This window comes from Dendrobates tinctorius, unplaced genomic scaffold, assembly GCF_039654945.1.
Source record: "Dendrobates tinctorius isolate UK_male_01 unplaced genomic scaffold, ASM3965494v1 ptg000107l, whole genome shotgun sequence".
Lineage (NCBI taxonomy): Eukaryota > Metazoa > Chordata > Amphibia > Anura > Dendrobatidae > Dendrobates > Dendrobates tinctorius.
In genome coordinates, this window is record NW_027361775.1 from 24,626,141 (window position 1) to 24,770,319 (window position 144,179).

Consider the following 144,179-nt stretch of genomic DNA (forward strand, 5'->3'; position numbering starts at 1 on the left):
AAACAGATACAGTAGATAGGTAGATTAAAAGCTGGCAGATGTCATGTACAGTATAGAATAGAATAGGTTAGAATAGAATAGAGTATATACAGCTCTGGCAAAGTTTAGTGTGAAAGACTGGTGGCAAGAATGCTAAGACACATGAAAGCTGTTGTTGAGAGCAGAGCAGAGTCCTGCAGTGCGCAGGCGCCGGGAGAGGTCCGACGCCTGCACACTGCAGTATTCTGCTCTGCCCTCAACAGGGCAGAGCAGTGCGCCTGCGCCGGAGCCACGACAGGAAGGAAAGAAGAGGACGGCATCGTATGAAGATGGGAGGCACCGGACCGTACCGCGACACCCATCGGACCGGACCGCCCCCCCAATGAGCATAATCTAACTCTTTTTTCTTATCTTTCAGGTTACATTGAGGGCTTATCTACAGCATTACAAAATGCTGTAGATAAGCCCCTGATGTCAGTGCCGGCAGCTCATATTCGAATAAAGGGGTGACAGATTCCCTTTAACCATGCCAAAAAAGTTGAAAAGAAAAGTCTTGAGTGAGGAAAAGAAGGGCTCAATTTTGCCTTTACTAGCAGAGGGATACAGTGAGCATCATGTTTTCTCCATCCTTAAAATTTCTAAGACGGCAGTCTATTACAACAAGGTCAAGCAGCAGACACTGGGGACAACAAAGCTACAGACTGGCAGAGGATGAAAATGACTCTCCACTGACCGGGATGACCGTCATCTTATTCGAATATCAATCAGCAACCGCAGGATGACATCAAGTGACCTACAAAAGGAATGGCAAATGGCAGCTGGGGTGAAGTGCACGGCAAGAACAGGTCGTAACAGGCTCCTATAGGCAGGGCACAAGTCAAGTAAAGGTAGAAATAAGCCTTTCATCAATGAGAAGCAAAGGAGAGCCAGGCTGAAGTTTGACAAAGACCATAAGGATTGGACCATAGAGGACTGGAGTAAGGTAATCTTCTCTGATGAGTCTAATTTTCAACTTTGCCCAACGCCTGGTCGTCTAATGGTTAGACGGAGACCTGGAGAGGCTTACAAGCTACAGTGTCTTGCACCCACTGTGAAATTCGGTGGAGGATCTGTGATCTGGGGATGCTTCAGCAAGGCTGGAATTGGGCAGGTTAATCTTTGCAAATGATGTATGAATCAAGCCGCATACAAGGTTATCCTGGAAAAAGAGTTGATTCTTTCTGCTCAGGCGAATGTTCCCCAACTCTGAGGACTGTTTTTTCCAGCAGGGCAATGCGCTATGCCACACAGCTAGGTCAATCAATGTATGGATGAAGGACCACATCAAATCCTTGTCATGGCCAGCCCAATCTCCAGACCTAAACCCCATTGAAAACCTCTGTAATGTAATCAAGAGGAAAATGGATAGTCACAAGCCATCAAAGAATAACTGCTTCCATTTTTGTACCAGGAGCGGCATATGGTCACCCAAAAGCAATGTGTAAGACTGGTGGAAAGCATGCCTAGACGCATGAAAGCTGTGACTAAAAATCATGGTTATTCCACAAAATATTGATTTCTGAACTCTTCCCAAGTTAAAACATTAGTATTGTTGTTTCTAAATGATTATGAACTTGTTTTCTTAGCATTATTTGAGGTCTGCAAGCACTGCATTTTGTTATTTTGACCATTTCTCATTTTCTAAAAATAAATCCAAAATGTAGTGCTTGGAAATTCAAAGACATGTTGTCAGTAGTTTATAGAATAAATGAGCAATTTACATTTTACTCAAAAATATACCTATAAAGAGAAAAATCAGACAAAATTAAAATTTTGCTGTGGTCTCTTAATTTTTGCCAGAGCTGTATATAAACGCCTATTCTATGTGTCTATTCTATTGTAAGCTGTCAGTGTGATTTTACTGTACCCCGCACATGAATTGCCAGCTTTTGAATGGACACCGGTGCGTATTTCTCGCAAGTCACATCACACTGATGGTCCATGTGGTGTCCAAATTTTTCTCGCACCCATAGACTTGCATTGGCGAGTCTCGGCCGATATACGGTGCAAATCACAGCATGCTGCGATTTCACTCACACGTATACTACGGCCGAGAAAAAGACAGTGATGAGAGCTGCACCATAGATTAACAGTGGTCCAAGTGCTATTCGATTTTTTCTCGCATAGCACTCATCCATATTCCTCTCTAGTGTGACTCCAGCCTATATATTATATACTATATATTATATATACACATATACAGTATATACACATACACTCACTGGCCACTTTATTAGGTACACCTGTCCAACTGTGTGTTAAGACTTAATTTCTAATCAGCCAATCACATGGCGGCAACTCAGTGCATTTAGGCATGTAGACATGGTCAAGACAATCTCCTGCAGTTCAAACCGAGCATCAGTATGGGGAAGAAAGGTGATTTGAGTGCCTTTGAACGTGGCATGATTGTTGGTGCCAGAAGGGCTGGTCTGAGAATTTCAGAAACTGCTGATCTACTGGGATTTTCACGCACAACCATCTCTAGGGTTTACAGAGAATGGTCCGAAAAAGAAAAAAAATCCAGTGAGCGGCAGTTCTGTGGCCGGAAATGCCATGTTGATGCCAGAGGTCAGAGGAGAATGGGCAGACTGGTTCGAGCTGATAGAAAGGCAACAGTGACTCAAATTGCCACCCGTTACAACCAAGGTAGGCAGAAGAGCATCTCTGAACGCACAGTGCGTCGAACTTTGAGGCAGATGGGCTACAGCAGCAGAAGACCACACTGGGTACCACTCCTCTCAGCTAAGAACAGGAAACTGAGGCTACAATTTGCACAAGCTCATCGAAATTGGACAGTAGAAGATTGGAAAAACGTTGCCTGGTCTGATGAGTCTCGATTTCTGCTGCGACATTCGGATGGTAGGGTCAGAATTTGGCGTAAATAACATGAAAGCATGGATCCATCCTGCCTTGTATCAACGGTTCAGGCTGGTGGTGGTGGTGTCATGGTGTGGGGAATTTTTTCTGGGCACTCTTTGGGCCCCTTGGTACCAATTGAGCATCGTTGCAACGCCACAGCCTACCTGAGTATTGTTGCTGACCATGTCCATCCCTTTATGACCACAATGTACCCAACATCTGATGGCTACTTTCAGCAGGATAATGCGCCATGTCATAAAGCTCGAATCATCTCAGATTGGTTTCTTGAACATGACAATGAGTTTACTGTACTCAAATGGCCTCCTCAGTCACCAGATCTCAATCCAATAGAGCATCTTTGGGATGTGGTGGAACGGGAGATTCGCATCAGGGATGTGCAGCCGACAAATCTGCGCCAACTGTGTGATGCCATCATGTCAATATGGTCCAAAATCTCTGAGGAATGCTTCCAGCACCTTGTTGAATCTCTGCCACGAAGAATTGAGGCAGTTCTGAAGGCAAAAGGGGGTCCAACCCCTTACTAGCATGGTGTACCTAATAAAGTGGCCAGTGAGTGTATATGTATTTATCTGTGCGTCCTTGATAAAACTGCTCTGCGTGCCGCGAAACGCGCATCAGGGGTTTCTCTGCCGGGCTCCCATCCTCCCTCCGCTCCCTCTGGTAAGCCCCCACACTGTGGACCACTTTTTGGACTCACTGCCAGCCCTATGGGAAATACATGTGTAACTTGTATCCCTGGGATAATTTGGGATGTCTGTTGATGTCTCCCCTATATTGTTTTGTGACCTATCCTTGGGATTTACATTTTATAAGTGGCCACTAGGCGTTATATTCCAATAGGGCAGGTATATATAGTATGTATGTACAGATAACCCATTGTGAGGTTTATCATCACTAGGGTGGGTTTCTTCCATCTTGGTTGGAGGCATGGGCTGTCGTGGGTGAGTTTTCATCTGCAATTATATTGGCACTTTATATGACTTTGTGCACTTTATATGATATTTAATACAATTTATTGACATTTTTTGCCATTCATCATTTGCTCCTTTAGTTCTCTGGTGTATAATTTATTATTGGAGTTGAAGTGACCTCTGCCTGAGCTGGACAAACTTTTTTGCTTCTATCCTCTGGCATTGCAGCAGCTTACATGGGATTTCTATTATCATTATGTGTTCCAATAGTGCAGATAGAATCTCCCCCACTTCCGTACTGCGCAGCCATGGCTCACCGCAATCAGGCAGTGTTAAAATTAATATGCCTTGGAGATTGCAGTCACACGATTCTAGAGTTGTGAAAAGCTATCCAGGCCGAGTTAGAGCAATGGCTGTCTCCACCGAACCTGGAGCCAGTGAAGGCAGCGTGCAATAATGGTGCAAACCTGGTGGTAGCACAGCATCACACACATTAACCGTTTGATCTGCGGTGTTCCGATACGGCACTTGTGGCAGCGTCTGAGGCACCAGCGATGAGCTCTCATGCAGTATGTCCTTTTGCATAGCCTGAGCTAATGCAGTACTGATGTGGTGCAAATCACGCTTGCTGAGTGGGCACAGATGAAGAACCTCTGCACCCTTCTGCACAGTTTTGAAAATGGCTACTAAGATGGTTAGCGCTGAAGATGCCATCATCAGCATCACTATTCCGATCTTCTACATGCTGGAGCACACTTTGATTAGACTGCTTGAGGAATTCGTGGTCCCAGAGGAAGAGGTGAAAGCAGAGGAGGATGCAGAAACAATAACCAGATCTCAAGTTTCCGGACTGTCGTCGCACAGGTGGGTGCCATGGGAGGGTGGCTTACAGCGATTGAGGGGGGCCTCATGGTACAAGACAAACTGTTAGTGAAGGTGCAGGAGGCAAGGAACAAATTGAGAAGGATGAAGAGGAAAAGGTGATGGATGTGTAACAGTCAGGAGATGAAGAGGATAGTGATCCCCTCTCTGTTGTCTGTGGTTGGCGGGAGGGGACGGAGGAAGCAACCTTGAGTGTTACCTCTCCACCATCACACCATGAACTTGGACCTGATGGAAGTACCCGACACATGACTGCCTTCTTGCTGCACTATCTTCAATAAGATGCCCTGTTGTGAGTTCATTTTCCCCTTCACCATTGAGGTCTGATGAACTCCCTCTTCCGGTGAAGGAAGGTAGTGAGGCTGATTACCAAGCACCTGAGCAGGATGATGATGACTGGGTGACTGGAATTGCTGACTGGATATAAGGCAGCCGACGCCCTTCTGCCTTGCTGGTGATTTCCCTGAGGGATTCTAGGAGACCAGTCTGATTCCTGCTCCTCAAAAGCTAAGTTTTCTGCTCTGTTTTTTTCATTTGTGTTTTGGTTTTGTTTTGCCTTGTTTTTCTGGATTTCTGCCATTCCCTGCTGGGGTGAGCTGAATTCCTTTTTGCTCTGTCTTCAGAAAATACCTGAGTACTGATATAATACTTGGGAGATGTTCCAGCAACTTCGACCAAAGGATGGTTAAAATCAAAAGACTTTATTCCAAAAAAATGATTAAAAACAGAATAGATGCATAAAAAACATATGGTTCACCAATGTGACAGACGCTTACGCGTTTCGGACTAGAGGGTCCTTACTCATAGCTTAACATCTTACAAATAAGCATATACCTATATACACTTGCTGGCTGAAGTAAAGTGGGAGGGAAACAAAATGGGCGGAGGTCCACAATAGCAGGAAGGGAGGATTTTCTCCACAAAAAAAAAAAAAAAAAAAGTCATAGTATCTGAACATGGAGGAAATCACCACATCATCTTAATCATATATATATAAAAGATCAGATTTTAAATTCATGCCTGCGGGATATCGTGTTTTTAACTTAAAAATCCACATTGCTTCTTTGCGCTGCAATTCCTTTTTTCTATCACCTCCCCTCTTGGGGTTTGGGACAGTTTCTATTATATTAACCCTACAAGTACTGACATCTCCTCCATGTACAGAAATAAAATGCTGAGAGGCTCCCGAGGGACTCCTTGTAGTTTTATTACATGAATCATAAAGATGTTCAGAAATCCTTTTGCGAAGAGGACGTGTGGTGTTGCCCACATATTGAATGCAGCATGTTTCACATGTTATTAAATAAATAACATATGTGGAACTACAGTTGGCAAACATATTTATGACATATTCATTTTTTGTAACTGTGGATTTAAATGTAGACGTATTATACATGTATTTACATAAACCGCATGATCTTATTCCACAACGATAGCTACCAGAGACAGATAACCAGCTTGAATTATTTTCTGATGAAAAACGCAAAGTGTGATCACTGGGGGACAAAATATTCACAATTGTAGTTCCTTTTTTAGGAATAAAATTGCAGCCTTTATCCAATATAGTTCTCAAAGTTGGATCCACCCGTAAAATAGGTAGATTTGATTTAATAATTTCCGCTATTTGATTAAATTGATCACTATATTTAGTAATAAAAACTGGTTTCTCCTCAAAATTACTAAATTTTTATTTTATTTCCAAATAATCATCTCTTGTTTTTCTTTCTGCTACAATTTTACCCCTATTAATTTGATGCTTGCGATAACCTCTAGTCTTTAATCGTTCATCAATTACTTCACATTCCTGTCTGTAAAATGAATCAGTTGTGCAGCACCTCTTGGCACGCACAAATTCACCTACTGGGAGATTATTAATGACATGTTTGGGATGGTTGCTGCTAGCATGCAGCAAAGAATTCCCTGATTGCGGATTTCTATATAAACATACTTCAACCCTAAAATCTGCTTCATTTCCAATCAACATCATGTCAAGAAAAGCAATTCGTTCTTTATTCATATGATATGTAAATTTTAGATTATGATTATTAGTATTAAGGAATTTTATGAATTCTTTTATATTATCTGGATCACCCTTCCATATTATTATCAGATCATCAATGAATCTTCCAAAAAATTCTATATGATCCATAAAAATATTTTCCTGACCATAAATTTTTTCTTCCTCCCACCAAGTAACAAATATATTTGCAAGCGATGGGGAAAATTTCGCCCCCATCGCACATCCTTGTAATTGAAGGAACAAATTGCTTTTCCTTTTAAACTTAAAGTAGTTGTTTTTTAACAAAAATTCAGTTACAGATAAAATAAATTGCTGCAATTCCACACTGTATTTAGTATATTTAAGCAACTGATCCTGAAGTGCACGAATAGCTAGATGATGAGGTATAGATGAATACAGTGTAGCAATATCTGCAGTAACCCATGTATAATTACTATTCCACTTAATGTTCTTCATTACACGTAACACATGTTTGCTGTCCCTGATATAGCTAGGTGATCTCAATACTAGAGGTTGAAGTCGTGCATCCAACCAATCCCCCAAATTCTCCAATAATGACCCTATTCCAGATACAATAGGCCGCATAGGTGGGGGAAATACCCCCTTATGAACCTTGGGCAAGGCATGAAAAAGAGGAATTTTGGGGAAAGGTGGATTCATAAATTCCAATTGCTGACTAGTAAGAAAACCCATCAAATGTCCTTCTTCCAAAATTTTCATTAAAAGAACTCTTATCTCCTCTGTAGGATCCTTCAATAACGGCTTGTACACAACACTGTCTTGAAGCAACTTATGCACTTCTTGTTCATAAAGACCAGTGTCCAGTATAGTAGTAGATCCACCTTTATCTGAATTTTTTATAACAATGTTAGAATTTTTCTTCAATTCCTCCAATGCATTTTTTTGTTTTTTTGTTAAATTTTTTTTATTGTTCTGATTTTTATTTTCCAATGCCAATTTAGTAAGTTCACTTTCCACCACTATTTGAAATTCCTCCATCACTGTGCTACGTGACTGCACTGGGTAATAAGTAGGATTGGGAACCCTGTTTCCAAACAGACGGTCATTTATGTCCAAAAAATTTTTTTCTTCTTCTGACATTTCATACAAATTTTTTAAAATAATCTGGTCTGAAAAAGATTTTTCTGAATATTCATTCACAGGTGGAATCTCATCTTGGACAGTATGAATAGAGTCTTATTGTGGACCTCCGCCCATTTTGTTTCCCTCCCACTTTACTTCAGCCAGCAAGTGTATATAGGTATATGCTTATTTGTAAGATGTTAAGCTATGAGTAAGGACCCTCTAGTCCGAAACGCGTAAGCGTCTGTCACATTGGTGAACCATATGTTTTTTATGCATCTATTCTGTTTTTAATCATTTTTTTGGAATAAAGTCTTTTGATCTTAACCATCCTTTGGTCGAAGTTGCTGGAACATCTCCCAAGTATTGTGCCTACAAGATTTTCAGGAATCCAAGTTCCCTGCACCGCCCAGGATTGATTGCATTCCTCCAGACTTCGCATTTGCTACGGTTTGGTGAGCTGACAAAAAACTTTTTCCTTTGTGTACTTGCCGGTTTATGTCTTGCTCCTATAAACCAGTAGCTGAATTTGATCTATAATAATAATTTTCTCTGGAGTGAATAGTTCATTTTCTAAAGATAAAGACTATTTATATAATATGGCTGAAGGTGAAGTGTCCTTTAAGGACTCGGAATTTTTTTCTATAAAAAATGTGGATAGACTTAACAAGGCTGCTGCTGTGTTTTCTAGAACAAATAGAGTGGATTTGAAGGATCATGATAATATTGAAAAATCTATATCAGAATTGGAAAAACAAATGATCATCAGATTAAAAACGTGATGGGATCTGACCACTTTGCAAAATTATATAGGTCATGAAATGATTTCTAGAGGTTTAAGATTGAATAAACGCTCCACATTTCTATTTGATGTCTCATTTTCTGACAAGTGGAATAACATTCTGTCAGATTGTTCCATAAAATTAATGTCCCTTATTATCCAGTATGAGGAAGAAAAAGTTTCCGTTTTGGATAAAAAAATCAAAGATATTGAAACCGAATACAATTTGAGAAAACGGATTATTATATCAAATCTAAAAAGAAGATCTTTGATAATCTGAATATGCTGGAAGGTGACATTGTAAAAAGGAAACAAGAAAAATTTAAAAGAGACATTAGAGATTATGATGAAAATGTGGTCTACAGTTGGAAAACATTCAATAGAAATAACACCCCGAACAGTAGTTTTCGAAAGCGGTATAAATCGCAAAGACATGTGAGTTTTTCGTCTACTGATAATACAGATGGGTGTACTGATCAGTCTGATGTAGACATAGAAGAACAGGCAGCGACTACTAGTTCTATCCTGACAAAAAACTTGGGATTCACAGAACAAAGTATTGTCATCAAGAAAAAACGGAGGCGGGCAGGGCGAAAATATCGTAAGACGAAATTACTACACCAGGCACTACCAAAAGAGGAACAAACAGTTCTAAACCTGTCAGCTACAATTTTGTCAGATGCACAGGTGGAAGTTCTGGAGAAAGGACTGGGTTTTGTCCCAAATAAACAGTTTAATCTTTTTGACACAATTCTGGACATGAATAAATTTATCAGAGGTTTAACAATAAAGAAACATTTTTTTGATGAACAAGACTCTATTCATACTGTCCAAGATGAGATTCCACCTGTGAATGAATATTCAGAAAAATCTTTTTCAGACCAGATTATTTTAAAAAATTTGTATGAAATGTCAGAAGAAGAAAAAAATTTTTTGGACATAAATGACCGTCTGTTTGGAAACAGGGTTCCCAATCCTACTTATTACCCAGTGCAGTCACGTAGCACAGTGATGGAGGAATTTCAAATAGTGGTGGAAAGTGAACTTACTAAATTGGCATTGGAAAATAAAAATCAGAACAATAAAAAAAATTTAACAAAAAAACAAAAAAATGCATTGGAGGAATTGAAGAAAAATTCTAACATTGTTATAAAAAATTCAGATAAAGGTGGATCTACTACTATACTGGACACTGGTCTTTATGAACAAGAAGTGCATAAGTTGCTTCAAGACAGTGTTGTGTACAAGCCGTTATTGAAGGATCCTACAGAGGAGATAAGAGTTCTTTTAATGAAAATTTTGGAAGAAGGACATTTGATGGGTTTTCTTACTAGTCAGCAATTGGAATTTATGAATCCACCTTTCCCCAAAATTCCTCTTTTTCATGCCTTGCCCAAGGTTCATAAGGGGGTATTTCCCCCACCTATGCGGCCTATTGTATCTGGAATAGGGTCATTATTGGAGAATTTGGGGGATTGGTTGGATGCACGACTTCAACCTCTAGTATTGAGATCACCTAGCTATATCAAGGACAGCAAACATGTGTTACGTGTAATGAAGAACATTAAGTAGAATAGTAATTATACATGGGTTACTGCAGATATTGCTACACTGTATTCATCTATACCTCATCATCTAGCTATTCGTGCACTTCAGGATCAGTTGCTTAAATATACTAAATACAGTGTGGAATTGCAGCAATTTATTTTATCTGTAACTGAATTTTTGTTAAAAAACAACTACTTTAAGTTTAAAAGGAAAAGCAATTTGTTCCTTCAATTACAAGGATGTGCGATGGGGGCGAAATTTTCCCCATCGCTTGCAAATATATTTGTTACTTGGTGGGAGGAAGAAAAAATTTATGGTCAGGAAAATATTTTTATGGATCATATAGAATTTTTTGGAAGATTCATTGATGATCTGATAATAATATGGAAGGGTGATCCAGATAATATAAAAGAATTCATAAAATTCCTTAATACTAATAATCATAATCTAAAATTTACATATCATATGAATAAAGAACGAATTGCTTTTCTTGACATGATGTTGATTGGAAATGAAGCAGATTTTAGGGTTGAAGTATGTTTATATAGAAATCCGCAATCAGGGAATTCTTTGCTGCATGCTAGCAGCAACCATCCCAAACATGTCATTAATAATCTCCCAGTAGGTGAATTTGTGCGTGCCAAGAGGTGCTGCACAACTGATTCATTTTACAGACAGGAATGTGAAGTAATTGATGAACGATTAAAGACTAGAGGTTATCGCAAGCATCAAATTAATAGGGGTAAAATTGTAGCAGAAAGAAAAACAAGAGATGATTATTTGGAAATAAAATAAAAATTTAGTAATTTTGAGGAGAAACCAGTTTTTATTACTAAATATAGTGATCAATTTAATCAAATAACGGAAATTATTAAATCAAATCTACCTATTTTACGGGTGGATCCAACTTTGAGAACTATATTGGATAAAGGCTGCAATTTTATTCCTAAAAAAGGAACTACAATTGCGAATATTTTGTCCCCCAGTGATCACACTTTGCGTTTTTCATCAGAAAATAATTCAAGCTGGTTATCTGTCTCTGGTAGCTATCGTTGTGGAATAAGATCATGCGGTTTATGTAAATACATGTATAATACGTCTACATTTAAATCCACAGTTACAAAAAATGAATATGTCATAAATATGTTTGCCAACTGTAGTTCCACATATGTTATTTATTTAATAACATGTGAAACATGCTGCATTCAATATGTGGGCAACACCACACGTCCTCTTCGCAAAAGGATTTCTGAACATCTTTATGATTCATGTAATAAAACTACAAGGAGTCCCTCGGGAACCTCTCAGCATTTTATTTCTGTACATGGAGGAGATGTCAGTACTTGTAGGGTTAATATAATAGAAACTGTCCCAAACCCCAAGAGGGGAGGTGATAGAAAAAAGGAATTGCAGCGCAAAGAAGCAATGTGGATTTTTAAGTTAAAAACACGATATCCCGCAGGCATGAATTTAAAATCTGATCTTTTATATATATATGATTAAGATGATGTGGTGATTTCCTCCATGTTCAGATACTATGCCTTTTTTTTTTTTTTTTTTGTGGAGAAAATCCTCCCTTCCTGCTATTGTGGACCTCCACCCATTTTGTTTCCCTCCCACTTTACTTCAGCCAGCAAGTGTATATAGGTATATGCTTATTTGTAAGATGTTAAGCTATGAGTAAGGACCCTCTAGTCCGAAACGCGTAAGCGTCTGTCACATTGGTGAACCATATGTTTTTTATGCATCTATTCTGTTTTTAATCATTTTTTTGGAATAAAGTCTTTTGATTTTAACCATCCTTTGGTCGAAGTTGCTGGAACATCTCCCAAGTATTGTGCCTACAAGATTTTCCGGAATCCAAGTTCCCTGCACCGCCCAGGATTGATTGCATTCCTCCAGACTTCGCATTTGCTACGGTTTGGTGAGCTGACAAAAAACTTTTTCCTCTGAGTACTGATATAGTCTTTTTCAAGCCTAGCGTCTTCAGGGCTTTTTTCCCTATCAGTCTGTTGGCTCTTGTTTTGATAGGGTTTTGGCGGATTGCAGACAGCAGCTTTTCTATCCTGTCCTATTTAGTTAGCTTGGGGCCCATCATTTGCTCAGCCTATCTTTCTATCTGTGTGAGTGTTTTTTCATCTTGCTTCACCGTCATTATATGTTGGGGGCTGCCTATTGCTTTGGGGTCTGCTCTGGGGCAGTTTAGATTTCCCTTTCTGTCTTTAGGCTATTTAGTTCTCCGGCTGTGATCGAGGGGTCTAGGGCACCGTAGGAACCCCCCACGGCAACTGCTAGCTGTTGTTGATAGGTTCAGGGGTCTGCAATCCGATAGCTGCCATCTTCTCTGGTTTTCTGGACTTAGCTAGTATTTCTGTTTTTGCCTCCTACGGTGACTCATTCATAACAATGCCCATATTCTTAGGGTTAGAAATAGTCCTGAGTATTTTGTTGCCGATCTGTTAGATCCACAGTACAAGAGTAAATTTAGGCAGATGCTTCCCCCCCTGCAAAGGACGCATGCATGCTGGAGTATCGAAACATGCTTGTAGACAATTTTAAGACTGGTTTTCCCCAAGACAGCAGTGAGGCACACAGTGTGCATCGCAATTCTAGACATCCAACTCCAGGAACATCAAGGTGTCATCTCAAAAACATTAGCAGCATTGTACGTGGCATAAGCATTCTGTGAGTAATTTCACACATTATTTAGACCAGACCGGGCACCAGCAGAACAGACTAGAAGTCTGACACATTGTGAACGACTGGAGAGGATGGCACAATAGTATCTGGAGCTCAATATGAATGCCATCAGGGGGTGGGTTTTTTCTCAGAACGTGTCTTCAGCGCTGCTGGTGGTGTTGACGGATAAGCGCATCCGGCTGTCCCCTGAAAGTTTAGACCAACTTTCATCAAAATGAACAAGTCATTAATCTTCAATGACTTTTGCACCCCAGATGCAGACTAGGCGATGGTGTTGTTTCTAGTGTCGTACATTGATTTCACATTATTGCAGTCTGTGACACCTTTGTCATGGCTTCTGTGATTGCTGTGGCTACGGCTGCTGATGTTACAAACAATTTTTTGAAATCTGAAGACTTGAAGTTGGGTCTCCATCTGGTGGGTTGCCTGTAGTGAAAGGTGTGTCAGAGGCCTATTATACTGTTTCTGTTCTGTGGAAATTGATGCCACATTAGTGGTGTGTGACAATATTTTTTTGAAATGTGGAAACTCCAAGTTGGGTCTCCATCTGGTGATTTGCCTGTTTAACTAAGGCCCCTAGACAGGCAGGCCTTAACTTACTTTCACACAACTACCTATGGTACTTTCCTTACATTTTCCTACCATAGTACTGTATGAAACTGATGTTTGTGCCTTTTGAGTGTGGCTGGGGAAAAAAAAAGTGGAGGTGTTGCATGAGGTATAAGGGCTCCCAGTTAAAAACGCTTACACCGCTCCCTTAACCACCAGGTCCTCAATTTAAAGCTGTAAATGCTGGCCCAGACACTGATACCTCATGCATGGCTCATGGCTGACTGCTGCTGTGCCATTTGTAAATTTCTACTGTGGGTTAATTGAGGCAACTTTTCATGGTCTGCCCCTAATTTTTAGCCTTTTGGGAAGCTTTTTGTCACCTCTTGAGGTATTGTGTATACATTTTGCTTGGCCTCCCATTGAATTTAATGGTGTTCAGCTACGTTCGTCAAACTGTACGGCAAACATGTTCAGTGAATTAAACCGAACCTTAAAAGGTTTGCACATCTCTACTAATTGCATCAGAGTTTGTCTGGTATTATGTGTCTAGATACAGAAGGATTTACAAAACCTACATCCACAGAAGATCCCTGGTTAGTTCTCCAAGACGTTTGGAACAAGCTCCCTGCAGATTTCACTCAAAAGTTGGTTACTCATACACCTGACTATAATCCTGCAAAATTACTGACTTCTGCGAGTCTAGACCAGTGATTCCCAAACTCCAGTCCTCATGTCCCCCAATACATTGTCTTTTCAGGATTTCCTTAGTGTTGCACAGGTGATGAAATTATTATTAAGGCATCAGAAAATGAAACAGGTTCTCTCACCTATGCAATACTAAGGAAATCCTGAAAACGTGTTGCTGGGCTGTGAGAATGGGGTTTGGTAAACTATGGTCTAGAAAAACTGATAGTGTTTTGAAGGCAGATGGTGGTCACACTAAATATTGAACTGAGATTTCTCTTTTGCTCATTCACTTTGCATTTTGCTAATTGATAAAAATATACTTAACACTATTTTTGAAACATTCTTACTTTGCAGCATTTTTTCTATACTTGCGTAAAACTTATTCACAGTACTATATATCACAATCCAGTGACTGGGCTGATAAGGTAATATATGAGAAAAAATAGAATCAGGCTTCCCAGTAATTTTGGTTTCTAGGAACCCTCCATGACAGAACCACAGGAGATTACTCCCCTCCCTAATAAGGACAGGAAACTCAAAGAGGTCAAGTATTCCACCCCACTTTTTGCCAGTGTTTTTCTAAAGGACCACACCAGCAAGAATGCTCCAATATTTATTTACATATAAAAGATACAAACAAAAATAGCAGGGTGGGAATTACTCGTGCAGTCGTTGAGGGTGCCTAGAAACCAAATTACCGGTAAGTCTAATTCTGTGTCACCCTCCACAACAGCACCACAGGAGGAATCCCAAGGAATCAGCTTTAGGGAGGGCCAAATGGCCTGGAGAACTTCCTCCTCCCTCCCCCCAAAGGCCAAATCTATATCAGACATTAGGCCTAGTCTATAATGTTTAGATGAGGTATGAACCAAAGACCAGGTAGCAGTTGTGCAGATCTGCTCCATAGAAGAGCTTGCCCTTTCAGCTCATGAGATGGATGCAACTCTGGCAGAGTGCGCTATGAACTTCTCTGGAGGTACCAGATTCTGATTTTTGTGAACTCCATAAATCGCTTTTTTAATCCAACTTGTGATCGTGCATTTTCAAGCCTTTTTGCCTTTATTATGTCTGTAGTGTTGGATGAAGATATTTTGATCCTTCCTCCAGGTGTTTGATCGTTGGAGATAGTCAATGATAGCACTATGTATGTCTAGCGTATGGAACTCCATTTCTCTACTGATAGATGAATTTGGGCAAAAAGAAGGGAATATGATTTTTTCTGAGACATATGGAACTATGAGGCTAGTCCGCCATGTCTGTTTTGCCTCATGATCCCTGTAGCGGTGTGCACGCGCATCTCATGTCTGCTATCCTGCATGTTCCCTAGAGCAGTGTGCACACTCACCTCATGACTGTTGAGCTGTGGGATGCCTGCGTTTCTGCTCTGCCTTCTGTGATCGTCTCGTCATGTCTAGAACCCCTTATCATGTGTCCTTCCTATGTTCCAGCAGAGGCTGGTTCTGCATTCATCTCTGCATGTCTGAAACTCTGATCATGTGACCTGCCTAGGTTTCAGCACTGGTTCTGCAATCATCCCTGCATGTCTGGAATCCTGATCATGTGACTGCTCCCTGTGATCCTGGAGGATCTAAACTGGAAGTTCTTCCCTGGTCCTGACCCAGAAGTGGAGGTGCTATGCCCTATATCAGACCGCCCCTTCCTATGCTCAGGGCCTGAGTATTCTGTGAAGAGCGTCAGCTTACGCTGAGTCATTTTCCTTTTGAAGGAGTGGACCCTCTGGGTCGTGGCACCCACCCACCTAGGGCGAGCTGACCTAGTGAGGAGCCACCCCCTATACAGCGAGTGTCAGGGGCAAGACCAAGGGGGTGAGCCACCACGGCAGCTGGACCAGACGGCCGGCTCAGGGAAACAAGACAAGGCGAGACAAGACGTTAATTCAAAGTAACTTCATTAAGGAACACTTCAGGGAAATAACAGGTGCCCAACGTAAATACACAGGGAACACATAGCAAAGTGCATGCAAGGGCACGCCGAGGTCCAAGGCATGGTACGTGCAGATGGTAGGCAGGGCACGATGACATCGGACTCCGGACTACGATCAACCGGGACATCAGACTCTGTAGGCGATCGGCAGGATCCGGACATCCGAAAGTAAACCAGGATTCCATGCAAGGAGACAAGATAAGGTTAGCGACATGATGCGTGTCAACGGACACGCCAGGGTCAGGTACAAGGACGGAGGCCTGCGCGTGCAGAGGGCACGCCAGGGAGAGGCACAAGGACGGTGGCCTTCAACGACGCAGGAGGAGAGAGATGTCTTGAAGAATATGCCAGGGAGATGACTGCTTGATCCAACCCGCTATTGTGTTCTTTGCCGCTTTCTTCCCCTTATTTCTTCCTGAATACTGAAGGAACAGGTTCTGATCGATTCTCCAATCCTTGGTTGCTCTGAGGTAGTGGAGAACCACTCTGCGGACATTCAAGGTATGAAATTTTTATTCCTTCGTATTAGAAGGATTTGGGCAAAATGAGAGCAACACGATATCCTGACTTCTATGAAAGTCTTACACCACTTTGGGCATAAAGGAGGGGTCTAGACACAGTACTATACTGTCCGAGTTGAGTAGGAGGTAAGGTTCCTGTACTGATAGGGCCTGTAGCTCCCCCACCCGTCTAGCCGATGTGATTGCCACAAGAAACACTGTTTTGAGTGTGAGAATTTTTAATGGAATTTCTAACAGGGGCTCAAACGGGGCCTCCGTCAGGCTATTGAGTACTAAATTTAGATCCCGGGGGGAACCCGACTAAACCCGACTAGGGAGCGAAGGGCGAATTCTGCCTGCTGCGGTCATAAACCGCTTGACCCAGTGGTGTTTGGCTAGGTCTCAGTCAAAAAAAGAACTAAGGGCAGATACCTGTACTTTTAACGTACTTGGAGTGAGCCCTAGATCTAACCCTTTCTGCATAAAATCTAGTACCTGGGCAATATTTGGATGGGCGGGGTCAGGGGCCGCCGGAAGGCACCAGGATGAAAATGTTTTCCATATTTTGCCGTAAATTGCATTTGTTACCGGCTTTCTACTTTTTTGAAGGGTCCGGATTACTTCATCTGACAACCCTTTGGCCTTCAGAATGTTGGCCTCAATAACCAAGCTGCTAGACATAACTTGGTTGGGTTCAGGTGTAGCAATGGACCCTGAAAAAGGAGGTTGGTCCTTTGGGGTAGAAGCAAGGGACCTTCCTGGGCCATGTCCAACAGAGCGCTGTACCAGCTTCGTCCTGGCCACATAGGAGCCACCAGGATTGTCGTGACTCCGTCTGCTCTGATCTTTTGTAACGTTCTTGCCAGCATCGGGATTGGGGGAAAGGCGTAGGCCAGTCTGAAGACCCATGGATGGGGAAATTCATCCGTCCCCCGGGCTCCGTACGTGGGACTGAGGGAGAAATAGGTCGCCGCTTTTGTATTTTGCACACTCGTGAACAGGTCGACTTCTAGGTCTCCCCATCTCGAGGTTAGAGCCTGGAAGACCTCTTGGTTCAGACACCATTCTCCTGGATGGACGTCCTTCCTGCTCAGGAAGTCTGCCTGGATGTTTTCCGACCCTTTCAGGTGTACCACGGAAATGGATAACAGGTGCTTCTCTGCCCAGCGGAAGATCCTTGTTGCTACCTTCTTTAGACTGGCGTACCTCGTGCCCCCCTGGTGTCTGAGATATGCCACCGTGGTCACGTTGTCGGAATATATCCGAACATGATGGTTCTTGACAAGGGCTGATGCGGCCTTCAGTGACCCTTCCACTGCCATCAACTCCCTTAGGTTCGAAGATCCGGATCTTATGTTCTGGGGCCACTGCCCTTGGAAGTATGAATCCTCGACCACGGCTCCCCAGCCTCTCAGACTGGCATCGGTACATAATATTTTTAGAGGAAGCTGATCCCAGCTTACTCCCTGCATCAGGTTTCGGTAACTCAGCCACCACCAGAGGGCCGATTTTACATGTTCTGGAAGTAGAACCCTTTTTGATAGGTTGTTTGGATACTTCCTCGCGTTTATCAGGACGTATGACTGGAGGACTCGCATGTGAGCTTGTGCCCAGAATACCGCCTGAATGCACGCAGTCAGGGAACCCAGGATAGACATGGCGTCCCTCAGCGTCAGTGTCCTTTGGTCTCTGAACCAGATTATTCTCTGCCGAAGGTCTGCTTGATGATCTTCAGGGACAAAGGACGTCCTCTTCTCTGAATTCAAGAGGATCCCCAGGAATTTTTTCCTCGGGGAAGGCTGGAGTTCCGACTCCTAGAGATTCGGTATCCACCCTAGGGTTTCGAGTATCTGTAGGGTTCTTGATACATCCTGGTTCAGCCGGGTTACCGATGGAGCGACGATCAGCAGATCGTCTAGATATGGCACAATACATATCCCCTGTAGCCGAATGGAGATGACTGCTTCTTTCATGATCTTCGTGAACACCCTTGGTGCCGGGGATACCCCAAATGGCAGGGCATTGAACTGGAGGTGGCCGATTCCTTGGTTGTGGGAGACCGCAAACCTCAGGAACTTCCGGTGACATGGATGAATGGGAACGTAATAATACGCGTCCCTTAGATCTAATGTGGCCATCTGCCAGCCTCGTCCAATAAGAGGGATCGCTGATTTCACTGACTCCATCTTGAACCTTCGGTACTTGACGTAGTGGTTCAGGGGCTTCAGGTTTATGATGAGCCTGTGCTTTCCTGAGGGTTTCTTTATCAGGAACAGGCGAGAGTAATGTCCTCTGCCCACCTCTTGTGGAGGTACATACGAGACCACTCCTTCCCGTAGCAGCTCTTCTATTTGAAGCAACAGGACTTTTTGCAGACTTGGGGACTGTGCCGGGGTAATTCTTAGGGCATGTGGGGGGATGCTTGAACTCCAGTTTCAGCCCAAACTGTATAGTGTGCAGGACCCACTGGTTCGAAGTCGTGGCCTGCCATTGGGTGAGAAACTGAGTCGACACCCCGACCCGGGAGTCACTGCTTCTCCGGGGGCTGCTGCTGTTGGGGCACAAGGATGTTTCTTCCTTTACCCCCTTTTGGGTAGCTCCATCAACCCATCTTGCCCTTCCCTCTGAATGCCTTTTGAGAGGTATGTTCACTTGAGGGGCGAAAAAAACCGCCTTTTGGTGGATTTCTGTTCCGGCAGTGACTTGTCGGAAGCCTTCTCAAGGATATCATCCAGGACAGGCCCGAATACGTGGTGCCCCTGGAAGGGGATGGCACAGAGTTTCATCTTGGAGGTGATGTCGCCACCCCATGACTTCAGCCACAAGGCTCTCCTGGCCGAATTTGAAAGGACTAGGGACCTTGCTGCCACCCGTACCATTTCTCCTGAAGCATCAGCTAAATAACCTGTTGCTTTTTGGAGGATTGACAGGGAGTCTAAGATTTCCTCTCTTGGGGTACCCCCCGATAGATGGTCTTCCATTGTCCGTAGCCAGAAAAACAAAGATCTGGCTACGCAGGTGGATGCAATGTTTGCTTTGAGCAGGTTCGTAGAAGCTTCCCAGGACTTTTTAAGGTGACTTTCTATTTTGCGATCGATCGGATCCTTCAATTGGGAAGCATCCTCAAAGGGCAAGGACGTCTTCTTAGTGACTTTAGACACTTGGACGTCTATCTTAGGGATCTCCCAAATAGAACTATATCACCCTCTAGGGGAAACCGATTTTTTAGCTCAGAGTGCACAGTGCCTTCTCGGGGGAGGACCACTCCTGAGCTATTAGGTCCTGAATCAGCTCATGAACCGGGAAACCCTTTCTACCTCTGGGTTTCAACCCTCCAAACATCTCATCCTGGACTGAGCTTGACCTCCTCCACTTCCATGGTATTTCTTACCATGGAGACTAACTCCTCCATATCCTCAGAGGAAAAATAGTATTTTTTTGCATCATGACTGGAGGTGGATGTGGAGCCCTCATTTTCCCAAATATCCTCCGATCCTGAGGATCGGACTTCTCCCGAGCCTGAGTTGGCTTCCATAGGTGCCCTTTTCCTCTTTTTTTTAGGTAGGGCCCTGGGCCACCGGGGTCTGGGCTGCCATGGAGGTTTGAACCTCCTGCCTAATGAGTTTTTATGCTGTCAAACAGGGAGGGTTGCTCGGTACGCAGGATATTTTGCGTACAAGGTTGGCATAACTTCTTTTTGTAGTCAGAAGGAAACCTGGCACCACATATACCATACTTGCGGGGGTTTCTAGGGGTAGAGGCCTTGTCTTCCTGCAAGAAGAAAAAAGGCTTACTCAGACCTGTGCCACCAACTTTTTGACAGGCAAGGGACCGGCCCTGCTACTCACTGTAGGAGGGGGAACGCTGGGCTCCGCAGATGCTGCAGTCGAGGGCTTCTCACCATCCATGTCTGCACACACCACACTGCGCTTACCTGGAGCTGTGGCACCCTTTTGTGGGTGTTGCTGCATTCATTTGCTGGGTGCTCCTCCTTCCCCCCGTCCCTGGGGAGGAACATCGTTCGACCCCCGCTGCCATTGGACTCTTTCCCGGGTCCCCCGGGTGCGCGTTTCCCCCTCACAGGACGCTGGGGGCTGCAAACCGGAAGTGCGCTTCACCGCTACTTCCGGTCGATTGCCCGCTCCCTCTGACGCGCGCACACGGCCCCAATGCAGCGCTGGAAGGAGGAAGCCGGGGAGCTGTGCAGGACCCCGGCAGGCACCATACCGCCCCGCTTTACCCCGGAGGGCGCGGGAGGGGTGGTCAACGTCCCGAGTCACACCGACGGTGGAGACGGGAGCAGCACATGGAGGAGAGGCAAACCCCCCCAACCTCGGCTGCCCAGCTTCGTGAGTACATAGGGGCTCCGCTCACTGGCCACGGCAGTCCCTTGTGACCTCTTCATGCCACGATAGGGGACAGGAAAAACACTGAGGTAGCAGGAAGGGGAGGGTTATTTAACCTCTTTGTGTTCCTGTCCCCTATTAGGGCGGGGAGACAACCTCCAAGGTGGCTGACGTGGAAGGTGACTAGAGAACCTTACAATATAAAAGCCACATGGTTTTAGATAAAACCACCATAGACAGAGGTTAAATAATCCTTAATGTTTTACAATGACAAACATAGAAACTTAGAACTATTTGTGAAACAAGAGTTCTCAAGATTGTGTCACCTGTGAGTATTGTCTATCACATTATAAATGCAGCTAATGGTCTAATAAACTCACCACAGAGAGATTACGTCATTGTCTGTGTGGAGGAACACACACTGTGTGGAGGAACACACACAGACCCGTTCCTCCCACGTCACCACCGTGACGTAACTACACAGGCACAGCTCTCCGGCGCCCCCGTTGTCTCTCAGGTCAGTAAGGGAACTGCACCTAGTGCAAATGGTCGCCGGGGAGGAGGTCCTGTTACCCGCTGGGGGTTCTAAGATTCGTGATCAGAGTAAAAGCATCAGCCCAAGATTAAGTTTATAGTTTAATTGCCTTAAGGGCGCACTAGATAATTACAGAAATATACAGTAAATTTGCAGTCAGAGAAAAGATATAACAATAAGGGTACAAGACTTAAGATATTAAGCTGGAGGTCAATTTACCAGATTGTAGGGTCATGTGGGTGCTGGGGAGCTCTGCAGTCCACAGGTACAAGAATCTTAGTTGCCGGACAGACCCCCAAAGCATGGGCCGCTGCTCCCCTCGGCAGGTCTGTCCCCAGGTCCTTCTTAGATCGTCATCCCGGATCTTCTGTGTGAAGGAATGAATGTCTGCCAGGGGCTGCCAATCCTTAAACACGCTAGGTTCCTCCCCCTGTGTCAGAGGGTGGGCTAATAATCATTGCTGCTAGGATGGAGCCAAAGTGTCTGGGACACACAAAGGACGTATATTCCTGCGTCTGCTAGCAGGTACATTCTAATTGAAGCCCTAGGCTTTTTTCCGGCCCCCTGCTGGCACGGCTCCGTACCTGAGCTTTGAAGCTCTGTTTTGGGCCTATCCTCATCATCACACCAATGGCCCTGGCTATTTAGCATTGGAACACTAAATCCTGCTTGTATTTACTAAGTACACAGCACCTGGGGGTATAGAAGCCGTTAGCTGCCTGTAATTCCTGAACTTAGACCAAAATGGATGCCAAGCTCAGACATGTGGCCCAATATCTAAGATGGCGGCTGCTCCTTCATCACAGTCTGTCTGTAGCTGTTAATGTCTAACTAGAAATGCAGCTATGTAATATACAGAATTCATTCTATATATTTCAATATGGACTCAAAATAGCCATTTTTATATTCGCACTACAATCCATGACCTTTTCCTTGAGACCCCTAGCTTTTAGGATGACAGACTCAGAAACCAGGCTGCAAGTCGCAAGCCTTAAGGATCTGGGTGATAAATTGGCACTTGGTGAAGATTGCCGATTCATGGGAAAAATCAGGGGACTTTATATTTTTAGGCTGTTCAATGTCCCAAACCAGCTTTCCTTTGGCCTGATAAGTGCCACTAGGATTGTCCTTAGTCTGTTCTGATTTTCTGTAATGTTCTTGGCAGAACGGGAATTGGTGGGAAAACAAACATGTCAGTTTGTAACACTAGTGGTGTGCGAAGGCTTCTACCACTAAACAAGTATAGTTCAAATTTAGAGAGAAAAGTATTCTGCCTTTGTATTTTGACGAGTTGCAAACACGTCTACTTCTGAGCACCCCCCATTTTTTTATTAACCAACATCTGAAATACTTGCAAGGAATCTTCAAATGGCAATGTTGTCTTGTTTGCCACCTGGATATCTACTTTTCGAATTTCTGACCAACACTTATGTAATTTCTTCCTCTATTAGAAATCTGTTAGTATCCCTACCAATATTAGACTCTGGATGTTTTTGGGAATACCATTCTCTTTTTTTACTCAAGCCCCCCAAACATCTCGTTTTGGACTCTATGGGTAGTTTTCTCCTCCTCCACATCCATAGTCCTCACTGCTGTGAGAAGTACTTCCATGTCTTCCAACTAGAAATAATTCTCTCCCTGGGTCGGGTCTGTACCTGGAGCTAGCTCACCTTCTTCCCACCACTCGCAGTGAAGGATCTTTGACCTTCCTGCGAGTCTGAATCTGACTGCTCCTCCATACATATTTTCCTCTTTTTAGCTCCTAAGGGGGTAACTGAAAATGACTGGGAAAATGAGGCTACGGATGACAACCTCCTGACGACCATCCCTCTTAGTTCTATCAAGGAGACTTGTTCCTCTTTTCCAATTTTATCAGTGCAGCTTTAACACAGATGTTTTTATGGGATGTTAGCAATTTTTTACGCAGATGGAAACTTGCAGACTGACATCTTGTCGTTACATTTTGGAGCAGGATTCTTGTCTCCCTGAAAAACAGGAGAGGAGGGAGCCATCTAAATATATTGAACAATCCTGCTCCAAAGATAAAGAGTTCTACCCATGCCAGGTACTTACTAGATTCAGTTTAGCGCTGTTTTCTGCAGATGCAGAGCAAAAACATCGACCACCCTCCACCATAGGAAAGATCCCACCTTATGGAGTCTTCAGTCTGGGCTCCTTATGACCAGGTGCCGAGACTCCAGCGCAGATTCCGATTGGATGATCCTCCTCCCCATGGTCCTATAGACTCAAGCAAGGAGAAAACCCTTGCAGAAGATAAAAGGGCTGCCATACCCCCCAAAAAATCAAATGACAAAAGACTGACTGGCACTTCCAGGTAAGTGTGAACAGGTGCATACTAGGAGCAGCCATCTCCATATACTGTACAATAAACAAAAAAAGATGCACTCTGTAGTGCTAAAGCATGTCAGAATGAAATATAAATAGCAATAATGCTTCTTGATAATAGGAAAAAAACTGAGACGCTTAGCACATAATTTGGCCAATTCATGCATGACCAGCAGCCAACGACAAGGCGGTCTCAGAACTCCTGGGAACCTACGCGTCTAGTGTGAATACCTCTCCAAGACTGAAGTCTGAATTCATGGGTAGATGTGAATACCTCTCTTCAAAGTCTGATTTTATGGGTAGGCAGGACCCTGTTGCAATTAAAATTCACCACATGCTGAAGGGCGGAGTGCTCAGTCAGAGAACTAATATACAAATGACAAAAGACTGAATGGCACTTCCAAGCTAGTGTGAACAGGTGCATACTAGGAGCAGCCATCTCCACATACAATAAACAAAAAAAGTTGCACTCTGCAGTGCTAAAGAGTGCAACTTATCACTGCAGAGTGCAACTTTTTTGTTTACTTAAATGTATTATTTATTTCCCTCCAAATCCACCATGGAACGCAACTGGAAGTGATGCTGAAGGACCTGCGACCGTGTGATGTCACTTTCTGTATTCGCATGCCGGATCCAGAGAGGGGAGGGGGAGAGCCAGGAAGCTGAGGGAGGCCCCCTGGCTCGCAACCTCTCTGCTTTACCTGGAGGCTCAGGAAGAGTGGTGAGATCCTGTTTCCAGAGGAGACATGAGCAACTACCAGAGGGAAAGGTCAGAGCGATTGTCCTCAGCTGCCCAGCCTAAAAGGTATGTAGGATAGTGCCTGTTGCCAGCCACATAGCACCGCAGGATGGCCTCCTCATGGCCGATGAGGGCAGGAAAAAGACATTCTTATTCCTCAAACAGTTTAAGACTGCAAATAGTTTTTTTGGGGATATAAACTCTACCCTTCACTAAATTATATCAATTAAACAAAGTGAAAAATTGTAGCAGGCCATGTAGAAAAATACAGTTTATTTTACTGTACTGGTCATAGTAAACATTTCAGATTTACAGCACTCATAAAACATAGGAACAGGCAAAAATTACCATTTTAATAGCAGCTTATATTGTACATTATTACTGGCAGTATCACCTCGGATTTTGGGTTAGTACCAAACCTATTATATGATCAGTTTAATACCCTGTTTTGTCAGTTTACAAAAATGTTGACAGGAATGTCTTTAAAACAGACTGAACAATTTCTTGGCTGTTTGCTTTTTGTTTTACAAAAAAAACAAATGGACGAAAGACATCCTCAAATGGACTTTTCAACTTTTACTTCATCAGTGATATAATAGAAACCTAGAAATCAATGAAAGAAAAAGAATATAATGACAATACTGTATATACAAGTAAAAAATTGGATTTTTTTTTTTTTTTTTTTATTGCTATACAATTGCTATCCACTTGATGGAGAGCCACATAAACAGGACAGAGATGAGGGATAGATGTTTTTCCTATGGTTTATAAACCGTTTTTTTTTCGGACTATGAGAGGAACTTTTTAACACGAAAAACTTGTTAAAAATTGTGTGTCTTCTATTTCAGAGGCAACTTCCTGTGATGAAAACTGACAAGGCGTCCATCTCAATTACAGAGAGCGCTGCCATCTCTCCTCCTGCCTTACACTGATCTATGTGATTGGCGCACATCAGGACAGGAAGCTTATTGGGAAATGAACGGAGGCTGCAGGAGCTGAGCAGCTGAAGGACCTTCTATACAAGTAATTTAAGGACCTTTCAGGTCATGTGAGTGATCACATGACCTGAAAGATCCTTGAGTTAATAACATGTAAGGTCCTGCAGCTGTTTAGCTCATTTAGTTATATATATATATATATATATATATATATATATATATATATATATATATATCTCAAAACTATGAAATAACACATGTGGAATTATATAATTAACAAAGAAAAGTGTGAAAACTGAAAATACTGTATGTCTTATATTCTAGGTTCTTCAAGATATAGGCATGGGAAGGGGTGATTCATTTCTGTCATGTGCTCTCTGCTCCTTTCTGGGGGCAGACAATGGCTGGGTGCTTATGTTCCCAGGGATGCTAGATTTCTCCCACCATGTCAGTGTCTGCTGAGGTGTCGTCAAGTGGGAAAACTTGCTCATAGCAACCAATCACAGCTCAGCTTCTTTTAACCAGCTCTGGTGAAATGAGAGATGCTTAGTGACTGGTTGCAAAGAAAACTGTTGCTCATAGCAACCAATCATAGCTCAGCTTCTTTGGAACAGCTCTGTTGAAATGAAAGATGCTTCGTGATTGGTTGGTGATACACACACATTCTTTAAACTTAGTGACGTTTATGCCTGCCAAAAACAGAGCTAAAAAGGTGCACTTATTTTCTAACCTCTTTTAGGATCTGCCCTAGCGTCTCCTCACTCTGGATAGGTTTCCTGCACAAACATAAAAAGTTAATACAGAAAAACAACGTTAAAGAATGCTTTAAATATTAAACGTGTTGTATATTACAATAAATTTACAAACAAGAGGTGTCCTGCACATTGTACTCACCTCTCGGTCTTTGTAGAGATAAAGATTGAGAATTTGCCCTCCTGGTCAGGGAGGTAAGTAGAAGGCACAACAAGATATTGTCCAGGGGCCAGATCACAGATTTGTGACACTTCTATAGAGTGACTATGTGGAATACAGGTGGCACATGGTTCTTGTAAAAATGGAGAGGCGCCACTATCAACTGGGGCCTAAAGACACATGAAAAAGTTCATATACATTTAAAATACTTATATTAGTACAGAAGCGTTACTAGAACCTAATCTATATATTTTTTAATGCGTGATCCCCATCTTTTGGTCTCTAAAGAAATATATATTTTTATAACTCTTTTTATTAAATTTTCAGTATCAAACACAATACAAAACAAATTGGTGATATAGCTTTCTCAAGCATTAATGATAAATAAAATACAAAAGAACTATAAGCATATTAGACACATATCTTATATGTTCATGAAAAAATTGCAAGAGTAAAAAAAATATGTGAACTTGAACCACATTTATAAATGTTCCAGACTGTAGGATCCGTGCATAAGAATTATATTTAAAAAAAAAAAAAATATTGTGAGTAGTAAACATGCTCTACTTTACAGAAATGTGTACCGTATATACTCGCGTATAAGCCGAGATTTTCAGCCCATTTTTTTGGGCTGAAAGTCCCCCCCTTGGCTTATACGCGAGTCAGTAAGATTTCCCTTTTTTTTTTGTGGAAAAATCAGGGGCGTTGGCTTATACACGAGTATACAGTGCCTTGTGAAAGTATTTGGCTCCCTGGAACTTTTCAACCTTTTCACACATATCATGCTTCAAAAATAAACTTACCAAATGTAAATTTTTGGTGAAGAATTAACAACAAGTGGAACACAATTGTGAAGTTGAATGAAATTTATTGGTTATTTTAAATTTTTGTGGAAACTCAAAAACTGAAAAGTGAAGCAAACTCAATCCAGAAGTTGATTGTGGATCTCTGAATGATCCAATGTTGTCCTAAATGACGATAAATATAATCCACCTGGGTGTAATCAAGACTCCGTATAAATGCACCTGCTCTGTGATAGTCCCAGGGTTCTGTTTGAAGCACAGAGAGCATCATGAAGACCAAGGAGCACAACAGAAAGGTCCGTGATACTGCTGTGGAGAAGTTTAAAGCTGGATTTGGATACAAAATGATTTCCAAAACTTTAAACATCCCAAGGAGCACTGTGCAAGCGATCATATTGAAATGGAAGGAGTATCATACCACTGCAAATCTACCAAGACCCGGCCGTCCCTCTAAACTTTAATCTCAAACAAGGAGAAGACTGATTAGAGATGCAGCCAAGAGACCCATGATCACTCTGGATGAACTGCAGAGATCTACAGCTGAGGTGGGACAGTCTGTCCATAGGACAACAATCAGTCGTACACTGCACAAATCTGGCCTTTATGGCAGAGTGGCAAAAACACCAAGGTTACTTACCGGTAACCGGTTTTTCCGGAGCCCATGACGGCACACATGAGAGAGGGGATCCGCCCAGTCAGGACAGGAACCCTACTGAAGATAAAAGGGCGGTACCTCTCCCTCGCTTCAGTTGGTTTACAGAGCATGAGAGGCCCCCCGGGTTAGTACACATGGTAAAACTATCACTACATTATATCTAACTAAAAAACACCCAAACTAAAGTGCACACCAAAGGAGTGAAAAAGGGGGGGAATATACAGGTGCCGTCATGGGCTCCGGAAAAAACGGCTACCGGTAAGTAACCTTGGTGTTTTCCCGTCTCCCATGACGGCACACATGAGAGACTTTTGTAGAATAAGACACCTTAGGGAGGGACCACCGCTTGCAGCACCCTTCTACCAAAGGTTTGGTCAGTAGAGGAAGACAGATCAAGTCGGTAGTGTTTAAAAAAGGTGGAAGGTGAGGACCAAGTAGCGGCTTTACAAATTTGCTCAATCGATACCTCAGCCTTCTCTGCCCAGGAGGTAGCCACGGCTCTGGTGGAGTGAGCCTTGATGCCTTCTGGAACCGGAGCGCCACTTGCGGAGTAGGATAACATAATGGCCTCCCTGATCCATCTGGCAATGGTACTTTTAGCTACCCCGTGCCCCTTTCTACTACCCTGAAAGGCTACAAAAAGGGACTGATCTTTCCTCCACTGACTAGTTATTGACATATATTGTATTATGGCTCTTCTTACATCTAATGTATGGAACTTTTGCTCCCCCGGGTTTCTGGGATTGTTACAGAACGACGGCAAGGAGATCTCCTGAGTCCTATGAAACTTTTGGACTACCTTGGGGAGATAGGCCGGGTCTGGTGTTAGAACCACTCGGTCATCCAAGATCTGTGTATAAGGAGGACATATAGACAGAGCTTGTAGGTCGCTGACTCTTCGGGCTGACGTTAAGGCTACCAGTAAGACCGTTTTAAGTGTAAGTAGCTTTGGTGACAGCTCTAGTAGTGGTTCGAAGGGATCTTTGGTTAAAGCCTCCAAAACTAGGTTCAGGTCCCAGGGTGGTATCTTTGGGATAATGACCGGCCTTGACCTGCCACAGGACTTAATGAACCGGGACACCCACCTATTGGCTGCTAAATTGCAGTTATATAGGGCCCCCAAAGCTGAGACTTGAACTTTGAGTGTGTTAGTGGCTAACCCCAGTTGCAGCCCCGACTGTAAGAACTCTAGGATAGGTCCCACTGGAGCTACATCCCCTAAAGGTTCCCCCAGGAAGTCTAGGAACTTTTTCCACGTTCTACCGTAGATTTGGGATGTTCTTGGTTTCCTACTTTTCAACAGGGTGGAGACTAACCCTGGAGAGAATCCCTGGCGACTCAGCGCCCTCTCAATTCCAGGCTGCTAGATGGAAGCCCTTCACCTGAGAGTGGACCACTGGTCCCTGGGAAAGCAGGTCTGGAATCTCTGGTAGTATCCATGGATCTGTCACTGACATGAGCCTCAGAAGGGAGAACCAAGGCCTTCTCGGCCAAAAAGGAGCTATAAGAATTATTCTTGCCCGATCCTCCCTGATTTTCCTGACTACTACTGGGATCATTGTTATCGGGGGAAATGCATAGGCCAGGATGAACTTCCAGGGTATTTGTAGGGCATCTACTGCGAAGGGGTTTTCCCTTGGATTTAGCGAGCAGAACTTCCTGACCTTCCGGTTGTGTGCGGTAGCGAACAGGTCTATTTCTGGTCTGCCCCAGGCCTGAACTATTTGTTGGAAGACTCGGGAGTTTAAGGACCATTCCCCTTGTCTTAGATGCCTGCGACTCAGGAAGTCTGCTTGTATATTTTCTGCCCCCTTTATGTGCAATGCTGTGATGGATAACAGATGTTGTTCTGCTAGCTGGAAGAGTAGATCTGATATTTGCATGAGGCCCCGAGATCTCGTTCCCCCCTGATGATTGATGTAGGCTACTACTGCCTGATTGTCCGTCATGACCCGGGTGTGGCGGCCCTGAAGTAAGGGAAGGAAATGTTTCACGGCTTTTTCCACTGCCCATAGTTCTTTTACATTTGAATTCTGATCGCTTTCTAGTGAGGACCAGGTCCCCTGTATTGTATGGGATCTCAGGTGTGCTCCCCACCCTGTGGCACTCGCGTCTGTCGTAATGATGTCCTCGACTGGTTTTTGCCACGGGACACCAGCTGTTAGATTCTTTTCTACAGTCCACCAGAGCAGGGAATCTCTTACAGCCACTGAGAGACATAGTTTGCCTTCTAAATGCCCTTTTAATTGTTTCTGCGCTGACAGGACTTCCCACTGTAGTTGCCTTAAGTGGTACTGCGCCCATGTTACTGTGGGTATACATGATGTCAGTGAGCCTAAAAGGGACATTGCGTTCCTCAGTGTCATATTTGGCCTTTGTATTGCTGTGCGAGCTAGGCCTCTTATCTTGGTCACTTTCCTCTCTGGTAGGAGGCAGCGTTGTTGCTCGGAGTCCAATATCAACCCTAGGAAGGATTGCTCTTTTACTGGGGTTATCCTTGACTTGGGGATGTTTACTATCCATCCTAGTCCTACTAGAGTTGCTATTACTTCCTTCACTTGAAGTGTGCAGTGGGATTCCGACCTCCCTATTACCAGAAAGTCGTCTAAGTATGGGACGATCACTATGTCCCTGGATCGCAGAAAAGACATTACTTCGGCCATCACTTTGGTGAATACCCTGGGGGCTGTAGACAGGCCAAACGGAAGGGCTGTGTATTGGTAGTGTCTCACCTGCCCCTGGATATAGAGCGCTACTCTCAAATATCTCTGATACTCCCGATGGATTGGGATGTGATAGTAGGCATCTTTTAAGTCTATCACTGCCATGAGGCAATGCTGGAACAGGATCTTTGTGGCCGTGTTCATTGACTCCATTTTGAAGGAGCAATTGTCTATCCACTGATTGAGTCTCCTCAGGTTGACAATGGTTCTCCAAGAGCCGTCTGGTTTTTGTATTAAGAAGAGGGGGGAGTAGAACCCCCTTCCTTCTTCTTGCGCTGGGACTTCCTGTAGGACTTGTTTTTTCACTAGTCCCAAGACTTCCGTCTCCAGGGCCAGCTGTTGCTCTTGGGCTTTCCTTCTGGGTGTTATTATGAAGGTATGCCTGGGCGGACGGATGAATTTTATTTTTAAGCCGTCCTTGATTATATTTAGGACCCATGTACTGGGGGAGATATTTGCCCAGGCGGAAAGGAAGAGAGAAAGCCTTCCCCCTACCTCCGGCCCAATGTCATTGGGGAGATTTTTTGGAGGAAGTAGAGGGCCCTTTAAACATATAGCCCGATCCTCTTTTTTCTTTAAAGTCCCAGCTTTTTCTATCTCCCGGGGGACGACCCCTGTTAAATCTCCTCCTCCGAAAGGGCTGCTTCTTAGGTTCTCCCGGAAATCGGGAAAAGCTTTTCTTCCTATCCCCCGCATGCTCCAAAATCTCTTCTAGTTTTTTCCCGAAGAGGAATTGGCCATCGCATGGAATGGAACATAACTTGTGCTTAGAGGGTAAATCTCCGGGACACCCTTTAAGCCACAGGGCTCGTCTTGCCGCATTTGACAGGCTTGCTGCTCTAGCTGTCAATCTTGCGGAGTCTGCAGAGGAATCGGCCAGGAAAGCCGCTGCTCCGTGCACCAATGTTAGATTAGCTAGAATTTCGTCTCTAGGAACTCTATCCTTGATCTGGTCCTCTATTTGTTGCAGCCAGACCATGAGGGCACGAGCGGTACAGGTACCGGCTATTGCTGGCTTCAATCCCCCTGCTGAAGCTTCCCAGATGTGCTTCAGAAACCCATCTGCTTTCTTATCAAGCGGGTCTTTCAACACGCCAGAATCTTCTAATGGTAGGGATACCTTTTTTGAGGATCTGGCTACAGCCCCATCAATTTTTGGGACTTTTTCCCAGGTTTCTGAGTCCTTCTGGTCAAAGGGGTACCTCCTCTTTGATGTGGAAGGTAAGCCCCCTGACCGCTCTGTCTTTTTCCATTCCCTGTCAATTAGCGCTTTTATTTTATCATTTACAGGGAAGGTACGCTTTTCGCTTTTCCTCCAGTCCTCAAAACATTACATCCTCTAATGATTTGGGAGTTTTTTCTTCTTTAAGGCCCATTGTAGCTCTAATGGCCTTGACCAGTTTTTCTACGTCCTCCGTTGGGAAACATGGACGGCCGCCTATATCGCTGTCCGAGGAGGATTCTGAGGACTGCGTAGAGGAAGAGGAGGTGGAGGGGGACAAAGATCTATCCCGCCCCTTCTGCTTTGGCGAGGCCTCTGAATCGGAGCTCCTTCTACGGTTTCTTTTCTTTTTAAGGGCTGCCTTTAGGGAACCTTTCACCTCCTGATGTATTAACTCCTTCAGACTAGTCACCAAATCAGGGGTCTCCTCCTGTATAGACCTGTTAATACAGTCAGCGCAGAGATCTTTCTGCCACTGATCTGCCAGCGGGTTTTTACATAGGGCGCATTCTCTATTTTTGGTTTTGCTGCTGGCCTTCCTCGCCCCCTAGTGATCAAACAGAGAAAATGGAACCCCATACCATAAGGGTGACATTCACGTAGATCACTCACCACCGCTGTCAATCAGGGGTACCGATCTCGGAGGCTCCTCAGATGCACTCGTGACATTTCTCCTGGACGTCCCAGAGTCATGCTGATTGCGCTTATGACTGCCGCTCCCACCACTTGAGCGACTGCTCCTGGTATGTTGGTGGCTCGGCCTGGCATCTGGCGAGAGGTCTTGCTGCTGACGCTGCTGCTGTCGCTGCTGCTGACGCTGCTCGTCTTGCCCCACTTCCATTCTGAAGCCTTGGGCATGAGTGCGTCTTCTGTGGTCATCCCCCTTATGTAAGGGGGATCCACTGCACTCTCCGCCTCCTCCGGTTACCCCCACAGCCCCTCCCCCCCGCCATACCGCCGGGATCTCTCTCCGATCGGCGTTCTTCACCATGGGCGCCGCCATCTTGAATTGTCGGCACCGCCTCCGACATCACGCGGGCACGCCCCTTCCCCAGCGTGCCCTGCGCGTGACGTCAGAGGAGCGCGACCCGGAAGCGGCCGCTCCCTCAACGCTCCTGAGCTGCTCCAGAGTAGGGAATCACCGGCAGAGGGGGAGAGGGCGGCGCGGCAGCCACGGCAGAGCCCCAGGACCCCCGCCGTGCTGTTCCTGCGCCCGCTCGGACGCTGAGCCCCGGAGGACCCGCGGACGGCGCTTCCTCCATCCCGACGCCCAGCGCTCAGGAGCCCAGCCTGATCTTCTACGCCGGCACGGGAGAGGGGCAGGTAAGTGTGACCTGCTGTCTTCAGCACGGGTCCCTGTCAGGACAGGAAACCCAACTGAAGCGAGGGAGAGGTACCGCCCTTTTATCTTCAGTAGGGTTCCTGTCCTGACTGGGCGGATCCCCTCTCTCATGTGTGCCGTCATGGGAGACGGGAAAAGAAAGCCATTTCTCAAAGATATCCATAAAAAGTGTTGTTTAAAGTTTGCAACAAGCCACCTGGGAGACATACCAAACATGTGGAAGAAGGTGCTCTGGTCAGATGAAATCAAAATCAAACTTTTTGCAAACTTTTTGGCAACATTGTTGCCAAACGATATGTTTGGCATAAAGGCAACACAGCTCATCACCCTGAACACACCATCCCCGCAGTCAAACATGGTGGTGGCAGCATCATGGTTTGGGCCTACTTTTCTTCAGAAGGGACAGGGAAGATGGTTAAAATTGATGGGAAGATGGATGGAGCCAAATACAGGACCATTCTTGAAGAAAACCTGTTGGAGTCTGCAAAAGACCTGAGACTGGGACGGAGATTTGTCTCCCAACAAGACAATGATCCCAAACATAAAGCAAAATCTCCAATGGAATGATTCACAAATAAACGTATCCAGGTGTTAGAATGGCCAAGTCAAAGTCCAGACCTGAATCCAATCGAGAATCTGTGGAGAGAGCTGAAAACTGCTATTCACAAACGATCTCCATCAAACCTCACTGAGCTCGAGCTGTTTGCCAAGGAAGAATGGGCAAGAATTTCAGTCTCTCGATGTACAAAACTGACAGAGACATACCCCAAGCGACTTGCAGCTGTAATCGCAGCAAAAGGTGACGCAACAAAGTATTAAGTTAAAGGGGCCGAATAATATTGCACGCACCACTTTTCAGTTTTTGAGTTGCCACAAAAATTTAAAATAACCAATACATTTCGTTCAACTTCATAATTGTGTCCCACTTATTGTTGATTCTTCACCAAAAATTTACATTTGGTAAAAGGTTGAAAAGTTCCAGGGGGCTGAATACTTTCGCAAGGCACTGTATTTGGTATGTCCATGAAGAAATGCTTTGATTGTCTCAGAATGTAGAGGATCAGTGATTTATATCCTGAGCCCTCATTTACAGTATAGAAACAATGTTGTGCAGCGCTAGCTGCAAAATAATAATGGGGCTTTTGCCTGTTTTAAAAAAAAAATAATTAAATCATCAGCGCCATCTCTTTCACAATAGCTTATCAACTGTCAATCTGACTTTAATTAATAGTTTTGTTCACAGTTGTATGTGTAATATGACAGTAACAAAATAAAAGTATGACACTAACCAAGTACACATGGAAACCAATGGCATACCACCGATTCTCCTGATTGTGCTGGCGAAGTGTCACCTTTACCAGTTGGGAATTAATGGGCACACAAAAAGAAATAGCTGGGTTAAGATGGTAAGAAGGAAAGTTCCTGCTGCCTCCCGCACTATTACTCTTCTTCCACTCTCCTTTAAGCTCCAATGTTTCCCATACTCCAGGTATCGCATCTTTACTTGCCCTCTCCACCGGCTGATTGGAGGTTATTTCACTGAATGTAAAAAAATGACAAATTGTTACACTAAAATGCTACAAAAAGTTTGTTGCTAAATCAAGGAGTGTACTACAGATACATGGAGACAGTTTCCATTTACAAGCCCTGCATTTTTTTAAGCTCAATCAGTTTTTACTAAGAATTTTAACAAGGACATTATTTGACAAAAATAGAATAAGTTTATAATCTGAATGAAATTTCCATTAAACCTCAATGCCATGAGTAATACTGAGTTATAAGGCAGCTCACTGTAACCTGAGTGTGACGGGTCCATTGGAAAGCACACGCAGTAAGAAGTCCCCTTCTGTGTCCCTGAGAAATGTGCTGGGGATCAGCAGATGATATCCTGGAGATAACTCGCAGCGCAGATGCAGCTGTCTATCGTAAGTGTGTGAGGAGGTACCAGCCAAAGGAGGTGTCAAAATGGTCTTCTGAAGGTTAAAGCGACGTTTTTCCACCTATAGACAAGGACAAAAGTAAAAAGCAGAGCTTATTTATTATAAAGAGTTCTTACACAAAATCCGACTGGTAAAAAAAAATTAAAAAGCAGTGTTTCTTCAATTACAGATTTCAGACAGTAGCTGTATTGAACAGAGACGCTCTGAATAAAGAAAGTGAAGGTGATGGAGTGATGGAAGATAAACTGACTAGATCACATCATCCATCCATTCATTTAAATGGTAGGCAGGGCGACCTCTTCACTGTGCCTTATTTCGGTTCTGTGGCAACAAATTTTAGGCAAAATTAAGGATAACAGAGAGTTGAACATAACAGAGAAACGGGAGGGTGATTTAGGCCAGAGAGAAAGTAATTAATGGCAGGAGATGGGGAGCCAGATTCCACAATTGTCATTGAGTTAGTAACTGTGATGTACAATGTCTGCAAGATATGTTTTCTGTTGCAATGTGCTAAAAATCCTCCATTTTGTAAGAAGCTGCCTGCCAGTGTCTCGGTTACATTGCACACTGCCGCAGCTTCCCTTCCCCCCCAGGTGTTATAAATCAACTTCCTGCCACACCATTTGGCTTCTCTCAGCCTCAGCTGAAAGAGGGAAAAAAAAGTGCGGGAAAGGAAAACTCTTTGTTTGAAATCAGGAGTTAGAAGTAAACCTTTAAGAGCCTGCCCTGCGAAAGCCCTATAACATAGAGATATAATAACCATATCTCTGTGATCCGAGCGGTCCCAGCTCCACTACAGTGTCACTTCCGAAGTCCTAACATGTCGAGAACCTGAGATATGATTTGCGCCCAAATGGACGGTCATATCGCACAGATGTTTGATGTTTTCTTGATAGGCTCATTACGCTGGGAAACATGATACCACTGATGAGTCCATACCAGCTTCTCCCATAAAGTTATAGCTAATCTAAGTTTTGTAGCCAAAACCTAACTTGGATGAGAGAGGTGGGATCAACCCAGAATGCATCTCTCCGTGATGACACATAGGAAAGTCTATAAGGCATTCCCTGGCAAAACCAGCTCAGAAGAGCTCCAATCCTCGTGCTGAGCAGAACCCAGATGAGTGGAGACGTGCAGCTCCGCCTCCACCCCCCTTAAAGCCACATGGGATGCCTAACAACAACTGACTGAATGTGAGTGTACCTTCTTCTTTCATCCACTTTGTTTTATACTTGTCTAATGTACATATTTTATGTCTCAATTTTATAGCAACTTTTATCTGTAACCACTGCCCTACTTTTTCGGGGAATAAATGATAAAATTATTTAGTTCTGTCTCTATGCTCTAAGAATCGAACTATACGCCTTTGATAGATAATCGCTACTAATTCAAGGGGTTTGCCACGGACCCTCTTAATTTAACACTGTGAATTAAGTACCCGTGACTGGTGGCAGCGCGTTGTGTACGGCTATTGCGGCTTGCTGGCAGTACAGAAGCGTCTTATATTGCTGAATAAGGGGCTGCGGCCACAGCATTGATAATTCCCTTACTGCAGAAGCCTAATTGCCGGTTCACAACAGGCAGTCCGTCCGGCGACTAATTATCCTAGGTGCAGTTCCCTGACTGACCTGAGGGTAAGGGGGGCGCCGGAGAGCTGTGAGTTCCAAAGTGGAACTGAGAAAGTGGGATATACATAAATCCCCACAGTACTTGGAAGATTGATAGCAGTGGTGGGGCATCCAAATTAAACTCCCCCTGTGGCAAATTGTAGAGCGAGATTAGCTTGCTGGATATTTTTGTCACATGGTGCCAGTGGTGGGATAACTAAGATAAGCCCCAACTGTGCCTGTGATAGCCGTGTGCCGGCATTGTGTCTCGTCCCTCCATCCGCTGATACACCCGTGTCAGTGGTGGGACTGTGACATAGTGGTGACACAGGGTCCGCTGTCCGTCACGTGTTGGTGGCAGCGGGACCCCCGTTAGTCGCCTCCGTATTTGGACGAACGGCGGTGGGCCGTTCGTCACAGTAACATAGGCTCTCACGCATATATATGCTGCATAAGGGTATATAGGACACCGGTTTTTCCACATGAAGGTGTAACAGGTGCAAGACACACAATACAGATTTAAAAGGACTATCAGCACAGAATGACTGTTCAAACCATGCATCATAAAACGGACAAACATTTAAGTTCACCTTCCCGGTGCTATCAAACTACAGCTGTCAGTCAAAGAATGGTGGTGTAGTTACATGTTTGGCCACACCATGATGCACTGAGTGAATGTACTTGGTTTGAACAGTCTTTTTGTGCTGACTGAAAAGCGGTTATTTAGGACTAGTAGCCAAGATCTTGTTGTGCCAGGCGCCAATCTCTGTTGGATCAGATTAGTCACAATCTAAGTTTGGGAGTCAGCAGTCAATCGGCATGACGTCGGCAGTCACCCCCCCATCGACAGTGCAGCCTGGAAGAGCCGCTCTGTTGACGTGAAGCAGCAGAATCACCGGCAGGAGTTGTCTGTGATCGCTCCGAGCTGGCACTAGGCAGAACAGGGAGGTAGTTGTTCGCCTCATAAGAAAAAAAAAAAATAGTCAAGGTTAACCCCAATAATACATTGACATGGTCCTGTACCACGTGATTCTGGAAAACAATCTTTGATATGATAAGTGCCATATATGAAGGCTCCATAGAATTGACCCCTTATGTTTGTATTTTGAGATATATTGACAATTATGTTCCAACTTCTGATTCCATAAAAACGGCAATTGCCAGAATGTTGTATATGCCCAGGAAACTTATAGCCCAACAACGGTTGCACACCCAGAAGAGAATGTATAGACTAATTTAATTGGTTGGTCTCCATGGAAAACTTCATCCATTTGAAACGAAAGGTGGAAAAGAAATTTGCAGCCATAAAGTCCAATTGGTTATAGTTCTGGCTTGGCCCCAGATTAATTTAGTATAGGACAGAATTTTTGTTAATGACTAATGATGACTGGGTGTTTCTGATAAGTACTAAATAAGTAGAAGAATTAAAAAATAAAAAAAATACACACCTGTTCTATGGCTGACAGGGTGGTGTTATACTGCTATATGGACATATCCATTCTGTTCTGATGTGGATGGATATAATTAATGCATTAAAGTTAGGGTTCATGCACACGATCAGGAATAGTAGCGTTTTGGATGCAATGCATCTTCGCTGAGTTCTACATTACGCACTTGTCTTTTAGAACTAATGCTGCGGATTTACCACATGTAATGACAGTCTATTCAGGAAAAGTATGCATAGGAGTCGAGCATCTCCGCTGTGGGCGAGTTTACGCAGCAGTAAACAGAAGCACAGTGGCATGGGATCGCTATAAATCCCGTCACTGTGCCTGTAATGTAAAATACAGCGAAAATGCGCTGTGTCCAAAACGCTAGTAGTCCTGATTGTGGGCACATACCCTCATGAGGGGACATTTTTGGAAGGGTGTGGGGGATGGGGAAAAGTGTGTTGTGTTTTATATTTGTTGTACAAATCATAAAAACTTAAAAAAAGTTACCTTTAAAAAAACAAAACAAAAACAAAACACACCTATATATGAATGGCTTGGTGAAACAATTATTTTAATCGATGCACTCAACACAGAAGCTGCAACACCCAGAAGGATACATTTTCAAATTATGGAAATCACAGCATTGATAAACATGTTAAAGCCATGTTACCTACTTTCAGATAATGTTCTTCCGATTAACAGAAAAAAAAAAAATGTGCTGTATTCACCTGGCGAGTCTATGCTTCGGTTGTCTAGCATTGGTTATGGCGCAGATGTCATGTCAACAGCACAGCGGCCAATCAGTGAAGCCTGCAGCTCTGTAGGGGGTGTTCAGGGGGGGGGGGAAACATGCAATGTTACTGGTTATGAGATTGTGAGATTGTGTGATAGGACGTTGATCCAGGTCATGAGTCTGACATTTGTGGAATCAGGAAGGGATTTTTCTTCCCCAATATTAGTTAATTAGCATCGGTCTCACTGGGTTTTTGCCTTTCTCTGGATAAACATGTTATGCTATAGGTTGAATAGGATGAATGTCTGAATAATATTTTGCATTCATAGTTTTTACGGTTGAAAGTAGACATAAGTGACTATTTAAGCGCTGAAATAATTATTAGTGCTACTAATAATAATTAGATTACATGAAACACTGTTCTATCATACAGAAAAATTTACCAGAGGTCACAAAATGTGCAATACCCAAATTTACCTTCCACATGTGCAATCCCACAGCAATTGGGGTGGTTCTTTTTGAAGCCTCACATTGTAAGTGTCTGTTGCAGCGCATATTGCTGGAGGCTCCTAGTTCAGAGCTTGGCCTTTGCATAAGGATTAAATACATCTCACTTTTCTCCTTTAAACGTAGCCAGAACTTTGGGTTATCAGGAAAGCTGGTGTTGTTACGTGAACCACCTGCACTCTGGCCCTTAATCCAAGACCCATAAATCTGTTGTGTGTAAGAAAGCAGAGACCCTATGTATAGAATAAAAAAAAAAACAAATATAAAATAATTGTTTTGAGGTAATAATTGATAAATATGAAAACACTAGTAGTGAAGAGTGAACATATATTAACCCCTTAATGACCGCCAATACGTCGTTTTACTGACCTGAGATATAAGAGAATATTCATCCCCATACAGGTGACAATCCAGCAGCTGTCGGCTGTCCATTATAGCTCACATGTAAAGCGCCATGGAATAAATGGCACTATAATAATAAATAATAATAATATAGCTGACAACTTTCTGCATCAATCAGCCTCGGTAAGTGTTTGCACCGTCTGTTTAACCCCTTAGATGCTGCTGTCAATAGTGACTAGATCATATAAATGGTTAACAGAGTGTGGAGGCCCTCTCTTTATCCCCATCGGCACCCTCAGATCATGTGTGGTCCTGATGTTTGCCATTGCAATTCACGGCCAAATAGTGGCCTTAGAGTCTGCCAGCTATAGTAGCCTGTTCAGAAGTTACCGACATTTAGGTGTTAAAAATAAATTTCTTCATTTCTGTCATGCCACTTTGCGTTAATTCCTGAAAATCACTTGAAGGGTAAATAAATCCGACAGCAGTTTCACTTGGTCTCTAAAAAAAAAAAAATGGTATCACAAGATCTATAAAAAAAATAATTTTTGAAAAATTAAATTTTGAAAATTTCCTTGAAAAAATGAAAAATTGCTGCTACATTTTTAACCCCTTTCCGACGTCAGGCGTAATAGTACGCCGATGTCAGACTCCCTCCCTTTGATGTGGGCTCCGGCGATGAGCCCACATCTTTCCCACGTGGCTATTAACTAGTTAAATGCTGCTGTCAAACGCTGACAGCGGGATTTAAATGGCGCTTCCGGCAAACACGCTGGAAATACACACACCGGTGACCTGCGTCGCGTGATCGCACGTCACCAGTTCGTTGGCATGACAACCGGAGGTCTCCTGGAGACCTCTATGATTGTCAGTGCCGGCTTGCTGTGAGCACCGCCCGGTGGTCGGCGCTCATGGCAAGTGAGTAATTCTGCTATATGGAGGTGATCTGATCATCGCCTCTATGTGGCAGAACCGATCGGGTTGTGGCAGCTTCTAGTCTCCCATGGAGACTATTGAAGCATGGCAAAAGTAAAAAAAAAAATGTTTTTAAAAATATTTTAAAAAAGAAGTATACATATATTTTTCGCCCCATTCAAAATACAATAATAAAAAAAATTGAACAAATATTTGGTATCGACGCATTCAGAATCACCCGATCTATCAATAAAAAAAGGATTTACCTGATCGTTAAGCAGCATAGCGAGAAAAAAAATGAAAACGCCAGTTTTTTTGGTTGCTGCAACATTGCATTAAAATGCCATAACAGTCGATCAAAAGATTGTATCTGCACCAAAATGGTATTAAAAACGCCAGCTCGGCACGCAAAAAAAAGACTTCACCCAACCCGAGATCACAAAAAATGGACATGCTACGGGACTCGGAAAACGGCACAATTTCTTTTTTTTTTTAACAAAGTTTGGAACTTTTTTTTCACCAGTTATATAAAAAAGAACCTAGACATGTTTGGTGTCTATGAACTCGTAATGACGTAATGACCTGGAGAATCATAATGGCAGGTCAGTGTTAGCATTTATTGAATCTAGTAAAAAAAACAAAGCCAAACAAGTGTGGGATTGCACTTTTTCGCAATTTCACTGCACTTAGAATTTTTTTTCCCCGTTTAATAGTACACGACAGGGTAAAACCAATGGTGTTGTTCAAAAGTATAACTTGTCCTGCAAAAAACAAGCCCTCATATGGCCATATTAATGGAAAAATAAAAAAGGTATGGCTCTGAGAAGAAGGGTAGCAAAAAACGAAAACGCAAATCCGAAAATACCTCCGGTCATGAAGGGGGTTAAACCTCCAAAATGCTATTAAAATAAAAGAACATTTTACAAATGGTGATGATTTAACGTATAAATGATGGACATTTATTAATGTTTTTCTATTATATGACTATTTGGATTGAAGGGATAATCAAAGTTTGAAAATTGCTTATTTTTTTAAAATATTTCTAATATTTTTTGTAAATAAATACAAAACCTATTGATCCAAATTTACCACTATTTTAAATTATAATGTGCCACGAAAAAACAACCTCAAAACCACTGGGATTTGTTGAAGCATTCCAGAGTTATTACCACAAAAAGCGACACTGGTCAGATTTAAAGAATTTGGCCCGGTCACTAAGGGGTTAAAAACCTTTTATATTACATCTCGAAAGTTGAACAAACAGCATACAGTTTAACCAACAGAAAATAGGGATTTTTGTGTACTCACCGTAAAATCCTTTTCTCAGAGCCAATCATTGGGGGACACAGACAGTGGGTGTTATGCTGCTTGCCACTAGGAGGACACTAAGTAAACAAAGAAAAAAAGTTAGCTCCTCCCCTGCAGTATACACCCTCTCGCTGGCTGGGAATTCCCTAGTTCGGTGAAAAAGCAGTAGGAGCATTAAACGAATGACAATAATCATAACTGTCAAAACCTAATAATGCTACTGTGTCCCCCAATGATTGGCTCGGAGAAAAGGATTTTACGGTGAGTACACAAAAATCCCTATTTCTCCTACGCCTCATTGGGGGACAGAGACAGTGGGACGTCCTAAAGCAGTCCCTGGGTGGGGAACATACAATTGCTAATACCCCATGTACCACTGAATAAACACTGTGGTACTGCCGATTGCAGGATGCGTCTGCCAAGAGCTGCATCCGCAGAGGCCTGAGAATGAAATTAGGCAATGTTTGTAAAGGTATGCAGGCTGGACCAAGTCGCAGCCTTGCGGACAGGCTGTTTTGTAAAGGTATGTAGGCTGGACTAAGTCGCAGCGTTGAAGACCTGTTCTGCTGACGCCTGGAGCAGAGGCGCCCACCACTGAGCGGATAGAATGCGCTTTAATCCTTGCTGGCACAGGTGTGTCCCGGACACGGTAGGATTCCTGAATAGCCAAGCAAATACACCTAGCTAGTGTCGTTTTTGAAGCGGCTAGACCCTTCCTATGCCCCTCTGGAAGTATGAACAGGAAGGGAGCCGTCCGCAAGATGTACTGTCTCAGGGCCCTAACCACATCCAGGGTGTAGAGGGCCTTCTCAATGCCATGGACCGATGCCGGACAAAAAGAAGGGCAAAAGAATTTCCTCATAGAGCTGGAAAGAGGATACGACTTTGGGCAGGAAGGACGGGGAAATCCTGAGAACTGCCTTGTGCTGATGAAAATTCAGGAACTGATGACGGCAGGACAGGGCCGCCAATTCTGAAACTCGTCTGATTGACGTACTTGCCACTAGAAAGACCACTTTCAAAGAGAGAAGAGGTAGTGGTACATCCTGCAACGGTTCGAAAGGAGCCTCCTGTAAGGCCCCGAGAACCAAGTTAAGGTCCCATGATTCGAATGGCCCTTTATAGGGAGGCGCTACATGAGAAACTCTGAATGAACGTTTTGACCTGAAGTTTGGTAGCAATTTTGCATTGGAATAGCACTGACAAGGCTGAAATTTGGCCCTTGAGCGAGCTAAGCGTGAGGCCTGACTTTAATCCTGACTAAAGGAATTCCAATATGGCAGGAATGGAAAACACTATAGGGGATCGATTATGATCCTTGCACCACGAAAAGAAGGTTTTCCAGGTGCGGAGATAAATGCACATGGACATGAACTTCCTAGCACTAATCATGGTGGAAATCACGTCGTGAGAAAACCCAGCCTGTTTTAGAATCCAGGATTCAACGGCCACGCCGTCAAAAACAGGGCCCTAGAGTTCCGGTGGTAAATCGGACTCAAGAGAGTAGATCCATGCGAACTGGAAGTCGCGCCAAGGGACGTCGGCGACTAGTTGTACTAGTTCTGCATACCATGCCCGGCCAATCTGGCGCGACTAGGATCATGGGTACTCCCTCTGTTCTGATCTTCTTGATGACCCTCGGGAGCAAGGGGAGAGTGGGAAAGATGTACGAGAGCCGGAACTGGTGCCACGGCAGAACTAGGGCGTCCGCTCCGATGGTGCCTGGATCGCACGATTGGGCAACGAATCGAGGAACCTTGTTGTTTAGCCTTGAGGCCATGAGATCCACATCCGGAGTGCCCCAATGACGGCAAATCTGCTGAAAACCTTCCGGATGAAGAGACCACTCTCCCGAGGCAAGGGCTTGGCGACTGAGAAAGTCTACCGCCCAATTCTCTATGTCCGGGATGAGGATCGCTGAGATGGGCGAATAGTTGGTCTAGGCCCAATGGAGGATGTGACTCACTTCGCGCATGGCCATTCTACTCCGAGTACCCCCCTGATGGTTGATATATGCTACAGCTGTGGCGTTGTCGGATTGGATCCTGAAGGGGAGACCTGCGAGGCGATGGTGGAAACTCAGTAGGGCTAATTTGAACACTCGTATCTCCAAGATGTTGATGGGGAGACGTGACTCCCGAACTGACCAACGACCCTGTGCCGTGTGGTGATGAAACACCGCACCCCAGAAGACTTGCGTCGGTGGTCACCACCAACCATCGAACTGTGAGAAAAAACCTCCCTTGACTCGGAGGATTTCAGTGTCCACCACTTGAGGGCTTGTCTGATCCACAGGGACAGAAGGCACCGACGGGTCCAGGGAAGACGGGTTCTTGTCCCAAGTTAACAGCAAGGCTTGTTGCCAAGGGCGGAGATGGAATTGTGCGAATGGCACCGCTTCCATTGCTGCCACCACCTTTCCGAGAACTCTCATGCTGAAATGAATAGAATGAGAGACCGGACGGGAAAGACTCCACACTGCCTGTTGCAAAGCTCGGGCCTTCTCTGGATGGAGAATGACCAACCCGCGGGAAGTGTCCAAGACCATTCCCAAAAGGGAAATCTGCTGGACCGGAGCTGGGGAAGACTTTTCGAAGTTTATCTTCAGACCCAGGCGAGAAAGTGTATTTACGGTGATATCCACGGATTTCTCGCAGGCTGGAATGGATGGACAATTGATTAGCAGGTCGTTCAGATACGGCAGTACCACCACTCCCAGAGTGTGGAGAATGGCCATAACAGCCGCCATGGCCTTGCTATAGACCCTGTGGGCGGTGGGGAGACCGAAGGGCAAGGCAACGAACTAGAAGTGTTATTCTCAAATTGCAAAACGCAGGAACTGCTGGATGATAGGGGCTCTCCCCTTTTGCATGGAAGCGACACCGACCGGAGGAATTCCATTCGGAATCGCCATACTTTGACAAACTGATTTAACAGCCCGAGGTCCAGTATGGACAGCATCGTTGCTTCCTTCTTTGGAACCACAAAGAAAAGTTTGAATAAAAACTGCTGAACCATTCTGAATGACAGCAGATGGCCGCCTACTTTGTCGGTGTTGGCCAGATACCACAACAAGTCATTGAGTAGAGGATCTATGGGATCTGCTTCCTTAGATACAGATGCTGTCAGCCTGGGTTTCCAAGAGTGGTTAGGTCTGTGAAAGACCTGGGAACCTCTGTCTCCACACGGGGACCGAACTGATCCGGAAGAGAAGTTTGAGGAGGACCAGCTGGAGCTGTTGCGAAAAAAGGTCGATAAACTAGTTGACTGTTGATTCCGAAAACGGCCGGGCAGCTCCTTGGTGGGGAAGAAACCTACTCTTACCCCCCGGAAGTGACATAAATGAGCTGGTCAAGTGTCTTGTCCATACAGGCGACCAGTTTGATACGGCAGAGAAGTCTTTAATCTCTTGGAGGTGGAATCTGCCCGCCGCCAGTCGCGTAGCCATAAGGCTCTTCTGATGGAGACTGCATTAGCGGTTGCCTTAGCAGCGCAATTAGCGGCATCTAAAGAGGCTTCTACTGCAAAAAATAACCTGCGTGAATTATCTGCTTGGAAGGCAGTAATTAAGACTTCTACCCAAGTGGCCATGCTTTAGCCACTCAAGTCGCCGTGAAAGATGGGAAAAATGCCGCTCCTGAAGCTCCAAAAAACTGAACTGGCGAGGTAGCCAATTTGACGATCAGAGGGGTTTCTTACTGAAGAGCCCTCAGAAACGGATCAAAGCGTTTTAGGAGCAAGCCACAATACAGGAAAATCCACCGAGGGGGACTGTAACAAATTCTTCAACAGATATGAAGGGGTATTCAGCCTCAATAGGTTTTTGCCCTGTGAATCGCTTATGTGGTTGGTTCCTACGTTTCTAGACAATGTCCTTCAAATCCGGATGGCTGGCAAATACCCTGCATTCACGTTTAGTCCTCTTAAAGGAGATAACGTGTTCCGGAGCGGGAATATTCTCCTCGTCCGTCAGAAACTTGTTCACTGACTGTCAGAGAATCAAGCGATTCATGGACATTTGGGGAATGCTGAGGGACTGACGTGTCAGACTCGAATTCAGAGACACGTTCTCTGCGAACATTAGGAGAGGGAGAGCGAGAAACAGAACTCGCAGATGCTGAATCGCAAGCGTGACTAGGGGACGTGTCATTGGTCCGCTTTCTAGAGACCTGAGGATCCCTTGAACGAGCACGGTCCCAGCAGGCGGATGGTTCCCGGCCGTCGCCAAAGCCCTCCTCAGGCGGTAAAGACGCGTTCTGACTTAGAGGATTCCCGGAGGAGTCTATAGCCTTGGTCAGTGACTCCACAGACCGTGACAAGGACGCGGCCCACACAGAGGGACTAAACGCAGGGATCACCTTGCAGCGGCGGCGGATGGCATTTTAGCACAAGCCGGGTCGCAATCCATGCATAGCGGATTAGTCTGGGTACTGGGCAAGGCAGTCTTGCAAGAGGTACGAGCGGTAAAGAACGCAGTGCGCTTCTTATTAGCCCCCTTTCTGCTTCCTTAGACTGAGACATAGTGCCCGTGAAAAAGTTATAAGCAGAGCCTGGGCTGCAGCTGCAGGGAATGTACAGCGAAGGCGTTAAGCTTTGCTCTGAGGCAGATGCAGCTGTGGCCCTGCATCACCAGGTGTTGTCCAACCGTGTGCGCACCCCCCGCAGCCGTCCCAGAGCCCGAGGGGCAGAGAAGGGGTTAAGGACATGGCCCCCTGAGGCTGGCAGGGCACGTCTCGTACAGAGCGAGAGGCACCAAAAACGGTGGGTGACGCTATGTAAATTGCGGCCTAGTAGGCCGAAAAGCCGGGGACTAAAATTTTTGGGCCTACCTACGGCGAGCGCCGGGTGAAGGGGGGGAGCCGCGACGGGGCACCGGTATGCCGCCGCTGAGACTCGGTCAGCTCTTTTCCCAGGGACCAGGACCCGACCCCATACCTTCAATCCGGTGCTCGCACCGTCTGCGCTGTCCAGGAGCCTGCAGGTTTCATCCCATCTCAGATTCTGAGGTAAAAAAGCTCCCGGGCGATGTAGCAGAGCCGGAGAGGTTGTTACAAGGGTATTGCTAAATCGGTCCACCCTATGGGCAGGGGGACAGAGTAATGGGGCTGATTCAGGGCAACCGAAAGCGCTGGTCAAGTCTTCTCCGTGTGTTCGCCCTCGTATCCGTGTGGGGTACCGGGACCGTAAAGGAACCATCGCCAGGAGAATCAGCCCCAGTCGTCGCAGGAAATTGTACGGGGAGGTATACTCCGCGTGCTTGCCTGTTGTTGGTTCGGGGGAGAGCGGGCCGTAGAAAGGTACAGTCGCCCTCTTCACTCCGTTAATTAAAAAATAAAAATTTACAGAAAATTCAAAAATAAAATAAAAATGGTGGGGTCTGAAGCCAGACCCAAGTGCCTCCTGCAGACACTAAGCAAGAACTGGGGAATTCCCAGCCAGCGAGAGGGTGTATACCGCAGGGGAGGAGTTAACTTTTTTCTGTGTTTACTTAGTGTCCTCCTAGTCGCAAGCAGCATTACACCCACTGTCTGTGTCCCCCAATGAGGCGTAGGAGAAAAAGGCAGCTGCATGTACTTGTTGAATAGCATCATACAGTAAACAATTAAACCTAATAATTAAAAAATAAAATTAAACATGCACCTGGATACACGTGTCTTTGGGTATGTTCCCACTGTCAGTAAACGCTGCAGGTTGGACACTGTTTACATCCGTAGCGTCAAACCCTAAGCGACCAGATGTTACAGCATAGTGGATGGGATTTCAAGAAATGCCATGCCAACTATGCGTGCACGGACGCCACCAGCTTCCCTGCGGAGACGGACATGCCGCGTGTCTTTCCTGACCGCAGCATGTCTATTTATGATGCGGTAAAACCACATTATCTTTCTAGTCACATGCGTATTAACTGCGGGAATGCAGCTTACTATGCCTGTATACTAATTTAAATAAAGGTGTACCTTGTTTCAGCCGGAAGTTCGCATATACTACAGTTCTCGCGATGAGCTGAGCTGATCGCAAGAACTGCCGTGCACGTGACCGGCGGGGACTGTGTTATCTCCTTCGGTGATCGCCTTCAAGCTCCGCTGTGACTGGATGTCAGGCTGAGTGGTGGCATAATGCCATCTTTCATCCAAACGCATCCAGATGTAGCAGAGCTGGACTCGTAGGACAGTATGTATATCTTCTCTGCGGACAGGTAAGGATATTGTTGCTTTTTTATTTTAATTCTCTTCCAGGAGACATTGGTGTTGGTGGAATAGGCGATGCAGAAAGTATGGTTTAATTAAGATCTATTAAAGGAGTATGAGTGAGTCATTATTTCAATTAAAAGGATTTTATTGTGGCTGTGTGCTTATTTACCATATAAATATAGGATTAGTAATGGATAGGTGTCTTATAGATGCTTCTCCATTGCTAACACGTGGGCTTGATATCACCGGACAATACAAAGATGACATCAATCCCACAAATATTACCCCACTTGCCACCGCTACTGAGCAAGTGTGAAAAGCCGGGTAAAGTGCCACAGTTGGCACATTTTCGGATGTCCCAATTGTGGGACGGCTGTGGGATGCTATTTTTATGCTGGTGAGGGCCAAAATCCATGGGCCTTGACAGCCTGAGAATACCAGACTGCAGCTGTCTGCTTTTTCCTTGTCTGGTTGACAAAAATAGTGGGACCCCAAGCTGTTTTTTTTTTTTTTGGGAGGTGATCCCACTATTTTTGCTAACCATAAAAGGTAAGCAGACTGCTGCGGCCTGGTATTATCAGGCTGGTAAGGTCAATGGATCTTGGATCCTTACCAGCCTGAAATACCAGTCCCAGTAGTCTGCTTTACTCTGGCTGGCTAACATATAGGGGAACCCAAGCCATTTTTTTAAAAAATTTATTAAAAAGTAGGGAACCTCTCTGTGCTTTCCCCCACTTCCTGTGTCGTGTACTTCTGGCTGTGTCACAAGAGTCACCATTATGTAAATTAGTACACGAGTAGTAGGCTGTGTTCCCACACTTAATACGCATGTGATTAGGAAGATAATGCGGTTTTACTGCATCTAACCAAAGTGTATGGGTAATATACACAGCGGAGACTGAGCGTCTCTGGTACATAAATTGACATGCTGCGATCTGGAAAGACACGCCGCATGTCCGTCTCTGCGCGTGAGCAGCGGGCATTGGTGCAAGCATAGTGGGCATAGGATTTCTTGAAATCCCATCCACCATGCTGTAACAGCTGGACGCTAGGGGTTGGACGCTGCAGATGTAAGCAACGTCCAACCTGCAGCGCTTACTGACCACTGGAACATACCCCAATATACACTGATCAAATAAATAAAGGGAACACTAAGATACCATATCGTAGATATCACTGAATGAAATATTGCAGCTGCAATTCTTTATTCATTACATAGTGGCATGCGTTGAGAACAAGAAAACATAAAAATGATCAATGTAAATCAGAATTAATATCCTATTGAGGTCTGGATTTGGAGGGATACTCAAAATCAGAGTGGAAAATCAAATTACAGGCTGATCCAACTTCAGTGGAAATGCCTCAAGAAAAGGAAATGGTCAGTAGTGGGTGTGGCCTCCACGTGCCTGTATGACCTCCCTGCAAAGCATGGGCATGCTCCTGATGAGGCGGCGGATGGTCTCCTGTGGGATCTCCTCCCAGACCTGGACTAAAGCATCCGCCAACTCATGGACAGTCTGTGGTGCAACATGACGTTGGTGGATGGAGCGAGACATGATGTCCCAGATGTGCTCAATCGGATTCAGGTCTGGGGAACGGGCGGGCCAGTCCATAGCTTCAATGCCTTCATCTTGCAGGAACTGCTGACACACTCCAGCCACATGAGGTCTGGCATTGTCCTGCATTAGGATGAATAGAGGGCCAACCGCACCAGCATATGGTCTCACAAGGGGTCTGAGGATCTCATCTCGGTACCTAATGGCAGTCAGGCTACCTCTGGCGAGCATATGGAGAGCTGTGCGGCCAAACCGGTCATGCTGAAGGATGTGGCAGGCAGCAGATCGCTCTCCACGGCGTCTCCAGACTCTGTCACATGTGCTCAGTGTGAACCTGCTTTCATCCTCTGAAATGTAAAATGCTGCGGAATATGTCGGCGCTATAGAAATCAGGGCTGTGGAGTCGGTAAGCCACAGTTGCGACTCCGACTCCTGGATTTTATCAGGCTCCGACTCCGGCTCCTTCATAAATGGCCAATTCATAACAAATTTACTGTTGTAAAATATTAAACATCGTGCTTATTCAGTTTCTCACCATCATATAAGTAATCAGACCACTTAGAGCAAAAACTACATTTATTAGAATATAGCAGATAACTTTTATAAACTTTTCTAAACTGTAAGTAAATATGCAATAAACACTTTTATGCAGTTAATAAGAAGAAATCTATAAATTTGTCCTCAGAAAAAGTATTGCCTCTGTCAGATCCTCCTTCATGGATGCCCTCAAATCTGATCTAATTATTTTGAGAGCAGAGAACAACCTCTCTACACTAACTTGTGTTGGTGGCAAAGCAGTAACCACTCGGGCAACATCTCTGACAATGTCAGGATACAGAGGAATCGCTTGTTGCACTGTTATTTTTGATGAACGGTCAAATTTCTCAATTTCTTTTAGTGCACATGAAAAATTCTGCTGAAATGTACTGGCTGTGTTCCTTGATGGGGATGACTCTTCTTCTATGCGGGAACGCTTTGCACGGTCATTGTGATCCAAATATTTTTCTAAATTAAATTCTTCATCAGTTGATGATGAGGGTGAAGATGTGGCAGGACGACCAAATTCTTCTTGTTCCTCCTGACTGTTCTGCAACCCTTTCATCCTTACTGCTATTTCAAACAGAGCTTCTTTTCCTTTACTTAGCTGTTGATCATCTAGAAGAATCCGATGCATTGGGTCTACATAAACAGCTGCCAAAAGAATGTTATTTTGTAATAGTAGCTCCTCTCTCCGTTTCATTGATGTAGCAATGCCACTTGCAATTAACCCTCCTCTTTGGGACAGGCGAAACATCAGGTTCTTCCACTCCTTTAAGAAAATACCTGGAGTTAAGTCCTCTGCTTGTAATTTTTTAGTCACTGTAAATGGGTGCTCTAGCAATTTTTCCAGCTCAGTCACCTGATTCCACTGACTTTCATTTAGCGTCAGTTGAGGGTTAGCCATGTCTACAAGAAAGGTTTTCAGTTCAACCAAGCGCTGAATCATTAAGTAAGTACTGCCCCATTGTGTGGCTTGATCAATAATTGCCCCTTTTCCAACACGTCTCTTCAAAATTGAGTCAACTTTAGGGGTTCTGGCAACAGTAGCCAATTTTCTCACCTTGCCAATCAGTGCAGCAGCATGTCCTTCTTGCAGACTGTCTCTTATAGCCAGCTGTAGCGTATGCACAACACAGCGCATGTGATGAATGAAAGAACATATTGACACAGTTTCAACAAGATTATCTAAACTATCATGTTGCTGTTCATCTGAAGCAACTTCAGTTTGCTCCTCAGTTACAATACTGTGTTCCTCTATTTCAAACATTTCTGTGTCTGTGGACCCAGAATGTTCTTCTAGCTGCTGGTCACCATCATTACTCTCATTCATTAGCTTAATAGTACTTATATTTGAAGCATTGTCAGTTACGACAGAAAGAACTTGCTCTTTTTTAAGTTCATAGTCTTGCAGAACCTTTTCCACCAAGACCTGGAGAAACTCACTGGTGTGATGAGCTTTGGTGTCTTTTACTGCCAATGTCTTGGTAACTATTTCATTTTTGTCACAAACAAATCGGACATTGATGGAAAATAGTTCACTCTGTGACGTGTGCAGGCATCCATTTTAAGAAACAGAAAGCGTCCCTTGAGAGTTTTTTTAAGTTCTTCCTTTTGTTTAAAAGCTTCTTCGATTACTAATTTTCTAATACTCTCTCTCTCCAGAGAAACACCAAGCTTGCGGGCCATTTCCCCATTCAGACACATAAAAGCTGGTCGTGAAAATAATGAAATAGGCACACTATCCTTTACAACAAGCTCTATGATGTTTTTTAAATGTATCTACTGTCATTGTCACAGTAACTTTGTCACTGACAAAATATCTTGCAACTGATGGCTGCAAAGTTCTCTGCTCCTTTGTTTGGCTGGAAGAGCTGGGCACTGGTTTATTGGTTTGGATGCAGTCTTTCTCATCCACTGCTTTCAGTACTTCTGGATGAAAGCGCTGTAAATGTCTCTTTAGATTAGAAGCTCTGGTAGGAGCATTTTTATCTTTGCCTGAATATGCACTCATCTTGGCTTCACAGCATTTGTTTTCGTCTGGATCATTTGTCATACACTGACAGACATAATGTTTTCTATCTTGAGTGATGGTGAAATGTTCAAATACAGCTGATTTAATGTGATGCTTCTTTGACATTCTCAGGTTTTTAATTCTGCATTCACAATCCAAATGACAATTGTTTTTCCTAAAAACACAGTTGTACAAAATTATTGCCAGGTCGTACAACTGATATAGTGGTCAGTAATACTGTTATTATTCCTCATGTACTCACAGTTAACTGATGCAAAGTTTGTTGAAAGGATAATACTTCTTACAGTCTTCCTCTTCTGAGTAGCAGGCAGCTGTGAGATGCTTGGAAGACGCACACCTAGTATGATCTAGTCTAGAGGAGGAGCTTTACTACTAAGAATTTGCAACACATTTTCACTTTCAGTTTCATACATTGTAAGTAGGGGGGTTGGGGCAGCATGAGGTTAACCAAGTATAAGATTAGATAAGGGCAGTGGAGAACAGTGACACACAAGAAGTAAAAAATGTCTCTATCTCCAGCAGAACTGCTTGTCACTGTTGTTCATAGTTTGATAGAACATATATATTTGAGTAACATTTATAAAATTCATATGAAAGTTCAATTATGAAATATTAATACATTTTTTTTTAAAGCTGGAGTCGGAGTCGGTACATTTCTACCGACTCCGACTCCAACCAAAACTAACTCCGACTCCGACTCCACAGTCCTGATAGAAATAAAATTTATTATTATTATCTGTGAAGAGCACAGGGCGCCAGTGGCAAATTTGCCAATCCTGGTGTTCTGTGGGAAATGCCAAGCATCCTGCACGGTGTTGGGCTGTGAGCACAACCCCCATCTGTGGACGTCGGCCACTCACACCATCCTCATGGAGTCGGTTTCTAACCATTTGTGCAGACACATGCACATTTGTGGCCTGCTGGAGGTCACTTTGCAGGGCTCTGGCAGTGCTCCTCCTATTCCTTCTTGCACAAAGGCTGAGGTAGCGGTCCTACTGCTGGGTTGTTGCCCTCCTACGGCCCCCTCCACGACTCCTGGTGTACTGGCCTGTCTCCTGGTAGCGCCTCCAGCCTCTGGACACTACGCTGACAGACACAGCAAACCTTCTTGCCACAGCTCGCAATGATGTGCCATCCTGGATGAGCTGCACTTCCTGAGCCACTTGTGTGGGTTGTAGAGTCCGTCTCATGCTACCACGAATGTGAAAGCACAACCAACATTCAAAAGTGACCAAAACATCAGCCAGAAAGTATTGGTACTGAGATGTGGTCTGTGGTCCCCACCTGCAGAACCACTCCTTTATTGAGTGTGTCTTGATAATTTCCAATAATTTCCATCTGTTGTCTATTCCATTTGCACAACAGCTTGTGAAATTGATTGTCAATCAGTGTTGCTTCCTAAGTGGACAGTTTAATTTCACAGAAGTTCGATTCACTTGGAGTTATATTTTGTTGTTTAAGCGCTTCCTTTATTTTTTGAGCAGTGTATCTGCAAACAGGAAATCACTTTTTTTCCTTTTCAAAGAAGCCAACATTCAATTAGCTTTATTTCAAGTGACAAAAACACATGCAATGAAAAAACGCATCAAAAACATATGCGGAAAAAAAGCTGATGACCTGCCAGCGACCTCAGGTGCAGATTTCACCTGAATCATATACTGAGCAAGTACTAAGCAACTCCGGATCACGTGCACACACTTTAATTACAAACTAGAGATAAAAAAAAAAAAAAAAAAAAAAAATTATGCGGAGTGATATCGAAGCTACTTGAAGAAAAGATTAGTTGGGCCACCCAACAGATCTTATTGTTAAGGGGGTGGAAAACAGGGACCATCGATAAGTGGATTGAGAGTGATGACATAATGCTGAATAAACTGTGCATCTTAATAATAATAATCTTTATTTTTATATAGCGCTAACATATTCCGCAGCGCTTTACAGTTTACACAAAGGGGGTGAAAAACAGGGACCATCGATAAGTGGATTGAGAGTGAGGACATAATGCTGAATAAACTGTGCATCTTAATAATAATACTAATAATAATAATAACAATCTTTATTTTTATATAGCGCTAACATATTCCGCAGCGCTTTACAGTTTACACACATTATCATCACTGTCCCTGATGGGGCTCACAATCTAAATTCCCTATCAGTATGTCTTTGGAATGTGGGAGGAAACCAGAGTGCCCAGAGGAAACCCACGCAAACACGGGGAGAACATACAAACTCCTTGCAGACGTTGTCCTTGGTGGGATTCGAACTCAGGACTCCAGCGCTGCAAGGCTGCAGTGCTATCCACTGAGCCACCGTGCCGCCCTTAGATGTAGATCTAACAGCCAGCTCCCCCTACGCCAAACAGGGGGTATGACCCACAACTGAACTGTAAATCAGCTCTTATTAAACAGACTAGGATGTAATGTACAGTACCCAGCAGAAGCCACTAAACGTGTGGAGCGGTGATGTTACAGTTACACTCTGCACACTGTCCTCTTTTGGAGAAAATAACAGATGAATGGTGAAGGGGCCGGGCGTCAGACCTCCATCAATCGCATACAGATGACCTATCCCGAAAGTAGGAAATAAATATAAAAATAAAGGAAGACCCTTTTTTAAATGTTTGTTCAAAAGGCAGTATCTGGTTGATTGCATCTTCTACATACAACTGAGGTTTGTCAGTGCAATGCATTACATTGGGCTAAGGTTAGAGCTAGGGTTAGGGTTACAGCTAGGGTTGTGGCATTGGGGGATGGTTGTGGTGTTGAGGTTAGGGCTGGAGTTAGAATTGGGGAGTTTCCACTGTTTAGGTACATCAGGGGGTCCCCAAACGCGACATGGCGCCACAATTGATTCCAGCCAATTTTGCGTTTAAAAAGTCAAATAGTGCTCCCTCCCTTCTGAGCCTTGCCATGTGCCTAAACAGTGGCTTTCCCCTACATACGGGGTATCGGCGTGCTCAGGAGAAATTGCACAACAATTATGGCGTCCATTTTCTCCTGATACTCTTGTAAAAATAAAAAAAGTTTAAAAACGTTCATTTTTTTTCTTCCACATTGCTTTAGTTCTCGTGATGCACTTAAAGAGTTACTAAATTTCTTGAATGTGGTTGTACGTACCTTGAGGGGTGCAGATTTTAGAATGATGTCACTTTTGGGTATTTTCTGTTATATTGACCCCCCCAAACTCACTTCAGATATGAGGTGGTCCTTCAAAAAATGGTTTTGTAAATTTTGTTGGAAAAATGAGAAATCGCTGGTCAATTTTAACCCTTATAACCGTACTAACAAAACAAAATATGTTTCATAAATTGTGCTGATGTCAAGTAGACATGTGGGAAATATTATTTATTAACTCTTTATGATATGACTGATTTAAGGGCACAAAAATTAAAGTTTTCAAAATTACAAAATTTTTTGACATTTTTGCCAAATTTCCGTTTTTTTTCATAAAGAAAAGTCATATCGAAGAAACTTTACCACTAACATGAAGTAGAATATGCCACGAAAAAACCATCTCAGAATCAGTAGGATCTGTTGAAGCATTCCAAAGCTATAACCTCAAAGTGACAGTGGCCAGAATTGTAAAAATTGGCTTGGTCGTTAAGTATCAAATTGGGTCTGTCACTAAGAGGTAAATTTAAAATAGGGCCAAAAAGGAGATTTTTGTGTACTCACCGTAAAATCTCTCTCTCTTAGCCTTTAATTGGGGGACACAGAACTGTGGGTGTTATGCTGCTGTCCACTAGGAGGCGACACTATGCATAATCTGAAAAAGATTAACTTTGGCTCCTCCTCTGCAGTATACACCCCTGGACGGCGTCAGCCTTCTCCAGTTTTGTGCAAAAGCATTAGGAGGTATATACCAGAAACATAACCATGCCTGTAAGAAGGCTACTATAAACGAGCTCAAACAATATGAGAACCCAACCGTAACAACAGCCCGCAAGGGCAACAGGGTGGGAGCTGTGTCCCCCAATTAAAGGCTAAGAGAAAGAGATTTTACGGTGAGTACACAAAAATCTCCTTTACTCTGTTGCCTTATTGCGGGACACAGAACCGTGGGACGTCCCAAAGCAGTCCATGGGTGGGAAGCAGTGGATGAATATTGTACTGACAGTTCCCTAAATTTGTGGTACTGCCCCCTACAGGACCCGTCTACCCAGGCTCGCATACGCTGAGGACTGGGTATGCACTCTGTAGTGTTTTGTAAATGTGTGCAGGCTAGTCCAAGTGGCTGCCTTACACACTTGATGTGCCGAGGCTTGATGCCGAATAGCCCAAGAGGCCCCTACCGCCCGCGTAGAGCGAGCCGTGACACCGGCCGGAAGAGGAGAATTGTTAAGGCGGTAAGCCTCTTGAATGGTGGACTTGATCCACCTAGCAAGGGTGGCTTTGGAAGCCAGTAGGCCCTTGCGAACGCCTTCTGGAAGAAGGAAAAGTGAATCAGACTTCCGGAAGGGAGCAGTCCTAGACACGTGAATACACAATGCCCTGACAAGGTCAAGCGTAAGCAGAGCCTTCTCCACTGTATGAGCGGGAACCGGGCAAAGAGATGGTAGTGAGATTTCCTCATTGAGGTGGAAGGTGGACACAACTTTCGGAAGGAAGGATGGCACTGTACGGAGAACCACCTTGTCCTGATGAAAAACCAGGAAGGGTTGTCTGCAGGAAAGAGCTGAAAGTTCGGACACAATGCGTAGTGAGGTGATTGTCACCAGGAAAATCCACTTTCTGTGATAGAAAGCGGAGTGAGACCTCCTTTAGGGGTTCAAAAGCAGGTGTCTGTAGTGCTGTCAAGACCAGGTTGAGGTCCCACGACTCCGACGGATGTTTGTAGGGGGAAACCAATCGGGAAACCCCTTGGAGAAAAGTCTTCACTTGCGGCTTGTTAGCAATATGCCTCTGAAAGAGCACTGAAAGCACCGACACCAGGCTCTTAAGCGAGCCCAGGGATAGCCCGGCGTCCAGGCCTGACTGAAGGAAACCGAGGACCTTTGGAAGAGAATAGGGGAGTGGGATGTGCCTACGAGATTCGCACCATGTGAAGAAAGCCTACCAGGTACGATAGTAAATCTTGGCTGAAGTTGGCTTTTGAGCCCTGATCATGGTTTTAACAACGTCCGATGAAAAACCTGCTTGGGTCAAAAACCAGGTCTCAATGGCCACGCCGTCAAATTGAGAGCCCCTGAGTTCTGGTGGAAGAACGGGCCTTGTGACAGAAGGTCGGGACGTGTGGGGAGACGCCAGGGAGCGTCTGCTGTGAGTTGCACGACGTCGGCGTACCATGTACGCCTGGGCCAGTCTGGAGCGATCAGGATGGTGGGAACACCCTCTTGTTTGATCTTCCTCAGGACTCTGGAAATCAGGGGAAGGGGTGGAAAAATGTACAGAAGCTGGAACTGGGTCCAGTCCTGAACCAGGGCATCTGCTCCGAGCGACCGCGGATCGCGTGTCCTGGCCATGAAATTGGGAACCTTGGCATTGAGATGGGATGCCATCAGAACCACGTCCGGGGTCCCCCAACGATGGCAGATCTGATGGAAAACTTTGGGATGGAGAGACCACTGCCCCGAGTCCATTCCTTGACGGCTGAGATAGTCGGCTTCCCAGTTGTCCACACCCGGAATGTGGACCGCAGAGAGTACCGACCTCGCATCCTCCGCCCAGTGTAGGATACGTGTTACTTCGTTCATCACCTGGATGCTGCGGGTGCCGCCTTGATGGTTCACGTATGCCACCGCCGTGGCATTGTCCGACTGTACTCTGATATGAGAGTCTGCTAGCAAGTGATGGAAGGCTTTCAATGACAGGAAGATGGCCGGAATTTCCAGGATGTTGATGGGCATGGTCACTGCCATTGGTGACCACTTGCCTTGCGCTCTGTGATGTAGGTGTACCGCGCCCCAACCCGTAAGGCTTGCGTCGGTGGTCAAAACCTTCTAGTGACCGGAGAGAAAGGATTTTCCCCTTGCAAGCGAGGTTGGCTGGAGCCACCAGTGCAGGGACCTCCTGGTTTTCGCTGATAACCGGAAATCCCTGTTGAGGGAGAACAGATTCCTGTCCCAGGACTTGAGGATGGGGTCTGAGGTGAAACTGGGCAAATGGTACCGCCTCCATTGCCGCTGCCATCCTGCCCAGTCCCCTCATGGCATACCGGAGAGATCGGGGAAAACCGCGGAGGAGAGTGTGAACTCCCAAACGGAGGGCCAGTGCCTTGTCCCTGGGGAGGATCACCAGACCCCTGGAGGTGTCGAATAGCATCCACAGGAAGGTCAGAGACTAACTCGGGGTAGTCGAGGACTTCTGTAAATTGACTAACCATCCCAGGCGACTCAGAGTGTCGATCGTGATTGAGACGTTGACCTCGCAGTCCTTGAAGGTGGGGGCCCTGATGAGAAGGTCGTCCAGGTATGGAACAACTACTATGCCTCTGGAGTGCAGAACGTCCATGGTAGCTGCGATGACCTTTGTAAATGTTCTGGGAGCCGTGGCGAGACCAAACTGGACGGCCACAAACTGGTAATGGTCTTGGTTGATCGCGAATCTGAGAACTCTCTGGTGGGCGGAGCAATCGGTATATGCAGGTATGCATCCTGTATGTCTATGAAGGCGAGATATTCTCCTTCTTTCATGGACGCAACGATTGACCGGAGGGATTCCATGCGAAGGTGACGAACTCGAACATACTTATTGAGTTGCTTGAGGTCTAGTATGGGTCGGACGCTGCCTCCCTTTTTGGGCACCACGAACAGGTTGGAGTAGAACCTTCGTAAGCGCTCATCTGCTGGAACCGGTATTATGACTCCTGCTTGCAGGAGGGATGAAACCGCTTGATGGAAGGCTCGAGCTTTGAGTGGAGGTTTTGGAGGGACAGAGAGAAAAAAACGGTGCGGTGGGCTGGTAGTAAACTCGATCTTGTATCCTGAAGACACTATTTCCTTGACCCACCTGTCTTCTGTAATAGGCAGCCAGACCTGCTGAAAGAGTAGCAGTGGTCTGCCTACAAGTGGGGTGTTTTCCGGAGGGGATGAGTCATGATGAAGGAAAAATCTGAGCTTTCCCTCCCTTGGATTTTGCCTGGCTTGCCTTTGACTGCCAGTTTCTGTCTGGCCTCTGTGCCGCCCGTGTGTTGTCCCTGCGAGGGGAACGGTTATGATTTTGTGCCGGGCGCGAGACGGACGAGCCTGAAGAATTCCGAAAGGATCAGAAACGAGATTGATTACGTCTTTTAAACGTGCATTTTGGTTTTAGCTGAGGGAGGGAAGTACTTTTACCCCCGGTAGCATTGGATATCATTGTATCCAGCTTTTCACCGAAAGGACGGCCCCTGAAGTACGGGAGATTTGTTAGGGACTTTTTTGAGGCCGCATCCGCCTTCCATTCTCTTAGCCAGAGAATACGCCGGATTGTGATGGCGTTTGATGCTATTTCCGCTACCCCTCTTGCAGAATCCAACGCTGCATGGACCATGTAATCTGCCACTACTGCAATTTGCACCGCCTGGTCCGCCAGCTGAGGATTTGAAGCTTGGCGGCCCTGTTGTAATAGATCAGCACAGGCCATAATGGCCTTGGCTGCCCAAGCTGAAGCAAATGCAGGAGCCAAAGAGGCACCTGCCGCCTCGAAGAGTGAACGAGCCATGCGTTCTACCTGTCTGTCTGCTGCGTCCTTGAGGGTTGAGCTGTCCGGCAGCGAGAGAAGTGTTTGTGCTGCCAGTCTAGAGACTGGAGGATCCACTTCAGGCGGATCTGTCCAATCCTTAGTGTCCTTCTGTGGGAAGGGGTACTTTGCCTTCAAGTATTTGTGATTGGCGATTTTTTTCTCAGGCTGCGAAAAATGCTTAGAAAGTATTTTTTTTTTTTTTTTGCAATTCCGGGTGATCAGGAAAGACCTCAGATGGTTTCTGAACACTTTCAAAGGAAATCTTGTGTTCTGGTACTTCAGGGGTTGGATCAGAAATGTCTAGCACCCGAAGGATGGAAGAAATTATATCCTCAACTAGCGCAGTATTGCTAGGGGGACAAGGGAGCAGAGCGTTCCTTGTTTCGTTATCTGAGTTGGAGTCACATATGCCCTCTGAGTCTTGCGCATCGCTAAGGAGCTCCCTAGCGGGCGAACTAGGGTAAAAAACGGAAGAGAGAAAAAAAATCTTAGGTGTGCCTCCTTGCGACACCAAGCAAAAACTGGAGAAGGCTGACGCCGTCCAGGGGTGTATACTGCAGAGGAGGAGCCAAAGTTAATCTTTTTCAGATTATGCATAGTGTCGCCTCCTAGTGGACAGCAGCATAACACCCACGGTTCTGTGTCCCCCAATAAGGCGACAGAGTAATTATGTATCAACTTTCTTACTGCATTTCTATAATGGAAAGAGCTCAGTTAGGCCTGTTTCACACATCCGTCTGTCACCATCAGTCAAAATCCACCGTTTTGCAAAAAAACGGATCCGCCATTTTGCTTGGCGGATCCGTTTTTTTTCCCATTGAGTTGCATTACCGGCGGATCTTGACGGATGGCCATCCGTTGGATCCGCCAAAATTTTGGCGTCCACCGACATGCCCGGACGGACAATGCAACGTTTTTTCGGGCGGCCGGATCCGCATTTGTCATTGCGCATGCCCGGAGGACTTGCCTCGGTCACAAATTTAACCCTAAACTCTGTTCTGGCAGCTGAAAAATTCTCTCTCTCTCCTCCCCAGACATCGGTTCCTTTAAATTTCTTCCTTCGCAGATCCGTCAAAAAAAAAAAAAAAAAACCGGTCCGGTGCCACACGTTGATGTCCGTACACAGTCGGATCCGTTTTCTGCCATTTTGGCGGTTTTCAACTGACAAAAACTGATGTGTGAAACATGCCTTAGATGTTTGTATTAACAGCTTTCTATTTCCAGTGAAGACTAAATAAATGACACTATTACAAATTATTTGGTTACACTAGAGGGCGCTTTGGAATGTTATGCATACTGACTTATAAGAACAGAGCTCTGACAGCTGTGAGATGAGAATGTGTGATATTACCTGGAATATTCGCATCAGTGTCAAAGCCTGATCTACGCGTGACCATAGTTTCAAGGTAAAATATGCACAATTTACCTGCACTCACCAGTCCAGATACTTTGAATATGATCTTTCTCAATGACAGGAAAGGACACTGCAACCTCATTAAATTCTTTGAGAAATTCTTCTTTTTCAACCCAGAATTCTCCTTCTTGAATTTGAGATAAAAATCGGGAACTTTCTGTCTTGTCCATCAAAGCCCATTTATCACCCCTGGAAGAAGAAGAAAAAAAAAAAAAAAAAAGAGAAATTCTATATTAACAGGGAAGTTAAGGAGATTTTACCAAAACTCATCCATATACTACAGAAAATATGTGCAGTAGAAATTATGCAGCAGGTGGATTTAAAGATTTAGGGTAAGTGCACACGTTGCGGATTGTGCTGCGGATTTTGCAAAATCCACAGGTAAATCCTTTTGACCTGCGGTTTATCTGCGGATTAGCCTCCAGTTTTCCCCTGCGGTTTGACACCTGAACAATGGAGCAGGTGTAAAACCGCTGCGGAATCCGCACAAAGAAGAGACATGCTGCGGATTAGAAACCCAAACTCAACAACCTCATAGGAATGAATGAGAGACTTCGCGCTGGGTCAGGTGACCAGTTGTAAGTTCTTAAACCGCAATTTCAGACCGATATACTAATTTCTGAATGAAGCCTTAGGACAAATTCAGCTATGTTAAACAGTCCAAGCATGGACCACAAATCACCGTGGGTTTCCTAAACTCAACAGCCTCAGGGATATACAACCTTCCCAACTTATAAAAATTGCCAGGCCACAGTATGTATCCCTCTTTCTTAATCTTTCATTTATGCCAATTCAATACCCTAACCTTGGCTCTCAAACTTTTTTTATATGCACCAACACAGAAAAAGTGTTACTAGTGAAGCCCATTAGTGTCTCCACAAAGAATTGTACCCCTTATATGGTCCCTACAGTGCCCCCAAGCGGTAAGATGCCCCCACAATTACAATGTGATGTCCCAACAGTGTACCCACAGATTTGCTACATCAGCTCATACAAAGGACATAAACTCCGCAGGTATTCACCTTACCTGGGCACAGTGACTGCTTCCACTATTGCTGCAGTCCTAATATTATTAGAGAGTTGATGTTACATCAAAAGTGTGGTCACCGCTTTAGCCAGCCAGTCACTGAGGTAAACGTTACCCTATGCATGGCCAATGAACACAGTGAGTGGCAAGAGTGGTGACAAGTGGATGTAACTGCTCTAGTTGCAATATCGGGACCACAGCAGCAGAGGAAGACGAGCTGGACAATTGGGTATTTTTATTTTATGTATTTTTCACAATTTGAGGACCACTTTATAAAAAAAAAAAAAACTTGTTTTACTGAAGGATAACACAGTTAACATGATATCAAATAAACAAATCTCAAGATTAATCCCGACAGTTCCAGATATATCAAGGACCACTGTCTTAAAAGATAAATTTACATTATATTTTATTTTTTCAGAACAAAGCATAAATATATTACTAAAATCATCTTGACTCAATGACCAATATATATTGAAAGAAAAAGCAGAATTTTTGGTTGCTTACCGTAAAATCTGTTTCTTGGAGCCTTCTTTGGGGGACACAGGAACCATGGGTGTATGCTGTTGTCACTAGGAGGTTGATACTATGCCCAAAAAAAAGTTAGCTACTCCTCTGCAGTATACACCCCACCGACTGGCACTACGTTAATCAGCTAGTGAGAAAGCAGTAGAAGCAACAAGATAGAGAAACAAAACAGACAACTCAAACTGTAACAATATAACACACAGTGAAAAGAGCTGACAAACAATGAAGACTCTGAGAAATAGATTTTTCGGTAAGCAACCAAAAATCATGTTTTTCTCTATCACTTCATTGGGGGACAACGGAACCATGGGACGTCCCAAAGCAGTCCCTGGGGAAGGAACAGCAGAAACTCTGTTCAGGTCGGAGAACTCACCACTGCTCCCTGCAAGATCCTTTTACTTAGGCTGGCGTCCACTGAGGCGTAGGTATGGACCCTGTAAAATTTGATGAACGTGTGAATGGAAGACCTGGTTGCCGCTTTACAAAAATTGCAGTGCTGATGCCCTATGGTGTACCGCCCAGGAGGCGCCCACTGCTTGGGTAGAATGAGCCTTAATCCCGGGGGGGAGGCACTCTGTTCTTGACCCAGTAAGTCTTCAACATTGCCGTTCTGATCCAGCAAGTAATTAGCCTTGGAGTTTGGAAGGCCTCTTCTCACACCCTCTGGAATGACAAAAAGAGAGAGTCTGTCTTCCTAAAGGGGGCGGTCCTAGCCAGATAGCCCCGCACTGCCCTGACCAGGCCTAACCTGTACAGTGAACGCTCCAGAGGATGAGTCCTCATTTAGGTGAAAAGCGGTCACCGCCTTAGGAAGGAAGGTAGGTAGGTGCCACAAAACCACCTTGTACTGTTGAAAACCAAGAAAGGAGGGCGACAGGAAAGAGCCGCCAATTCAGAGACGCGCCTAATGGAGGTGATGGCCACAAGAAACGCCACCTTCCAAGACAGAAAGGACAGAGATACCACCCGGAGAGGCTCAAAGGGAGAAGTCCTAAGGGCCTCCAGGGCTAGATTGAGGTCCCAGGGATCCATGGGTGTCCGGTACGGGGGAACTGCATGCGCTACCCCTTGAAGAAAAAGTTCTGACCTGACAACAGGAGGACAAATTTTTCTGGAAAAGTACTGAAAGAGCTAACACCTGGCCATTTAGAAAACTAAGCGCAAAACCAGCATTAAGTGCTGACTGGAGAAAAGCCAAAATGGAAGAGAGAGAAAAAGACATAGGCGGGATGTGATTAGACTCACACCAACCGAAATAGGCCTTCCAAGTCCAATAATAGACTCTGGAAGACAACGGTTTTCTAGCCTGGATTATGGCGAGAATCACACGATCTGAAAACCCGGACGCTCTCAGAACCGCGGTTTCAACAGCCACGCTGTTAAACTGAGCGATGGAGAATTCTGGTGGCAGATCAGTCCTTGGGACAGAAGATCTGGTCTGTCTGGGAGCCTCCAGCGGGCGTCTGCGAGAAGATTGACGATCTCTGCGAACCAAGACATTCTCGGCCAACCTGGAGCAACCAGAATGACCCGGCACCACTTCCACCTTGATCTTCTTCAACAGCTTGGGAAGAAGGGGAGGGGAGGAAACAGACAGGGAAGAAAACTGTGACCAGGGAATCACCAGAGCGTCGGCGCTCACCGCGAGAGGATAGCGGGACCTGGAAACAAACCATGGAACCTTCCTGTTCAGCCGGGACGCCATGAGGTCCACATCCAGAGTTTCCCATCGAAGACAAATCTGATGGAAGATTCATGATGCAGTGACCACTCTCCTGCTGCGAGATCCTCGCGGCTGAGAAAGTTGGCGGCCCAATTGTCCATGCCAGGGATATGCACTGCAGATATTGCTGGAACCGATGCCTCTGACCAGAGGAGAATCTTGGATACTTCGGCCATCGCCAAGGGGCTCCGAGTCCCCCCGGTGATTGACATATGACACTGCCGTGGCATTGTCTGTCTGAACTCGGATTGGTAGACCCCTGAGAAGCCTTTCCCAGTGATAGAGGGACGGAAGAATGGCCCTTATCTCGAGGATGTTGATCGGCAGAGAGGATTCCTCTGCTGACTACCGTCCCTGGAGAGTCTGTTGGTGAAACACTGCACCCCAGTCGAGAAGGCTGGCGTCCATCGACACCACCTGGCAGTGAACGGGAAGAAAGGACCAACCCTGCAAGATGACTGGGAATGACAGCCACCATTGCTTCCGACGCTGCCACCATCCTTCCCAGGACCGTCATGGCTGAGTGGAAAGTTGGAATCCGAGGGCCCTGCAGAGAGTGAACCCGCTGCTGGAGAATTCCTCTGTTCTCTTTGGGAAGAAAAACCATTGTCTGGTGAGTGTTGAACAGCATGCCAAGAAAAATTAGATCCAGGATGGGTTGAACCGCGCCATCCTTTTTCGATACCTCAAATAGGTTCGAATAAAAACTTGTGAAACGTTCCCGGTCTGGGACGGGAACAATAACCCCTGAAATGAGAAGAGAGGCAATGGACGCAAAAAAAAAAAAAAAAAAAATGGAACCAGAGAAGAATCTCTTGGAGAACGAGATTTGAAAAATCGATCTCGGGGCCGCGAAACAAAATCTATTTTGTATCCTGAGACTACCACCTCCTTGACCCATGCGTCCTCCACCGAGGATAGCCAAACGTCTCTGAAAAAAACAGAGACGGCCCCCCAGCCTGGGAGATTCCGTGGGATCTTGATATGAGTCATGCAAAGAAAGAGCTGTACGCCTGAGCCGCACATAAAGCAGCATCCAGGGAGGCAGATACCATGTACTTCCCTGCATGAGAAATCTGGTCCGTGAGGTCTGCAAATTCCTCCGGCCGAGCTCCAGCAAGAATGCCTTGACAGAGTTGTTTAGCCCATGCAGCTATGGACTTTGACACACACATAGTGAAGATTGGGCACAATGTCGAAGCAGCCACTTCAAAGGCAGACATTGTTAAAGATTTTATGATCCTATGATTGGAGTCCTTAAGGGATGCTCCGATTGTAAGCGGGAGGACCGTGTTGGTGGATAATCTGGAAACTGGAGGGTTCAAAGTTGGAGAAGTGGGGGGCGTGGCTATGTAGCGGTGAGGGAAGGATGCACACTGCGGGAGCTCCTACTTATCCTCCACATATCCTGCACTTACCGCCTTGTATTAAGTTCAGGACTTTGCAGCGCATGGTGTCCGGACCCCCGGGACCTCTGAGGAGAGGCACAGGACGGCTCCGGTGAGCGGGAGCCTTGGAAGACAGGGGTGGACGGCGGGGAGCGGCAGCCATCTTGGACGCGCTCCCTCTGATAGAGCGCGCGGCGTCCACTTTACAGCGTTGCAGGGACAGCGACCTATATCCTGCAAGATCTAAGACTAGTGCGGTGAGTGCCCTGAAAGATGGGCCCTGCATAATTCCCTCTCTAATCTGAACCGCTGGCCTGCTAGTGCCATTACAGTGGGGAACCTGCTCCCCCTCCCATTGCTGCTGTCTCTGGGGGTGGATGTCCCTCCCCCTCCCATAGGAGCCTTGGTGACATTCTGTCTTCATTTACAAAAACTCTGCTCCCAGGCTGTAATTAATGAGTGTGGTCCCTACTGTGTATATATAACTGCAACGGGAAAATTTCTGGACTGTATAACTTCAGCTATACCGGGATATTTCACGGTTCTTAATCATGAACCGATCTAAAGGATCGACGGCAGCAGAAAAATTGAAGGAGTTTGTCAGACCCGACCCTTCTGAGAGTGCACGTACTCTACGAAATGCCCCCTCACAATCTCAGCGTAAAAATCGTCCCTCAGGGGGTGGAGAGGAGATCGAACAGGAAGAAATGACCCTTAAACAGGCATCTGAACAGCTCATGCAGGCTCCCTCACTAGGACATCTCTGACGGAGAAAATAGAGGATGTCTACACTGAAGTGGGGAGACTCCGTCGTGATATGCAGGCCATGAGGGGGCGTATCACAGAGGTGGAGACAAGGGTGTCCCAGGTGGAAGACACCATTATGCCAATGGAGGCTAAGTTAACCAAGGTAGCAGGATCTATGAATGCCTGGAGGCAAAAAGCAGACGACCTAGAAAACAGAATGCGGCGGAATAACATCAGTGTCATCGGTCTGCCTGAACGCTCTGAAGATCAGCACCCTGACCAATTCTTAGAAGACTGGCTTAAGACCTCTCTGGGAGATGAATTCTCCTCGGTGTTCACCGTTGAGAGAGCCCACAGGGTTCCCACCAAGCCTTTGCCTCCGGGAGCCCCACCTAGACCCTTCCTGGCACGTCTCCTCAACTGTAAAGATAGAGACACCATTCTATGCCTCGCACAACAAAAGAGTCCTATCAAGTTCAACAACGCCGTAATCTCAATCTTCCAGGATTTCTCCATGGAACTCCAGAAGCAACGTGCGCAATTCATCGACATCAAGAAGCGGCTCAGGGAAAGGAACATTGTATATTCCATGATCTACCCGGCTTGGCTTCGGGTTGTCCACGGGGGTTCCTCCGTGTTTTTCACGGATCCAGCGGAGGCTACCGAGTGGCTGCGGTCCCATAGAGGATCTCCTGCAAAGGAATCCTAGAGTGTCTACTTTCATCTGGATCCTTTCATTGCAGGCCTAATTGGAGCTCTTCTGGCGGGCACCCAGATATCTACAATACCGGACACTGCGTTCAGTGATGGTATCCCCTTGTTTTTTTTTGATAGGGGCGTGAGACTTTGCTCCTATGTTGCTAGATTTATATTTTGTTTTCTTTTTTTCAAAAGCTTTAGTTTTAGCTTTAAATGTTACTTAGGTAGAAGTTGCAGCCAATGGAAGTCTTGCTATTTAAGTGATGTCTCTGAGTTCTACTTAGGCGCCGATCCGCAACATGCCCAGATAAGTGGAGATGGGTTCTGATTTAATATGCATGACATGGAATGTGAGGGTTATCAGACCCCCCGAGGTTAAAGTATTTTCACAAATCAGGCACTATCACCCTCACATTGTGGCTCTGGTCGAGACACACTTGACCAGAGATACAGCTCGGAGTGTACAAAAACCGTGGGTTCAGTGGTCTATACACGCATTTCACACCAGCTACTCCAGGGGGGTCTCATTACTAATACACAAGGACATTAGATGGGAGTTTCGGGAGGCCCGCAGAGACTCGGAAGGACGTTTCATATTCGTATATGCACTGATCAACTCTAGGAAATGTTATTCTGTGTGTTTATAATCCCCCTCCAGCGGGTACGTCAATTCTCCAGAAAGCACTGAGCTTTGCTTTGAATTACCCAGACGCAGATGTCATTTGTATGGGGGACTTTAATTTGGTGATGAATAATCGCCTCGACAGATTGAGACTGGATGATGGGACACAGGGTGGGACCCTGACAGCAGCTACATCCCAATTATCAGTTTATAGAAGGTAGTGGATGGTTAGGCCTATGGAGAACGCGTCACCCAGAGACAAGAGAGTATACTTGCCATTCCTCCACTAGGCGTTCCTTATCCCGTATAGATTACATTTTTGGATCTAGTGGTCTGGCAATGTGGGTGGATAGTATTGAACATGGAGGTAGAGGGATTTCAGATCATAGCCCAATCATTCTTAAACTCAGGTATGGCCCGCCAGGTGGTAGGATAACATGGAAATTAAACCCTTTCTGGCTGAAATTGATCAAGTCACCTGACAGAACAACTGACTAATTACATGTCTTCGTGTCCTCCCACCCCAAACCCCAGAATGTTTATTTATTTTGGGACACCCTTAAGGCGTACTTGAGCGGCTGCCTATCTTCTACGATCTCCTACATCAAACGTGTGACGTCGGGGGAGAATGACGAAATAGAGCAACGATTGTAAGATTCAGAGGCCGCTTACTGATCCAATCAAACTAGTGGTAATAGAGTGGAGTGGTTGACTGCCCAAAGATTATATACTCAACATATAGACTTCCAAGTCCAAACGTAAATTATTTTTTACTCGCCAGTCCTACTTTGAACTAGGAAACCAGTCTAATAAATTTCTGGTCTATCTGGTGCGGCAGCACAATACAACTAACACAATACTACAGATCCGCAGCTCAGACGATACATTGGTGTCCTCGACGGAAGAAATAATGGGATGTTTCCATGATTATTATAGCTCACTGTACAGTTCGAAAAATGATATTGGTAGCCAGGGGTGTCTAGACTATCAGATATAACGTTTCCCACATTGAGTGCTTCTCAGCGGGCCTTTATGGACGCTGAGTTCACTTTGAAAGAGATAGAAGATGCCATGAGGGATATGGCCTCTGGGAAAGCCCCTGGGCCGGATGGGTTTCCTGTTGAGCTGTACAGGAAATACCGGGAGATCTTGGCGCCACTTTTGTAGTCGGTGTTCCGGGGAATCTGGGGGGGTCATGCCGGAGTCCTTCTATGAAGCTAATATATTAGTGCTTAAGAAAGAAGGGAAGGACCCTCTGGACTGTGGATCTTATCGCCCCATATCTTTAGTAAATGTGGATTACAAAATTTTAACGAAGATCTTGGCTACTAGGCTAAATTCAATTATTTTGGAACTTATACAGTGGGGAAAAAAGTATTTAGTCAGTCAGCAATAGCGCAAGTTCCACCACTTAAAAAGATGAGTGGCGTCTGTAATTTACATCATAGGTAGACCTCAACTATGGGAGACAAACTGAGAAAAAAAAAATCCAGAAAATCACATTGTCTGTTTTTTTTTTCATTTTATTTGCATATTATGGTGGAAAATAAGTATTTGGTCAGAAACAAAATTTCATCTCAATACTTTGTGATATATCCTTTGTTGGCAATGACAGAGGTCAAACGTTTTCTGTAAGTCTTCACAAGGTTGCCACACACTGTTGTTGGTATGTTGGCCCATTCCTCCATGCAGATCTCCTCTAGAGCAGTGATGTTTTTGGCTTTTCGCTTGGCAACACGGACTTTCAACTCCCTCCAAAGGTTTTCTATAGGGTTGAGATCTGGAGACTGGCTAGGCCACTCCAGGACCTTGAAATGCTTCTTACGAAGCCACTCCTTCGTTGCCCTGGCGGTGTGCTTTGGATCATTGTCATGTTCAAAGACCCAGCCACGTTTCATCTTCAATGCCCTTGCTGATGGAAGGAGGTTTGCACTCAAAATCTCTCGATACATGGCCCCATTCATTCTTTCATGTACCCGGATCAGTCGTCCTGGCCCCTTTGCAGAGAAACAGCCCCAAAGCATGATGTTTCCACCACCATGCTTTACAGTAGGTATGGTGTTTGATGGATGCAACTCAGTATTCTTTTCACGACAAGTTGTGTTTCTACCAAACAGTTCCAGTTTGGTTTCATCAGACCATAGGACATTCTCCCAAAACTCCTCTGGATCATCCAAATGCTCTCTAGCAAACTTCAGACGGGCCCGGACATGTACAGGCTTAAGCAGTGGGACATGTCTGGCACTGCAGGATCTGAGTCCATGGTGGCGTAGTGTGTTACTTATGGTAGGCCTTGTTACATTGGTCCCAGCTCTCTGCAGTTCATTCACTAGGTCCCCCCGCGTGGTTCTGGGATTTTTGCTCACCGTTCTTGTGATCATTCTGACCCCACGGGGTGGGATTTTGCGTGGAGCACCAGATCGAGGGAGATTATCAGTGGTCTTGTATGTCTTCCATTTTCTAATTATTGCTCCCACAGTTGATTTCTTCACTCCAAGCTGGTTGGCTATTGCAGATTCAGTCTTCCCAGCCTGGTGCAGGGCTACAATTTTGTTTCTGGTGTCCTTTGACAGCTCTTTGGTCTTCACCATAGTGGAGTTTGGAGTCAGACTGTTTGAGGGTGTGCACAGGTGTCTTTTTATACTGATAACAAGTTTAAACAGGTGCCATTACTACAGGTAATGAGTGGAGGAAAGAGGAGACTCTTAAAGAAGAAGTTACAGGTCTGTGAGAGCCAGAAATCTTGATTGCTTGTTTCTGACCAAATACTTATTTTCCACCATAATATGCAAATAAAATGAAACAAAAACAGACAATGTGATTTTCTGGATTTTTTTTTCTCAGTTTGTCTCCCATAGTTGAGGTCTACCTATGATGTAAATTACAGACGCCTCTCATCTTTTTAAGTGGTGGAACTTGCACTATTGCTGACTGACTAAATACTTTTTTTCCCCACTGTACATCCTGACCAGACTGGCTTTATGCCTGGTAAAGTACGTCCATTAATATTAGACGGGTTCAATCGGTGGTCCAATATAGTTCCCTGATGCCGGACAATAGGTGGGCACTGGCGTCGTTGGATGCAGCCAAGGCCTTTGACTCCCTTGAGTGGCCTTTCCTCCATGCATGCTTGCAGAAATATGGTTTGGGGATAGGTTTTTAAACTCGGTTAATACATTGTATACGAAACCTAAGGCCCGTGTCATTGTAAATGGTTCCACTTCCGAGTCCTTTTCTCTGCACAGGGGGACTCGTCAGGGGTGTCCCCTCTCCCCGGCCCTCTTTGCTCTTGCAATAGAGGCTTTGGCAATTCGCATGAGAACTTCCCCTAATATTATGGGTATAGAGATAGCAGATCGGGTGGATACCATAGGCCTATATGCTGATGACATGGTAATATTTATGGATAGGGCGGAGGAGACGCTGACGGGGGTGATTGCCACTATAAACGACTTCAGTAGATATTCCGACCTGTATATAAATTGGTAGAAGTCTGCTCTAATGCCTCTTTCTCATGCCCCGATGCTGCGACTTGGGACTCTCTCCTTGCTGCCTATTGTACCACATTTTAAATATCTGGGTGTTCATATTTCTCAATCCAGCACGCTTGATCTGCAACTTAATATATATCCATTACTAGAGATGGTTAAAGTCAAATTTGCGATCTGGAGCAAACTCCCATTGTCTGTAGCTGGACGCATTAATTTAATTAAAATGATATTACTCCCTAAGATCAGCTATTTTCTCCAACATAGTGCTGTGGTGGTACCTAAGTATTTCTTCACTAATTTAAATTCCCAGATTACGTCTTTTATATGGGGAAAACCAGGCCAAAGCTCAAGCTATCCACCCTACAAAGGCCAAAAAAAGGAAGGGGGGGGGGGGGGACTATCGGATTTTTTTCTGTATTATCTGGCGGGACAGGCCAGAGCTATAAATAAATGGATGCCCAGTAATCATCTTCCTAACTCTGAGAGCCATCTGCTTCATGCCGCACATGCTGATTGCCCACTGGGGTTTTTGGAATTGGAGAAAGTAAAAGTCCCACGACTGCTACCCATGCTTCGTCTGGCAAGATTTAGTCCATGAGCCAAGAGCCAATTTTGACGATATCGGTACCATCCGGAGTGACTAATTCTCTTTGGTGTTTTTAGGTAGATGCATGTCTGTAGTTTATGTTTTGATATGATAGCCCTTGCACATCAGTAGCTTAACCCCTTCAGGCCTATTTGTACCCAAATGCCTAGGCCATTTTTTGTAAATCTGACCTGTCACTTCATGCGGTAATAACTTTGGGACGCTATCACCTACCCACGCCATTCTGAGATTGTTTTCTCGTGACATATTGTACTTCATGGTAGTGCTAATTGTGAGTCAATAGATTTTACCTTTCTGCATTAAAAATTACAAGATACACGAAAATTTGGGAAAAATTCGCTATTTTTGAACTTTGAAATTCTCTACTTTTTACAAAAATGCTGATACCCCCCATAACAGTTATTAGTTTACATTCTCCACATGTCTAGTTCACATTGGCATCATTTTGGAAATGAAATTTTATATTTTTCGGATGTGATAAGGCTCATAGTTTTATACGCAATTTTTAAAGTTTACGACTAAATTTCCAAAACCCATTTTTCCAAGGACCAAGTCAGTTCGGACGTCACTTTATGGGTCTTGTACAACAGAACCCACCCATACATTACCCCATTTTGCAAACTACACCTCTCAAGGTGTCCAAAACGGATTTTCAAAACTTTGTTAACCCCTTAGGTGTTGCACAGGAATTCAAGCAAAATGACAGTGAAATATCAAAATTTCAATTTTTTGGCAGATATTCCATTGTAATCCAATTTTACCTGCAACCCAGCAAGGGTTAACAGCAAACCCAAACCCAAAATTGGTTACCCCAATTCCGCAGTTTATAGAAACACCCCACATGTACACGTAAACTAAATTATGGGCGCGCAAGAGGGCTCAGCACAGAAGGAGAGCTAGGCGGTTTTTACATAGTAACATAGTTATTAAGGTTGAAGGGAGACTTTAAGTCCATCTAGTTCAACCCATATCCTATCCTAACTTGCCCTAACATGTTGATCCAGAGGAAGGCAAAAAAAACCCATGTGGCAACAGTAAGCTTCACATTGGGGAAAAAAATTCCTTCCCGACTCCACATACGGCAATCAGACTAGCTCCCTGGATCAACGCAATATTAAGGAGACTAGTGTATATACCCTGTAATATTATACTTTTCAAGAAAGGCATCCAGTCCCTTCTTAAATTTTAGTAGTGAATCACTCATTACAACATCATATGGCAGAGAGTTCCATAGTCTCACTGCTCTTACAGTAAAGAATCCGCGTCTGTGAGTATGCTTAAACCTTCTTTCCTCCAGACGTAGAGGATGCCCCCTTGTCCCCGTCACAGGTCTAAGAGTAAAAAGATCATTAGAAAGGTCTTTGTATTGTCCCCACATATATTTATACATTGTAATAAGATCACCCCTAAGCCTTCGATTCTCCAAACTAAATAACCCCAAGTGTAATAACCTGTCTTGGTATTGCAGACCCCCTAGTTCCCTAATAACCTTGGTCGCTCTTCTCTGCACCCGCTCCAGTTCAGCTATGTCTTTCTTATACACCGGAGACCAGAACTGTACACAGTATTCTAAGTGTGGTCGCACTAGTGACTTATATAGAGGTAAAATTATGTTCTCCTCATGAGCATCTATGCCTCTTTTAATGCATCCCATTATTTTATTTGCCTTTGCAGCAGCTGCTTGACTCTGGCCACTAAATGTGAGTTTGTCGTCCACCCATACACCCAGGTCTTTTTCAGTGACTGTTTTGCCCAGTGTTTTACAATTAAGCACATAATTATACAACTTGTTCGTTCTACCCAAGTGCATGACCTTACATTTTTCCCAATTAAAGCTCATTTGCCATTTATCAGCCCAAGCTTCTAGTCTACATAAATCCTCCTGTAATATAAAATTGTCCTCCTCTGTATTAATTACCCTGCAGAGTTTAGTGTCATCTGCAAATATTGAAATTCTACTCTCTATGCCACCTACAAGGTCATTAATAAATATGTTAAAAAGAAGCGGGCCCAAAACTGACCCCTGTGGTACCCCACTGCTAACCGTAACCCAGTCCGAGTGTGCTCCATTAATAACCACCCTTTGTTTCCTATCCCTGAGCCAGCTCTTAACCCACCTACACATATTTTCCCCTATCCCCATTGTTCTCATTTTATGTATCAACCTTTTGTGTGGCACCGTATCAAAAGCTTTTGAAAAGTCCATGTACACCACGTCCACTGCATTCCCTTGGTCCAGTCCGGAACTTACCTCTTCATAAAAGCTTATCAGATTAGTCTGACAGGAACGGTCTCTTGTAAACCCATGTTGATATTAGGTCATAAGGTTATTCTTCTCCAGATACTCCAGTATAGTATCTCTTAGAAAACCCTCCAAGATTTTACCCACTGTTGAGGTTAAACTTACTGGCCTATAATTTCCAAGTTCAGTTTTTGTCCCCTTTTTGAATATTGGCACCACATTTGCTATACGCCAGTCCTGTGGTACAGACCCTGTTATTATGGAATCTTTAAAGATTAAAAATAGTGGTCTATCTATGACTGTGCTTAATTCCTGCAGTACTCGGGGGTGTATCCCATCCGGGCCCGGGGATTTGTCAATTTTAGTGATTTGTAGACGCCGCCGTACTTCCTGCTGGGTTAAGCAGGTGACATTTAATGGAGAATTTTTATCCCTGATCATGTTATCCGTCATGGGATTTTCTTGTGTAAATACTGTTGAAAAAAAGTCATTTAGCATATTGGCTTTTTCCTCATCCACCATTTCACCCAGACTATTTTTAAGGGGACCAACACTATCATTTTTTAGCTTCTTACTATTTATGTAGTTAAAGAATATTTTGGGATTATTTTTACTTTCTCTGGCAATGAGTCTCTCTGTCTCAATCTTTGCTGTCTTGATTTGCTTTTTACAGAATTTATTTAATCTTCTGTATTTATTTAATGCCTCATCACTACCTACTTGCTTTAATTCTCTAAATGCTTTATTTTTATCTCTTATTGCGCCCCTTACAGCTCTATTTAGCCATAGTGGTTTCCTCCTATTTCTCGCATGTTTATTCCCATACGGTATATATTGTGCACAGGTCCTATTCAGGATGCTAATAAACGTCTCCCATTTTCTTTGTGTATTTTTATGTCTCAGGATATCGTCCCAGTTAATTGCACCAAGATCATCTCTCATCCGTTGGAAATTTGCCTTCCTGAAGTTTAGTGTCCTTGTAACCCCTCTACTACACATCTTATTAAAGGATACATGAAAACTTATTAATTTGTGATCACTATTACCCAAGTGACCCTCAACCCTTACATTTGATATGCGGTCTGGCCGTGCCCCCCCTCTTGTTGGGTCCTGAACCAGTTGTGAAAGGTAATTGTCTCTCATCGTTGTCAGAAACCTATTACCCTTGCTGGAACTGCAGGTTTCGGTTCCCCAATGTATTTCAGGGTAGTTGAAGTCCCCCATAATAATGACTTCTCCTTGAGTCGCTGCTTCATCTATTTGCTTAATGAGGATATTCTCTGTAGCTTCCATTATTTTTGGAGATTTATAACAAACCCCTATCAGTAATTTATTATTTTTCCCCCCTCCCCTTATCTCTACCCACAGGGACTCTACATTTTCATTAGATTCATATATATTATCACGAAGGATGGGTTTTAAGGATGATTTTACATATAAACACACGCCTCCCCCTCGCTTATTTGTACGGTCATTTCTGAACAGACTATAGCCCTGTAAATTAACAGCCCAGTCATAATAGATAATAGATTACACTGGAAGAAATCCAGTGGGCCATGTCGTATTGGAGAGACCCTGAGGTACCCCCAGAGTGGAAACCCCCAAAAGGTTACCGCATTTTGGAAACTACACCCCCTATGGAATGTTTTAGGGGGTATAGTAATCACTTTGACCCAACAAGCGCTCCATTGGAGTTTCATGCACTTGGTTGAGGAAATTGAAAAGTACGTTTTTTACCGAAAAATGTCGCTTTAGGCCCACATTTTTCATTTTGAAAAGGAAAAAGTACACCCCACTTTTTATTCTCCATTGTCTCCCGAACACGGCAATACCACAAGTGTTGTCTAAAACCACAGTATTGGCGCACGGCAGGCTTCGTAAGCGAAGCTGCGGCAAAATTCACTGTAAGAAATCTATGGGGCCATGTCACATTTGGAGACACCCTGAGGTCCCGCACAGTGGAAACCCCAAAAAAGTGACCCCATTTTTGAAACTACACACCCTAAGGAATGTTTTAGGAGGTACAGTAACCACTTTGCACCGGGAACCGGCTCCCGACCCGCGGCGATCGCCCGGCATATGATCCGGGTACGATTCGCCGTACCGCTACGGCGGCCGGCACGAAGGGGTTAATGGTATTTTTCACCTTTTGAATAGATCCTACCTATATTTCCAAAAAATAATGATTAAAGGTCGATTTAGGGGAAATGCCAAAATGTCAATACAATGCATGTAGTATTTGTAACAAAATTTAATCCAAGTTATGTAAAAACACACTGAACATGTCATGGGCTTGTCCATACTAATGTGTGTGTGTGTGTGTGTAGGTGTGTGTGTGTGTGTGTGTGTGTGTGCCAAGGGTTTTAATGTTTTTCTTTGTGTTTGCAGGTGTTTACTGACATATCTAATGGCATGATGGAAGTACCAGTGAGGAAGAAATCACGGATCGACTGTATCATACACTGCTCTAATGATGACAGTGATGATCTGGCGTCCCTACAGGATTTGGACTCCTGGAAAACATTGCTTAGGGCTGCAGAGATCAGACAGCATGAATCCGTCACAAAAAATGATTCCCAAGTGGCCTGTAGGTCTGGTGCAGCAGAAAATCAGGAAGAAAGCAAGGAAATATGCTACGGAGAGGCAGAGAGAGAAGCCCTTGAGGAAATCTTCTTGTATATAAGGACTGAATTGTTCCCAAACCCAGAAGTACTGCCTATGATAAACCTCACATCTAGGCTTCAGAGATGCATGATGTCCCGTGGTATCATCAAACTGAAACCATCGACAAAGAAACATGTTCGCCGAAAACTTGAAACAGTTTGGTGAATCACTCCGCTTTCTCTCCGATGAGAAAGGTAAGCTTCTAGTCTATCCATATAGCCTATCAATGGATGACCTTGCCCGGAAAGCACACAGCATAACAAAAGATCTGCAAGAAGCAAGAGCCGCTAACTCTGGAGATGTCGTAACCAAAGCAGCAATGCAGCTGAGGAATGAGATCAAGAAGCAAGATGTGAGTCGGCCATGGCCTCCCGATACAGATCAGAATGTCGTTCCTGCATTAGTCACTCAATTCCTGCAAACCCTGCTTACAGGAGATTGTGAGTGCCAAACTCCCTCTGAAAGAGCTCAACGTCTTGCCACATCCTTCGGCAGTGACTTGGTTTTTGCTGTTACCAATGGAAAGACAAAGCCACCCAAGCACGTACTGCTGTCCTTTGCAATTAAGTGTTTGACCGGCAATACAGAACTGATTCGAACTCTGAATCGTCTTGGCCACTGTGTGTCATATTCAACGGCTGAGGAGATCGATACAGCCCTTTGTATCCAGAAGTTGGAATGTTCAACGGATGACATCCCAATGCCAGCAAATATCTACCCTGGTGTGTTCACAACCATGGCCTGGGATAACATTGACAGACTTGAGGAGACACTAAGTGGAGCAGGTACATCTCAGAGTCAATGGCATCGCTGTTCAGTCCAATGTTGCATGCTCTGTGACAAAAGTCCTGCCAGATGTAACCAAGTCGAAGAAAAGAAGCATAATTCCGACAGAATTAATGCTACCAATATACAATGTTGGGCGGCGGGGAGGGCCACCCAGGATTGAGACTGCGAATGTTAACACTACCGAGGAGGTCCAGGATTCAAAAACCAAGAACCATATCTGGCTTCTGGCTAGAATGTCAGACCATGAGGATCAGACCATTAGCAGTTGGACTGGGTTCAACATCCAAATCCGCAGCGACATTGTAGTGGCCCAGGACACTGTAAGCTACCTGCCCACTATCAATGCTCCTGCAACAGCCATGTCCACTGTGAATGAAGTCTTGGAGCAAACACATGCCATCATGCAGACTCTGAAGCTTAACAGAATTGTGTGCGTGTTTGATCAAGCACTCTATGCCAAAGCTGCCGAGGTTATCTGGAAACAGGAGAAGTTCAAGAACATTATAATTAGAATGGGTGTCTTCCACACAATCTGTAATCTCCTCTCCATCATAGGTAAGAGATTTCAGGATGCAGGCCTTAAGGCCCCGTCTCACTAAGCGATCTCGGTAGCGAGATCGCTGCTGAGTCACAACTTTTGTGACGTAACAGCGATCTCACCAGCGAGATCGCTATGTGTGACAGCGATCAGCGAGCGGCCCCCCTGCCGGTATCGCTGATCGCTGCAAGAAATCTCTGGACATTTCAATGGTCGCTGGTCTCCCGCTGGCCAGCACGCATCGCTGTGTGTGACAGGCGGGAGACCAGCGATCAGGTGTAAAAAATAATAAAAAAAATAAAAAATATAGTTATTCTCACCTTCTGACGTCCCGTTCAGCCATCCTGCCTCTCTCCACGCTCCGGTCCCAGTGATCCGTTGCACAAATGACCGCGAGACTTTCTTATTCCTCGAGACCGTGACATCTCGCGGTCATTCGTGCAAAGGATCACTGGGACCGGAGCGTGGAGAGAGGCAGGATGGCTGAACGGGACGTCGGAAGGTGAGAATAATATATTTTTTATTTTGATTCTATTTTTTACAGGGATGGCCAGCGATGCCGGGTGCTCGGCATCGCTGTGCTGATCGCTGGTGAAGCAGTCTGTGTGATAGCTCACCAGCGATCACATAGCGACTTACTAGCGATCCTGACACCTTGATATCGGTGTCGGGATCGCTGGTATGTCGCTTAGTGTGACGGGGCCTTTAGAGATCTGTGTGTTGAATCCGGTGTCATCGCTGAAGGATCAGTGTCTGGAGTGATGGACGGCCGGAGGTACAACAGGGCAGTGAGACTACACAAGCTGGTCTATGAAGCACTTATGAGGCTTGCATGGAAAAACTTTCTTCCATGGCTAGAAGAAAACCATGCAAGGGACCTTCACCATCTGGATGAAATACTGAAGAACATCACAAACTTTCGCATCAGTGTGTCGCAGGGATCCTTCGAAAAGTTCTTGGATAATGAATCTTGCACACTTACCCTGAAGCTCTTTCAAGTTTATCTTGAGACCTTCAGAAATGAACAACTCTCAGCATTCTGGATGTCATACTTGGACATGGTCGAGACTATGCTGGCCATGGTTCGAGCTTCAAGAGAAGGCAACTGGATGCTTCACCTAGGAGCAATCCGACAGATGATACCGTGGTGTTTTGCCTATGACAAGGTCAACTATGCCCGATACCTAACCTATTACTATGCTACGATGTCTCGGCTGCCCATAGACCACCCAGAGGTCCATGAATACTTCATGAAAGGTGGCTTTTCGGTCCAGATCGGTAGCAAGAATCCTTTTGGACGGATTCCTGTGGACCAGACCATCGAAGAAACAATCAACAAAGACACCCAGACACCAGGGGGCACAAAAGGCTTCAGCCTCAAAGTTGGAGCTGTCGCCAGATTCTACCTGACATCGGAGTACCGCAGCATGTACAAGAGGCAGCTGAGGGCCCTAGTAGGCCAACAATATACTGACTTCAGTTATTCAGACCTACAGGTGTCCAGGATTAGAAGAGATGAAGCCGATGTCCGATCTTTTGTTGAACTGCTGGAGACTGGTTGGTTGAACCCCTTCAACAAAGAGCATAATGGTGAACTTATCAGTTTATCAACAGCAACTGCAGCAACACCAGATGTAGCCAAAGACCTTCTAGGGGCATACAGTATAGGAGAGGATGCATATCACACATTCAAGGATGAGCGTTTGGGTACCGATACGCCAACTACACTGTTTCATAACAAGATGACGAAAAACAATCTTAAAACGTTCTCTAACATCAGAATGAAGACACACAGACACGGCCTTGGCAAGGAGGTAATTTTGAAGGCTGACAGGAACCTATTTGGCCAGATGATACTTGTAGCTGAGAACAGAAAGCTACAAATAAGTGATGTCTTGACTCATCCCCTGGGGCCATTGACATGGGCACTTGCCAACGGTGATGGGTCTATCCGCAAGACCAACAAGGCTGCCCTAGCAAGGGAGTTGGAGAGGAATGCTCCTCCTGCAGAGGTGATCCCTGAGCCCTCTGCAACCATCATTGATGGGATGAGCCTGGTTCAGAAACTGAAGGGAAACGATGCAACATTTGCCCAGCTAGCAGGCACAGCAATGAGTCGCGCTATCCATGAGGGTGCTAAGAGCAAGCGCATTGATATTGTCTTTGACGTCTACAAGGAGACATCCATCAAAGATACAGAAAGAGTCAACAGATATGAAGGCACAGGGATTCATTTCAAGATCATTCAACATGGGCACAAAATCCAGCAGTGGAGAAAGCTACTAAGTAATTCCTCCAACAAGGCAAGTCTCAAAGTTTCTGGTAGAAGAATGGAAGGCGAAACACCACAGGGAGAAGCTTGAGGAGAAGGAGATGTATGTCACATGTGAGCAGCTCTGCTTTAAGATCACCAAAGAACAGTGGGAAGAGGCTGCTGACCTTAAGTCAAGTCAAGAAGAAGCAGACACACGCCTCCTTCTCCATGCTCTTCATGCAGCAGAATCTGGTTACAAGTCTGTCATCATCACTTCAGAGGATACTGATGTCATGGTCCTGTGTCTGGGCATGTGCCACAAAATCCCATCCCACCTGTTCCAGAAATGCGGTACACAGAACCGGACAAGATTCCTGGATATCACTACTCTGAGCAGAACATTGGGAGGCAGCGTGTGTGATTCATTGATTGGTATGCATGCATTTACAGGCTGTGACACAGTCAGTGCATTCGCTGGCCGTGGGAAGATGACGACACTCAAGCAGTTGAAGATGAAGAAGACATACCAGGATGCCTTTCAGGAAGTTGGTCGTTCATGGGAAGTGTCTCCCGAACTCTTTAAGAAGTTACAGGGAATCACCTGCCACATGTACCTGCCAACTACCCAAACAACTGAGGTAAACAGGCTCCGGTATCAGCTGTTCTGTGCCAGACGTGGAGTGGTAGAGTCAAGTCAACTCCCTCCTTGCCAAGACTGCATTTTCATGCATGCACTGCGTGCAAACTACCAGGCTGCGATCTGGAGGAGAAGTCTGCAGAGCCAACCATTTGTTGCGAACCCAACAGACTGCGGTTGGATGATAAATAATGACGGAAAGCTTGTTGTCAAGTGGATGCGAGGGGCACCAGCACCAGAAGCTATTATCCAGCTACTGTCCTGCAAGTGTGTGCGGTCATGCGAACTTCCTCAGTGTACTTGCCTCAGCAATGGCCTGAAGTGCACGGACATGTGCAGGTTAGACATGCCAGAACAAGGGTATTGAAGACGAGCCAGATATTATGGAGTAACGTTATATAATTATACATACACACACTAATATATATATATATATATATATATATATATATATATATATATATATATATATATATATACACATACACACACACACACACATTAGTATGGACAAGCCCATGACATGTTCAGTGTGTATTTACATAACTTGGATTAAATTTTGTTACAAATACTACATGCATTGTATTGACATTTTGGCATTTCCCCTAAATCGACCTTTAATCATTATTTTTTGGAAATATAGGTAGGATCTATTCAAAAGGTGAAAAATACCATTAACCCCTTGGCGCCGGCCGCCGTAGCGGTACGGCGAATCGTACCCGGATCATATGCCGGGCGATCGCCGCGGGTCGGGAGCCGGTTCCCGGTGCAAAGTGGTTACTGTACCTCCTAAAACATTCCTTAGGGGGTGTAGTTTCAAAAATGGGGTCACTTTTTTGGGTTTCCACTGTGCGGGACCTCAGGGTGTCTCCAAATGTGACATGGCCCCATAGATTTCTTACAGTGAATTTTGCCGCAGCTTCGCTTACGAAGCCTGCCGTGCGCCAATACTGTGGTTTTAGACAACACTTGTGGTATTGCCGTGTTCGGGAGACAATGGGGAATAAAAAGTCGGGTGTACTTTTTCCTGGTCCCCCTTTTCAAAATGAAAAATGTGGGCCTAAAGCGACATTTTTCGGTAAAAAACGTACTTTTCAATTTCCCCAACCAAGTGCATGAAACTCCAATGGAGCGCTTGTTGGGTCAAAGTGATTACTATACCCCCTAAAACATTCCTTAGGGGGTGTAGTTTCCAAAATGCGGTAACCTTTTGGGGGTTTCCACTCTGGGGGTACCTCAGGGTCTCTCCAATACGACATGGCCCACTGGATTTCTTCCAGTGTAATCTATTATCCCAAAAACCGCCTAGCTCTCCTTCTGTGCTGAGCCCTCTTGCGCACCCATAATTTAGTTTACGTGTACATGTGGGGTGTTTCTATAAACTGCGGAATTGGGGTAACCAATTTTGGGTTTGGGTTTGCTGTTAACCCTTGCTGGGTTGCAGGTAAAATTGGATTACAATGGAATATCAGCCAAAAAATTGAAATTTTGATATTTCACTGTCATTTTGCTTGAATTCCTGTGCAACACCTAAGGGGTTAACAAAGTTTTGAAAATCCGTTTTGGACACCTTGAGAGGTGTAGTTTGCAAAATGGGGTAATGTATGGGTGGGTTCTGTTATACAAGACCCATAAAGTGACGTCCGAACTGACTTGGTCCTTGGAAAAATGGGTTTTGGAAATTTAGTCGTAAACTTTAAAAATTGCGTATAAAACTATGAGCCTTATCACATCCGAAAAATATAAAATTTCATTTCCAAAATGATGCCAATGTGAAGTAGACATGTGGAGAATGTAAACTAATAACTGTTATGGGGGGGTATCAGCATTTTTGTAAAAAGTAGAGAATTTCAAAGTTCAAAAATAGCGAATTTTTCCCAAATTTTCGTGTATTTTGTAATTTTTTATGCAGAAAGGTAAAATCTATTGACTCACAATTAGCACTACCATGAAGTACAATATGTCACGAGAAAACAACCTCAGAATGGCGTGGGTAGGTGATAGCGTCCCAAAGTTATTATCGCATGAAGTGACAGGTCAGATTTACAAAAAATGGCCTAGGCATTTGGTTACAGATAGGCCTGAAGGGGTTAAGCTACTGATGTGCAAGGGCTATCATATCAAAACATAAACTACAGACATGCATCTACCTAAAAACACCAAAAAGAATTAGTCACTCTGGGTAGTACCGATATCTGGCCCGGCCCATGGACTAATTAGTGTGGAGACAGATTAAGAGGGTGGTTGGATTTAGTGATATAGCTGCAGTCCTGACAGAGGGATGAAACTGAATGGGAGGAGACACAGATTAGATATTAGAAAAAACTTTTTGACAGTTAGAGTGATCAATGAGTGGAACAAGCTGCCACGAGAAGTGGTGAGTTCTCCTTCAATGGAAGTCTTCAAACAGAGGCTGGACAGACATCTGACTGGGATGATTTAGCGAATCCTGCTTTGAGCAGGGGGTTGGACCAGATGGCCCAGGAGGTCCCTTCCAACTCTACGATTCTATGATTCTATGAGGGGAGAGAACTAGCCTGAAGGGAGTTTGCCATTACAAGAAGAACAGACAAAGTGTCTGACAAGAGCAGAGGAAGAAGAAGAGGAGGCAGGAGGGCGAGAGAGCAATCCTTTATGATTAGGCATGGTAAGGAGCAGACCCACTAACTGATGCAAGAAGGTTATGGAACAGAAACATATGTGCAGAGGAGAGTAAGTCTGCAGAGCAGAGATACTCACAGGAAGATGCTGATCCTGAAGGGAACTGCTGACGGGCTGCTGTCTGGGTGGCAAGCAGTTCTACAGGGCGTTTGCGCAGGTCCTGCAGAAATGAGCCACGTTCCGGGTCCTGAAGCCGACCGCAAAGAGGAGGAGGGCCGTTAGAGTCAAAACGCGTGCATGTCCCGTGCTGCAGAGAAGTAAGAGGGGGCGTAGACTCAAAAAGCCTGCTTGCTGAGACTGGAAGGAGGGGCGGAAAGGCCGTGCGATGAAGCCTGGGGAAGGGGGGGCGGAGCAAGCCGCCCAAGCCAGGAAGAAGAGGTGTATTCACAAGTGGCGGGAGAAAAACCCGCCTGAGGATACTGAGGATACAGGGTGTGGGCCAAACGCCAGAGCTAGACCAGGGAGAAGCCAGGGCCTAGATTAACAGCAGAACCCAAAGCGGCATGGGGGGCAGCGCAGAGGTCCAAAAATACATGGGTAATGTAGCCTGCACCACCAATCTTCAGAAAAAACAATTAAATATTCGTTAAGAATATGGGGAAAAGCCGTCTTGTGTTTGTCCAATATATTCTTCATTTGTGAATCTTCTTTCCTGAATCTTTTCCTCGTCACCTCCACCAGAGACCTGATGGAGAGAAGAAAAGGATATAACTCTTCATCCATGAGACCTTTCATAGACGTCCAAGCCTCTTGGGGATGTGGGACGTCCATGACTCCTGACACTGACTGGCTCTGGTGGGAGAGTGGGCAGGATACGGGGCCAGGACCGAAGTTCGTATCACCTAAACAACCTTCCGTGTTAGTGGTTGGGGTCCTGACAGCTAGACATATGAGGATACGGGGTGACAGTACACGACGTACTCAGTCTCTACGTGGGAGTACAGTTGTGACTGTTCACACTGTATCCCTCCAGACATAGGGGAAAAGGTCCATCTGAAAAAGAAGAGACGTTACTGGAAAACGCCGAAAACCGAGGTAAATATGGGTCTAATGAAAGACCTGTGTCCACCTCCTGCTGACACCAAGTTAAAACTGATTAACCTAGTGCCAGTCGGTGGGATGTATACTGCAGAGGAGCTAACTTTTTTGTGCATAGTGTCAGCCTCCCAGTGGCAGCAGCATACACTCATGGTTCCTGTGTCCCCCAATGAAGCGATAAACCTACTTTCTCTAAGTTTAACATTTCTAGAAAAATATCTAACATATTTCAACGAAGTCTCTTATAGAAGCACTAATGGCTTGGGGAGAATCCTGATTGTGGAGATGTGATACATATACCCCATATCTTGTCAAATTTGATAGGGCATTTTATATTTTAGTAAATAAAGTGTTCAAAAGATAATATTGTGTTTGTGATCTTAATCCACATTACATGACTCGGAGGCGTCTGTCCATCCATCGGACAGCAATCACCTTCCTTGCAGTAAAGAAATTCTTTTAAAAATATATGAGAATAGAATGGCTATTCCTCTTCATCCAGAATACGAAAAAAAAAAAAAAACAACATAGGATCCAATGGAACGCTCATATTTAGAACTGAGGATAAAAAAGTGTCACCATCTCCTCAAAAATGATTGATAACCGTGCATTCCCATATATGCTAAAAAATCAACTTCAGGCACTCTACCACTCTGGGCATCTATCCATCTTCCTCAGCTTTAATTTGAGGACCACTTTACTGAAACTGGGGATATTCAGCTTGGTTTAGTGGCCACACGTGCTGTTTAACTGAGTGAGGGAGAGGGAACCATCAGTATCTCTGCTCACGCCCTCAGAGAAGCTATGCATTCTCATACTATGTTATGTCAATCTCTCGGAAGTGTTGAGGGAGTGGGGAGAAGATCTATGCTGTGTCCACCACTTTTTCTAGTAACAGCCCAGCACAGACTGCTCGTCAGCAGCATTAAACGTCATGAATAGAACCAGCCTATTCCTGCTGACAGTAGTGCCAGTGTCTTAACGGCTGGTACTAGCACTCGCTTGAAAGTACTTGATAATGAACCTGTGTGCTTTCCGATCACTGATGGGATTGCGTCCCTTCACTGTGCTGCAATGCCGAGTGCACAGCGCAGACACATCAGACGGTGCTGTGTCAGATGACATCACCAGCAAAAGGAGGAGGCAGCCTTAAAACTTTTCATGGCTCGTTCTCGTGCAGGTGTCTGTGATTCACATGTGGCTAGCGAGCTAAAAGTTGGGGATCTCTGTTTTAAATTAAGGGGGGTGTTACCGGTATGAGACGTAATGACTGACAGTCTGCTCTCCTGATCTACATGTCTCACACTGGTAACTCCCCGTTTCATTAAAAATAAGCCGATTTTTAGGGAGATCTGTGTCCGGCCCACAGATCTTAACAGCTCATTCACATATTAAGAAAAACATGGATTTCTCTGGAATAAAACATTGGGTCGCAGATATCAAGGTATCATTTTATTCAGCTTTCTGTAACCTACATGCCCATATATACGGCTTAAGACGGTAGATCCTACTGACAGATTTCCTTTAGCCCACAAGAGAGTTGTAGATCCACAGAATGAAAGACTTTAAAGGGGTTGTCCGATTCAAATCGATAAGTCTAGAGTAACTGTTTGACTGCAAGATTTAGGGTATGTTTCCACGTTCAGTAAACGCTGCGGATTGGACGCTCCGTACAGCCGCAGCGTCCATTCCACAGCAGCCAGATGTTACAGCATAGTGGAGGGGATTTTATGAAATCCTGTCTCCACTATGCATGCAAACACGCAGGTGGCAGACCTGCGTAACTGGACAAGAGGCGCGTCTTTATAGACCGCAGCATGTCTATTTATCTTGCGGAGACGCTCAGTCTCCGCAAGATAAATAGCACAGTCTATGTATAGGATGTGGTGATGCGGAATCACATGCGGAATCACTGCATGTACAAAAGGGGCAGCAATTTTGGGTGGAGCTGCATCCTCTCCTCAGTGTTTCCTTAACATAGTTTTATGAATGCAGGGATTCACCAGTTTCTTCCCCAGGACTGAAGCGTATGTATGCGTTTATAAATACTGCCAGACAGTGGGTGCATCCTCTCTCAATACACTTACATGGAGAGAGGCCATGCCCTCGAGTCAGCAACGCCCACTGAATGGCCGCATCCTTAGATGGGGCACAGCCTCCCTCAGTACAAATGTAAGGAGTGAGGCCAAGCCCACAAGACGGGCCATGGCCAGGAGTATGTAAAACTCATACATAAGAAAGAAAGAGTAAAGCCAGCTCACCTGTTGTGGCGTGTTGTCAGCACGAACTGCAAGGAGACCGCTTGGAAGCAATATAGAAAAAGGAAAAGTCCAGAGCTCTGACAAAGAACCCATGCAGTGTTCGAAACGCGTAGCTGCGTTACCGCTAATTGTCTGCGGGATGCTGATCTTAAATTGAATTTTCTCAATAAATAGCCTTTTTTTGTCAGCTGGACTTTTCCTTTTTCTATATAACTCATACATCCCCTCTGGTCCTGGGTGAGAAACCAGCGAATCCCCCAGGGGGATTCACAAGTCTGCAGACACACAAAGTGACTGCAGATTTATTGATTTGGACCGAACAACACCTTTAAGCAATGCCAGGTCTTGACTATACACAAAAAATATTTCCAATGTTACTGCTATTCTAAATGTAAAAAATATAGCTAATATATAATATTGTCCTGTTGCATTTCTTTCAGGTGAATCTGAAGTAAATGCTAGGTATCTAAACAAAAATAATCTTCAGTGTTCACAACAGCAAAAGTTGTCACTACAAGTGTGGTCTTTACGTTCAATTTTTAACACTAACCTGTTGCCCCAGGATCCTTCCCAGCAACTTCTGCCCCAGGGATTGTGTACACGGAACAAGAGCAAAGACTGTCCTTCCTTTGTAAGTCCATGTTGTATATCTGTGATTGTGAAGGCATGAAACTGCCCTAAATCTCCAGACCCTACATATACATAAGAACAGATGAACAACTGAAGTTATTAGACTGTACTGTTTTGCACACAGAATGCTTGGCAAATAAAGCAGAAATCAATAGCAGCTAAACCTCACACACAAAGCACAACCAGCACACTGCAGCCGCACTTTATTGCTGTCAATACTACTCAAGCTGACCACCTGGGGAAGGCGATGGCGGTCTAACAGGGTTTTCTGTGTTCTATCAAGCAGTGATCTGTCTTGGTATTGCCTAAGCACTTGTCTTTAATTAGTCTTATTCTTATGTTCTTATTTCAACTACGGTATCTGGTGAGAGCTGCATGGATAAAGGCAGTGTACAAAACAAATACACAACAGTCTAGGAGAGAATTGTCAATGCTTTAGCAAGATACCACCTCTATTAATTTCTCTTTCCAAATAAAGGCTTACATCTTTGAAACTATCCAGGTGTTAAAGCCAACAATAAACAGTTATAATTATAGCCCATCTAGCTCAGGTGTGTCTCAAAAAATAACAACCATTAAAAATATATAAATGTATGAAAACAAAACAATACATAAGCATTGATACACTGCTAATTTTGCATGTATTGCCACTTACAAAGAATGGAGAGGTCTATAACTTTTATTCTAGGTACACTTGAACTGTGAGAGACAGAATCTTAAAAAAAAAAAAAAAAAAATATAATAATAATCCAGAAATTCACATTGTTGTCTGGATGACCATCTGGATGGCATGGGAGAAGGTTATGTAATCAGATGAGTCCAAAATAGAACTTTTTGGTATCAACTACACTCGCTGTGTTTGGAGGAAGAAGAGGGATAAGTACAACCCCAAGAACACCATCCCAATCGTGAAGCATAGTGCGGGAAATGTCATACTTTGGAGGAAGGGGGTTCTTTTCTGCAAAAGGGACAGGACAACTGCACCATATTAGAGGGAGGATGGATTAGGTCATTAATCACAAGATAATGGCCAGCAACCTCCTTCACCCAGTAAAAGCATTGAAAATGGGTCGTTGCTGGGTCTTCCAGCATTACAATGACCTGGAAACACACACCCAATCAGAGCACCATATGAAGACCCCCCACACAGGCCGCCCCGGAACACGAGCATATCAGTAACTCAAAACTGAAAATAAAGATTAAACAACAAGACAGATTTCATTAACCAAGGTATCATTGTAATCAGTATAACAGCGCCGACCTTACACTGTGTGTAGGTTACTGAGCACAACCCTGCTGACAGGTCCCCTTTAAGGGTCAAATACTTGATAATATCTCCACAGTGGAGAAGTGAGAAAACTAAAGACCTGAAATGTTTTATTCTGCTCTGCAGCCACTATTGCATTGTGTGTCCAGTTCAACGTGAAAAATTTGTGACAAGCCCCTTTTTTTTTTTTTTTTTTTTTTTAGAAACCCATTTTGACACAGTTTACACTTATATTGCTATGGTAAACTGGGAACATTAAATATACAGTAACTCTTACCTTCTCTGCTGTGGAGCACACAGCAGCTCATTGCACATCTCTCCTTCAATTCCATCATCCTACTGAGCATGTCTTCTCTGAAACTCTTGTCTGCAACTTCAAATGGCCATCTTTCCACCAAACCTCCTGTTAAATCTACCAAAGCATCGACAACCTGACCGGCCCACAGCGCCTCATAGCAACCATGTAACCTGTAGACAGTCAGATATACAACAAAATATTGCACAAGTATCTACTCCAGGGTGGAAACTTAAAGAAGTTGTCCACTACTTGGACAACTCCTTCTCATAATCTACGCTTGACCCCAATAAAATAAAAAAAGCTTATACTCCCATGCCGGCATCATTCCCACGGTGTCGGCACTCGCTCTCCCCAGGGACCTCGCGCGGTTGTTGTGACACGTGAGCCCGGCTCGCAATCAGCGCCGGCGTCACTGTCTCCACTTTCTGCCAAATTGAACATGAAGAGAATGTCAGGGATCAGCTGCAGCTTGGACTACCTCTTCATGTTAGATTTGTCCAAAGGCGGGGATGGTGATGCCAGTGCTGATTGTGACTCGTGCCCAAAAACCGCCCGGGAGCCCCGGGGATCAGTGCCAGCACAAGAGGCTTTTTTATTTCATCAGGGCCAAACATTTAGCTCAAGGAGGGGTTGTCTTTTAGTGAACAACCCCTTTAAGAAAAATGTACAAACTTCACATAGTAAAGCTTGATACATATGCAATTTTATTAAAATCTTTATTTTTTATACAGCACTAACATATTCCACAGCGCTTTACAGTTTGCACACATTTTTCATCACTGTCCCCGATGGGGCTCACAATCTACAAATTCCCTATCAGTATGTCTTTGGAGTGTGGTAGGAAACCCACGCAAACTCAGGGAGAACGTACACACTCCTTGCAGATGTTGTCCTTGGTGGGATTCGAATCCAGGACTCCAGCGCTGCAAGTGCTAACCACTGAGCCACCGTGATGCCCTTTTACTGTGGTTTGTAAGTTAAAGTCAAGAGTAGATCCAAAGAAAATATGAAGGAAAGACTCATCCTTTGTACAATAGAAAACTGGATTCAAAAAGCCACAAAATTTGTGGCAAGTGGTATTTGAGTCCCACTTTTGGGATTTTCCATCTTTTTGCAGTGGCCCCAATTGGTTGGCTACTACTGTAAAACAATTTTACTGTACTTTACAACTAGAAAATTATATACATTGAAGATAAATTCTAAGCCATGAGGTTAGATTTCATGTATGATATGAAAAAAATTAATTAAAAAAGAAAAAATTAGAAGACAAGAAAGGTGCTGTTTCTAGCCTCTCGCCCAGTGAAAAAAAGAAACATGTCTGATATATAAAATTAACTAACTACATAGATTTTAGTGGTCATTTTTACTTTATGTTAAAAAAAGAGTGCAAAGCCGACGTGTTTCCTTTTTTCCCCTCATCTCCTTCAGTAATTAGCAAAAACAAATTAGGCTCCAAATAAAAAAAAAAAATAAAAAGACAAAAAGTAATTTAAAAGAATCAAATGAGAAATTTTAGAGGTCTTAAAACTACATAATGTATGCAAAAAATGTACTTACGGTACACATTAAAGGGGTTCTATGAAGAAAAAGTATGCAAGCACTCTAAGCCTGGAGACTGACAAATTAAGAAAATGTGCATGATTCTGCTATATTTCCAGCGAGAATAATTGGTCATGTGACCACATTAATACAACTTGCATACTTGCGGTCATGAGCTGCCTAGTCTCATCCAGCTTCTGTCAAGTCTCATACATGGGGGTCACGTTACTGCCAACTAGGAGGGGGAACATTGGAACCTAATATCAATTAAGTGATTTTTCTTCATATATACATACTTGGCGTATGCCTTTTCTAAGAGTGGAAGCCAAAAGGCTTCTTCATCTTGACAATGGGAGAAGCAGAGTTTGCGCCCCAGGCATGGCAATCGATCATCAATGGTCACCTGCACCCAACGTCCGAACCTCCAAAACTGGCAGGTGAACCGTCCTGTATACCCTTCATCCTTCCAAGTGCACTGATCAGCAGGAAAAACCTAAGAATAAAAAAACCTATTATCATAAAACAGAGAAGACAGCCACACTATTAAGAAATGACATCAGAAGATGGGAGTGCAGATGCAGCCTTCATGTCCAGTAGGGAGAAGGTGGCTACACTATAAATGCAGACTTGTACAGCATGTCTGGACTATTATGAGTTTTGTTTTTGTTTTGGAGGTGGGGGGAGGGATTTAATAATGGAAAATTCAATGTTATACCATGTACATCTTGGTCTGATGTATGCTCAGAGACTCCTATATTAAAAAAAAACAAAAAAAACAAACACCAACATAGAGCTCCATTTGGATTGGAAAGTTTAGCCCACCATACATGAAAAAGATTTATGCCAAAAGAACAATTTTTAAAGATAAGCAGCGTTAAGTGTAGGGACAGTGGGACACATCTCTGTATGGAAACTTATTTTCTGGCAAAAAAATAGGAAAAAAATAACTCAAGGCAGCCAAAAGAACCCTGAATATGAGCTCCACACATTGGGTCTCTAGTTTTGTATATTTTTGGCAATGGAGCATTGCATTGAAAATAGGTCTCTGTACACGGATAGGTCTCCTCAATTAGGGCCATTATCACCCCTGAGCTGCAACTAGGTATCTCATTCAGCCAATCACTACCCTGGTGTGTGTGTGTGTGTATATATATATATATATATATATATATATATATATATATATATATATATATACACACACACACACACACACACACACACATACACACACACACACTTCCAAACAGGGGGAAAGAAGAAAAAAAAAAACGATGGAGCAACAAGGCGCTGTCTGTAAAAATCCATTCATTGGAGGTAACAAACTAGAAGAACAGTAGTAGGAAAAAACAATAAAGACAATTGTGGCTGAACAACCTCGTTTTTGATCCTGTACCGAGACCTTCCTCAGATTTAGTGCTCACAGCGGATTGGCTTCCCGAAGAAATTCAGTTTATGGAACTGATGTTAAAGGAGTTGTCCAGACTTGGGACAAAAGTCAGCAGTCCCGCTATGTGACTGCATACCGCTGGATTGTGACAGTGGATGGTGCGCGCTCAATGTCATCTAACGGCATGGGACTTTTTGCATACTTGTGATCATGAATAGTATACACAATCAATAAGGAATATCCCACCTCTATGGGGAGCATTTTCAAAACGGCGCTGTCGGGGTGAGAACATGCTCTTGTGGGACCGGCATTTCCAACACTCTTTAGGTATTGTTGCACATGACGGAATATATTTGTATGATTGCCTTTTCTGATGTCCTCAGCATTTCTTGCACAGCAGTGATTTACACATATTTCTATATGCTCTTTAATGTAGCCTAAGTCAGGGTCTCTACCTTGAGTATATACACATTTGGTACAGTTGTGGCCAAAAGTATTGACACCCCTGCAATTTTGTCAGATAATACTCAGTTTCTTCCTGAAAATGATTGCAAACACAAATTTTTTGGTATTATTATCTTCATTTAATTTGTCTTAAATGAAAAAACACAAAAAGAATTGTCCTAAAGCCAAATTGGATATAATTCCACACCAAACATAAAAAAGAGGGTGGACAAAAGTATTGGCACTGTTCGAAAAATCATGTGATGCTTCTCTAATTTGTGTAATTAACAGCACCTGTAACTTACCTGTGGCACCTAACAGGTGTTGGCAATAACTAAATCACACTTGCAGCCAGTTGACATGGATTAAGGTTGACTCAACCTCTGTCCAGTGTCCTTGTGTGTACCACATTGAGCATGGAGAAAAGAAAGAAGACCAAAGAACTGTCTGAGGACTTGAGAAACCAAATTGTGAGGAAGCATGAGCAATCTCAAGGCTACAAGTCCATCTCCAAAGACCTGAATGTTCCTGTGTCTACCGTGCGCAGTGTCATCAAGAAGTTTAAAGCCCATGGCACTGCCTGTGAAAACTTTCCCTTTCTGCATTTTTATTATTCCTTGGCTGTCTTAACATTGGGTTCAATAAAAAAAAATGTGAGTAACTCTTTCTGTCTATAATTGGACTGCTTTGAGTTATCCTGGACTGTATCTCTATTGTAGTACTGTAAATCTGAATGTGGCAGAACAAGAGGATAAGATTAGATTGTACATCTAAGTGCTACAGTTCGCGCTCTACTGTTATGGCTAAAATGTTAATGATATGGGGGCCCCCACCAGATTTTCTGCCCAGGGGCCCCCACCAACCTTAATCCGGCCCTGATCTCAGGTCAGTAAAAAGATGTATTGGCGGTCATGAAGGGGTTAGTAAACACTGGAGTGGTGTCTGAATGGGAGAATGGCAGAAGGGGCGCAGCCATGTACCCCCAATACCTGGTGCAGGAGGGCTGGAGACTTCTGCAGAGCGGAGGTGGCACAGATAAACCAGCAGTCTCCCAGAACGCCTTGTTTCCCCAGGGCGGCCCTCCTGTCCTCGGGGAAGAGATGGGGGGTCTCACAGATCTCCTAGGGAAGAAGCAGGCAGAGGATGACGGCAATGGCCGGCCGCAATGCACGGAGCACAACGTGCCCGCGTCTCACCTGAGGCCTCAGCCATGCAATGCGCTCACATAATGCGGACAGCGGGGTGTCACCGCCACCCACCAGCGAGGAGACCCCAGCAGGAAACTCGGGGTCCACGTACAGCCCGGCGGCGGGAGGAGCCATGTTATCTGCCGACGGAAATGTCACCTCCACACGGCCTGCTGGGGCCGAGGACCAGGCTGCTCACCGGACACATGTCACGGAGCTCCCGGCCATACAGGCCTGGCGGCCCTTCTACCGGCAGCGCCGGACTCCTCCTGCTGATACACACAGGCCCCGCCCCGGCCGGTACTCGGCCCTCAGCGCCTTGTGTAGGCTGACGGTGCGCCTCCTACAGAGCCGGTCTCACACTGCGGTCTAGGGCATCATTCTCTCCCGGCCACAGACCGGCTCCCTGTAGTTATTGGTACACAAGGCCTTGGCAGGTTTGCTGTGTCTGTCAGCTAGTGTCCAGAGGCTGGAGGCACTGCCAGGAGACAGGCCAGTACACCAGGAGATGTGGAGGGGGCCGGAGGAGGGCAAAATAAAAGTTACCTACAAAGAGGTGATCACCTTGCTCCAACATGGGTGCCCCAAATCCTCCCAGGACAAGAGGGCATTCAGGGGCTTGAATCGGGTTGTCCTTCCCTTCATAAATCCTACACTTGTAGGCAGGGCCGGATTGGCAATATGCCGAACTGGGCAGATTCCCGGTGGGCCGGTGGCTCTGAGCTAGGAAATATGCCGCCGGCCCTTTAAAACCTTTGACTAGGCCCTGTGTGCACGCTCCCTCTCATTGCATGCGCTGACAAGGGCCGCATCTGCCGGTGTCAGTGCGTGAGCGCGCCCCACGTCCGTGACTGTGTGCGCCGCTGCTGCCCTCCTCAGTGCAGGCAAGAGCTCGCGCCGCACACTGGACCTTGTCAGAAGTTTGAAAAGACCGCCGCAGCACGCACAGGACTCCTGCCTCTCTGACGCTGGAAAGTACCAGCTAATCTTTTTTGTATTCACTTAGCGTCAGCCTCCTAGTGGCAGCAGCGTAACACCCATGGTCCTATGTCCCTCAATGAATGGCTCGGAGAAAAGGATTTTAGGTGAGTACACAAAAATCCCTGTTTTATTTAGAAGAGAAAAAAAAGAATATCGAAAGAAAAATATACAAGTTTGGTAAAATAAAGGATAAAGTAAAAAAGTATAGGTCATACATAGGAGATCACCCGACACTGGATTTGGCAAAAACATATAAATCTTTATTTGGACACAAGTAACAAACAGAATTTTAAAAACATTAAAAATCGTCACTCATGTGATATCCACAAACAAAGGCACATAATAGAGCCACACCCCCTTGGCTATACACTCCTATTGGAACTCAATACAGGGTCTAAATCAGTGTAATATATAAATAGCACACCATATGTAATCACAATGACCATGAATATATGAAAAACAGTGCACTCCAAATTGATGATATACATACAGGACAATTGTTATAAATATGAAGGCATGAGAGCAACGCCCTAGAACCTGAAATAAAATGCAATTGTAGCATGTGTGTATAAAGGCGTACGATCATACAAGGAATATCCAGTGTTTTAAATACAAGATGTAGTAACAAAGGCCGTCACAAAATCCGTGACCACACTAATGCTCTTATAACCGCCCCAACAACACCAGGCTGGGCATTCATGATAAAGTACAGAGGAAATAATAACCCTCTGTAAAAAAACGAAATTCAGCCCCCAATTAGTCTGTATGCAAATATCCTGTAAGCAGGGCCATGCAATTCAACTGGCCATCTGCATCCCCACTTGGAGTACCACAGACACTAGATACAATAAACACCTATGTCACCCAATAATGGAGCCTGTAGCTCAGTGCACAGGCATCACATTTAAACAGGAGTGAAACCAAGGAGGGCTATGACCCGACGCGTTGCGCCACGCTCGGTGGCTTCGTCAGGGGTACTGCAAGCCCATCACCTGTGTCCATAAATGCATTTGGATAATTGCTAATCAAGCACAGCTGAATAAAAGCTTACCAGGGAAGCGGCGGTAGGCAAACACTGTGTGTGTCCCATTGCGGCGTAGGCACCTCTGAATGTAGAGACGATATCATCTAATGCGCCGGCGTCAGTGACCCGGAAGTATTGGGTTTGCAGTGGAAAAGGTCATAATCATACAACGATACTGCGCCTGCGCGAGGCTGCAATTAGTGTCGGCAAAGCAATAGACGCACGCGAACATGGCTACAACGCTCAGACCGATGCAATGGTCATATCTGACCGCTAAATAAAACATACATCAATAGCGCTGGTGCCATATTTGAGATAACACTTGTTGGTAGAAGGTTACGCATGATATAAAGTGTCGATTATTGAGAATTATAAAGCAAAAGAGGAACACAATAAAAAACCACCATAAACAGCTAAGCAATGTGAACAGCACCAAAGGTCAAATTAAAACGTTGCATGGATATGGATGTGTGACATAGGGCAGAAAAAAGATGATAGATACCACTGCCTTATTAACATGTAGTAAATATGAATAAATGTGAATACCCCAATATAAATTAGGTATGACAGATAATAACCAATAAATACTGTATGTAGCACACATCTCAAAATGAAATTGACAAAACGGGACGTGCAAGTTCCCATCCATAGGGCAGCACACATCCACTTGTAACTATATATACGTACAGAGCCATCTAATATTGGCCTGAATGGTAAAACCGCCCACTATATGTACGCATGAAAAATGATACTACAAATAAGGGCAGCACGCATACAAGAACGTATGTCAGCAAGGCAATAAATAATGTGCTAGATTTACATAAACCACTAGACCTAAGAATGGTCATAATGATAACCCTAGTAAGGAACTATATCCTGTCAAGATTTCAGGAAACTATAACTTAAACCAAAATACCTGTCGACTCTGTCTCTCTAAGAGCATCAACACATAAGAATGATTGGTGTCACACACAGAGTCCATCAAAAAGATGCCATATGCTGATTGGCAAGTGACCCAATAGGTCACTGTTCAATAAGCACATTACCATCCTCAAGTCACCTCCATGTGCCCCCCAAATCAAGTCATTCAAAATGGACTGATTCTTGGTGTAATAATACTGTCCTGCAGCAATCAAAGGAGACAATATAATCATGTCATAACTAGTGTTGAGCATTCCGATACCGCAAGTATCGGGTATCGGCCGATATTAGCTGTATCGGAATTCCGATACTTAGTTCCGATACTTTTTTCATATCGAATACCGGAATCGGAAGTTCCCATAATGCTAGGAGCCCGCTCGATTTGATTCAGCCAATGGGGATCCTCAGAAGTGTGGGCATATCCTGTTAGGCATGTAGGCATGTTAACTACTGGCATGGCTGTGATTGGCTGCTGAAATGATGTCATGATGCACTATAAAAAGCGCTGCAGCCGCCATTTCTGGTCACTCTGCTGTGAATTCAGTTAGGGACAGGCTGCTGTTGAAGACTGTGAGGGACAGTTAGAAATAGTGATTCTAAAATCAATATTGTGCTTTATCCAGGCTACATAAACCACCACTGTAGCTTGCTTTTCCCTAGCAGCGCTGTTTTCACAGCTGTCTGCAAGGGCTGTGTGAGTGCAGACCCACGCTGTGTTGTGTGTCCTGCAGGCACGTCTGCTTGTAGGCCGGCCAGCGTGTGTCTCTGCCTCATACACATTTTTCTTTTATTGCTGCTTTTTTTTTCTCCTGTATAGTGTGCTTCCATACGTATCCATATACGTTGGTTGCAAACACTAAAGGAGTGGACAGCGGAGCCTTTCAGCAGCCTTTCAGTGCTATAGCCCATTTCTCTGCACTGTTTTTGGCTGTCTGATAGGTCTCTCTGTGTGTGAGTGCAGCTCACGTTGCAGTGTGTTCTACAGCCACCGCTAGCTGTAGTCCGCTCAGCGTGCGTCACTGCCTCATACATAGTCCTTTTTTTGCAGCTAATTTAGCCAGATTTTTGCTCCTATATTTGTGTGCTTCCAACCGCATCCATTGTCATTGGTTGGTTGCAAACACTATATAGGATTAGATAGAGGAGCCTTTTTGCTGGCTTGTGCCCTTCAGGGCCAGCCAGGCTAGTATCACCCTATTTTTTGGAGCCTCATCAATTGCATTGTAGGTTAGCTTCCTGCATTGTAATCGCTCCAAAAAGTTTGTGATACTATAGCTTTCAAACTTTGGTCACATTCCTTCCTTTCCCCCCACCCAAAAAAAAAAAAGGAAATAAAGTTCACCAAACACTCCACTTTACAGTTGTCTAGGCCACATTAGATCATATTAAAGTGTAGTACACACACTCTTAGCCAAATTAGTGTTTCTTATACTGGTTAGCAGGTGTTCAGGAATAAAAACACTAAGCCACCCCTTTTTTACTTTTCTGCCTATCTTTATCAGTCTACCAAGATGAAGAAGGCAGGGAGTAAGGCACGTGGTCGTGGCCGTGGAGTTTCAGCAGGGAGAGGACGGGGGGATTCAGTGTCTGCTGCGGCCACCAGTGACCCGGCATCCCCCACTTTTACCAGGCAACAGTCCTTCATGCGCAGCTTTGTAGGACCTCGCCGTACCTCACTGCTGCGTGACGAACAAATTGAAGCCGTTGTCGGATGGATGGCAGCTAACGCATCCACTTCAATGACTTCCGCATCCTCCCAAGGCCAGAGCACTGAAGAGCAACCATCTGTCTCTTCACCACCTGCCAAATTGCCCAGGCAGTCTGAGAGCCCTGGACAGGAGCCATCTCAATCTTTACTTCTGTTCTCAGAATCTGTTGGCTTGGAAAGAGGTGGCCAGCCAAGCAGCATTCTAGAGCGTGAAGAAGAGGGAGTATGCAGTGATGCGCAACTGCTTTGTCCCTCTGAATCTGAAGAGGCGGGTGGGCCAGTGCCTATGGTCAGCACACCTCAGTATGCATCAGATGATGATGAGACTCAGTTGCCAATTTCTGGTGAGTACGGTGCTGGCGAGACAACCCAGGACCAGCCGGTGCTTGAAGAGGGGAGTGGAGATGATGAGGTCCTTGATCCATCATGGCGTCAGCCACAGGAAGGTGGTGGGAGCAGCTCTGAGGAAGAGATTCCCCGAACGGCCAAAAGAGGAGGGAGAGGGCGGGGGCAGACTTGGTTGCCTGTAGCCTCCACTTTGGCACCCGTGAGGAGCAATCCTCTTCCAAAACACAAAACGGGCGCTCCCAGGACTTGCAGTGCGTGGTCTTTTTTTGACACAGTTGCAGATGACATTTGCTTTGTCAAATGCAAGCTGTGTCATCAGAAAGTGAAACGAGGCAAAAATGTGACCAACCTCAATACCACAAATATGTGGAAACATGTGCGTACCAAGCACGAGGTGGAGTTACACAGACACACTGAAGATGTAGGCCAACCTTCAGCAGCACCTACCACCTCTTCAGCTCGTGTTGGGGCCTCTTCCTCCAGCTCACACACAGCTGGTTCGGCTTCCTCACTGGAACGCCATGGAAGAACCACTGCCACTGTTGTCCAGAGACCCAGTGAAATTCCACCCACTGAACCACGTTCGCAGTCATCAGCACCCTCCCAGGCCACTCACCAGCAATCGGTAGCACAGGCATGGGAGAAAAAGCGGCCATACTCGGCAAACCATCCCCGAGCACTGGCTCTGAATGCCGGCATTGCCAAACTACTGGCCCTTGAGATGCTGTCATTCAGGCTGGTGGAGACTGACACACTCCGGAACTTTATGTCATTGGTGTCATTGGCAGTTCCACAATACAATGTGCCCAGCCGCTTTTATTTCAGCAGGCAAGCTGTCCCTGCCCTGCAAAAGCATGTGGAGGGAAAAATTAAAAATGCGCTACTAAATGCCGTCAGTAGCAAGGTCCACCTGACCACCGATGCGTGGACCAGTAGCCATGGACAGGGACGATACCTTTCCCTCACTGCCCATTGGGTCAATGTTGTGGAGCCGGGTACAGATCTGGAGAGTGGCTCTGTACGTATTCTGCCAACTCCAAGGATTGCAGGAATGCAGTCTGTACATATTGAGTCCTCCTACTCTAGTTCCTCGGAATCAGCACTGCGTGAGCTTGTTAGGCCAGATATGAGCACAGGTGTGGCCAAACGTCAACAGGCCGTCCTTAAATTAATTTCTTTGGGGAATCGGAGCCACACAGCACAGGAGCTCTGGAATGCCATCAAGCAGGAGAGCGATGTGTGGTTTGTGCCAGCGAATCTCCAGCCAGGTTTGGTAGTGAGTGACAATGGCCGAAATCTAGTGGCAGCTCTGGGCCTAGGCAACCTCACTCACATACCATGTCTGGCACACGTGCTCAATTTGGTCGTGCAGAGCTTTCTGAGGAACTATCCGGATCTTGATGCACTGCTGCACAAGGTTCGCCTAGAGTGTGCTCACTTGCGGCGTTCCAGCATGGCAAGATCGCGCATTGCATCTCTGCAACGCCGATTCCGCCTGCCAGAACATCGCATCATATGTGACCTCCCCACCAGGTGGAATTCAACGTTACATATGTTGGAGCGGTTGTGTGAGCAGCAGGCAGCAGTAATGGAGTACCAGCTGCATCAGGCGCAAACAAGTCGCACTGTGCGCCGGACACACTTCACCACCACTGAGTGGGCCACTATGAGGGACATCTGCCAAGTTTTGCGTGCCTTCGATGACTCCACGCGGATGGCCAGTGCAGATGATGCACTAATCAGCATGACTGTCCCCCTCATCTGTCTGCTTCAAAAAACCTTACAAGCACTAAGTGAGGAGGTTTTTGAAGAGGTCGAGGATGAGCAGTAAGAAATGCCATCTGCTTCTGGCAAGTCTGCGCAACGTGCTTCCACACAAAGGCCCAGGCAGGGGACACTTAGTGAGGAGGATGACGAGGAGTCAATGGAGGAGGAGGAACACATCTCTCCAGAGGAGGGAGGTACACAAGGCTCTAGTAGTCAGTGTGTACAGCGAGGGTGGGGTGATGCTGAGCAGGCAGAGATGCTGCCTCAAGCTGGGGACAGCGTTTCCGGTCTAGTTGGCAGTCTGCAGCACATGGTTGATTTCATGCTGCAGTGCTTGTTAAATGACCACCGCATCGCCAACATTCTCCACACGGCTGATTATTGGGTGTACACCCTCCTAGATCCTCACTACCGGGACAACTTACAAAGCCTCATACCACAGTTGAACCGGGAGCGAAAAATGCGGGAGTAGCAAGAAACACTTGTGCAGGACATCATGTTTTCCATTCCCCCCACAAGTGTTGCTGGTAGTGCTTTTCAAACCAGCCATGTGGGTAGAGGCAGTGGAGGAAGCTCTGCACAAAGAGGTAGCAGAGGCAGTGCCGCAGGACAAGGCAAGGCCAGTATGGCCCAAATGTGGAAAAGTTTTGTGGGACCGCCACAAACGGCTACACCATCACAGACGGCTCCAGTCAGCAGGAGGCAACGTTTCCGTCAGATGGTGACAGACTACTTGTCGTGCCCTGTTAGTGTTCTCCCAGACGGCTCTTCCCCGTTCAAGTATTGGGTCTCTAAGCTGGATACATGGCCAGAGCTTAGCCAGTATGCATTGGAGGTGCTGGCTTGCCCTGCTGCCAGTGTATTATCGGAACGTGTCTTTAGTGCTGCAGGTGGTGTGGTAACAGACCGTCGCACGCGACTATCCGCCGATAATGTTGACCGGCTTACTTTTGTGAAAATGAACAAGGCCTGGATCTCACCTGAATTTGCCAGTCCTCTTCCAGAATAAATAATTGGCTGGCAACAGGATCCAGGTCTCCTGTTGTGTTCATGTTTCTATGACCTGAACTTTATTTCCTGGGCTACAGCAACGCCCGTTGTTGCTCAGAAGTGCTGTCCGCACAGACAAAACACTCGCTCATGTGTAAGTGGGGTTCGGTAACGTCAGCTGATCCCCTGCTGTGTGTATGGCAAAGTGTCCTGCTGCCTACAACTTCTGACTACCTCTGATTTAATATGTTCTCTGATTTGCCCTCTGTCTCCACTCTGTTTTGAGTATTTCCTCCGGCCTACAACACCGCCTGTTTCTGCTCTCAAGTGCCGTCTGCACAATCCACACTTGTTCCTGTGGTACCTGGGTCCTGTAACATCTGCTCATCTCCAGAGTTGAGCACGGCAATGTCTCCTGCTTTGTCTACATTCCCACTACTTGTAGTGGAAATGTGGACAGAGCAGGAGACATTGCCTGACTCACCTCTAGGGAGAAGCTGCTGTTACAGAACCCCAGTAACACAGGAACAAGTGTGGGTTGTGCAGACGGCATTTCAGAGCAGCAACTGGCGTGGTTGGAAGCCAGAGGAAATACTCGAAACAGAGTGAAGACAGAGGCCTAATTGGAGTACGTTGACAGTTAGTAGTAGTCTAGAAACAATCGCAAACTGCCACCATGTAGGCCTCGGCCTACTACCTGATTTTCCCTGGGCTCCGACACCGCCAGTTGGTGCTCAGAAGTGCTGTCCGCACAGACAAAACACTCGCTCATGTGTAAGTGGGGTTCGGTAACGTCAGCTGATCCCCTGCTGTGTGTATGGCAAAATGTCCTGCTCCCTCCACAGTCAAACAACCTCAGATTTACACCTGGCTCCAAGTAGGCCTCAGCCTACTACCTCATTTTCCCTGGGCTCCGACAACGCCAGTTGGTGCTCGGAAGTGCTGTCCGCACAGACAAAACACTCGCTCATGTGTAAGTGGGGTTCGGTAACGTCAGCTGATCCCCTGCTGTGTGTACGGCAAACTCTCCTGCTGCCTACAACTTCTGACTACCTCTGATTTAATATGTTCTCTGATTTGCCCTCTGTCTCCACTCTGTTTTGAGTATTTCCTCCGGCCTACAACACCGCCTGTTTCTGCTCTCAAGTGCCGTCTGCACAATCCACACTTGTTCCTGTGGTACCTGGGTCCTGTAACATCTGCTCATCTCCAGAGTTGAGCACGGCAATGTCTCCTGCTTTGTCTACATTCCCACTACTTGTAGTGGAAATGTGGACAGAGCAGGAGACATTACCTGACTCACCTCTAGGGAGAAGCTGCTGTTACAGAACCCCAGTAACACAGGAACAAGTGTGGGTTGTGCAGACGGCATTTCAGAGCAGCAACTGGCGTGGTTGGAAGCCAGAGGAAATACTCGAAACAGAGTGAAGACAGAGGCCTAATTGGAGTACGTTGACAGTTAGTAGTAGTCTAGAAACAATCGCAAACTGCCACCAAGTAGGCCTCAGCCTACTACCTAATTTTCCCTGGGCTCCGACACCGCCAGTTGGTGCTCAGAAGTGCTGTCAGCACAGACAAAACACTCGCTCATGTGTAAGTGGGGTTCGGTAACGTCAGCTGATCCCCTGCTGTGTGGCGGGCAAACTGCTGCTGCCTCCAAATTTTAGCTACTTCAGATTTAAACATTCTGATTTGGCCTCTGTCTCCACTCTGTCTCTAGTATTTCCCCTGACCTCCAACACCGCCAGTTCCTGCTCACAGTTGCCGTCCACACATTCCACACGTGTTCCTGTGTTACTGGGGTTCTGTTACGTCAGCAGATCCCCCAATGTGTGTCCGCCACTGTCTCCTGCGCTGTCCACCTTCCCACTGCAAGCGGTGGGAATGTGGACAGAGCAGGAGACAGTGGCAGACACACATCAGGGGATCTGCTGACATTACAGAATCCCAGTAACACAGGAACACGTGTGGATTGGGCAGACGGCTACTGTACGCATAAACTGGCGGTGTTGGTGGTCACGTGAAATCCTGGAAACAGAGTGGAGACAGATGCCTAATTGGAGCACGTTGACAGCCTGTTGTAGCCTACAAACAATCTAAAACTGCCACCAAGTAGGCCTCGGCCTGCACCCTGGTTCTCCCTGGGCTCCAACAACGCTAGTTGGTGCTCGGAAGTGCTGTCCACACAGAAAAAGACACTTATTCATGTGAAAGTGGGGGTCAGTAATGTCAGCTGATCCCCTGCTGTGTGGAGGGCAAACTGCTGCTGCCTCCAAATTCAAACAACGTCTTATCTTAAACTGCCTCCAAGTAGGCCTCAGCCTACAAAATGACTATCCCTGGGCTCCAACATCATCAGTTGTTGCTCGGAAGTGCCGTCCACACAGAAAAACACACTCGTTCAAGTGAAAGTGGGGTTCGGTAACGTCGGCTGATCCCCTGCTGTGTGGAGGGCAAAGTGTCCTGCTCCCTCCAAAGTCAAAATACCTCAGCTTTACACCTGGCTCCTAGTAGGCCTCGGCTTGCACCATGATTGTCCCTGGGCTCCAACACCGCCAGTTGGTGCTCGGAAGTGCTGTCCACACAGAAAAACACACTCGTTCATGTGAAAGTGGGGTTCGGTAACGTCAGCTGATCCCCTGCTGTGTGGCGGGAAAACTGCTGCTGCCTCCAAATTGTAACTACTTCAGATTTAAACATTCTCTGATTTGGCCTCTGTCTCCACTCTGTCTCTAGTATTTCCCCTGACCTCCAACACCGCCAGTTCCTGCTCACAGTTGCCGTCCACGCATTCCACACGTGTTCCTGTGTTACTGGGGTTCTGTTACGTCAGCAGATCCCCCAATGTGTGTCCGCCACTGTCTCCTGCGCTGTCCACCTTCCCACTGCAAGCGGTGGGAATGTGGACAGAGCAGGAGACATTGGCAGACAAACATCAGGGGGTCTGCTGACATTACAGAACACCAGTAACACAGGAACACGTGTGGATTGGGCAGACGGCTACTGTACGCATAAACTGGCGGTGTTGGTAGTCACGTGAAATCCTGGAAACAGTGGAGACAGATGCCTAATTGGAGCACGTTGACAGTCTGTTGTAGCCTACAAACAATCTAAAACTGCCACCAAGTAGGCCTCAGCCTGCACCCTGGTTCTCCCTGGGCTCCAACAATGCTAGTTGGTGCTCGGAAGTGCTGTCCACACAGAAAAACACACTCGTTCATGTGAAAGTGGGGTTCGGTAACGTCAGCTGATCCCCTGCTGTGGGGAGGGCAAAGTGTCCTGCTCCCTCCAAAGTCAAAATACCTCTGCTTTACACCTCGCTCCTAGTAGGCCTCGGCCTGCACCATGATTGTCCCTGGGTTCCAACAACGCTAGTTGGTGCTCGGAAGTGCTGTCCACACAGAAAAACACACTCGTTCATGTGAAAGTGGGGGTCAGTAACGTCAGCTGATCCCCTGCTGTGTGGAGGGCAAACTGCTGCTGCCTCCAAATTGTAACTACTTCAGATTTAAACATTCTCTGATTTGGCCTCTGTCTCCACTCTGTCTCTAGTATTTCCCCTGAGCTCCAACACCGCCAGTTCCTGCTCACAGTTGCAGACCACGCATTCCACACGTGTTCCTGTGTTACTGGGGTTCTGTAACATCAGCAGATCCCCCAATATGTGTCCGCCACTGTCTCCTGCGCTGTCCACCTTCCCACTGCAAGCGGTGGGAAGGTGGACAGAGCAGGAGACAGTGGCAGACACACATCAGGGGGTCTGCTGACATTACAGAACACCAGTAACACAGGAACACGTGTGGATTGGGCAGACGGCTACTGTACGCATAAACTGGCGGTGTTGGTAGTCACGTGAAATCCTGGAAACAGAGTGGAGACAGATGCCTAATTGGAGCACGTTGACAGTCTGTTGTAGCCTACAAACAATCTAAAACTGCCAACAAGTAGGCCTCGGCCTGCACCCTGGTTCTCCCTGGGCTCCAACAACGCTAGTTGGTGCTCGGAAGTGCTGTTTACACAGAAAAACACACTCGTTCATGTGAAAGTGGGGTTCGGTAACGTCAGCTGATCCCCTGCTGTGTGGAGGGCAAACTGCTACTGCCTCCAAATTCAAACAATGTCTTATCTTAAACTGCCTCCAAGTAGGCCTCAGCCTACAAAATGACTATCCCTGGGCTCCAACATCGTCAGTTGTTGCTCGGAAGTGCCGTCCATACAGAAAAACACACTCGTTCATGTGAAAGTGGGGGTCAGTAACGTCTGCTGATCCCCTGCTGTGTGGAGGGCAAAGTGTCCTGCTCCCTCCAAAGTCAAAATACCTCAGCTTTACACCTGGCTCCTAGTAGGCCTCGGCCTGCACCCTGGTTCTCCCTGGGCTCCAACAACGCTAGTTGGTGCTCGGAAGTGCTGTCCACACAGAAAAACACACTCGTTCATGTGAAAGTGGGGGTCAGTAACGTCAGCTGATCCCCTGCTGTGTGGAGGGCAAAGTGTCCTGCTCCCTCCAAAGTCAAAATACCTCTGCTTTACACCTCGCTCCTAGTAGGCCTTGGCCTGCACCATGATTGTCCCTGGGTTCCAACAACGCTAGTTGGTGCTCGGAAGTGCTGTCCACACAGAAAAACACACTCGTTCATGTGAAAGTGGGGGTCAGTAACGTCAGCTGATCCCCTGCTGTGTGGAGGGCAAACTGCTGCTGCCTCCAAATTGTAACTACTTCAGATTTAAACATTCTCTGATTTGGCCTCTGTCTCCACTCTGTCTCTAGTATTTCCCCTGACCTCCAACACCGCCAGTCCTGCTCACAGTTGCCGTCCACGCATTCACATCAGCAACATCATCACAACATCAGCAGATCCCCCAATATGTGTCCGCCACTGTCTCCTGCGCTGTCCACCTTCCCACTGCAAGCGGTGGGAAGGTGGACAGAGCAGGAGACAGTGGCAGACACACATCAGGGGGTCTGCTGACATTACAGAACACCAGTAACACAGGAACACGTGTGGATTGGGCAGACGGCTACTGTACGCATAAACTGGCAGTGTTGGTAGTCACGTGAAATCCTGGAAACAGAGTGGAGACAGATGCCTAATTGGAGCACGTTGACAGTCTGTTGTAGCCTACAAACAATCTAAAACTACCACCAAGTAGGCCTCGGCCTACACCATGATTGTCCCTGGGCTCCAACAACGCCAGTTGGTGCTCGGCAGTGTCTTTGGCACGGGGACTCCCTGTTGCCCAGCCTGGTTCCAGCACGCCTGCTGTTTCCGGGTAGTGTCAAGGTCACTATGCCACCAATCCGTTGTCCTGTTGTCTTGCGGCCGGGTTAGCCGACTCTACGGTGCCTGCAGTTTAGGTGACTCCTATGTGGGCTGCGGGAACTGGCACTGAAGGCTGGATCCGTAGTGCCAATGGGACAGGGACCCCCTGTAGGACTGTGGGTTTCGGTAACTGCGGCCGGCTTGCGGCCTGGCTACTTTGCTTTCAATGGGTACCTTCTGCTACCCACCCGGGTTCCAGCACTGTCTGCTGGTTCTCGCCAGAGCCTTTGGCCTAGGTGCCTCCATCTCGGTATCCGAGGTCCAGCACCGTCAGCTGGTCCTTGGTAGTGGTTTCTAGCACAGGTACCTCCTGCCTAGTAACCGGGGTCCAGCACCGTCAGCTGTTCCTCGGTAGTGCCATTGGCTCTTGTAGCTTTTGATACCCATCTGGGTTCCAGCACCGTCAGCTGGTTCTCGGCAGTGTCTTTGGCACGGGGACTCCCTGTTGCCCAGCCTGGTTCCAGCATGCCTGCTGTTTCCGGGTAGTGTCAAGGTCACTATGCCACCAATCCGTTGTCCTGTCGTCTTGCGGCCGGGTTAGCCGACTCTACGGTGCCTGCAGTTTAGGTGACTCCTATGTGGGCTGCGGGAACTGGCACTGAAGGCTGGATCCGTAGTGCCAATGGGACAGGGACCCCCTGTAGGACTGTGGGTTTCGGTAACTGCGGCCGGCTTGCGGCCTGGATACTTTGCTTTCAATGGGTACCTTCTGCTACCCACCCGGGTTCCAGCACTGTCTGCTGGTTCTCGCCAGAGCCTTTGGCCTAGGTGCCTCCATCTTGGTATCCAAGGTCCAGCACCGTCAGCTGGTCCTTGGTAGAGGTTTCTAGCACAGGTACCTCCTGCCTAGTAACCGGGGTCCAGCACCGTCAGCTGTTCCTCGGTAGTGCCATTGGCTCTTGTAGCTTTTGATACCCATCTGGGTTCCAGCACCGTCAGCTGGTTCTCGGCAGTGTCTTTGGCACGGGGACTCCCTGTTGCCCAGCCTGGTTCCAGCACGCCTGCTGTTTCCGGGTAGTGTCAAAGTCACTATGCCACCAATCCGTTGTCCTGTCGTCTTGCGGCCGGGTTAGCCGACTCTACGGTGCCTGCAGTTTAGGTGACTCCTATGTGGGCTGCGGGAACTGGCACTGAAGGCTGGATCCGTAGTGCCAATGGGACAGGGACCCCCTGTAGGACTGTGGGTTTCGGTAACTGCGGCCGGCTTGCGGCCTGGCTACTTTGCTTTCAATGGGTACCTTCTGCTACCCACCCGGGTTCCAGCACTGTCTGCTGGTTCTCGCCAGAGCCTTTGGCCTAGGTGCCTCCATCTCGGTATCCGAGGTCCAGCACCGTCAGCGGGTCCTTGGTAGTGGTTTCTAGCACAGGTACCTCCTGCCTAGTAACCGGGGTCCAGCACCGTCAGCTGTTCCTCGGTAGTGCCATTGGCTCTTGTAGCTTTTGATACCCATCTGGGTTCCAGCACTGTCAGCTGGTTCTCGGCAGTGTCTTTGGCACGGGGACTCCCTGTTGCCCAGCCTGGTTCCAGCACGCCTGCTGTTTCCGGGTAGTGTCAAGGTCACTATGCCACCAATCCGTTGTCCTGTCGTCTTGCGGCCGGGTTAGCCGACTCTACGGTGCCTGCAGTTTAGGTGACTCCTATGTGGGCTGCGGGAACTGGCACTGAAGGCTGGATCCGTAGTGCCAATGGGACAGGGACCCCCTGTAGGACTGTGGGTTTCGGTAACTGCGGCCGGCTTGCGGCCTGGCTACTTTGCTTTCAATGGGTACCTTCTGCTACCCACCCGGGTTCCAGCACTGTCTGCTGGTTCTCGCCACAGCCTTTGGCCTAGGTGCCTCCATCTCGGTATCCGAGGTCCAGCACTGTCAGCTGGTCCTTGGTAGTGCTTTTTAGCACAGGTACCTTCTGCTTAGTAACCGTGGTCCAGCACCGTCAGTTGGTCCTCGGTAGTGCCATTGGCTCTTGTTCCTTCTGCCACCCATCCGGGTGCCAGCACTGTCTGCTGGTTCTCACCACAGCCTTTGGCCTAGGTGCCTCCATCTCGGTATCCGAGGTCCAGCACCGTCAGCTGGTCCTTGGTAGTGCTTTTTAGCACAGGTACCTTCTGCTTAGTAACCGTGGTCCAGCACCGTCAGTTGGTCCTCGGTAGTGCCATTGGCTCTTGTTCCTTCTGCTACCCATCCGGGTGCCAGCACTGTCTGCTGGTTCTCGCCACAGCCTTTGGCCTAGGTGCCTCCATCTCGGTATCCGAGGTCCAGCACCGTCAGCTGGTCCTTGGTAGTGCTTTTTAGCACAGGTACCTTCTGCTTAGTAACCGTGGTCCAGCACCGTCAGTTGGTCCTCGGTAGTGCCATTGGCTCTTGTTCCTTCTGCTACCCATCCGGGTGCCAGCACTGTCTGCTGGTTCTCGCCACAGCCTTTGGCCTAGGTGCCTCCATCTCGGTATCCGAGGTCCAGCACCGTCAGCTGGTCCTTGGTAGTGCTTTTTAGCACAGGTACCTTCTGCTTAGTAACCGTGGTCCAGCACCGTCAGTTGGTCCTCGGTAGTGCCATCGGCTCTTGTTCCTTCTGCTACCCATCCGGGTGCCAGCACTGTCTTCTGGTTCTCGCCACAGCCTTTGGCCTAGGTGCCTCCATCTCGGTATCCGAGGTCCAGCACCGTCAGCTGGTCCTTGGTAGTGCTTTTTAGCACAGGTACCTTCTGCTTAGTAACCGTGGTCCAGCACCGTCAGCTGGTCCTCGGTAGTGCCATTGGCTCTTGTTCCTTAGGCTACCCATCCGGGTGCCAGCACTGTCTGCTGGTTCTCGCCAGAGCCTTTGGCCTAGGTGCCTCCATCTCGGTATCCGAGGTCCAGCACCGTCAGCTGGTCCTTGGTAGTACTTTTTAGCACAGGTACCTTCTGCTTAGAAACCGTTGTCCAGCACCATCAGTTGGTCCTCGGTAGTGCCATTGGCTCTTGTTCCTTCTGCTACCCATCCGGGTGCCAGCACTGTCTGCTGGTTCTCGCCAGAGCCTTTGGCCTAGGTGCCTCCATCTCGGTATCCGAGGTCCAGCACCGTCAGCTGGTCCTTGGTAGTGGTTTCTAGCACAGGTACCTCCTGCATAGTAACCGGGGCCCAGCACCGTCAGCTGTTCCTCAGTAGTGCCATTGGCTATTGTTCCTTCTGCTGCCACTACGGGTTCCAGTACTGTCAGCTGGTTCTCGCATGAAGACAACCACCAAGATACAGAACAAAAGACAGAAGAACAAGATGCAGAAGAAGCAAAAGCAGAAGAACAGAAAGCAGAAGAACATTAAGCATAAGACAAAAAATCAGCATAGAAGAAATCAAAATTATAAGCAGAAGAAGACTAAGCAGTAAATGGAGGTGAGTCCGTTCCTCCTCGTGGTGCCCCTGGAAAATGCCTGCTGCTGCAGGCCAAACTGAACGCGGACAAATCCTGTTGTAAATCTTTTGTGACAGGCAGAACGTAAGGTGTAATCTTATAACTTTTATAGATAAGTACTACAGGAATGCCTGTCACCATAAGAAAATGAAGAAAAAGAAGAATTGGAAGAAGATGAAGAAATAGCATATGAAAATTAATAATAGCTGAATAAGAAGAATATGAAGAATGGAAAAAAAAAATTAATGGGAAGAAGGTGAAGAAGAAGATGAATAAGGTGAAGAAAAAGTTGATGAAAAAAATGCTACTGCTGCGGATCATGAAGGAGAAAGTGTGGGAGAAGTACAAAAGAAGGTGAAGAGCATGGAAGTTGTGAAACATACATATCTGACTAAATATAAAAAAGGTTAACATAGTCAATATCTTTTTAACTCCGAACGTCTTGAAAAAAAAAATTGGAATTAATGCTATGCCATGTGATTTGAATAAACCACTATGCTTTTAATGTCTCCTCCACCTCCCACAATACATTCTACATGATTCTTATTTGTTTTCAATTATGTAGAATTAGCCAACAAGGAATTAAAGGCCTTTTTTTAATTCCGATACCGGAAGTCCCATTGACTTGAATGGGACTTCCGGTATCGGAATCGGCGATACCCGATATTTTTTTCGTATCGGGCGATACCATCCGATACGATATTTTTGGGTATCGAACGGTATCGCTCAACACTAGTCATAACAACAATAGAAAATGATGGAAATATAAGGGGCTTCCATGTTGTAGTAAAAAGGCTCTGGAAAAGTGAAATGGCTCCTCATCTGCCAAAAGAAATTCAGTAAATTCTCCGCTCTCAAATCCAAATGCCCCTCCCACCTGATCCCCACAATGTACCTAAACTAGATATAGCATCCACATGCTTGTCATTTCTAAAGCGATGAGAGCCCACCTAACTTATGGGTGCATGTTCCAGAAGCACAGGCTGGGTATTACCTATAGGTGACTACAGCGTACTGGTCACTACAACGGCGGTTTGCAATTTTCACTCGGCAACATTCATTGCTGCATGTTTCTGGAAAATACCCATGGAGTCAAAATCGTCACTACACCTGTAGATAAATTCCCCAAGGGGTATAGTTTCCAAAATGGGGTCAGTTGAGTGGGGATTCTGCTCTTCTAGCAATTAGGGGCTCTGTATATGGAGTTCGCAAATTGTTATAGAAAAATCTGCGGTCCTGGAGGAAAATAGCACTCTGTTCTTCCCGAGTCTCTCCGCATGGCTAAGTACTGTACAGCCACATATGGGGTGTTGCCACATTCAGTAGAAATTGTGGGACAAATTTTGGTGCCATTTTTACCCACTTGTGTGAAAATGTACAATCTGGGGCTAAAACAAAATTTTGGTGGTAAAAATGTGGTTCTTTTTTCTTCACTGCTTAATGGTATAAAATTCTGAGACACACCTGTGATGTCAATATGATCACTGCACTTCTAGAAGAATTCATTGAAAGGTGTAGTTTGTAAAATAGGATCACTTATGGGGAGTTCTGCTGTTCTGGCACCTCATGGGCTCTCCCAGTGGGTTATGGCACCTGAAAACCATTACAGTAAAATCTGTCGCTCCTTGCTTTCTGAGCTTTGCACTGTACCTCACAAATATTTCCCGATTACCGTATTTTGCGGATTATAAGACGCATTGGATTATAAGATGCACCCCAAATTATGAGAAAAATAGGAAACCAAACTTTTTTTTTTTTTTTAATAAAATGGTGGTTCCTCTTATAAACCATGCATCTAATTGCTTACCGGGAGTGGTGGCTGTGGGAAAGCAGGGTCACTGCTGGAGGAGGGAAGAGAGGCGCGTTGCTGCAGGCCACAGGCTGGGATGAGGGGATGTTCTGATGTGCGCCGCTGTGGGTGAATATGGCTGCGATGCTCTGTTGTGCGGGGAGCGGCGCCGGCATTTTGTGAAAGCCCAGAGCCCCCCCCACATCCATTACTGCGATTCGATGGCCTCTGGGAAAATGGCGGCGCATGCTCAGATTGAGATCTCGCCAACGAGATCTCGGGTTCTGTCGTCTCCCGAGATCTAATTTCCTAACAAACAGGCAATCCCTGTTGTGAGTTCATTGTCCCCTTCACCGTTGATGTCTGATGAACTCCCTCTTCTGGTGAAGGAAGGTAGTGAGGCTGATTACGAAACACCTGATCTGGTAGATGATGACTGGGTAACAGGAAATTCTGACTGGATATAAGGCAGCCGACGCCCTTCTGAGTCGCTGGTGATTTCTCTGTTGGATTCTTGGAGACCAGTCTGACTCCTGCTTCCCAAAGATAAGTTTTTGCTCTGCTGTTGAACTTATTAGTTTTGTTTTGTTTACCTTGTTTTTTGGAGTTCAGCCATCCCCGGTTGGGGGTGTGCTGAGTTCCATTTTTGTCTGTGATCAGTTTGTCTCTTTGCTCTGTCTTCAGAATTTACCTGAGTGCTGATATAGTCTTTTTGAAGTCCTAGCGACTTTAGGACCTGTTTTTCCTATCAGATGGTTGGGACATTTTTTGGTAGGTTTTTTACGGATTGCAGACAGCAGCTTTTCTATCCTGTCCTTTTTAGTTAGCTTGGGCCCCATCGTTTGCTCAACCTATTTTTCTGTGTTAGTGTTTTCATCTTGCTTCACCGTCATTATATGTTGGGGGCTGCCTATTGCTTTGGGGTCTGCTCTGGGGCAGTTTAGATTTCCCCTTTCTTTCTTTAGGCCTATTTAGTTCTCCGGCTGTGATCGAGGGGTCTAGGGCATCGTAGGAACCCCCCACGGCTACTGTTAGTTGTTGTGGATAGGATCAGGGGTCTGCAATCCGATAGCTACCAACCTCTCCGGTTTTCTGGACTTAGCTTGTATTTTTGTTTTTTCCTCCTTCGGTGACTCATTCATAACAAATCCCCTCATGTAATCAGGCTGGCTCGCAGCCGCAAATCATGCAATTACGGCGACAGAAGTAATCTCCGAGCACATCCAAATACTCGGAGATCACCAGAGCATGCTCGGGAAATCTTGAGTAACGAGTATACTAGTTCATCACTAAGATTCTTTGCCCATATGCATTAGTACCCAGGCTGACTTTGGTAAGTATGCTATCCATTACGCACATGAACAAAAAATCCGTAGGTGCGAAGACAGATGATGGATATAGCCACACTCCATGGCTGACCGTGAGGGCTGATGGTCTACCTACCCGCAGCAGTCACAAGGTTTCATGATTGTGAATCAAATCATGCTGGAATTGGCTATCATGGTGGGTTCAGTTTCCGATGCATACATCAATCTTACTCAGATCCTTATAGACTGGCCGAGTCTGATCCGCAAAATGAGTGAGAATAGGACATTTTTAGACTCTCATGGACTCACATGGCATGAATCAAACCAACAACTTGTCCCACAAAAAACAGGCTCTTATAAGGGCTGATGCTGACATCCACATATTTCGGCCTGATCTTGGACCGCAATGCATGGACTGGCTGTGGCATTGCCAACCAGAGAGTGACAACTATATATATTTCTATAAGGCTGTTATGCTTGGGTAAGGAGACCCAATAAAAACATCAACTCATCCTGCAAAAAAACAAGCCCTCACATGACTGTGGGCCAAAATATGGAAAAATTTAGCTCCCAAAAATGTAGATGCACAAAGTAGTTTTTGCAATAAAAAGCGTCGTTATTAGTGTGTGACAGCTGGCAAACATAAAACCCCAATATAAATCTTATATCTCTGTAACCGCACTGACCCAAAAAATAAAGTATCCTAATAATTTATACCACACGAGGAACAGCGTAAAAATAAAACCCATTCTTCACTTGCTGTTGATTTGTTCATTCTGCCTCCCAAAGATTGCAGTAAGGTTCAGCTCACATTTATCCTGCACTGAGTGCTTACACCGGGGTTTCCATGTATCTCTGAAACACGTGATTCACACGGAAACCCGGCGAACGATTCCCTATAATCAGGCAGATGGAGGCACTGTGGATGCCGTCTGGCCTATGATCCGGTGGTGTCTGTCTTTTTAGGTGTGCATAAAAGTGCCATCGGCCAATTTTCTGGAAGCAATACAGAACAATCAGATTTTTCAAAATGAAATTTTATTATCATTTGATCAAATTCATATAAAGTTTGAGATCCCTAAAAGATTTTTACAGATACTTACAAATGAGACATGCTACAGTGCACCAATTTCCATACCCTAGGATGGTACAATGTATAGGTGGTGTGTGGATATTTTCTGCGTTGCCGTAACAATACAGTTCCAAACCTGATGAGGTAGTAAATGGTGGTTTATTCTAATTACTATATGTGCTTTTTTACAGTGTCTGAAAAAATTCAAAGTGCTTCCTTAACATAATCACACCGATTTTGAATCATAGAATCATAGAATCATAGAATCACTATTCCTCTTCCTTTATCCGCTGACCTAATGACAATCTTACTATTCTCAGCTAGGGATTTCAGAGCTTGCTTTTCTTGTAAACTGACATTCAAGGTTTTTTCTTATTCAGAATTTTTTCAGTAGATGTAATATTTTCAAATTGTTTAACACGATGTCACTAAACGTGCTAATTAGTGATGAGCGAGTATACTTGGGTGTCCTCCGAGTATTTTGGCACGCTCGGAGTTTAGTTTTCGTTGTCTCATCTGCATGATTTGCGACTGCTAAACAGCTTGAATAAATGTGTGGAATGCCTGTTTGTTAGGAAATTCTCACATGTATTCAGCCTGTCAACAAGTCGCAAATCATGCAGATGAGACGACAAAAACTAAATCTCCGTGCACGCCAAGATACTCAGAGGACACCCGAGCATGCTCGGGAAAACCCAAGCAATGAGTATACTCGCTCATCACTAATGCTAATGAAATGACCCTTATCCTCAAGTGGATAGAAATTAGATTTTGCTGGTAGCTGCAGGTGAAATAAGTCATCCACTTCTTTAACGCTCCCTTCCATTGCTGAATTAGTATTTTTCATTTCTTTTAATAAAAAATGCCTCTTTAACCCCTTTCTGCCATCTGACGTACTATCCCGTCCACTGTACCCGGGCCCGTATGACCGGGGACGGGATAGTACGTCAAAGCGATCAGCGGTGCTCCCGACACTATCACAGCTGACACCCGGCACTATGTCAGGGGCGGTCATGGACTGCCCCAGGCACATTAACCAAAACATGATTGCAGTGTACCGGGGGATTAGGGAAGAATCGCGCTGGGAGGGGGCTCCCTGCGTGCTTCCCTGAGACCCTCAGAGCAGCACAATGTGCTGCGCTGCTCTGAGCTCTAAGGGTCTCCTCCCTGTAGGCCCCCGGATTCAATATGGCCGCAGGGAGGCGGCTTCCTCAGTGCCTGCAAAGTGTCAGATCAGTGATCTAACACTTTATTGTAATGTCCCATATTCGGACAATATAATAAAGTGAAAAAAAAAAAAAAGTGTAAAAATAATTTCTAAAAAAATCCTAATAAAAAAAAAATCCCTAATAAATTCTTTTTTTTTGTAAATAAAACAAAAACAATACAAATACACATATTTAGTATTGCTGCATCCGTAACGACCCACCCTATAAAACTGTCCCACTAGTTAACCCCTTTAGTGAACCCTTTAAAAAAAGGCAAAAAACAATGCTTTATCATCACACTGCCGAACAAAAAGTGCAATAACACGCGATCAAAAAGACACATATAAATAAACATGGTACCGCTGAAAACGTCATCTTGTCCCGCAAAAAACGAGCTGCCATACAGCGTCATCAGCAAAAAAATAAAAAAAGTTAAAGCTCGCAGAATAAAGCGATGCAAAAATAATTATTTTTTATACAAAATTGTTTTTATTGCATACAAGCGCCAAAACAAAAAAAAGACAAATGAGATATCGCTGTAATCATACTGACCCGAAGAATAAAACCGCTTTATCAATTTTACCACATGCGAAACGGTGTAAACGCACCCCCAAAAAGAAATTCATGAAATGCTGGTTTTTGTTCATTCTGCGTCCCAAAAATCGGAATAAAAAGCGATCAAAAAATGTCACGTGCCCGAAAATGATGCCAATAAAAACGTCAACTCGTCTGGCAAAAAATAAGACGACACATGACTCGGTGGGTCAAAATATGGAAAAATTATAGCTCTCAAAATGTGGTGATGCAGAAACTATTTTTACAATAAAAAGCGTCTTTTAGCGTATGGCAGCTGCCAAACATAAAAACCTGCTAAAAATAGTAAATCAAACCCCTTCTTTATCACCCCCTTAGTTAGGGAAAAATAAAATAAAAAAAATGTATTTATTTCCATTTTCCCATTAGGGTTAGGGCTAGGGGTGTGTTGGGGTTAAGGTTGGAGTTAGAATTGGGGGGTTTCCACTGTTTAGGCACATCAGGGGCTCTCCAAACACAACATGGTGTCTGATCTCAATTCCAGCCAATTCTGCGTTGAAAAAGTCAAACAGTGCTCCTTCCCTTCCAAGCTCTGCCATGCGCCCAAACAGTGGTTTACCCCCACATATGGGGTCTCAGCCTACTCAGGACAAATTGAACAACAACTTTTGGGGTCCAATTTCTCCTGTTACCCTTGGGGAAAAAAATTAGGGCAAAAATATGATTTTTGTGGAAAAAAATGATTTTTTATTTTATGGCTCTATGTTATAAACGTCTGTGAAGCACTTGGGGGTTCAAAGTGCTCACCACACATCTAGATAAGTTCCTTGGGGGGGTCTAGTTTCCAAAATGTGGTCACTTGTGGGGGGTTTCCACAGTTTAGGCACATCAGGGGCTCTCCAAAGGCAACATGACATCCCTTCATACTGCTTGCAGTAATGCATGATCCACACGGTGGGACTGGAGAGGAGGCGAGCTGATCTTTGTTGCTTCTTTTTTTATATTTAGTGCAATCTTGCTCCCCTCTCAAATATCATTTGTTTTTATGGATTTCACCCTCACTGGACTTCTGTTTCACCTTCATACTACTTGTAGCACTGCATGATCCACGCGGTGGGACTGGAGAGGAGGTGAGCTGATTTTTGTTGCTTCTTTTTCTATATTTAGTGCGATCTTGCTCCCCTCTCAAATATCATTTGTTGTTTTATGGCTATCACCCTCGCTGGACTTCTGCTTCACCTTCATACTGCTTCCAGCACTGCATGATCCACGCGGTGGGACTGGAGAGGATGTGAGCTGATCTTTGTTGCTTCTTTTTTGATATTTAGTGCAATCTTGCTACCCTATCAAATATCATTTGATTTTTTTATGGCTATCACCCTCGCTGGAGATTTGCTTCACCTTCATACTACTTCCAGCACTGCATGATCCGCGCGGTGCGAATGGAGAGGAGGTGAGCTGATCTTTGTTGCTTCTTTTTTGATATTTAGTGCGATCTTGCTCCCTGCTCCCCTCTCAAATATCATTTGTTTTTTATGGCTATCACCCTCGATGGACTTGTACTTCACCTTCATACTGCTTCCAGCACTGCATGATCCACGTGGTGGAACTGTAGAGGAGGTGAGCTGATCTTTGTTGCTTCTTTTTTGATATTTAGTGAGAGCTTGCTCCCCTCTCCAATATCATTTGCTTTTTTATGGATTTCACCCTCACTGGACTTCTGCTTCATCTTCATACTACGTGCATCACTGCATGATACGCACGGTGGGACTGGAGAGAAGGTGAGCTGATCTTTGTTGCTTCTTTTTTGATATTTAGTGCGATCTTGCTCCCCTCACAAGTATCATTTGTTTTTTTATGGCTATCACCCTCGCTGGACTTCTGCTTCACCTTCATACTACTTGCAGCACTGCATGATCCATTTGGTGGGACTGGAGAGAAGGTGAGCTGATCTTTGTTGCTTCTTTTTTGATATTTAGTGAGAGCTTGCTCCCCTCTCAAATATCATTTGTTTTTTTATGGATTTCACCCTCACTGGAATTCTGTTTCACCTTCATACTACTTGCAGCACTGCATGATCCGTGCGGTGGGACTGGAGAGAAGGTGAGCTGATCTTTGTTGCTTCTTTTTTATATTTAGTGCGATCTTGCTCCCCTTTCAAATATCATGTTTTTTTATGGATATTACCCTCGATGGACTTCTGATCCATCTTCATACTACTTGCATCATTGCATGATCCGTTCGGTGGGACTGGAGAGGAGGTGAGCTGATCTTTGTTGCTTCTTTTTGATATTTAATGCAATCTTGCTCCCCTCACAAATATTTTTTTTATGGATATCACCCTCGCTGTACTTCTGCTTTACCTTCATACTACTTGCACCACTGCATGATCCGTGAGGTGGGACTGGAGAGGAGGTGAGCTGATCTTTGTTGCTTATTTTTTTATATTTAGTGCGATCTTGCTCCCCTCTCAAATATCATTTGTTTTTTTATGGATATTACCCTCACTTGAATTCTGCTTCACCTTCATACTACTTGCAACACTGCATGATCTGCACGTTGGGTCTGGAGAGGAGGTGAGCTGATCCTTGTTGCTTCTTTTTTGATATATAGTGGGATCTTGCTCCCCTCTGAAATATCATTTGTTTTTTTCATGGATATCACCCTCTCTGGACTTCTGCTTCACCTTCATACAAATTGCAGCAATGCATGGTCCACTCGGTGGGACTGGAAAGAAGGTGAGCTGATCTTTGTTGCTTCTTTTTTGATATTTAGTGCGATCTTGCTCCCCTCTCAAATATCATTTGTTTTTTATGGGTATAACCCTCGCTGGACTTCTGCTTCACCTTCATGCTACTTGCAGCACTGCATGATCTGTGCAGTGAGACTGGAGAGGAGGTGAGCTGATCTTTGTTGCTTCTTTATTGATATTTAGTGCGATCTTGCTCCCCTTTCAAATATCATTTGTTTTTTTATGGATATCACCCTCGATGGACTTCTGATCCATCTTCATACTACTTGCATCATTGCATGATCCGTGCGGTGGGACTGGAGAGGAGGTGAGCTGATCTTTGTTGCTTCTTTTTGATATTTAATGCGATCTTGCTCCCCTCACAAATATTTTTTTATGGATATCACCCTCGCTGTACTTCTGCTTTACCTTCATACTACTTGCACCACTGCATGATCCGTGAGGTGGGACTGGAGAGGAGGTGAGCTGATCTTTGTTGCTTATTTTTTTATATTTAGTGCGATCTTGCTCCCCTCTCAAATATCATTTGTTTTTTTATGGATATTACCCTCACTTGAATTCTGCTTCACCTTCATACTACTTGCAACACTGCATGATCTGCACGTTGGGTCTGGAGAGGAGGTGAGCTGATCCTTGTTGCTTCTTTTTTGATATATAGTGGGATCTTGCTCCCCTCTGAAATATCATTTGTTTTTTTTCATGGATATCACCCTCTCTGGACTTCTGCTTCACCTTCATACAAATTGCAGCAATGCATGGTCCACTCGGTGGGACTGGAAAGAAGGTGAGCTGATCTTTGTTGCATCTTTTTTGATATTTAGTGCGATCTTGTTCCCCTCTCAAATATCATTTGTTTTTTATGGGTATAACCCTCGCTGGACTTCTGCTTCACCTTCATGCTACTTGCAGCACTGCATGATCTGTGCAGTGAGACTGGAGAGGAGGTGAGCTGATCTTTGTTGCTTCTTTATTGATATTTAGTGCGATCTTGCTCCCCTTTCAAATATCATTTGTTTTTTTATGGATATCACCCTCGTTGGACTTCTGCTTTACTTTCAGTCTACCTGCAGCACTGCATGATCCGCGCGGTGGGACTGGAAAAGAGGTGAGCTGATCTTTGTTGCTTGTTTTTTTATATTTAGTGCGATCTTGCTCCCCTCTCAAATATCATTTGTTTTTTTATGGGTACAACCCTCGCTAGACTTCTGCTTCACCTTCATAGTACTTGCAGCACTGCATGATCTGTGCAGTGAGACTGGAGAGAAGGTGAGCTGATCTTTGTTGCTTCTTTTTTGATATTTAGTGCGATCTTGCTCCCCTTTGAAATATCATTTTTTTTTATGGATACCACCCTCGTTGGACTTCTGCTTTACCTTCATTCTACCTGCAGCACTGCATGATCCACGCGGTGGGACTGGAGAGGAGGTGAGCTGATCTTTGTTGCTTCTTTTTGATATTTAGGGCGATCTTGCTCATTTCTCAATTATCATTTGTTTTTTTATGGATATCACCCTCGCTGGACATCTGCTTCACATTCATACTACTTGCACATCTGCATGATCCGTACGGAGGGACTGGAGAGGAGGTGAGCTGATCTTTGTTGCTTTTTTTTTATATTTAGTGCGATCTTGCTTCCCTCTCAATAATCATTTTTTTTTATGGATATCACCCTCACTGGACTTCTGCTTCACCTTCATACTACCTGAAGCTCTGCATGATCTGCTCGTTGGGACTGGAAAGGAGGTGAGCTGATTTTTGTTGCTTCTTTTTGGATATTTAGTGCGATCTTGCTCCCCTCACCAATATCTTTTTTTTTTTTATGGCTGTCACCCTCGCTGTACTTCTGTCTCACCTATGTACTACTTGCAGACCTGCTTGTTCCTCGCAGTGGGACTGGAGAGGCGGTGAGCTGATCTTTGTTGCTTCTTTTTTTATATTTAGTGCGAACTTGCTCCCCTCTGAAATATTATTTGTTTTTAATGGATATCACCCTCGCTGGACTTCTGCTTCACCTTCATAAAATTGCAGCACTGCATGATCCGAGCGGTGGGACTGGAGAGGAGGTGAGCTGATATTTGTTGCTTCTTTTTTGATATTTAGTATGATCTTGCTCCCCGCTCAAATATCATTTGTTTTTTTTATGGATATCACTCTCACTGGACATCTGCTTCACCTTCATACTACTTGCAGACCTGCATGATCCTCGCGGTGGGACTGGAGAGGAGGTGAGCTGATCTTTGTTTCTTCTTTTTTGATATTTAGAGCGAACTTGCTCCTTTCTCAATTATCATTTGTTTTTTATGGCTATCACCCTCGCAGGGCTTCTGCTTCACCTTCATACTGCTTGCAGTAATGCATGATCCACGCGGTGGGACAGAAGAGGCGGTGAGTTGATCTATGTTTCTTCTTTTTTTATATTTAGTGCGATCTTGCTCCCATTTCAAATATCATTTGTTTTTTTATGGATATCACCCTCGCTGGACTTCTGCTTCATCTTCATGCTACTTGCATCATTGCATGATCCGCACGGTGGGACTGGAGTGGGGGTGAGCTGATCTTTGTTGCTTCTTTATTGATATTTAGTGCGATCTTGCTCCTCTCACAAATATCATTTTTTTCATGGATATCACTCTCGCTGGACTTCTGCTTCACCTTCATACTACTTGCACCACTGCATGATCCGTGAAGTGGGACTGGAGAGGAGGTGAGCTGATTTTTGTTGCTTCTTTTTTGATATTTAGTGCGATCTTGCTCCCCTCTCAAATATAATTTGTTTTTTTATGGATATCACCCTCGCTGGACTTCTGCTTCACCTTCATACTACTTGCAGCACTGCATGATCCGTGCGGTGGGACTGGAGACGAGGTGAGCTGATCTTTGTTGCTTCTTTTTTGATATTTAGTGTGATCTTGCTCCCCTCTCAAAAGTCATTTGTTTTTTTATGGATATCACCCTCGTTGGACTTCTTCTTTACCTTCATCCTACTTCCAGCACTGCATGTTCCGCACGGTGGGACTGGAGAGAAGGTCAGCTGATCTTTGTTGCTTCTTTTTTGATATTTAGTGCGATCTTGCTCCCCTCTCAAAAATCATTTTTTTTTTATGGATTTCACCCTCACTGAACTTCTGTTTCAACTTCATACTACTTGTAGCACTGCATGATCCATGCCGTGGGACTGGAGTGGAGGTGAGCTGATCTTTGTTGCTTCTTTTTTGATATTTAGTGCGATCTTGCTCCCCTCTCCAATATCATTTGTTTTTTTATGGATATCACCCTCGCTGGATTTCTGCGTCATCTTCATACTATTTGCATAGAATCATAGAATCGTAGAGTTGGAAGGGACCTCCTGGGCCATCTGGTCCAACCCCCTGCTCAAAGCAGGATTCGCTAAATCATCCCAGTTAGATGTCTGTCCAGCCTCTGTTTGAAGACTTCCATGGAAGGAGAACTCACCACTTCTCGTGGCAGCCTGTTCCACTCATTGATCACTCTAACTGTCAAAAAGTTTTTTCTAATATCTAATCTGTGTCTCCTCCCATTCAGCTTCATCCCATTGCTTCTAGTCTTTCCTTGTGCAAATGAGAATAAAGTTGATCCTTCTACAATGTGACAGCCCTTTAGATATTTGTAGACAGCTATTAAGTCTCCTCTCAGTCTTCTCTTTTGCAAACTAAACATTCCCAAATCCTGCAACCTTTCCTCATAAGACAGGGTTTGCAGACCGGTCACCATTCTGGTCGCTCTTTTCTGAACTTGCTCCAGTTTGTTGATGTCTTTTTTAAAATGTGGTGCCCAAAATTGGACACAATATTCCAGATGAGGTCTGACCAAAGAGGAGTAGAGGGAAATAATTACTTCACGTGATCTAGACTGTATGCTTCTGTTAATACATCCTAGAATTGCATTTGCCTTTTTTGCTGCTGCATCACACTGTTGACTCATATTCAGTCTGTGATCTATTAGTATACCCAAGTCTTTTTCACATGTGCTGTCACTTAGCCCTATTCCTCCTATTCTATATATGCTTTTTTCATTTTTATTGCCCAGATGTAGTACTTTGCATTTCTCCCTGTTAAAAACCATTCTGTTAGTTGCTGCCCACTTCTCCAGTTTATTTAAATCTTTTTGAATCCTCTCTCTCTCTTCTCTAGTATTAGCTATCCCTCCTAGCTTTGTGTCATCAGCAAATTTAATCAGTTTACCCTCAATTCCTTCATCTAAATCGTTGATAAAGATGTTGCACAATACAGGGCCCAGGACAGAGCCCTGTGGTACCCCACTTGAGACATTCTTCCAACTGGATGTGCAGCCATTTACGACCACTCTTTGGGTCCGATCACTAAGCCAGTTATGAATCCACCTAACAGTTGCCTTGTCCATTCCATACTTAGTCATTTTTTCAATAAGGATTGTATGAGAGACTTTGTCAAATGCTTTGCTGAAGTCAAGATATACTATATCTACAGCATTTCCTTGATCCACCCAATCAGTAATACCGTCATAGAAGGAAATTAAATTAGTCTGACATGACTTATTAGTTACAAACCCATGCTGACTCTGTTTAATCACTTCATTCTTATCCAGGTATTGACATACATGTTGTTTAATAATTTGTTCAAAGATCTTTCCTGGTATAGAAGTCAGACTCACCGGCCTATAGTTGCCTGGGTCCACCTTCTTCCCCTTTTTGAAGATAGGAACAACATTTGCTCTTCTCCAGTCTTCTGGCACATCTCCTGTTCTCCAAGAATTTTCAAAGATTATGGAGAGGGGTTCAAAAATTTCTTCTGCTATCTCCTTCAGTACTCTGGGGTGTAATTCATCTGGACCTGGAGACTTGAATTCATTTAGGTTAGCTAAGTGTTTCCTCACTATCTTTCTGTTTATAGATATCCTGGATTCTTCTATTCCCTTAATAGGACAGTGAATAACAGTTGATGTTACATTTCCTTTCTGAGAGAAAACAGATGCAAAATAGGAATTTAAAAGTTCAGCCATCTCAACATCCTGTCTTACCATTTCATCATTTTCATCCTGTAAAAATCCAATAGCATCTTTGACTTTTCTTTTACTTTTGACATATCCCCAAAATCCTTTATTATTGCTTTTGACATCTCTTGCAAGCCTCAATTCATTTTCAGCTTTAGATAATCTGATTTGTGCCCTGCAGGTTCTGCAGACAGCATTATATTCTTCTTTAGATATGCCTCCCTCTTTCCATTTTATAAACATTTTTTTCTTCCTTTTTAGCAAGTGCTTAAGTTCTGTGTTCATCCATCCTGGTTTCCTTAAATGCTTCCTATTCTTCCCTCTTTTCGGAATTGTTAACAACTGTGCTTTGAGAATTTCATTTTTCAAGATTTCCCATCCTTCCTGGACATTTTTGTCTTTAAGGATATCCAGCCATTGGATCCCTCCAATTCTCTTTCTGAATCTTTTCATGATCCGCGCCGTGGGACTGGAGAGGAGGTGAGCTGATCTTTGTTGCTTCGTTTTTGATATTTAGTGCGATCTTGCTCCCCTCTGAAATATCATTTGTTTTTTTTCATGGATATCACCCTCGCTGGACTTCTACTACACCTTCATACAAATTGCAGCAATGCATGATCCACGCGGTGGGACTGGAAAGGAGGTGAGCTGCTCTTTGTTGCTCCTTTTTTGATATTTAGTGCGATCTTGCTCCCCTCTGAAATATCATGTTTTTTTTTCATGGATATCACCCTCGCTGGACTTCTACTACACCTTCATACAAATTGCAGCAATGCATGATCCACGCGGTGGGACTGGAAAGGAGGTGAGCTGATCTTTGTTGCTCCTTTTTTGATATTTAGTGCGATCTTGCTCCCCTATCAAATATCATTTGTTTATTATGGATATGACCCTCGCTGGACTTCTGCTTCACCTTCATACTACCTGCAGCACTGCATGATCCACGCGGTGGGACTTGTTAGGGTCGGCGGAACGCACCAAATATAAATAATAGTAGGTGCGTTCGCCGCCCGTGGTCCACCGTGCGGTAGGTGACAAGACTGCTGCTGAACAATGGCAGATGCACCTAGTAGGTGCGGTACTGCGCTCAGGTTAACGTCACCCGAACGCTAAGGGCGGCTCCGTACAAACACAGAGTCGCTTGGCGAACACTAAAGCAAAGGCGCGGGTCCTGTTAGCGTCACAGAGGCCTGCGTGTGTCGTCGCAGCCGCGAACACTAATAGCTGCTGTTACTACAGCGCAGCGGCAGAGAAAGCCGCAAGCGTCGGCGCCGAGGACCGGGCGCCGACGGACGCTAGTGTAGGCGTGGAGCAAGTGGCGTGTAGCTTGCCACAACCCTGGAGCTGACTATACACACTCGGTCACCACTTGTAATATCAGAGGGTAAGGGTTTCATAATGAGTCAGACACCAGTCCATGCATCCATCACCATACACACACAGAATAATATGCTACACTAGCGCATGGCCGAGCCGCCATGCGGGGCTTTTATAGCCATGCGCTTCCGGGACCTTCCAATACTTTCGGAAGGACCAATCAGATCTGACACAGGACCTGCATATGTGACCCCTGCTCTCCACTGAGAGGGCACGTTGCGGGCATGCCCAGTAGCACGGCACGAGGACTTAGCCTCTGGAGAGGTTCCCTGCAAAGAACGTTGCGCTACCATTCCTGCACCGGAGGTGGCAGCAACATCCAGGCTCACAGAACGAGTCTGAGGAGAATGCCTGGCTCGCTGTGATTGCTGAGCGGTCGGAGGAGAATGGGAGACCGCAGGATGTCTGGCTCTGGATTCCCGCTGTGCAGTGCCAGGAATCCGACGCCTAACAGGACTGGAGCGGAGGTGATCTGATCTTTGTTGCTTCTTTTTTGATATTTAGTGCGATCTTGCTCCCCTCTCAAATATCATTTGTTTTTTTTTATGGATATCACACTCGCTGGACTTCTGCTTCACCTTCATACTGCTTGCAGCACTGCATGAGCCGCGAGGTGGGATTGCAGAGGAGGTGAGCTGATCTTTGTTGCTTCTTTTTTGATATTTAGGGCGATCTTGCTCCCCTCTCAAATAGCATTTGTTTTTTTATGGATATCACCCTCGCTGTACTTTTGCTTCACCTTCATACTACTTTCAGCACTGCATGATCCGTGCGTTGGGACTGGAGAGGAGGTGAGCTGATCTTTGTTGCTTCTTTTTTGATATTTAGTGCGATCTTGCTTGCCTCTCAAATATCATTTGTTTTTTTATGGATATCACCCGCACTGGACTTCTTCACCTTTGTACTGGACTTCTTCACCTTCATACTACTTGCAGCACTGCATGATCTGCACGGTGGGACTGGAGAGGAGGTGAGCTGATCTTTGTTGCTTCTTTTTTGATATTTAGTGCGATCTTGCTCTCCTCTCAAATATCATTTGTTTTTTTATGGATATCACCCTCGCTGGACTTCTGCTTCACCTTCATACTACTTGCAGCACTGCATGATCCGTGCGGTGGGACTGGAGACGAGGTGAGCTGATCTTTGTTCCTTCTTTTTTGATATTTAGTGTGATCTTGCTCCCCTCTCAAAAGTCATTTGTTTTTTTATGGATATCACCCTCGTTGGACTTCTGCTTTACCTTCATCCTACTTCCAGCACTGCATGTTCCAAACGGTGGGACTGGAGAGAAGGTCAGCTGATCTTTGTTGCTTCTTTTTTGATATTTAGTGCGATCTTGCTCCCCTCTCAAAAATCATTTGGTTTTTATGGATTTCACCCTCGCTGAACTTCTGTTTCAACTTCATACTACTTGTAGCACTGCATGATCCATGCCGTGGGACTGGAGTGGAGGTGAGCTGATCTTTGTTGCTTCTTTTTTGATATTTAGTGCGATCTTGCTCCCCTCTCCAATATCATTTGTTTTTTTATGGATATCACCCTCACTGGACTTCTGCGTCATCTTCATACTATTTGCATCATTGCATGATCCGCGCCGTGGGACTGGAGAGGAGGTGAGCTGATCTTTGTTGCTTCGTTTTTGATATTTAGTGCAATCTTGCTCCCCTCTGAAATATCATTTGTTTTTTTTCATGGATATCACTCTCGCTGGACTTCTACTACACCTTCATACAAATTGCAGCAATGCATGATCCACGCGGTGGGACTGGAAAGGAGGTGAGCTGCTCTTTGTTGCTCCTTTTTTGATATTTAGTGCGATCTTGCTCCCCTCTCAAATATCATTTTTTTTTTATGGATATCACCCTCGCTGGACTTCTGCTTCACCTTCATACTACTTGCAGCACTGCATGATCCGTGCGGTGGGACTGGAGACGAGGTGAGCTGATCTTTGTTGCTTCTTTTTTGATATTTGTTTTTTATGGATTTCACCCTCACTGAACTTCTGTTTCAACTTCATACTACTTGCAGCACTGCATGATCTGCGCGGTGGGACTGGAGAGGAGGTGAGCTGATCCTTGTTGCTTCTTTTTTGATATTTAGTGCGATCTTGCTCCCCTCTCAAATATCATTTTTTTTTTTATGGATATCATCCTCGTTGGACTTCTGCTTTACCTTCATCCTACTTCCAGCACTGCATGTTCCGCTCGGTGGGACTGGAGAGAAGGTCAGCTGATCTTTGTTGCTTCTTTTTTGATATTTAGTGCGATCTTGCTCCCCTCTCAAAAATCATTTGTTTTTTATGGATTTCACCCTCACTAAACTTCTGTTTCAACTTCATACTACTTGCAGCACTGCATGATCCATGCCGTGGGACTGGAGTGGAGGTGAACTGATCTTTGTTGCTTCTTTTTTGATATTTAGTGCGATCTTGCTCCCCTCTCCAATATCATTTGTTTTTTATGGATATCACCCTCGCTGGACTTCAGCGTCATCTTCATACTACTTGCAGTACTGCATGATCCGCGCAGTGGGACTGGAGAGGAGGTGAGCTGATCTTTGTTGCTTCTTTTTTGATATTTAGTGCTATCTTGCTCCCCTATCAAATATCATTTGTTTTTTATGGATATGACCCTCGCTGGACTTCTGCTTCACCTTCATACTACCTGCAGCACTGCATGATCCACCGTGCGGTAGGTGACAAGACCACTGCTGAACAATGGCAGATGCACCTAGTAGGTGCGGTACTGCGCTCGGGTTAACGTCACCCGAACGCTAAGGGCGGCTCCGTACAAACACAGAGTCGCTTGGCGAACACTAAAGCAAAGGCGCGGGTCCTGTTAGCGTCACAGAGGCCTGCGTGTGGCATCACAGCCGCGAACACCAATAGCTGCTGTTACTACAGCGCAGCGGCAGAGAAAGCCGCAAGCGTCGGCGCCGACGGACGCTAGTGTAGGCGTGGAGCAAGTGGCGTGTAGCTTGCCACAACCCTGGAGCTGACTATACACACTCGGTCACCACCTGTAATATCAGAGGGTAGGGGTTTCATAATGAGTCAGACACCAGTCCATGCATCCATCACCATACACACACAGAATAATATGCTACACTAGAGCATGGCCGAGCCGCCATGCGGGGCTTTTATAGCCATGCGCTTCCGGGACCTTCCAATACTTTGGGAAGGACCAATCAGATCCGACACAGGACCTGCACATGTGACCCCTGCTCTCCACTGAGAGGGCACGTTGCGGGCATGCCCAGTAGCACGGCTCGAGGACTTTGCCTCTGGAGCGGTTCCCTGCAAAGAACGTTGCGCTACCATTGCTGCACCGGAGGTGGCAGCAACATCCAGGCTCACAGAACGAGTCTGAGGAGAATGCCTGGCTCGCTGTGATTGCTGAGCAGGAGTCCGAGTGGTTGGAGGAGAATGGGAGACCGCAGGATGTCTGGCTCTGGATTCCCGCTGTGCAGTGCCAGGAATCCGACGCCTAACAGGACTGGAGCGGAGGTGATCTGATCTTTGTTGCTTCTTTTTTGATATTTAGTGCGATCTTGCTTGCCTCTCAAATATCATTTGTTTTTTTATGGATATCACCCTCACTGGACTTCTTCACCTTTGTACTGGACTTCTTCACCTTCATACTACTTGCAGCACTGCATGATCTGCACGGTGGGACTGGAGAGGAGGTGAGCTGATCTTTGTTGCTTCTTTTTTGATATTTAGTGTGATCTTGCTCCCCTCTCAAATATCATTTGTTTTTTTTATGGATATCACCCTCGCTGGACTTCTGCTTCACCTTCATACTGCTTGCAGCACTGCATGAGCCGTGAGGTGGGATTGCAGAGGAGGTGAGCTGATCTTTGTTGCTTCTTTTTTGATATTTAGGGCGATCTTGCTCCCCTCTCAAATAGCATTTGTTTTTTTATGGATATCACCCTCGCTGTACTTTTGCTTCACCTTCATACTACTTTCAGCACTGCATGATCCGTGCATTGGGACTGGAGAGGAGGTGAGCTGATCTTTGTTGCTTCTTTTTTGATATTTAGTGCGATCTTGCTTGCCTCTCAAATATCATTTGTTTTTTTTATGGATATCACCCTCACTGGACTTCTTCACCTTTGTACTGGACTTCTTCACCTTCATACTACTTGCAGCACTGCATGATCTGCACGGTGGGACTGGAGAGGAGGTGAGCTGATCTTTGTTGCTTCTTTTTTGATATTTAGTGCGATCTTGCTCTCCTCTCAAATATCATTTGTTTTTTTATGGATATCACCCTCGCTGGACTTCTGCTTCAACTTCATACTACTTGCAGCACTGCATGATCCGCACGGTGGGACTGGAGAGGAGGTGAGCTCATCTTTGTTGCTTCTTTTTTGATATTTAGTGCTATCTTGCTCCCCTATCAAATATCATTTGTTTTTTATGGATATGACCCTCGCTGGACTTCTGCTTCACCTTCATACTACCTGCAGCACTGCATGATCCGCGCGGTGGGACTTGTTAGGGTCGGCGGAACGCACCAAATATAAATAATAGTAGGTGCGTTCGCCGCCCGTGGTCCACCGTGCGGTAGGTGACAAGACCGCTGCTGAACAATGGCAGATGTACCTAGTAGGTGCGGTACTGCGCTCGGGTTAACGTCACCCGAACACTAAGGGCGGCTCCGTACAAACACAGAGTCGCTTGGCGAACACTAAAGCAAAGGCGCGGGTCCTGTTAGCGTCACAGAGGCCTGCGTGTGGCATCGCAGCCGCGAACACCAATAGCTGCTGTTACTACAGCGCAGCGGCAGAGAAAGTCGCAAGCGTCGGCGCCGAGGACCGGGCGCCGACGGACGCTAGTGTAGACGTGGAGCAAGTGGCGTGTAGCTTGCCACAACCCTGGAGCTGACTATACACACTCGGTCACCACTTGTAATATCAGAGGGTAGGGGTTTCATAATGAGTCAGACACCAGTCCATGCATCCATCACCATACACACACAGAATAATATGCTACACTAGCGCATGGCCGAGCCGCCATGCGGGGCTTTTATAGGCATGCGCTTCCGGGACCTTCCAATACTTTGGGAAGGACCAATCAGATCCGACACAGGACCTGCACATGTGACCCCTGCTCTCCACTGAGAGGGCACGTTGCGGGCATGCCCAGTAGCACGGCACGAGGACTTAGCCTCTGGAGCGGTTCCCTGCAAAGAACGTTGCGCTACCATTGCTGCCCCGGAGGTGGCAGCAACATCCAGGCTCACAGAACGAGTCTGAGGAGAATGCCTGGCTCGCTGTGATTGCTGAGCAGGAGTCCGAGCGGTTGGAGGAGAATGGGAGACCGCAGGATGTCTGGCTCTGGATTCCCGCTGTGCAGTGCCAGGAATCCGACGCCTAACAGGACTGGAGCGGAGGTGATCTGATCTTTGTTGCTTCTTTTTTGATATTTAGTGCGATCTTGCTCCCCTCTCAAATATCATTTGTTTTTTTATGGATATCACCCTCGCTGGACTTCTGCTTCACCTTCATACTGCTTGCAGCACTGCATGAGCCGCGAGGTGGGATTGCAGAGGAGGTGAGCTGATCTTTGTTGCTTCTTTTTTGATATTTAGGGCGATCTTGCTCCCCTCTCAAATAGCATTTGTTTTTTTATGGATATCACCCTCGCTGTACTTTTGCTTCACCTTCATACTACTTTCAGCACTGCATGATCCGTGCATTGGGACTGGAGAGGAGGTGAGCTGATCTTTGTTGCTTCTTTTTTGATATTTAGTGCGATCTTGCTTGCCTCTCAAATATCATTTGTTTTTTTTATGGATATCACCCTCACTGGACTTCTTCACCTTTGTACTGGACTTCTTCACCTTCATACTACTTGCAGCACTGCATGATCTGCACGGTGGGACTGGAGAGGAGGTGAGCTGATCTTTGTTGCTTCTTTTTTGATATTTAGTGCGATCTTGCTCTCCTCTCAAATATCATTTGTTTTTTTATGGATATCACCCTCGCTGGACTTCTGCTTCACCTTCATACTCCTTCCAGCACTGCATGATCCGTGCAGTGGGACCTTCATATGCTTCTTAGGAAGCCACTCCTTCCTTGCCCTGGCGGTATGCTTGGGATCGTTATTATGCTGAAAGACCCATCCATGTTTCATCTTCAATGTCCTTGCTGATGGAAGGTTGTTTGCACTCAAAATCCCACGATACATGGCCCCATTCATTGTTTCATGCACAACGATCAGTTTTCCCGGTCCCTTTGCAGAGAAACCGCCCCAAAGCATGATGTTGCCACCCCCATGCTTCACAGTAGGTATGGTGTTCTTTGGATGCAACTCAGCATTCTGTCTCCTCCAAACATGATGAGTTTTGTTTCTAACAAGCAGTTCTACTTTGGTTTCATCAGACCATTTAACATTCTCCCAGTTCTCTTCTGGATAATCCAAATGCTCTCTAGCAAAACTTCAGATGTGCCCAGACTTGTACTGGCTTAAGCAGGGGGACATATCTGGCACTGAAGGATCTGTGTCATAGAATCATAGAATCATAGAATCGTAGAGTTGGAAGGGACCTCCTGGGCCATCTGGTCCAACCCCCTGCTCAAAGCAGGATTCGCTAAATCATCCCAGTCAGATGTCTGTCCAGCCTCTGTTTAAAGACTTCCATTGAAGGAGAACTCACCACTTCTCGTGGCAGCCTGTTCCACTCATTGATCACTCTAACTGTCAAAAAGTTTTTTCTAATATCTAATCTGTGTCTCCTCCCATTCAGTTTCATCCCATTGCTTCTAGTCTTTCCTTGTGCAAATGAGAATAAAGTTGATCCTTCTACAATGTGACAGCCCTTTAGATATTTGTAGACAGCTATTAAGTCTCCTCTCAGTCTTCTCTTTTGCAAACTAAACATTCCCAAATCCTGCAACCTTTCCTCATAAGACAGGGTTTGCAGACCGGTCACCATTCTGGTCGCTCTTTTCTGAACTTGCTCCAGTTTGTTGATGTCTTTTTTAAAATGTGGTGCCCAAAACTGGACACAATATTCCAGATGAGGTCTGACCAAAGAGGAGTAGAGGGAAATAATGACTTCACGTGATCTAGACTGTATGCTTCTGTTAATACATCCTAGAATTGCATTTGCCTTTTTTGCTGCTGCATCACACTGTTGACTCATATTCAGTCTGTGATCTATTAGTATACCCAAGTCTTTTTCACATGTGCTGTCACTTAGCCCTATTCCTCCCATTCTGTATATGCTTTTTTCATTTTTATTGCCCAGATGTAGTACTTTGCATTTCTCCCTGTTAAAAACCATTCTGTTAGTTGCTGTCCACTTCTCCAGTTTATTTAAATCTTTTTGAATCCTCTCTCTCTCTTCTCTAGTATTAGCTATCCCTCCTAGCTTAGTGTCATCAGCAAATTTAATCAGTTTACCCTCAATTCCTTCATCTAAATCGTTGATAAAGATGTTGAACAATACAGGGCCCAGGACAGAGCCCTGTGGTACCCCACTTGAGACATTCTTCCAACTGGATGTGCAGCCATTTACGACCACTCTTTGGGTCCGATCACTAAGCCAGTTATGAATCCACCTAACAGTTGCCTTGTCCATTCCATACTTAGTCATTTTTTCAATAAGGATTGTATGAGAGACTTTGTCAAATGCTTTGCTGAAGTCAAGATATACTATATCTACAGCATTTCCTTGATCCACCCAATCAGTGATACCGTCGTAGAAGGAAATTAAGTTAGTCTGACAAGACTTATTAGTTACAAACCCATGCTGACTCTGTTTAATCACTTCATTCTTATCCAGGTATTGACATACATGTTGTTTAATAATTTGTTCAAAGATCTTTCCTGGTATAGAAGTCAGACTCACCGGCCTATAGTTGCCTGGGTCCACCTTCTTCCCCTTTTTGAAGATAGGAACAACATTTGCTCTTCTCCAGTCTTCTGGCACTTCTCCTGTTCTCCAAGAATTTTCAAAGATTATGGAGAGGGGTTCAAAAATTTCTTCTGCTATCTCCTTCAGTACTCTGGGGTGTAATTCATCTGGACCTGGAGACTTGAATTCATTTAGGTTAGCTAAGTGTTTCCTCACTATCTTTCTGTTTATAGATATCCTGGATTCTTCTATTCCCTTAATAGGACAGTGAAGAACAGTTGATGTTACATTTCCTTTCTGAGAGAAAACAGATGCAAAATAGGAATTTAAAAGTTCAGCCTTCTCAACATCCTGTCTTACCATTTCATCACTTTCATCCTGTAAAAATCCTATAGCATCTTTGACTTTTCTTTTACTTTTGACATATCCCCAAAATCCTTTATTATTGCTTTTGACATCTCTTGCAAGCCTCAATTCATTTTCAGTTTTAGTTAATCTGATTTGTGCCCTGCAGGTTCTGCAGACAGCATTATATTCTTCTTTAGATATGCCTCCCTCTTTCCATTTTATAAACATTTCTTTCTTCCTTTTTAGCATGTGCTTAAGTTCTGTGTTCATCCATCCTGGTTTCCTTAAATGCTTCCTATTCTTCCCTCTTTTTGGAATTGTTAACAACTGTGCTTTGAGAATTTCATTTTTCAAGATTTCCCATCCTTCCTGGACATTTTTGTCTTTAAGGATATCCAGCCATTGGATCCCTCCAATTCTCTTTCTGAATCCCTTAAAATCTGCCTTTCTGAAATCTAACCTTGACGTCTGAGTCTTCACAGGTCTTCCGCCTCTAGTTATCCAAAATTCTAAAATAGCATGGTCGCTACCTCCTAAGGTCCCAGCCACTTTTACCTCCTCAACCATTTCCTCCCTGTTTCTAAGGATTAGATCCAAGGTAGCAGTTCCCCTTGTTTTCTCCCCTACCTTTTGGAAGATAAAGTGGTCAGCAAGAGAGGATAAGAATTTCCTTGACCTGTTAGTTTTGCCTGAGAGAGATTCCCAACAAATGTCTGGATAGTTGAAATCTCCCATGACAACTGTCCCTGGCGGTGTAGTGTGTTACTAATAGTAGCCTTTGTTACGGTGGTCCTAGCTCTATGCAGGTCATTCACTAGGTCCCCCGTGAGTTCCTGGGATTTTTGCTCACCGTTCTTGTGATAATTTTTACTCCATGGTGTAAGATCTTGCTTGGAGCCCCAGATCGAGGGAGATTATCAGGCCTTATATGTCTTCCATATTCTTATTATTGCTCCCACAGCTGATTTCATCACACCAAGCTGCTTCCTATTGCAGATTCAGTCTTCCCAGCCTGATGCAAGGCTACAATTCTGTTTTTGGTGTCCTTCGACAGCTCTTTGGTCTTCACCATAGTGGAGTTTGGAGTGTGACTTTTTGAGGCTGTGAACAGTTGTCTTTTATACTGATAACAAGTTCAAACAGGTGCCATTACTACAGATAATGAGTGGAGGCTAGAGGAGCCTCTTAAGGAAGGTCTGTGAGAGCCAGAAAACTTGCATGTTTTTAGGTGACCAAATGCTTATTTTCTGCCATAATTTGCAAAATAAATCTTGCCAAATCAGACAAGGTGATTTTCTGGATTTGTTTTCTTATTTTGACTTTCATAGTTGTGGTCTACCTATGATGTCAATTACAGACCTCTCTTATCTTTTTAAGTGGGAAAACTTGCACAATTGGTGGCTGAATAAATACTTTCTTTCCCCACTGTAAAGGTACTGTCACACTAAGCGATATCGCTAGCAATATCGCTATAACTTGTGACGTTATAGCGATATTGCTAGCAATATCGCTATGTCTGATACTTACCTACGACCCGCTCCCCCGCTGGTTATCGCTGATTGCGCGAGAACGTTCAGGACCGCTTCTCGTCGTCAGCTTCCTGCGGCGCTTCCTGTGGAGAGACGAGCGTGGAGCCGGGCGGTAGGATGCAGAATCACCTAGTGTGACAGGTAAGTAGCGACCCCCGTCCCCAGCGATGTCGCTGGTGAGATCTGCCTGTGTGGCAGCTCACTAGCGACCACTTAGCGATGTACCAGCGATCCTGACCGCGTCATATCGCTGGTCGGGATCGCTGGTACATCGCTAAGTGTGACAGTACCTTGACTCTTGAATACACCATGAGATGACCAAATATTATTGCTACATGCTGATTAAATACCAATATACGAACACGACTCTCTACCATCACATCCCATCAAATCATTTTCATATTTTACCACCACACAAGGACTATACTGCCATACTGAAATTAAGAAGGACTATATAAAGACTACTATTACCAACATAGAGAGTCTAAATAATATCCCAATGCAGCCTACACAGAGGTCACATGCCAGTTCCACACACTCGGCTCCCTCAGTACCATATATGAGTATCATGAGTTGTCCTGTGTGGCATATTGCATGTATCTCCACCACCCACCTCCCACACTTCCACAGACTTTGGCACCATTCAACCTTCAAATTCTGAAGTTGCTAGAAAAAAAGGAAAGATTTGGAAATGTTTCACTTGTTCGCCCTCCTACAATCTAGTCGCCTTTTTTAGACTTGAAATAATTAAAGCTTGAGACCGTTGTGCCATAGCTTGTGTACATGACAGCAAGGTGCAGAAGTCAGGGTTGTAGCAATATCAACCAGGAGGCTGTGCCTAATTCAGCTGAAAGGCCCTCTGTTACATAAGAAGAAATGCTTATTATTCATGTTCATGGTATGTGCTTTGGGAGCCCTGTTTCACATTGCAGCTAGAGTTCACGTAATTTGCAGAATCTCGTACATTGGCCATGACAGTAATCTGTGGCCACTGAATGTGAGACCTGAGAATGGCCTCTTCTCACCTGATGGCATCCCCAACTCTTTTTTGATTAGTACATGTGAGATTGTGTCAAGCTGGCTAATTAAAAAGAGGAGCCACAATTGTCAGGAGCAAAAACCAAAAGCAATAAACTAGAATATATAATTAAATAAATAACAATAGTGCATGAGAATAATATAGGGTGCTTGGTTAACATAATTTTGATTAAAAAACATAAAAGCCATCCCACCACATCACGGTTACCCTATTAGGGATGGTCCTAACCTCTTGTATTAAAACCTTACCATGTGTCTAATGATGTAAAAGGGTGGCCTCCCTTTTATTTGAGCTGAACATTACATTTATATAGCTGCTCATTGCTCGGTGTCCATTAGTTGGGGTCTTGATTATTCTCAGCACTTATCCATATTACGTATATATCTCAGGACGAGATCTGAACCTGCGCATGCGCCGTCCCCGGACCGGCGGCCATCTTCCCGGCGTCCATGTTCCCGGAGGCCACCGCAACATGGCGGCGGCCAGCAAGGAATGTGCGGGGTCCTCCAGGCTTGGAGGAAATGCCGGCGGAGCCGCAGCCCCTGCACCGGAGCACAGAGAGCCGCCATCCTCACCCCACAGAGCCCACCTGCCCCAGCCCAGCTGCTCCAGCCCAGCACAGCTGCCCCAGCCCAGCTTCTCCAGCTCCAGCCCAGCTGCCCCAGCACAGCCCAGCTGCCCCAGCCCCAGCACAGCCCAGCTTCCCCAGCACAGCACAGCTGCCCCAGCGCAGCTGCCCCAGCGCAGTTGCCCCAGCACAGCCCACCTGCCCCAGCACAGCCCAGCCCAGCTGCCCCAGTATAGCCCAGCTGCTCCAGCACAACCAACTGCCCCAGCACAGAGCCGCCACCGCACGAGCCTGGACCACTGAATGACCCCTGTGACCACTCCTCCACCTGTGCCGGATCCCTTCCCAGGTAAGCTGAATTCGGACTGTAAGACGGACCCCCATTTGACACATTATTATTTTTTTCCCTATTTTCCTTCTGAAAATTGGGGTGCGTCTTATGGTCCGGTGCGTCTTATAGTCCGAAAAATACGGTAATTCCTCATTCCCCTGTAATATAACTAAAATAAAAAAACAACAATGTCGCTCACCTGTCGGTCGTTCTGTCCCACACCATAATCCATGTCCGAGTGGATGAATAGTTTTCCATCTGGGCGGTGCCAAGATGCGACCATCCAGGCTAAGAACCACTGGTGACTGAACTGCTGCCAGCGCAACGTCAGTGACCGAAGGTGACATGGACGACATCACCACCGGTCACTGACTCTGCGCTCACAGCAGCTTAGTCACCAGTGGTTCTCAGCCTGGACAGTAACACGGACTTCCTGGTGAAGTCCGTGTTCGCTGTCCGAGCCCGAACAGTAAGTGTTCAGTACAGACGCCGAACTTTACTGTTTGGATTCATCCATCTCTATATATAATACATTGGATGCAGGATGTGATGTAACTTTTTCTTAATAATTTGGAAAAGTTATGAAACTTCCAATAAATGTCAGTTCTGTTCCTTATCTAAGGATCTTGGCTTTTAGCTGAGATGAATCTATGTTGCACTTTATGTACATGCTCAGTAGTGACCAGTGCTGTACACTAGAGTCAGGAGTCAGGGAAGTTGAGGAGTTGGAGGTTTGGCTGACCGACTCCACAGCTCTGATTAGCAGGATATACACCTGTAATGTGCTGCCAAGAATAATGATTTATGTTCTGCCATAAACAATCCAATCACCCGATGAATGAGCAGCATTTTGCTCATTCGCTGAATGATTGCCAACATGTTTATATATTGTGGTGTAGTAACCACTGTGTCCGCTAGGGGGCGCTGTATGGATGTCCCAGGAGAATGGATGAATGGCGAAATACGGATTGACCGTTATGTATCTCAAGGTGGGTGGCCTTGAGATGGAGATTTATGTGTGTGTTAATCAGCAGTGATACTGCTGAGGTGCTGGTTCAATGTGTCAGGAACTATTTACCTCCAAACCCACCCAGGGGGTAGGTTTATTAATGCTATTGTAAAGTGTATATGTGAGTGGTTGAAGGACCTGTGATGAGGTCATAGTCATGTGACCCGGTGGGCGTGGCTATGGACCATATAATGTGGCCAGGGTGAGTCACATGGGGTGAATGCAGGGACCTGGTTGGTCCAGAGCGGAAGGTCCCGTGAGGAGAGTTGTCTCCTGGGTAACAGCCTGTGTGTGGCTGGGTGTAATGGCTGCCAGCGTCTGAGAGTCCCAGAGGAGAGAGTGGATGTCTGCAGCATGGAGCAACAGCCATGAGAGAACCCTGACGTGGGTGAGATAATGATGAGGTTGAAGAGCCTGAGTGTGGACATTGAGTAACCTGTGTGTGACCACAGGCTTAACCAGAGTGAAGCTATAATGGACGCTATGCTGTAATGCTGTTTATGTTGCTTCTGTGGATTTATGAAGGAGGAATAAACTGCATGGACTGTGTTATGCTTTATGAAAACCTGTGCCGGATCTGGTTTTTGTGGCTGCTGAGCGAGTATCCCCTACTTAGATGACAGCGCTACCTCACATTATACACTGCTCAAAAAAATAAAGGGAACACTTAAACAACAGAATATAACTCCAAGTAAATCAAACTTCTGTGAAATCAAACTGTCCACTTAGGAAGCAACACTAATTGACAATCAATTTCACATGCTGTTGTGCAAATGGAATAGAGAACAGATGGAAATTATTGGCAATTATCAAGACACCCTCAAATAAAGGAGTGGTTCTGCAGGTGGGGACCTGCACTTTTGAATGTTGGTTGTGCTTTCACACTCGTGGTAGCATGAGACAGGCTCTACAACCCACACAAGTGGCTCAGGTAGTGCAGCTCATCCAGGATGGCACATCAATGTGAGCTGTGGCAAGAAGGTTTGCTGTGTCTGTCAGCGTAGTGTCCAGAGGCGCTACCAGGAGACAAGCCAGTACACCAGAATATGTGGAGAGGGCCGTAGGAAAACAACAACCCAGCAGCAGGACCGCTATCTCATCCTTTGTGCAAGGAGGAACAGGAGGAGCACTGCCAGAGCCCTGTAAAATGACCTCCAGCAGGCCACAAATGTGCATGTGTCTGCACAAACGGTTAGAAACCGACTCCATGAAAATGGTCTGCGTGCCCGACGTCCACAGATGGGGGTTGTGCTCACAGCCCAACACCATGCGGCCCTCCAAAGAAATGCCACCCCATACCATTACTGACCCACTGCCAAACCTGTCATGCTGAAGGATATTGCAGGCAGCAGATCGCTTTCCACGGCGTCTCCAGCCTCTGTCACATCTGTCACGTGCTCAGTGTGAACCTGCTTTCATATGTGAAGAGCACAAGGCGCCAGTGGCGAATTTGCCAATCCTGGTGTTCTGTGTCATATGCCAAGCTTCCACCACATACATGGCACACACTTATACACATACGTACATGGCACACACACACACACACACACACACACACGTACATGGCACACACTTATACACACACATATACTTGACACACTTATACACACACGTACATGGCATATACATAAATACATGTACATGGCATACACACACATACACGGCACACACTTATACACACACGAACATGGCACACACTTATACACACACGTACATGGCACATACATACAGTAAATACATGTACATGGCAGACACACACATACATGGCACACACTTATACACACATGAACATGGCACACACATAAATACATGAACACGGCACACATACATACGTGGCACACACTTATACACACACACGTACATGGCACACACTTGTACACATATGTACATTGCACACACTTGTACACACACGTACTTGGCACACACTTATACACACACGTACATGGCACACACTTATACACTCACACGTACATGGCACATACATAAATACATGTACATGGCACACACTTATACACATACACGGCACACACTTATACACAAACATGTACATGGCACACACATAAATACATGTACATGGCACACACCTACATGGTACACACATACATGGCACACACTTAAACACATGTAGACGGCACACACTTATACACACACGTACATGGCACACACAAGCTGCACAACATATGCTCATTTGATACATGTGATTCATATAGACACATAAACATAGCTCACACGTAGCACACACTACACATACCACACACCTCAATTACACAGACTACACACACCTCAGATACATGCTCTGCTTTATGCTGGAGGGAATGAGATGTTCCACACTATAGCTCTCCCTTCCCCTCAGAGGCTCCGTGCAGGAGGACAGGCACACAGGCCAATGAGTTCAAGGCCTGTGGTGACATCATGGTCACATGGCAGGTCACATGATCATGATGTCACTACAGGTCCTCAACCAGTCTCTACATCGGAAGCTTCACTGATTATCAGTGGAGCTTCTGCTGTAGACACTGGGGCCTTCAAGAGAGTGGGGCCCTAGGCAGCTGCCTAGTCTGCCTTGCACTAACGCCAGCCCTGGGTGCCTGTACAGTACATAGTAAAGTGCACATGCAAAAACTAGTAAGCAGCAGTATACTACCAAGAGGACCCCGCAATAGCCTGCACCTGCCCAACATGCATCAAAGCTCAGGCGAAACATGAGTTGGGCAGGTTCACGCTGTTGTAGTCTCCACTTGATGGTCAATAAATTGCTGCTTACTAGTTTTTGCATGTGCACTTTACTATATACAGAACAGGCACCTTATATGTTATACACTCTCTACCTCAGTTTACTTATTTATTTTGATTTACTGAATACTCCTTTGAATCTGTGGTAATTATAACCCTTATGTTTACCATCTATGCTGTGAACCCTGTTATATATAGTCAACACTCTGTAGTGTGGCTAATGGTCACATAGTCGATGGGAGGTATATGTCACAGAGATGGCTTGTCTCTGTGATGTAACTCAGAGTATTTTCTCTAGTGCATGAAAGCACTGAGTGGTTCATTTGTTGCACCTGGGACTGGGTTGTGGGTAGCTATGAGAAATGGGTGGGTCTGGCTTCTCCCATACCTCACCTCTGGGTGTGGTTACAGCCTATATAATGCAGGCTGTTGTTTGGCACATGGTCTATGGTCTGTGTGTTGGGAGGGAGAAGGCCTCCTGTGTGTTTGGCTCCAGACCGAGCTTGAATACTGGACACTAACCCAGCCTGTGTGCCCACAGGCCTGACAAAGCAGAGCCCTGCTATGGACATTGTTACTTTGTTTTGCCTGATCTAAAGGATGTTTATTTTCTGTTTTGTTTCTGGGGTTTATGAAGCAATAAATCCACAGGAACTTTTAAAGGAACTTGCCTCCTGTTTTCCTCCTGTCACACCTGAGTGAGTACAACCCCTACAACTCCTTATTTCCCAGCTGCAGACCATTTAGTCTTGCCATATTTGCACACTTACAGTATCTTATACACCTTTGGCCTTGTCCCACATTGATCCAGCAGGCTTGATGCAATTTTTGATTTATCTCCTATGTGGATACAAAAGTATCTGAAACACACCACTCACAAAAAGAGCGTTGAAAAGGTAACAAATTTTATTCAAATATTAATCCATATTAAAAAATAGTCACAGTCATAAATGACAACATGGTACATATAAAGAGGAAAGGAGTTTTACCCTAGTAAAGTGCACAACGAGGTAATAAGGGAAATGGGTACAGGCTCTGGGACGATATGCTGCTTATATAAATACCAACATATCAGTATACATAAAGTTAATCAAATCCATAATAGTCAGGGGAGTGAAAAAGCGGAACGCGAAACACGCATCAAGGCATCTGTGATATTGTGGGTATGTGCTGTTACATTTCTGCTGACATATACTATTCTTTGCACGAGGCACTTTAATTTGACTATTATGGATTTGATCTACTATATGTTATGTTGGTATCTATATAAGCAGCATATCTTCCCAGAGCCTGTACCCATTTCCCTTATCACCTCGTTGTGCACTTTACTCGGGTAAAATTCCTTTCCTCTTTATATGTACCATGTTGTCATTTATGACTATGACTGTTTTTTAATGTGAATTAATATTTGAATAAAATTTGTTACCTTTTCAACACTCTTTTTGTGAGTGGTGTGTTTTGGATACTTTTGTGTCCACATAGGAGTTAGTTCAAGTTCACACACCCCTACCTCTTTTGCATGTTGGGAGTCTCTTCCATGGTGAGGGGGCCTATGTACTTGCAGTAATATGCTTTTGTACACTTTTGTAATTTTTGATTTATACTGGTTTTCTTATAAGAATAATTCATTTATTTAATTATTTATTCATAAACAATCACACCAGTTTATTATTATTTATTATGCCTCTATTTGGATCATGTATGTAATTTTATTATTGATGCCTATTGATATTTACCCCATACTCCCCTGCACACTTTTTCTACCTGTTGTTTTTTTCCCCTTACCCCCTTTTTCTGATATGCTTTATAATTAGTAAATAAAAATAATTTTAGCAATTTAATTGTGCGTCATATTTATAGGTTTAAGCCGTATACATGTTTTAAACTAGCCAAAGCAAGTGCTTGTGGATTTCTAATTAGACATTTCTTTATTACAGATTTTAGTCCTTGAAACTCATGTAATACAAACTTCAATGCAATTATTTTCATTGATACTCTTCCAGAAGCTCCTCTAATACTGCCTGGCATTTCATCTGTGTGTTATCATGAGTGTCTCTGTGTGCATGTTTGTTTTCAATATTTTTCTTGACTGTTGGAGAACATGTACAAAGTAATAATGATCAAACATGAATGAGCAACCTAACACCATGAATATCCTGCAGAACATGGCTTTCAGATCAACATCTGGATCTCAGCCAGATAGTGACGGTCTTATGACGTGTTTCAGGATAGAAGTGAGGATAGAAGTGAGATTTAATCTCAGCAGTTAGTGACGGTCTTATGACGTGTTTCAGGATAGAAGTGAGAATTAATCATACTTAAAGAAATACTGTACCTAATCCTTGGTTTACTAAAGTGCCTCCATTGATGATAAGGACAAGTTGAGACTTGGAGTAGAACCTATTATTGTTGTCTTTAAAGGAACTTGCCACATTATTCATGCTGCCAAACCACAGGTAACACGAATAAGAGACTGGCTCCTTTTCTTCCAATATCTGTGGTTTACCTTGAAACCCTGCAGCATACCAGAGAACACCATAGCTGAAATCGGTGATGATGATGAGGTGGCTAGTCAAATAGCTACGAGGGGCGATCCAAAAGTAATGATACTCGGTTATTTCTATTGCACACAGAAATTAAAATAAAATGTTTTCTTCTCTCTTAGGTACCCACTAGTCCAGGGGAAAAAAAATCACTTAAATAGGCCACAATTCCCGTGAGCCACATTCATTTGAATATGAACTGCCAAGGAGTGAACATCAAAATGGAAAAAAACGAGCTCAGAGCTGTCATCAAATACCTCTGCTTGAAAAAAATGTCTACCAAAGACATACACAGCGACTTGGTGGAAACATTGGGGTACTCTTCTCCTCCATATTCCACAGTTGCACGCTGGGCCAAGGAATTTAAGCTGGGAAGAACATCGACGGAAGATGAACATCGCGAAGGACGCCCATCCACGTCCCTCAATGAAGAAAACGTGAAAAAAGTTGAAGAAGTTGTGTTGGCAGATCGAAGAGTGACTTTCAGGCATGTAGCTGAGGTCACAGGGATCTCATATGGCAGTATTCAAAGAATCCTTGTAAAAGAATTACATATGAGAAAGGTCTCCGCGCGTTGGGTGCCAAAAATGTTAACCGACGAGCAAAAGAAGAAATGAGTTGACATTTCAATAGCAAATCTCGAAAAGTTCCAAGCAGACACGGAGAATTTTTTGTCACGTTTTTTGACCATGGATGAGACCTGGATCCACCACTTTGATCCCGAAACTAAACAACAATCGATGACATGGAAACGAGCCGACGCCGAAGAAATTCAAAGTGTCAAGCTCAGCAGGGAAGGTTATGGCGTCCGTTTTTT

At 45.1% G+C, this 144,179-nt stretch overlaps 1 protein-coding gene across 6 annotated transcripts; it reads right to left on the bottom strand.

Moving 5' to 3' along the window:
- Positions 1-24,730: 24,730 nt before the first annotated feature.
- On the bottom strand, positions 24,731-94,617 carry CAPN10 (calpain 10). 6 transcript variants are annotated; one of them, XM_073589280.1, is made up of 12 exons: positions 94,482-94,612; positions 93,720-93,851; positions 91,193-91,389; positions 89,337-89,527; positions 87,713-87,854; positions 61,269-61,435; positions 39,258-39,520; positions 34,859-35,067; positions 34,357-34,606; positions 26,305-26,492; positions 26,141-26,186; positions 24,731-25,075 (listed from the first exon to the last, which is right to left on the bottom strand). In XM_073589280.1, the coding sequence occupies exons 1-12, from the start codon at positions 94,560-94,562 to the stop codon at positions 25,049-25,051; spliced, it is 1,893 nt and encodes a 630-aa protein (XP_073445381.1). In that variant the 5' UTR covers positions 94,563-94,612; the 3' UTR covers positions 24,731-25,048. The 6 variants fall into 6 exon arrangements, with proteins under 6 accessions (XP_073445381.1, XP_073445382.1, XP_073445378.1 ...); XM_073589281.1 differs by having other exon boundaries at positions 94,468-94,548; XM_073589277.1 differs by lacking the exon at positions 94,482-94,612 and adding an exon at positions 93,927-94,358.
- Between the last annotated feature and the right edge of the window lie 49,562 nt (positions 94,618-144,179).

Coding starts and splice junctions, on each gene's coding strand:
- CAPN10 (XM_073589277.1), bottom strand. CDS start 94,052: ATGGCTCCTCCCGCCGCCGGGCTGTACGTGGACCCCGAGTTTCCTGCT. Junction 26,493..34,356: donor TTGGTTTCCATGTGTACTTG/GTTAGTGTCATA, acceptor ATGTGTCTTTAG/GCCCCAGTTGATAGTGGCGC. Junction 26,187..26,304: donor ATCTCTACAAAGACCGAGAG/GTGAGTACAATG, acceptor ATGTTTGTGCAG/GAAACCTATCCAGAGTGAGG.